Source organism: Clarias gariepinus, chromosome 27 (assembly GCF_024256425.1).
Source record: "Clarias gariepinus isolate MV-2021 ecotype Netherlands chromosome 27, CGAR_prim_01v2, whole genome shotgun sequence".
NCBI classification, from domain to species: domain Eukaryota; kingdom Metazoa; phylum Chordata; class Actinopteri; order Siluriformes; family Clariidae; genus Clarias; species Clarias gariepinus.
The window spans coordinates 14,143,459-14,287,637 of record NC_071126.1 but is presented as its reverse complement, the minus strand read 5'-3'; the positions used below and the strand labels follow the sequence as shown (position 1 = coordinate 14,287,637).

The window sequence follows — 144,179 nt, the reverse complement described above, 5'->3', positions numbered from 1 at the left end:
TTAATGAATCCAGACTTCCTGTGACTTCACACACTTCCCCCCACAAGGCTACTCGGTGACATCAGAAAAACTGAACTCTGTCCATATTTACTTGTAGACTAGATACGAGGGATGTAAATAAATATTAATGGTTTCTGCACATATTTCTCCGAAAACTCATGAGGTCTGAGTCTCACTATGTTCCTGAAAGCCTGGAACACGCTGCCTCTGGAGCGTCACCAGTCTCTTCCTATTACATCTTTCTCTAAAATGTTATTGTTTTCATTTCGTACCAAATGGCTTTTTAAACCTCAAATCTTTTTTTCTATGTGCTACTGATTGCAAATGCAATATATTACAGTACATACAAACGATTACTTCCTCCTAATGTTGCAAAAAGCATTGGAACTTTACATGTCTTTAATATTATCTTTAAAATGATCTGCCAATCAGCCAGACTGGAACTGATTAAACACAAGCTATTGATATAAACGATTATAACATTTACTTAATAACCTGAGATCTGACAGTGGAATGAGGCTTCCCTCCAAAGCTGTCAAATCAAACGATTCATTTCCCAAAAATTTTTTTAAGAAAAACATCTTGCCAGGAATGTACCTTATAAATTTTTCTTTGGTTCAGCAAAACCTCAGACTGTCTGTCTGAGAACATATTGCACAGGGAGTCCTCTGTTAAGCCGAGTTTGTGGTTTAGGAAGAACAAACTGATTTTTTCCAGAATTTAAAAGCCGGTAGTTCTAGTTATATAAGCGTTTTGGGATAACCTACTTCAGTGGTTCAGATCCATTTCATGCTCCCTGTTGGCTCGTACAGAGTTTTCCATGCTTGTTGTGGGGGGAACTCGGGACATTCTTGCATTGTGTTAATCTGAGGAGGCGTAAGATTTTTTTTTCTCTTAACATGAAACCTAAATGAAAGACAAGGTACAACTCTTTATTTGCTAATATATGCTAGGTCTGTTAGTGCAATCCTGTACATAATTTTACTGCATATAAGAAAAATGCGGTCCATATGTGAAGAATGAGGTTAGAAATGTAGCTTGATGCATTTTTGTACGATGACCGATGTGTACTATGCAATAATATGCAATCATGATGAACTTGTTACTTGTATTATGCACAAAGAAAACAGTTTGTTGCTTATAAGTAAGTCATAGGCATGTTGTAACAGCCCTCATTTCATTCCTATTTCAACAGAAACATTCAGTGCAGTGGATGTTTGTTATATATTATGACCTAACCAGGAAAAAATATATTCTAACATCTTAGCTTTCAATTTAGCTTCCCTTGTGCTAGTTCATTTTAGGTCAGGTATTTTTCTCATCAAATTCTTTCACCATATACAGTTTGATCGCTTGCTAATTGTATCCCTCTGTTACATAAGTACAAGATGCATGTACATCTGCTTACTTTTTTGAATATGGTTTTACTATACTCAATAATCTCACCTGGTTTAATTCAAAGGAATCTTACTTACTAAATTATTGTCAGTACTGCCTGATCCTGTATACAGGGTCACCCGGGGGCCTGGAGCATATCCCAGGGCACAGGGCGGGGTACACTCTGGACGAGGTGCCAATTCATCAAAGGGCAGAGATACATACAGACACTTATAGACTACAGGCAATTTGGGAATGCAAGTTAGCCTAATATGCATGTCTTTGGACTGTGGAAGGAAACCGTAGTACCCGGAGGAAACCCACCAAGCACAGGGAGACCCGAGGCAGGAATTGAACTCCTGGTGATACAAGACAACAGTGCTAAACACTAAGCCAATGTGTAGCCCTAGTCTATTTTCAATATGTGACAAATAATACAATATGTTCAAATAATAAAGTAAATAATTCAAAGGAATCTGAAACTAATTTTCCAATGTGGTTAAGATTAGAAGGTTCTATCTGCCACTTATTCTTTACCATTTTTTTCTGCACAGACAATGGATCAGATGTTTAGACATCCAGGAAAGGTTTATTTAACCACTAGCGTGTAATGACAGAAATATCTTGATGCATATCTTTCTTGAGAAATGGTGGTTCAAATTTAGTGTTACTACATACTTGAAAAGTGTATTTAGGTAGCTTTACTTTTTTCATCTTTATACATTAGCTTTTTAAACAAACAAACAAACAAAAACAGCTAGTACAACACAACAGGAAGTTATTTGTGGAAAATAATAATCATTAAAAAACAAGGGGTAAGTTGCAGTAGTCAAATTTTGATAGAATATATAGAATCTTAATACATTTAAATCTTTTGCGTCCTTGTAGTAGGAAATGTTGATACAGTTCAAATTAACTCAATAATTGAAAAACAGAATTGGATTCCATATTTACAATCACACCACATCTGCTTTTCTCATGTATTATAAGTGTGATCTTAAATGTTTGCTAAACCAACAACAAAATTTCTATATCTTTATCTTTTATAATAATAAATTATAGAAGAAAGATGCTTTTTGGCCTTTGGGCTCAGTACACCTCCACAATGAATTAAAAATGAAACGCTCAAGATGTGAGAGCGAAATCACCAGTGTCAGCATTGACTCAAGAGGTTTTACAAAGTGTGGCATTAACCATTCAGCAATTCCAGCCATATTCATATACCTACCTCCATCATGAATAATGGAACAAATAGCTGGCAAGCAGTTGCATGAGCAGGTGTATCCTGTTCTCTTATTAATCCATGATTAATCGAGCAGATAGATGGCCTGGGGTTGTTCTGAGTGTTACTTGTGCACTTGATAGCTATGAACTTAAACTCTCAACATGTGTTGTATATAAAAGTAAAGGAGGCCATCATTAGGCTCAAAACAAATTCATCAGAGAGATAGCAAAAACTCTGGTTGTGGCCAGTACAACAGTTTGGAACATTCATTAAAAAAGGAATTAACTGGCAAGCTCAGCAACAGCAAAAGGCCAGGAAGACCATGGAAGACAACTAAAGTGGATAACCACAGAATTATCTCCATGGTGAAGAAGAACCCTTTCACAACATTTGGCCAAGTCGAGAACAGTCTTGAGGAGGAAGGCATGTCATCGTCAAACTCTACATTAAAGAGACGGCTTTATGAAGTAAATACAGATGCTTCACAACAAGGCGCAAACCACAGGTAGTCTTTGCCAGAAAACTTTGCCAGATACTTTGGGCCGATGAAACCAGAACAGCGGGAAAAGAAAAGTATGGAAAAAGAAAGGACCAGCTCATTATACAAAGCATATCACATATAGTGGAGGCATTGGTATAGCACAAGGGTGTATGGCTGTAAAATGTATGGATCTAAGAGTGTTTAACCCCATGTACTGTAGTACCATTCCACCATTCCCGAACCACCTTATCTCTAGATTATTCTCATCTTCAGATATTTTTAAATGTATAATCTTAACGTTCAAAGTTCATCTGATTTGTGACTATACGCAGATGTTCAGATGCTTCGTGTCAGCAGGCCATCTGATTCAACATGGCTTGTCACTGATTGGTTTCTTTCAGCAGTAAGAGAACACAAAGCTTTGAGACACGCAAGATGTTACAGGAAACTTAGATCTTGCTGACTACATAATGACAGTGTCCCAGTGTGGTTATAGCATAAAAATTTCCACACTGGATATCCAAGGAGCTGTTCCAGCAGGTAGATCCGTCATAGAGGGAGATTTACCCAGTGATTCAGAGTCTGAGACTTTGAGACTCTGAGTCAGCTTGCTTACAATTTGTTAAATAAGTGGTGGTGATTTTCTTTTATTCCAAAAAGGGTTTGATTTCCCTAAATGACATACTTTTATTCATGTAGTGTGTAATGCTAGTATGACTGCTTTAATGTCAATAAAACATTCTTGTGATTTGTGAAAGTCCTATTGACTAATATAGTCTGACTTAATATTAGATGTTTTTCCTCATTTCTTCTCCGATTTAATCACCTGTCATTTTCCAGCCACCAGCCACTTGTCTCGCTGTCAGTTGACTAAATGGGGGCCTTGAAAATTAGCACATGCTTGCTCTGAGATGTGTAAAGCCTGTTCTGTTCCGTTGGTTTTTCTAGTAGTCAACCTTCCTCTCCATACATATAAGTTCACAATGCCTATGTCACAGGGTAACGTCACTGTGATTAACAAGAAAGAGAAATTTTCCAGTCTCTCTCCTGGGAACTAGAAAGGTTTAGACGCTACTGAATACCTTGTCTTTGTCAATGTTAAACTAAATAAATCTGCCAAGCACAAAGAAATAAATTATATACAGATCATTATTAATATTCCGAATAGTCCATACGGGAAATTAATTTAAGCGGCTGCTTAGCCTGACTCTGAGCGTGCATAATTTTCCTTGCACAAATATACAAACATCACATTTGGATTTAATTTGCTTTTTCTCAAGATTGTCATTTGAAGGAGATTTTCCTTCCCACTGGTTTGTCTGGCTTGCACATTAAGGATTTAAAATCACATTTGGATTTCTGTAAAGCTGATTCGTGACAGTGTCTATTGTTAATCCATCCAAACAAATAAAATGAAATACTAAGCAATGTGTGTGATTTCATGCCAAATTTCAGGATAGGACTAATCATTGTACTAACTGTTGCAAGCAATTTATAAACACATTAAAACTGCTTTAAAAAATAGCTGAATAGGTCTAGTAACATGTAGAGAATGGAAATTAGGTGACATTTGATGGTTTGGATGAAAAGAAGGCAATTTCATTCAAATGTCAACATTACTTCTGGGAAAAATAGAAAAGTTAGGGAAAAAAATCAGCCTTTTAAGCCACTTGAAGAACTTTTTTCTTTATTATTAATTCATATTTAATTGGGTTTATACAACCATTAATCAGGCAGCGAAGTACATTTTACAGTTTGTGAGGCATTTCAGAGTTGCTGTTCTATTCAGGTGAAAATGTCACATCCATAATAGTAGATGTGCCACCAAAGTGTTTGTTTGTTTGTTTTTAATATTCTTCTTCTATTATTATTATTATTATTATTATTATTGTTTCATTTATTTCCCATCACTTACCATCCATACCACTTTATCCAGTATACAGGAGGACCTGGAGCCTATTCCAGGAGGCACGAGGTGGGGTATCCATCGCAAGCACACACACACATACACACACTACGGGTAATTTAGAAATGTCAATAAGCCGAAACTGCATGTCTTTAGAAAGTGAGAGGACAGGCCAAAGCAAGGGGAGAACATGCAAACTCCATGCACAGAGGTGGGAATTAAACCTGGCCGACAATTGAACCCGGACACTAACCACTAAGCCACCGTGCCGCTCTTGCAGTTTTCTTCTACCCTAATATACTTATAAAGGTCATTACTCATGCCACCTTAATAAACGTCCCAATAGCCTATGTTACTGTATAAGACCCAAAACTAGACCTATGTTATTGACGTTTAACAGAGCATAAGAGACCCAAGCTGTGCCTCAATTTGAAGGCCACATCCTGCAAAGCATGTGGTCTATGCGGTCTTTGTAGGCTTATGGCCTTCCCTGACTGCATAGACCACAAAAGCTTATCCAAAATGAGACCAATCAGGTTTTTGGAGGATTTCCTACTAGCACTACCAGTTGTTTCTGCTTACATGTCGGGATACATATACTAAGCAAGTACTAAGCAAATCTACAAAATCACAATGATTGTGGTAAAAAAAAAAAAGTGATAATAAACAGAAAAACATCTTTGCATTCTTTGCTGTCATTTTACTTCAAGTCGACATGGTTGACGACTGTCTGCTGAACTTCAATGGCTCCTCTGTAAAAGCATCAAATTCCTTGCGGAAAATTCCATCTAGCAGAAAATCTCACCTGGTCTCACAACGCCACTTCTTTAAACAAGAAGAGCTTGCCTTGCCCCCGAGTGGCGCAGTGATAAAGTGCTCGCCCTATCATCTGGAGATCGCTGGTTCGATCCCCGTGTGATGCTGTAACCTCTCACAGCTGAAAGGTACTTAGTGCTCCCACATTAATGACAGCTCTACAGCCAATCAGGGGCATCTGTGAGCTCACACAGGCAGATGGATAGCGCTGTCCTCCGAGTGTGTTACGTGTTTTGCATTGTGTCGCATTGTTACTCTTGTATGCACATTTGCCTGTACATTGCATGTGCTGTCTTTTATATATAACTTAGTTTTGTTAATTTATGGTGTTAATTTGTTTTGTCCTATTTAGGAGTCTTAGTTAGCTAGTTATTTTTGTTAATTTATGTTGTTCATTTTATATTGAATGTATGTAGCATCTTGGCCCAGGAAGAACATTGTTTCATTTCACTGTGTACTAAACTGTATATGGTTGAAATGACAATAAAAACCTACTTGACATGACTTGAGGTGTCTTAGCTAGTAAGTTTTGTTAATTTCTGTTGTCTATTTGTGTTCTATAGTTCTTAAATTGTTTTTTTTATATAATTTAAGATGTTAAGTTGTTTTGTCTTAGCTAGTCAGCTAATTACAGTTAGTTTTGTTCATTTATGTTGTATATAGAATATCCTGGTGGAGGAACGTTATTTTGTTTTACTGGGTACTGAACTGTATACTGGTTTCGTTTCACTGGTTAAAATCACATGACTAATATTAAAAGCCTACTTGACCTGACTTGACTTGTTTTTTGGCCACATTTGAAAATGCCTTTGAAGTGGGGCCTTAGTCACAACACTATGGCTTAACTGGGGTTCGAATGCATACTTTGAAGGATGCAACCCCAAAATTATGACACATTGTTTGTATTTTCAATTCAGTTCAATTCAATTTTATTTGTTTTAAGTTTGTACAGTATGTAATGTGAATGTGTATGAATCAAAATGATAAGATTTTTTTCCTTTGATGAGCAAGCGACAGGAGGATGATGGCGACAGGGGCAAGGAAAAACTCCCTGAGATGGTGTTTGGAAGAAACCTTGAGAGAAACCAGACTTAACAGGAAACTCATCCACATTTGGGTGAGACAGATAGCAGGGATTGATCTGCATCATACTGCGTGAGACTGGAAGTTCAGTATTACAGAAGATGTGTATACTGTAAGTTAACATATTTTAACATATATTCATTCAATTAAATTAAATTTTATATGTATCAGGCCTTAAACAATTGTGATTGTTGCAAATCAGCTTTATACAGTCTAAAGAAAATTATGGAAATTTGTATGAAATGTGGATGTGTATACTGTAAATAAAAATGATTTATGTATGTATGTGGTCACTATTTTGCATTGGTTAAAAATAAATCCTCACAAAATGAAAAACCCCATCAGTTAATATTATAGTGTCATTAAAAGAAAAATGTTTTTAAAGGTGAAAAGTGGAACATTTTTTTTTCTTTTCGGAATTATCCTTAAGAAATTCTAATGAGGTAACTTTCCATTTAAGCAATTATCTGTGAAACATTTCATTGGGGTGAATGTGTTTATGTTTCATTTCGGTGTTTGTGTTTGTAGAAACAGATATGAAATAGACAAAACACATAAATGACATACAAAACAACACTGAGTTTTAAAGAATTACAGCAATTATGTTACTAAGTAAAGTTATGGTGAGCTGAAATGGGCAAAAATGCTTCTATGTGCTGTAGGATTTATCTTTCTTTCTTTATTAGTTTTTTTTTAAGTGGGTGCAAAGACTTTTAAAAGTTATACAAATTTCTATATTATAACTTTCACTTGCATGTTTAGAAATGTTATACAGTATACTGTATTTGAACCACACAAATGACTTCCCCATATGTCACATCTCCCTTATGGACATATTGCAGCCATGTTAAATAATAGGGCCAGGACATTTTAAATAGTTTCTAAGCTAAAAAAAAAAAAAACAATAGTAATTTATGTTAAAACTAACATGAACTGATTTTAAGGGAACTGGCTGCAGAGCACAAAAGTAATAATTTTGAGTGGTTAGAGTGTTACAGCTTGGCACATTGTCTCACATGCCAGGCAAACACTCTGAAGATCATACTGTATAAAACTATATAAAAAAAAATGACTACTAAATATGTATCCTGGAAGGATGTTTGGTGTAGACTTCAGTGATATTCCTACTACTGACAAGTACTAAGCTGTAGTCAATGAGTGGTCCTACTATCCAGTTGAAGCTGTCTGGTTCACTTCAGCCAAAACTTTGATGCTTGTCCTGTTTGGGCAGCTCCCAAACAATAAAGACAGATAATGGGCCACCTTTCAGCAAATTCAGCAGCATATTTAGGGTTTTGCCACATACGATTTTTTTTTTACCCTTATGGCCACTGTTCAGTGCTACTACTGAGAAATTCATAGTGACCCATGGAAAAGCTGCAAGATTCAAGAAATTGCACTGAAGCAGTATCCAGGCATTTTTCTTAAGGAATACAGTTAAATGCTTGACAACCTACTGAGCTGACATTTGGGGAAAAAAAATGCTTACAAAGTTTCCCACAGATAATGAACTGAACCGCATGTTGTGGTGCACCAAAGAGATCTAATGGCCAAAGAAAAGATCAAAGTACATGCTGAGTCCTTGAAAAGACCAATTCCATCTTGTCTGGAGAACTGCTACTATACCAGATGCTCAAATCCAACAAGCTATCATCATAGTATAGCAGTATTACAGCCATAAATGACAGCCAAATCTCAAAGCTTTGTAGTTACAGATCACTCTGCCTCTTTATATATATATATATATATGTATATATATATATATATATATATATATATAAAACACTTATAGTAACAGATATATAATTATATGATTATATCATATAATATTATTTTGTTTATTTTTTCCACAAATGAGCTCCAGAATGGAACAATAAAAAAAAAGAAAAGGATTGTTTGTCTTAGCATCTGGAAATAGACAGTTGTGATCCCATCAATCCATGGCAAGGAGTCCTAGAGAGCCAAATTTGCTGTTTGTGTGGGAGGGATGGCATCACTCCTTTACCTGTCAATCAGAGCAACACTAGACATACAGAGTACATGGGTGTGAGGGCATGTGTGCAAAAGGTAGCAACCGGTTACGAAACCCTCTGATATTCTATAAAAAAAACAGTTCAAAAAGACAAGAGATTTCAGGAGAAATCATGTATTAGGCTTTATATCTTAACTGTTAGCTGTATGATGAAAAGTGACAGTAGCAAATTAACCAAAACAGAAATTGACAGATCACCAAATTTGGTTGCACCAAAAGTTATAGCAAAACATACTTTTTAAGCACTGGAAAAGATTGTGGAGAAAATAATACACAAACAATGTTTTTAATAGATCCCTTGTACAAATGCCAGGGTTTTTAAAGTCAAAGATTTTGCTGAGACATGTACTTTTTATTAATATTTTTTTACATATCACCTGCAATGTTACTATTAAAAGAATACAGGGAGTGTCAGACTTTTACTGTGCCAAAACATGTCAAAAAAATTAAGATGACCTGGCAACTTACTCTTTGGAATATAAATAAAAAGGATCAAAGTCAACATTATGCTTGGAGTTATTTAATAAAAGATTACTTATTAAAGAGTATTATTAAATATTATCATTAAAGTAATCAAGTAATCATTAAAAAATATAAATAAACATGTCTCAAATATTTAAGTGCAAAATGGTAAAAAGAAAAAAAAAACACTTCGGGCAAAATTCATGGCTCAGACTTTTGGAATAACATGAAAAAACTGTCTCTGTGAATCTCAAATCTTTAATAACAGATTAAAGATTTGAGTCATAATCAATACAAATCTTAATGGTAAGCTCAAATTTTTTAAGTAGTTAGATATTAGGGAATTTGCACAGCATTTAAACTGATTTGAGTGATGCAATTAGTCTATGAGACTGCAAGTCTTAAATGTGCAGTGTAAAAGCAACACCTGTGTTTATACATGTAGGTCTTTGCATACTCCCAAGCCTAATTACAGCAGTGTACATAAACAAGGAAAACATGGGAGGAAGGGAAAATGTTAGGTCAAAGCATGGTTACATACTGTAGTACAAGTTATAGGCCTGCTGAGAAAGGCAAAGGCAAATACAATAGTCTACTTTTTGCAGACATAGACCATGAACAGTTGTGGTAAGCATTAGTAGTGTTCTTAAGCATCTTTCACAAGTCTCTTTGTGGTGAGTGAACGTGCCAGAGTCTGGTTGGTCTGGAGAAGGAGTAGGAAACTAGAAATAGGAGTTTGGAAAACAAAAATGATGGGGAGGGAAAGAAAATGCCTGAGACATACTGTACTGTAGATTTGCATTGGATCAGCAAATGAAGATAGAAATGATTCTTCTGAGAGCCCTATGCTCTCAATTATGGGAATCTGCACAAAAGCAGATTAATGCATATAAAGCAAAAGTCTCTGGGCACGGGGCTATTAATTTGCATTGAATGATCATGCTATAAAATCCTGTGGGGGAGAGTGCAGGACATGGAAAATAGTACAGCTCATGAGCAGCCAAGATCTTTACAAAATTTTTTACAAAGATTTTGAGTCCAACGCTTAATGGCAGCCATAGTCTAATGGGGTCATGCAAGTTCACTATTTCTCTCGACCAAGGCCATGCATGTGCTTTTTCATTATATTGCCATCTAAATTTAGGGATACCCTGAATCCCTCTTGGCAGGTCTGTCCCTATGTTAAAGACTACTCTTGCAATCAAGGAGAATTAAACTGCATGACCTCTCTTCACTGGTTTCCTGTAGCCATCTGCATTAGATTTAAAACCCTGATTTTAACCTACGAAGCTAAAACTGGACAAGCCCCCACCTGATGGTAGACTTCTATCCAACCCTGCTCCCTTTAGCCTGGAGCCTAGCTTAACTCAACCCACCCTGACCCAAAATACAAGGAAGAAATGCCTCAAGACATTTTTTTCTGTCCCGATGGAATAAACTTCTTCCGAGTGTCCAAACCACTGGGTTGTCTTCAAATAAGGACTGAAAACATACCACTTAAACACTATTGCTTGTACTAGCATGCACATACGGTATGCTCTTAACATAGACTAAGCACTTTTCTATATCACTGGGTTCACGGCATCAACCAAATGCTGTCATTGTAAGCATAAATGTAAATGTCAAAATTACATTTTAGACCATCTAAGCCTTAACTTATTCCACTAATACCGAAGAGAAAGAGGGTGTGGTAAACAATTCTACCAGTATTTAACTTGTTTTGCCAAGTAATAAAAAGGCTCAGCTCCATTTTGGCTGATTTTTTTCCCAACCATGACCACAGGCTACTGGAAAACCCTGAATTCGTTACTGTACCTGGGCATTAGACTAAAAAATGCATGATGTTTTATGGCCCAAGGTGCTCTCATGCTTTTGGTATCTTCTTGTTTCCTTTTCAGTTATCTTGTCATAGCCATACCAGTGAGAATGCTGCAAACAAGCATATTAAGAAATATGTATGAAACAAATACCTTCTTATTTTTTGTTGTAAAATGTTTAATTATAGAAGTATCACTTAGAATACACATTATCTGCTTCACTTCCATTTCTGCATGCCAACTTGCCTGTCTTTTTGTGCATGTAACAGACTTGCAGGTGGAGAAAATTATTAGAATGAGCAGCGTTCCATATCTTACAGATCAGTCTTATACATTTTAATATCCATATAAAATGTACAGTTTATGTATTTTCCATGCAGAATGTAGAGTTATATCCTTTATTCTTTTAAAGGCAATAATTTATACATGCATGCAAAACCATATTCATTATGACACTCAGTGTGTAAGCAAATATTTTCCAAAGATTTGTCCTAAATTGAAAGTTCCATGACCATAAAAAAACTACCACACTGGGAACTGGGGGAATTAAGGGTTACCCCAAAGGCAATATGACCCCAAGGGCAATACGACAAATCTTTGAAACGATGAGCCACATTAAAGCATATAGATACTGGATAGATTTTCATTATTGTTCACAATTTGGGGTTGTTGAAGATCCAGGAAAAAAAAAAAAAACTAAACAAACAAATAAGCACTTTCCTCTAGGAAAGTCAATTCTGTAGATCTGGTTTGGCAATATTGTGAACAATTCCATACTGCAGGAATTCCATTAGTATGCATTTCTAAGCACGGAAACTATTATTAACACAGTTGTTATCATGGACAAAAGCACAGTACTGTATTGCACAAACATGTAATTTGGTTGAACCAGAAAAACCACCAAGTAGCACTGTATTATAACAAAAAGAATCTGAGAATAACATAACATGGTGCTTTTTTAACAAAGTGAGACAAAACACAGTATAATAACTAATAAAGTAATGTTCGGAAATTCTTAAGCAAATAAAATGACAGAGAAAAAAATACAAGTTAAAGAAAGAGTTCCAATCCATTTTATTCTGGTAACAATGTTCTTTTCCAATGTAATATAGGAAACTTCACTAGTTGTCACTAACAAGACAGATGATGAGAGACTTTGAGCTTTGAACCAAAATTGCATATGACTTCATGGACCCAAAATGGTTGCCCTTTAACCTATGGACCTTTGGTTTCCGATAGCAACACTAGTAGACATCCATCAAATATGACAGTTTTATATGTAAACCATTCAGATAGTTGGAATAGTTTTTCCACAACTCTCGCCCCCAACCAAAAAAAAATAAATATTAAAAACTACATTGCATGTGGTCTAATGGCACTTTCCTATTATGGGAGGTTTGGCTAATATTTTGTGTATTAAGTTTTCTTCGATTGCTTAAGCAATAATTTTTACTGCAGGGGAATGCACTTGTCTCTGTCACTAACAACAAAGCTGTTATATGAAATTTATTAGCCTATATACCTTTCATATTAAGATCGGGGATTAAACTCAGTGTAACATCAGGATACAGGAGGAAACTTTGTAAATCAGTTTTGTGGAGGTAATGCTAGGACATATTTTGTGTATTATTGCAAAATGCATGCATAAATACAGTGTACCCTCAGAGCTGATTTAAGATAAACTGTGTATTTTCTGTTGGCATGCACAATTTGTATGAATCTTTAGATCTGTTTTTATAGATCAAGGGATTAGGAATTAGCTTGTGTTTTTCAGCAGATCAGTCACAGGTGCTTTTCTTTGATTTTAGTCAAAGTAACCCGTGGTTAAAAGAGATCTTTGGTCAGAAAGGGAAATAATCAGCCTAAAGTCAAATTATGTTGTGTAAATCCTTACAAATGGAAAAATTTAGCTGTTTAAATTTAAAGTGTTTTTCTTCTATAACAAGAATTTATATATTATTATATTAATATAACACAACAGATTATATGTGTACAATGTCAGAGCCCTTGGTTGCTATCAAGATCCATCACTAAAAATAAAGATTGATTATGTTTTCAACTGTAAACATTAATGGTAATGATACATTACAAGATACCATCCACTTATATCCATGATGCATGATGAACTTCCTGAACATGCTCATTAGAACAGGGCAGCAAACAGGGGTCATGGAGCCTTTCCCAGGAGACTTAAGGCACGAGACGGGGTACACCCTGGATGGGGTGTCAATCCATCACCGAGCACCCCTCGGTGGGGATAGGCTTCAGAAAACTTTGAGCACAAGGTAGGGTACATCCTGGAAGGGCTGCTAATAAACGGTATAGAAGATGAAGATGTTTTTACAAATTCCTTTGTAACATATGCTTTCAATATTGTAGGTGGAAAAAGTACCCATATAAAATTTAAATGTCATTTGGAACATGTTTATTTAAATTGTCCTAAAACTTTAGCCGCTAAAGCAAGCAAGATAAAATGACAGTGTCTTAAAAGTTTTTAAACAGAATCAGCAATTAAGAACAGGTTTTTGACAAGAATAATAAAAAAAAAAAAGCCAGTCACCCATTTTCAGCAGACATTTATTACTATGCAAGAAAGTGTCCTCCCCTGTCAGTCCATACACAAAGCAAGTTAGGCTATTTTTCATGCACCTGATGACCCTAGGCACATTTGCTCAAGTAATTAGAGGGTAGGGGGTGCTGCATCACCACAGTGACCAACTGCCCTATCAGAGCTGAAACAAAGCCATTACAAATGTTTGGAGTAGAGACGCAGCCATCAAATATCTGCTTGCCAGATGTTAAAGTAGACCAGGATGGCTTGCCAGCATACAGGATGTTGCAATCTTGGAGCTCAAATTCTTCATAAAGACCGGCATTTATACCCAAAAATGTATGCTAAGGTCCTTGTTACAGACCCTGCTACAATTTACTGTATGTGGCTCAATGGAGAGATGGATAATGAGCATCCTCAGCCTGGTGTTGATCCATCATCTCCATCAGCATCAAATACAACGGAAGGCCATAGTACAAGATGCAAATAATCATATCATACAGTATATCTTGGACTCAAGTTCAAGTTCAATTCGAGTCCAAATTGTTGGCAGTTGTTCACTGCTGGCAAACATACAAGCAACAATGGTACTGTATAAAGGAAGTCCGGTTTCAGATTTCTACATAGTAGTCCTTAAGTAGGTGGTTGCCTACCATAATAAACCCCTGAGAAATCCTGACAATGATAATTGTTAAAACTGTAAACACATCAACTTCTACAACTATGGCTTCGACAAATAAAATAGCTGGAGGGCCAAGTGATTCGATAACTGGAAAAAGGTTTTGAATTTGATATTCAGCACCAGAAAAAGTACCCAAGTATAGTTGCATATTTACACTGTCGAACAGAGTAGGTAGCATTTAGTTGGTTTGTGAGAAACACAAACAGAAAAAGAGGACAAGAAAATGGAAGTCACACATTGCACTATGCCTAATAATCTTCATATTTCTCAGAAAATCTCCAGAGCGTTCCTTTCATGTGGCTTCATGTGGCTTTATAGTTCAAAGGAACTATAAATTGAAATTGGCATGTGCCAAAACTATCTAAACTATTAGACTAAAGTCTAAGCACAAAAGCTGAGTTAAGAATAAACCTTACTTAATAAAGACATCATCTTACTCAGACCTCATCTTACTCTGAAAAGCTATAATCTTGATTTATGTTTATATCTGGAAAGTGTCTTTAAAAACAGGAAGGCTCCAAAACAACCTTTAAACCTAACATCCTGACCCACATAGCTTTGCTATAATCAATCAGCACAAACATTATGCATCAGCCATTCAGCATTCTTTCCACAGGACAAATGAAAGACATTGTCTAGCAAAAGGACTTTGGTGTTACCTTTAGTAAATTCTGAACTCAGACCAAGCAAAAAATGTCTGTCTGTGTTTAGGCCTGGCATTATTAAGTGCATTCGAAAAAGAGTCTTATTGACGCACCAGTCTTTGACTGTCTTCAAACATAATAAATGCAATTCTTGAAAAGAAAAAGAGAAAATTTTATAATAGGCATACCTTAATTGTTCACTCATACCATGATTAATGTTTTTTGTGATATGTAAGTCTACATTTAATTTAAAGCAATAACCAGGTGTCCTTATCCAGAGAAAATTACACTTTATATAATTTTTACATTAGAGCTGTTAAAGGTTAAGGGGTTTGTTCAGGGACCCAGCAGTGGCAACATGGTGGTGCTGGGGTTTGAACCTGGGACCTTCCCATTAGTAGTCTAATGAAATAAAATAAAAAATAAAAAAAGGTTCACTTATAAAAACATCTGTACATGGCTCTTAACATCTGTGTATTATACAAATTATTTTATTCACCATAAACTTTTTTTTTTTTTGGTAAAGTGTTTTATTTAAATGATTATATAATTTAGTACAAAGCTAAATACTAAGAATATTTAAGTTTTGAAGTTTACAAAATCTTGTACAATTTCTTCTTTCTATCTTTTTCCTCTGTTTTCTTTTTTCGTCTGGATTGGCATTTTTTCTCTTCTCATATGTCAGTTTTAAAACTTCATTTCAGTCAGTGTTGCACATTAATGCAGAAACACCCTTAACACCCTCCTTCTCTTCTCCTTCAACACTTTTCTTCTCTATTATAATTTAGTATTTTTTATTTGATTGTAACTGCAACTGCACTGGAAACATATTTTTATAATGTTATTATCATTTATTTTATTTTTTTATCTGATTATAGTGGGTCTTAGTATTGGGCAGTTCAAGCTCAATCAAAGAACATATAACATTTTTCAAAGTGTCATTATTTATTTAACAAAAATGTAGGAAAAAAAAAACACTAAATCAATAGCTTGTAGATCCACCTTCAGCAGCAATAACCTAAAGTAATAATTTTTTGTATAACATTCTCAGTCTCTCATTATTTTTATCCATTCCTCTTTACAGCATTGTTTCAATTTATTATCGTTTTTGGGCATTTGCTTAAGCACAGCTCTGTTTATCAGAAAGCAGGGCTTTTGGGCTGTGGAGATTGATCCAGGTGGAGGTGGAGGTGCAGGCTGTGAGCTCTTTAGATAGATAGTAGACTGAGAAGTGCTCAGGCAGAGCCGTAGTAGTGAACAGAGCCATATGATCCATCAACGTTGAAACAGTGATGCAACATGAGACTGAGCCATAATTATGAAAGTGGAAGCCTCAGGCTTCGTATTTTGAGCCTGGGTGGTAGGACAGGGTAAAGTTAAACCTAGAAAAGAAGAAAAACCATCGAGTTGGATGGGCATTGAGTGTCTTGGCAGTGCATAGGTACTTGAGGTTCCTTGATCTGTCCACACTAGGAAGGGGAGCTCTGTCCCCTCCAACCAAGGTCTTCACTCCTCCAGCGCTAACTTGATAGCCAGAAGCTCTTGGTTGCCTGCATCACAGTTCCTTTCAGCCAGAGATATTCGACAGAAGTAGAACTAGCAGGAGTGCAGTTTTTGTCCAATAGGGATCATTTGTAGAGGATTCCTTCACAGCCAAATTAGCGAGACGGGTCGGGGATGGTAAGAATGAGGGGCTGAGGTGAACCTTTTCTTGACGTCAACAGAAGCCTTCTCCGCTTCTTTGTTCCAACAGAACCGTGTCTTAAAGGACACCTGGGAGTTTAGGGTGGCAGTGATGGAGCTTTACCCCCAAATGAAGCAACAATAGAAGGAACTCCAGGAACCGTTGGAGATCCCGACGAGAGGCTGGCATAAGCCAGTTGTACACTGAAACTTTGCTTCCTCCATCTTCAGTCTGGAAGGGGAAATAACAAAACCCAGAAACGTGGTCGAAGTTGTGTGGAACTCACACTTCTCAGCTTTGACAAAGAGGTTGTTCTTTAAGAGCCTTTGCAAAACGTGGCTACTTCCGACCTCAAAAAAAAAATTTGAATGTCGTCCAAGTGGATGAACTCAAAGGAATTTAAGAAGTCATGAAGGACACGGGTTTTTGTCAGTCCCGAATGGGACCACCAAATACTCATAGTGCTCAGTAGGGGTGTTGAAGGCCATTTTTCACTCATCGCCCTCCCGGATGTGGATGAGATGATAAGCATTTTGTAAGTCAAGTTTGGCTCCTGGAGTAGTTCAAAGGCAGTGGCCTTGAGTGGTAACGGGTAGTGGTTCCTTACGATGATCTCATCAAGGCCTTGATAATCAATACAGGGGCGTAGAAGAACCTTACCCCAGTAGGAGAGGGCCAGGAAAATTCTGGCAGTGAGAGACTATGTGATGTACTGTATTTATTCATGGCCTCCCTTTCTTGGTGCTCCAAAGAGTAAAGTCGGCCTTTTGGAGGAGATCAATAGGGGCAGTCATATGGTCGCTTTGATGGGAGTGACATGGCTCAGGCCTTGTTGAAGGCCTACTTGAGATTGTGGTATACAGTCGGAACATTGGAGATGTCTGGGGTTTCGTCAGGCGTGCCTGAGGTAGAAGGTAGAGGAAGCGTTGAGTGAAGGCATGTCGTGGAACATGATGGGCTCCAACCCTAACCCCAATGATGGGGGCAAGCTCCTGGATGGTTGTCTTGAATGGAGACATAAGTTGATCCGCCCAGCAGGATATATGAGTTCATGGAGGTTGGTGGGATGCTTGTGAGAGATAGGCCCTCCAGGAAGACGTCCATTAGGGCTCTGTTGTTCCACCTACTTGAGGTGGCTAGGGTCCAAAATTTGATGGTATGAGATAAAAAAGAACTGTTCTTGGTTCTTCCTGGTGCTTACCATGGAGCGCGCCTTTGGTCTCCAGTGTCTATCTCATAATATCAAAACCTGCCGGGTCCATACTGTAGCTATCAGAAGGTAGGGCTCATGGGCTGTGTAGATGGATCCATGTGCAGGTGTAGGTGCAGGCCATGAGCTTTTTAGATTACCAGGAGTGTGAGAAGCACTCAGGCAGAGCCATAGTAGTGAAGGTGGGGACATTAAAGCATTAGGTCAGAGCTGTGAAATCTAAAAGTGTGACACTGTTAGGCTTCCCACACAGCAATTTTGTTGAGTTGAGGTCTGGACTTTAACTAAGTGATCCCAAAACCTTGACTCTTTTACTTTTCACTCATTCTGATGTTGATTTACTGGTGTGCCTCGGATTATTGTTTTGTTGCATTATTCAATTTACATTTAGGCATTTGGCAGACGCTCTTATCCAGAGCGACTTACATTTTTATCTCATTACACATCTGAGCAGTTGAGGGTTAAGGGCCTTGCTCAAGGGCCCAACAGTGGCAACTTGGTGGTTGTGGGGTTTAAACCTGGGATCTTCTGAACTGTAGTCCAATGCCTTAACTCCCCTGGCCCCAATTTTGATCAAGTTTTAGCTGTCCGACAGATGGCCACACAATTGACTCTGATATATGGAGGAGTTCATGGTCAACATTGTTTCAGAAGCCTTGTAGTCTGTTCAGATGCAGTTTTATGAACGTCAGTCGTGCTTCCACGTTCTTTATTAAAAACGTTTTCTTTTGGCAACCTGTCCGACCGTTTTTGTTCAGTCTTCTTCTAATTGTGTGCTGTCAAGGACCTTAACATTTAACTGAGATATATCTTTTGTTGTTTTTTTTTTTGGAGAAGTCCACTTCTAAGAAGATTGGCAACTGTCTTCTCAATGTACTGTACAATGTTGAACTCCAAATTTGAAAAAAGGTTTTATAACCCCTTCAACATCAACATGCATCAACAATTGCTTCTCTAAGACAATAACTTATGTATTTCCCCCTTGGCATTGTGTTAACATACAACTGAATGCTCCAGACAAGCAACCTGCCAAAACTTTGGCTTTTTTACTGGTCTCCACACCTGCTGATGATCAATTAATCAAGGGTTGATGATTAATGCACCTGGCTGCAACCTCCCCTTATAAATCCTGTGGAAGCGGTGAGGGGGTATTTTTTTTCTTATTCTTTTATTTGGATCATTTTTTGGTAAATACTAGCATGGTGAAAAAAGTTACAAGTTGTTGTTCATTTAAGGTTGTATTTGTTCAGTACTAAGACCACTACATTCAGATGGTTTATATTATGTTCTTACACAAAAAAAGAGGGGTCAGTAACTTTTATGCATGACTGTAAACTTAAAACAATTAGTTCACGCAAATGCTGCCTTTATCCTATTATTATAGAAGAAGTAGAAAAAACAATATTCTCATGAAGACTAAATGGTGACATTTTTTCACTGATTTCTGAAAAAAAAAAAAAAAACAAGATAGGAAGGGTATTTGTTTGGTATCTTTAAGACAAGAAGACTATCAAAAATCTGTACAAATACTTGTCTGTGCCTTATCATATATTTAAACTAATATTGTTTGAAAATACTACTTGTACCTTAACAGTACAGTCACGGATTAAAGAAAAACACTATACACAAATATTGGGAATTGGGATATACGGCAATTGAAAATGTTTGGCTTTTTTAGGTTGGTGGCCCAGAATCTCCAGCAGTACCATTGTTTATTACTAGCATTTATTTTCAATCATTCTTTAAGACTTGACCATAGCTCTGGCAAATTATTTATTCATTTAGAAGGAGTCCATTATTTTCATGTCATTAATATTAATCACTTTTGCTTCCTTAGTCAGCCCTAGTCAACACGAGGTCTGGCCTTTTACACTTCACTCACTCATTGCTGGACAATGCTACTGACGTTCACAAGGTGAGTCCTTGGATTTTGGTTACCAGACTTTGACCCAGATTTCTTGGCCCACACTATTGTGAGAGATTTTCTCTTTATAGATTTTCCTCCTGTAATTCTGCACAACTGGCTTTGATTTGAGAGTCCTCGCGGAGTAATCAAGCTGAATTGCATTTCAGTAACTTTTGGTGGCTGCTTGAACACAACAGCAGAAAAGCATCCTGCAAAGTTGTGGTTTGACATTTAGCATATTTGTCATAGACTAAGAATTTGTATATAAACATGACCACCATTAGCACAATGCTTATATACAATCCAGGTGTTACATTTCCTTCCATGCTGCGTTTCTAGATGCCTATTAGCATAGTTTTAAAGACCTAGCTATTAGACTGCATCCATGATTGAAACTAAATAAATCCACAGGTAATAGAATGTGAGCAATGCTGCATTAATGCTTATTAATCCCTGTTGTTGTAAATATTAGCTTGACGATTAGCCACGTCATCAAAAGCAAAAATAAACAGCCTACGATAACTCATTCCCGTTGATGCGGTCATGTGTTATTGAAGTGGATGTGATTCTCCCTGTGGGAAACTGATTCATTAATTTACAGTAAATAGAAATAGACATTACATATACTGTATGGAGACGTTATACAGTATGCATAAAACATAGAGATAAGTCAGCTGTATTGGGCTGTTGAACGTTTTAGGTCTGTTACAGATATAAGGTGCTATTATATGCATGCTTATTTACAGCAAAAAATGTTAGCAGCGTTCAAGTCAAACAAGGACTTTTGATTGTGCAGAATAACAGACCCTCCCTATATACAGTGAGGTCAATGAGTATTTGATCACCCTGTGATTTTGCAAGTTCTCTTAATTAGAAATCATGGAGGTCTACAATTTTTCAGCATAGGTGCATTTCCACCGTGAGAGACAGAATCTAAAAAGAATAATCCAGAAATCACGTTGTATGATTTTTTAAACCATTTATTTGTAAATTACTGTGTCAAATAAGTATTTGATTACTTGCTTATCAGCCAGATTTCTGACCTACAGTACAAAGACCTGTTATTTTGCTTTTAAATAGTCCAGCTACACTCTGCCCATTATCCTAAATTAGTAGCACCTGTTTGAGGTCGTTAGCTGTCATAAAGACACCTGTGCACCCCACAATCAGCCAAAGCAGGAGAGGAACTACCAGACCCCCGTCATCAATGACAGCCCAGTGGAGAGAGTAGACAGCTTCAAACACCTTGGCGTTCACATCAAGCAGGACCTGTCATGGTCCTGTCACATCAACACCGTGGTGAAAAAGGCCCGGCAGCATCTCTACCACCTCAGACGCTTGAGAGACTTTAGACTGCCCTACAAGGTGCTTAGGAACTTTTACTCCTGCACCATAGAGAGCATTCTAAGGGGAAACATCACAACCTGGTTTGGGAACAGCACCATGCAGGATAGACGAGCTCTACAGAGGGTGGTGCGATCAGCTGAGCGCACCATCCGCACCGAGCTCCCTGACCTGCACTCGATCTACAGCAGGCGGTGCTGGACCAAGGCCAAGGCCAAGGCCAGGAAGATTGTGAAGGACTTCAGCCATCCCAACAATGCACTGTTCTCTCTGTTGAGGTCAGGAAAGTGATTCCACTTCCTGAAGGCCAACACAGAGAGACTGAGGAGGAGCTTCTTCCCGCAGGCGATACAGTTCTCAATCACAATCATACCACCACACAGTACTGACACACACATATGGTTTTTACACACACACTGGGCATTCTGGACATTCGTTTACACTAGTGGCCACTGCACAACTACACCTGGTGGTCATCATATCACTCTGTCACAAGTCACTTTAAAAAAAATTACTTTTTAAGCATATTTTGCACCACACTAGACACTTTAAATATGTGGACTGCACAAACAGTGGACATTACCATTCTTTCATTACTATTTATTCTAACACCATTCCACACAAAAATTACATAAATATATACCTACCCGTTCAGCTGCTCTTATTGTTTTATATTTCTTCATACATTCTTCAAATATTTTCTATATTGTTTATTTTATTTTAACTTAAATTTTTTATTTCATTTTATTCTTTCCTACTTTACCTTTTATTTTATTTTTTATATTTATTTCCTATTCATAGTCTTTTATTTTAAGGTCACGAGCAGTTGTCTAAGCATTTCACTGCATATCGCACTGTGTATGACTGTGTATGTGACAAATAAAATTTGAATTTGAAAGTCTAAGTAGATACATGGGGTATCAATGATGCTAAGAATGGTAAAGAATCAGTCCATAACTACACAGGAGGAGCTGGTCAATGACGTGAAGAGTTTCCAAGGCTACTATCAGTAATACACTAAGACATCATGGTTTTAAATCTTGCATCGCACGAAAGGTTGTCCAGCTTAAGTCAGCCCATGTCCAGGCCCGTATGAAGTTTGCCAGGGACCACCCTCTTTTTGGTCTTAACTTCATTCACCGTGTTTGGAGGAAGAGGAATGATGAGTATCTTCCCAATAATACCATACCTACAGTGAAGCATGGGGCTGGAATTCACAAATAAATTGTTCAAAAATCATATAATGTGATTTCCGGATTTTTCTTTTTAGATTCTGTCTCTCTAAATGGAAATGCCCCTATGCTGAAAATTGTAGACCCCTCCATGATTTAAGTAAAAGAACTTGCAAAATCACAGGACGATCAAATACTTATTGACCCCACTGTAATCCCGACTACATAAATGCACTTATCCCAGCATTTTATTAGTGCTTGGATGGTACCAATGTAGAACATTTTTTCACTACACTGCCTGTTTCTCATCTGAAACACTGTCCTCCCAGGAACTCCTTTAACGGCTCAAACATGTGGAAATGGCTTGGAGCGAGGTCAGGACTGTATGGGCGATGTGGCAATAACTCCCAGATGAGTTCCTGTAATGTGCAGGTGGTCCAATGGTTATGAGATCATGAATTGTCCAGCAAAACAAAACTCTGTTGGTAATGAAACCAGGCCGTTTTTCCCTGGAAGTGTTCCCTTAATGAATGTTCACAGGAAGGACTGCATTGCTTCCTGAGCCACCTCGTCATCCGCGGACATACAGCATTCTTTGAAATGTTTACACATTTCACATATTTTATTTGTAACTGAGAGTCTCATCACTGTACCAGTTAACAACAAACAGCTCTACACCTTTATTCAAGAGAAAGTTCATCATGAGTCATAGTTTAACTTGAACACCCCTTGTATATCTTTTGATTATTAATATTAATGTAGTGGCATGTCGACATCAACGCATACATTTTAAATACCCGTTATATTGTGTTTGCCAAATCTCAGTCAACTGGCACTTTCAGTCACCATGTTACCACTCAACATAATGTTCAATCTTTGAATGAATACTTGCTCCACTTATGTCTCCAATGTAAAAAGCATGTTGGACTGAAAAGGCTTAGTTGTCAGAGGCCAGATATATCTTTCATCATGTAGTAAACTTTTTAAAGAGAGGCAACATTTTTCCTAAATAAAATTAAATGAAGTGTTAACAGAAAATGGAAAGAATTAAATTTGTTGCCTGGTTAGGCTAGTTGTCTGCTCTTTACCTAAGATTTTAGGGAAGCTATTAAAATACAATTATTTTGTTTTACAACTACAAAGAGATTTTCGAAATGAAAAAATCTTGCTGTTTTCCAAATGATGAGCATTGTGTGTACAAATTTTTTTTTTCCCCAGGCCCTTAAGAAAGTACAACCATACAGTGGAGGTCAAAAATTACATTTTTGTCCAATAATCAATACTTAGTATGAAGACTTTTATTCTTCAAAACCTTTTGTATCTGGCTGGGCGTAGAGTCAAAAAGCTGTCTTCAGTACTGTGGCTTGCTTCATTACATCCTGAGGGTCATGTAAAGAAGATGGTTTCTTGACTGATACTGTCTTTTTTTACCATTGTCCAGCAGTTCTCTCTTGGGTTTTGGGTCTGGAGATGACCCAGTCCATGGATCCAAAAGATGAACACTAGTGTCAACAGAACAGAACAATATGGACAGTACAGAGGCAATTCGGAATGATTTAGAGCCAATTACAAATGAGACAAAGTGTTGTTTAAAATGTCATAATGGTTTTCAGATGTGATGTGTTTTCTTGTTGAAAGTGCTTCTGTGACTTGTTATGAATGTGGTTTTTGACAGTCTTCTGCCTGATCACTGTTATTCTTTCATGAAACATTTTGATTCTGGTTGGTGTGGTCTTTCCCAGATGACCCCACTCACATCCATGGGGTATAAGGCCTTACTGAATGGTTTAATGAGGATAAAGATGATGTACAGTATGCAATGATTATACACTGTAGCCTTTGAAGTTACCAGATACCAACTAAGCTGTTTGTTTTGTTTTTTTACACACAACCATACGCTGTACAGTGGGCAGTTAAATGCAAATAATAAAGAAAAAAATGCAAATACAATAAAATACTTAAATAAATAAATGCAACTAAAAATGGGCTTTAGAGTAAAAAGTTTATTTAAAAAAAAAAAAATAGTACAATATAAATAAATTTAAATCAGAAGAGAAAAAAATAAAATCTAAAATCTTGAAATGATACTGGGAAAGTTAGGAACTAAAGACTTATATCATTTTTTACTTTAGCACACCTGCTGATGATCAATTAATCAAGGGCTGATGATAGCAGCACCTGGCTGCAACTTATCCCTTTAAATCATGTGAAAGCAGTAAGGGGGTATTAATTATCGCATACATTTATTTATTTTATTTTTGGCTTATTTTTTGTTAAATAAATAAGAGCATTGTGAAAAAAATTATATGTTGGTGTTAGTCGAAGGTTGTATTTCCCTAATACTAAGAACCACCCACAGATTCTTTCTGGGCTTCAAGTCAGTCAAGTTGGGTGGCCAATCAAGCACAGTAATACCATGAACAGCAAACCAGTTAGTGGTAGTTTTGGCAGTGTGGGCAGGTGCTAAGTCCTGCTGGAAAGGAAATTGGCATTTCCATAAAGTTTTTCCACGGACGAAGGCATGAAGTGCTTCAAAATCTCCTGGAGGATGGCTGTGTTGACTTTGGACCAACACAAGCAGATGACATGGCACCCCAAATCATTACAGACAGTGGAAACTTCCTAGACTTCAAGCATCTTTAAGCCTCTCCACTCTTCCTCCAGTCTCTGGGACCTTGAGTTTCAAACAAAATGCCAAATTAACTTTCATTTAAAAAGAGAACCACTGAGCATTAGTCCAGTTCTTTTTCTCTGTAGTCCAGATAAGATGCTTCTGACATTGTCTCTGATTTATGAATTACTTGACACATGAAATGAAACAGTCGAAGCCATTTCATTGTGCATGGTGGCTCTTGATGCACCGACTCCAGGCTTACTCCAATCCTTGTGAAGCTCACCCAAGTTCTTAAAATTGGCCTTGTTTGCCAAACTTAAGACTAAATTCATCTCTGTTGCTTGTGTTCCTTTCCTTACCTTACTTTTTTATTCCACTTAACTTTCCATTAACATGCTTCAATACAGCTCCTTCTGTATCTTCCCCTTCTTCCCCTCGATTATCATATTCTGGACTACTGTCATGGCAGCAGTCTTCCCCATGCATTAACTGAACTTGAAATGCACGGTATTTGTGTGTGTGTGTGTGTGTGTGTGTGTGTGTGTGTGTGTGTATGAGAGAGAGAGAGAGTGAGACAGGGTGAGAGTATTTCAGTGCTTAATATCATTTGATGTCTGAAAGAAACCAAAAGCATTTCCTCATGTGAGGAACACAGTGGTGTTGAAGAACGAGAAGACGAAAACAGGAACAGCTTTAGAACTATAATATCATTCAGGCTTGGAATCGACTAAACTGTCAGAGAACATAAACTTTGCAAGATGGATGTGGTTGTGGAGGTTCTTTTCTTCACCACTCCATCACAGGGCATCATTCACAGTCACCTTCTTTATTTTAAACTTATGGGCAATCTGAGTTGTTCATCAACCTTTGATTAGTTGTGAATAATTTTTCCTTAAGTTATGTGTGGTGGCGTGGGGATGTTAAAGAGATGCCAAATTCAGTAAGAGGCGGGATTGTGGAGCATTAGACCACAGGAAAGAAGATTGTTTTTCAAACTTCTTGCCACTTTTCTTCTCAACACCATATTCAAAAGAGTTTCCTTTTACATCTTTTCTCTTATCTTTTAAACACAACGTATGTCTTTTGCTCTTTAACACTACTTTTTTTCTTCAACACAACTTTTCTCTTTTCTTTTCAGTACACGCCTTTCTTTTTTTCCTTTCAGCACACTCATTTTTTCTTACACTTTGCCACTTCTTACGGAGCGAGACGTTCCATACCTGGTGCGACCCAAATGTCCACACTGCAAATGCGGAATCTGGAGGCACATGCCTAGGTGTCACGCATCTCATCTAGTTATCTCCATGGCGTTGTAGCCTAGTGACTTCATGTGAGGGTGACAGTGGGTCTGCCTGCCCGGAAGTCTGTGGTGTAGATGCCTGCAAGTTAGGCTGTCACACGTCCCTCGGCGTTACACAAGCAAAGGAGCACTTTATGTTAATACAATCATAACTGCTGCTGTCACCCATCCTGATGCACATTATCATTATACATTTTTACATTCTTACCCATCTCCATATATTTCTAGCTTTTGTACTTTCCCCTTGTATATACTATTTGGCTTTCTGTATATTTCATTTGTTCCATTCCTACATTTTGTATTTGCACATGTATTCTCTTTTTTGTACATTTTGTGTTTATTAAAAAAAATTCTTGTCTTTTTTGGGGTAAATCTTACTTCACTGCAGTTAGGGGATGTGGTGGGCTCATGGGAGTTGAGTTTTCAGTGAGCTGGAATATATGGATACGGTGGTCCCCCTGGTCTCATGTGTTCACTCAGCTCACACGTTCATATATCACGTTATATATTCAATAATGTGATAATGAATCCGAGTAATTCTTTCTCTCTCTCTCTCTCTCTCTCTCTCTCTCTCCACATGTAATGGCAGTCCTGGTATAACAGTAAGCCTGGCTTGTTCTTTCTTTCAGACATGCCTGATCCATCCTGATGTCTTATGTCTGTTTAAAATTCTCATTATTTGACAACACACTATTGCTGAGTATGGCTCCTTATGGTGACTAATGAGGACGAATCCAATTAGAAAGTACAAAGATGGTTTTGGAATGTAGCTTGGAAAATAGTTTTGCTATGATACCTTATATGGTTGCACTACTCGATATCACTCAAATGAGCACGGGTTCCATTTTCAGTCTGGTTCCTTCCAGGATTTCCACCTAAATCAAAAATTTCAATGTAGAATTTTTATTTATAAGATATACTTTTATTTATCCTACAGTGGGGAAATTTCTTATGTTACCCCTATTCATGACAATGTCCATTTTAAACAAATAAAAATATAGTCAAATATTTTGGAAGGTCTGTTCAAACTAATAAGGTACTGATTTTTAGTCTCTTTAAGAGCTTTATCATCACCACAATGGTATTTTTCTTTTATGTTTTGCAAAAGAGGGCACAATTTCCAAGTTGTTTAGTAATTTTGAGATCTGTTTAGAACAGCTTGGTATGACATCCATTATAAATCGGCTATCAATACCTTAAAAGGTAGTCTCCCAAAGACATTCCATTGTTAAAGCTGCAATGCACTAAAATTAGATATTTATAAGTCGCACTGAATGAGATGCCAACTCAGATTTAAAATTCTTCCATGCATGGAAAGCAGAAATGTTGTTGTAAAATATGGGGAGCAGCATTGTGAGTTTCCCATGACAGAATTTTCAGGATCACATCATTTTGTCCTTATTAAAGGTCAAACCAAACATAGTATGTTTATTTACTGGCTTTTTGGTTAAATCTGTTTTGGCTGTTTTTTTCCACGCTCCATCATCAAGCATCAACTTACTTGAAGGTAAGTCACAATGGGCTTCATGATTCCCATACTTGTGACATCTATCACGCTTCAGTTTGAGAAGTTGTGGTGAAGATGAAGTTTAAGCAAATGACTCATTTGTCAACTATTAGTCATTTGTAAACACAGCTTGGGCATGGGAAGCCTTTTTCATCATGTTTATTGATCATTATATTTTTTTTATGTCAATTTTAATTAGGAAACGCCTTTTTTACATTTATAAAATAAATAAATCAGTATACGTATATTATGTTTTTCTGCTCCAAAAAAACATAATCCTAAATAGCCATACACCTGTTGTTCTAACATCTAAAACCCAATAAAAACCTTGAAAAGCATTTTTCAGCTCAACTCAAAGACCACCATGTTTAAAACCATGCAGTTTGCCTTTAAAGCAAACATATGTGTCAACGATGCAGACAGCATAGATCTGCAACTGATATGGCAACATCTGGACTGCCCAAAGACATGTGCAGGCATTCTGTTTTGCAGATTTGCATTTAACACCATTTTCTCCAGGCCAAACATTCCCAGCTGTACATTGTACATGCAAGTTTCTTCCAAAACCGATCAACAACTAACTAACAAAACAAAATTAGCTTGTGGTGCAAGGTAAATGAGTTAACTTGTAGAAAGGAGACTTTACACACTTTATGCATGTATGGATTGTGTGGTGTCTTAGTGGTTAGCACTTTTCAGAACTCCAGGGTTCCACTCTCACCTTGAGTTGGGATGTGTGCCATTTGCATGTTCTCCATGTGCTTGGCGGGCTTCCTCTAGGTTCCGCATGTGTTGTAGTCTGATTGGCATTTCTAAATTGTCCGGAAAGGATGATTGGGATTTTGATTGTGTGGCTGTTTTGTGCAAGAGTTTCAAGCAGTCGGCAATCCAACTTCTCCAGCAACAATGACTGCTGGCATGAAAGTCATTGGTCATTGCAGCCAACCATCAATTAGCAGTGTTGGCTTAAATGAATGGATATGGTTCTTAGATTATCTTTGTACTGACAAAACTTTTACTAGCCACCTACAGTATGAATAGGGAATAATTTTACTAGACAACTTGCTAAAACCTTCATATTTATTTCACCTGAAGAGTTTTTAGGACACTATGGAAAATATCACTGCTTCTTATGTGGTTTTGTTTTACAATCAGATACATTTAACACATTCCTAACAAATACTAAGCAATATGGCAGATAAGGAAAAAACAGTTCACATACTACTTCCACTACTACTACTACTACTACTAATAATAATAATAATAATTATTATTATTATTATTAATATGATGATGATGATCATTTGATCATGTAATCATATAATCATTGCTCGAAATACTAGAAATTAACTTTTCTAAAAAAATAAATAAAAAAAAAAACGTTACTGTGTTAAACTAAGATACCCACATTTAGTCAACACTCAATCCTTGACACTAAATGCTACATATGTTTGGTTCTTATTAAATGTTGTTTAATAAAACAGTTAAATAAATGGAAATTTTAAACAGATTATTAACTTTAGGGTAAATATTTAAACAGCTCTGGTGGATTATGCAATCTAAAAGAATTTGTTCAAAGTAACAAAAATAGTTTTTTTTTTTTTTTTTTTTTACCCTGTAAACACAGCCAATGATAAATGATGCTGAATCTTCAACCAGCTGAAACAGCTGCTCAATTGTCATTTATGATTAAACATGTTCAGGTCGATTATGGTCTTGACAAAATCCAGGCCACTCAGATGGTTTAACTAGCATGATGTTTTAATCTGGGCCCATGTTTGCTATAGGGTTTGGTTTCAATTTTAGTTTTCACATCTGTATTTGCACACAAGGTTTGGTTCCTTAAGTAGTTATAAAAGATAATTGAAAAGTGGTGACATAATTGAAAGTCACATTATGTTCTTATTTTTATTTTTCTTTATTTTATTATTATTATTAGTAGTAGTAGTAGTAGTAGTAGTCGTAGTGGTAAGAATACATTTTTTACAATAAATTAATACATTCACATGAAAAATAATTGTTGGAATTTCTACAAGTTTACGTAAGATCTGGCTGTGGAGTTTAATTTAAATAATGTAGCATCACAATCATAATTTGATGTCCCACTAAGAATCCTCTCGTGGTCACCTGGTCTCCATCAGTCCATTAGTAAAATATAACACTGCAAGCCCACCTAATCTAAGCGATCATACTGTGATATGGCGTTAATGTGGAAAGTCTGGTTCCCACACAAAAGCTGACCTCATTTCAGTGTGTGACTGTCATTTAGAGGCAACTGTCTGCATCTCATTTGGAAAAATCATGCTCAGACACACCAGGAAGCTTGACGTCTCATTGATGTCAAGTTGTACACTGTGTCATCGCATTGCTATGACAACCCACGTTATTTTTACGACAGAGCCACTTGGCACAGTTTCCGACTGCAATTTTTCAGTAGGGAAACACAGGGGCACTTTTATACCACGCCATATTAAGACATTGTCCGTTCTCTCTTACCCCCGTTATACATTCGCTCCTTTAGGAAAACAGAGGAAATGCCTCAGTGGAAGCCACAAAGGCTGTTTTTAAAAGAAGGCCTTGTGAAATTCCAGAAAGAAATCCCCTTCCCGTATTACAAGAAACGCATCCTCACATCTGTCTGAGACCTGCCTATACACACGGAAACAGCCATGATGTCAAACCAACTTATAGTCAAGTCATAATGACACCTTGGAGAGAATTGCATAATCCATATTTCCAAATGGAGCGAATATTGCTCCAAAGCCTAATTTACAGTTGTTGTTTTTTTTTTTAAACATCAGCCCACACTTTTAAAAAGTGCAGATGTTTCTGTGTGTCTGTCTCTCTCTGTCTGTCTCTCTCTCTTTTTCTGTCTTTCCCTCAGATCCACACAAAACATACACATACAGAATTCTTTCTCCCAAGATATGTGTGAATTAAGTCATACAGTACTTTATATTTATATGATAGACACATCAAAGGATAAAAGTCTGACTTCTTCAAATTCCTTAAATCCCTTTAATGTCACAACCAAGATTACTTAAGCTCTGGAGAATGCATTACTGTATAGAAGAACATCTTTATTATAAAACATGTCATGATCACATCCTCAGTGAATGGTAAAGAAAGATGCTACTAAAACAAGCTTTTATATCATGTCTTGTTATTGTCTACTCACTTCATAGTCCTGCATGGAATAAAAGCTTCTTGACTTGAAGCAGACAAAACATAGTCAACCTCCACACCTGTTGAGCAGAAAAATGTACTTACCCTGAACAGCTGGTGAGAAGCCTAGGAAGGCTGAGGAATGAGGAGGTAAAGAGTTCTGTTTTGTTCGCTGGTTGTGTCTGGATGTCCCTAATGAGAAGCACACGGTGGGTGAAAGTCATAGAACTTAAAGGGGTCTATCATTTATCTTCATAGCCTTAAGATGGTAAACAAATGCATTTAAATGCTCCAGTATGGTTGGCAAGTGTAATAGGTATAAAAAAAAAAAAACAGAGCTGGAGGATTTAGCACATGATTTTGGTGTCACAAAAATTCCAGATGGTTTTGGATTATGATCTTGGAGCAAATAGTAAAAAGCTCAGCAGCAACTTCTAGGCTTGGGACCAGAAGACGATAAGTTCAAATCATGCCACTGTTGGAAACTTAAGTAAAAGCTTTATGCTTAACTAGTAGCTGAAATTGTATTCTATCACATCCGAAAATCTCTTAGATAAAGCATCAACCAAAAGCAAATAGTGCAATTTATGATACAAGTAATACAGTAAATAACTACTGTATGTACATACTATACGGTTTATTATAGAAGTTACAGTAGCTCTGACGGAGCAATTTGACTGAACAAGAGGCATTTCATGAGTGGTGATATATTCAATTCAATTCAATTCGAGCCAATTCAATTTTATTTATACAGTTCTTTTACCAATGGTCATTGTTTCAAAGCAGCTTTAAATAATCAAAAGAAAATTATGGAAATTTGTATGAAATGTTAGAAAATGTGTATGAGTCAAAATGATCAGTTTGTACCTGATGAGCAAGCCGAAGGCAACGGTGGCAAGGAAAAACTCTCTGAGATGGCAAATAGGAAGAAACCTTGAGCAGTCATACTGTTTGTCAGGCAGCTGGAAGTTCAATATAACAGTTGATGTCTTAAAATCAATTTGAACGTTTTCATGGTATAGTGGAACCATCACTAGTCGTCGCATGCATCTTAAGGAGACGACACAAGGTCTCCATGTGACGAAATCTCCAACTAGAAGTGGCGGGAACCGGGGTGAGTCGGACAGGTCCAGAGGGCAAAGGGTGTCTGGATCACGGCTCATATAGAGCATAACCGAATTGGAACATTTTAAATTCCTCTATAACAAGTGCTGAAAATATCAAAGCTGTGCTGATGTTCAGCAGTGATTGGTGGCATCACTTGGCTCAGAGGAAACATGTGATACACTTCACTCTTCCTGACTGGAATTAGTAGCCTTGATGTTGGGGTGATGATGAGTGGGAATTGGATATGACTGAAGATATTAAGGATATGAAAAATTCTAAATCAAATCAAATTTAATAAATAATCCAGTCAGCATAACACTTCAGTAGATTATTTTCTAAAAAAATAATAATAATTAAAAAAAAAGGGATCTTGACCTTATGAAATTAGGAAGGTAGTTGTGTTTGCATGATTTACAGCAAGGTAGGCATTTTTACAATGTAGTAATCTGGCCAGTCTGGAGAAAAAAAGGCTCTCAAGAATTCCCTCCTAATAAACATAAAATAAAATAAAGGTAATATTTAATGTTGGCATCCACATTTGCTGTTATTTGCTTATAACAGCTTTCTTGAAGTGACTTTTTATGTTAAAAAAAAAAATACATTAAATAGTATTAAAAAGCAAAATTTCCTTTAAATCCACACATTAGAGTCTTTCAGGCTAGTGCTAATAGTTTTGAATGCACTTCGTGACATTACTCCATGTGCACTTGGGATAATATATATTTAATCCTTGTTTACTGACATTTCCATGACACAGCAAGGGTGAAATACAATAGCAGGTATAATAAATTCATCTAATAAATAGTCTCTTGGTGGCAGTTAGTTCAGCCTTACCTCATTACTTGAACACAAAGATGAATGCAAGCCCTTTCCTAAGTGTGGATTTTGGAAATGCCATCATCCACTTTTGTTTCAGCGAAACGTTTGGCGCCAGACACATGAAGTCAATTATGATAGTTATTTGTTTATTTATGCAAACTCCTTCTAATGGTTAGACAGATGATTTTCAATTTACACAAAATTTATTGGAAGGCAGAAGTTTTACATCTGAAAATGAAAATTCCTGTAATACAGTTAAATGCTTGGTACCTCATTATTCCACAGTGTCAGTGTTCAGTGACCTGCACCTGTTCGGAATTGCTGAAGCTCATTGTTGCATTGTTTATTAGTTGCCAATTTTATAATGGCTCGTGTTACCTTCTGAAACAGAAAGGTAGGCCACACAGAGAAACATATTTCATATTGTAGTTTATTAAATCATAATAGCAAATAATTAATTAACCATAACAAATCGAGAGTATTAATCATGCAAAAAAAAAAATAATGAATGTTGTGTGGACGGGTGGCAAAAAGGTGTTTTAATATGATGATAAATGCACCAAACCAGCAATATAAGAGCTAAGTTGGGGAGAAAGACAGGCTCCAAAGAGAGAGACTAATTTCCACCTGTCAGCTAACTACAGGAAAACAATGCAGAATAAAGTAGAAAGGCCTACAGAGTGACAGGGCTATCACAGCTTGCTTTCACACAGCTGGAATCATTTTTAAACTCCCCATTGAGTTTTCAAAAGGATTAAAGACCCCCTGGGGGAATCTATTGATCTAATTAAGGGTTTGGAATTAAAAGAATGCAAGTGACATTCATCAAAGTTTATGTGTGGTTGTGATTTTGGTTTTTGTAATTGCTTACATAAAACGATTGGTCCATTAAGCAGGATAATTCTGCTCACCAGTAACCCAATGCTTTAGCTTTTAATGACAATGAAGTGACAACATGATTTAACAAATCTAATGATTATTTGAGTTACAGAATACAGTACACTGCCCAGTCAACAACAAAAAAAGTCACCAACTGGATTTAACCTAGCGAATAGCTAAGAGTCTTCCACTAGATAAATAATGGAGTGATGAGTGCACCAGGTAAGAAAAAAGGTGGATTAAGGAATGCCTAGTGCCTACTGTACAAGGAGCCCAAGGTTGCTGACCCAGCATCTAAACTCCTCAGATCCCAATACAATCAAGCACTAATGGGATACTCTAAACTGCACAAGGGGAACCAACACAATGTTAGGCATTATGTTTTGCATTGTAATTTTATGGCTGATTGGTGTTTGCTCCTAGTAGTTGTCTATCTACTGTATGTTCCTGCCACCTTTCCTACCTGTATTAAGCCCCAGCATTGGATCATTGTGAACTGCTACGCAGTACTTCCCACAATCTCTTCATTTTTCTCAGTGCACATGCATATATTAACACATTAGAGTGGATATAATGTAATTATATGCATACGCCACCTGTAACCTCAATCTCATATGTCTTACCCCATTGCATGCGCATGAAAATTTCTTATTCCTTACTACTTATTCTTCACCTGCATGAATATTCCTATACAATTTGTAGATTATAGATCAATAACTGCCCATACACTGTTAAAAACCACAGGATGTTAACCAGAAACAAGACTTATATAGTTATAGTTATACCCTGTTTTTTGTCAAAGAATATATATTTCATCGTTTGTTGTAATTATGGCTCTAAGCCTGAGTATCCCAATTTTTTCTGGGAAACAGCTCATTATTACATTGCACAAGGGATACTTAAGCACAATATGTGCAGTCCTGAAGCAAACATCATTTGGTTTCTGTTTTCCAAAAGACGGAGATATGTAACACAACCTCTTACACCAGCAAATGGATCAATATGGAACAGATTTCTGATCATTCAACAAAATTTACTTTGTATTCTGTGACACCATGAGGAGGTAATAATCCTTGAATGATTTACTGCAAATAGTGGACCAACCACTATTGATTAATATTTTTAATCATTTATATTAATTAATCATTCAAGGTTTTACCTTTAATTCATGCTTACAAAGACACCCCACCACACACACACAGTATAAGCATCATACAGTGCACAATATGGATATGGATGGTGACCATCACAATCCAACTATACAGTCACCTAAAGGATTTTTAGGAACACCTGTTCAATTTCTCATTAATGCAATTATCTAATCAACCAATCACATGGCAGTTGCTTCAATGCATTTAGGGGTGTGGTCCTGGTCAAGACAATCTCCTGAACTCCAAACTGAATGTCAGAATGGGTAAGATAGGTGATTAAAGCAATTTTGAGCGTGGCATGGTTGTTGGTGCCAGACGAGCCGGTCTGAGTATTTCACAATCTGCTCAGTTACTGGGATTTTCACGCACAACCATTTCTAGGGTTTACAAAGAATGGTGTGAAAAAGGAAAAACATCCAGTATGCAGCAGTCCTGTGGGCGAAAATGCCTTGTTGATGCTAGAGGTCAGAGGAGAATGGGCCGACTGATTCAAGCTGATAGAAAAGCAACTTTGACTGAAATAACCACTTGTTACAACCAAGGTATGCAGCAAAGCATTCGTGAAGCCACAACACGCACAACCTTGAGGCGGATGGGCTACAACAGCAGAAGACCCCACCGGGTACCACTTATCTCAACTACAAATAGGAAAAAGAGGCTACAATTTGCACAAGCTCACCAAAATTGGACAGTTGAAGACTGGAAAAATGTTGACTGGTCTGATGAGTCTCGATTTCTGTTGAGATATTTAAATTGTAGAGCCAGAATTTGGTGTAAACAGAATGAGAACATGGATCCATCATGCCTTGTTACCACTGTGCAGGCTGCTGGTGGTCGTGGTGTAATGGTGTGGGGGATGTTTTCTTGGCACACTTTAGGCCCCTTAGTGCCAATTGGGCATCGTTTAAATGCCACAGGCTACCTGAGCATTGTTTCTGACCATGTCCATCCCTTTATGATCACCATGTACCCATCCTCTGATGGCTACTTCCAGCAGGATAATGCACCATGTCACAAAGCTTGAATCATTTTAAATTGGTTTCTTGAACATGACAATGAGTTCACTGTACTAAAATGGGCCCCACAGTCACCAGATCTCAACCCAATAGAGCATCTTTGGGATGTGGTGGAACGGGAGCTTCGTGCCCTGGATGCGCAGCACCTTGTTGAATCAAGGCCACGTAGAAATAAGGCAGTTCTGAAGGCGAAAGGGGGTCAAACACCGTATTAGTATGGTGTTCCTAATAATCTTTTAGGTTTCTCATTAAACATCCCAGTCCAGACGTAGTCCCTCTTTTTCCCCACTTTTTAAAAAATAATCTTCACTGTTCTTGGAAAAAAAGACCTGTTAGAATATTAAGCATGGCCGTGGGGATTTATGAGGGGATTTCTATCATTCATCTACAAGTGCATTGGTGAAGTCAAACACTAATGTACAGGAAGGCGAGTAAGCCTGGGGTGCATTCCAGTTCATCCGAAAGGAGTTTAGTTTAGTGCGATTGAGGTCAGGGTTCAGTCCAGGCCAAGCCTCACACTCCAACCATGTTTTTATCAAGATTTGTTCACTGGATCATTGTCATGCTGAGACAGGTTTGGGCCTCATAGTTGAAGCAAATGGAAATTGTAATGCTACAGCATCCAAAGATGTCGTGTGCAATTATGTGCTTTTTACTTCATGACAACAGTTTGGAAAAGGAAGGACCACACAGGAGTGTGAAGGTTAAGTATCCGCATACTGTATTTCTGCACAAATAGTGTATAATATAACTCACACAATCATACAGTGCAGATTTGTTGGTTTTCGGTGAGGTAGAAAGTCCAAAAGTTGTGGCAGAATTTATGTCTGGAGAGTTAATCATATTCACAGATGGCAACTGCTTAAGCCAATTTTCTGGGCTTCTTGCTGGGATTCTGCAAATCACAAGTGTGTCTTGTTCCGGATTACTCTTGAGTAGATGCATCATAGAAACTGTTTTTTTTCCATTGTGTCTACACAACCAGATTTAAACACGAACACTTGTGGTTGTGGTTACTTTGAAGAATATGCTGACTGAGCACTCATATGCTACTCTTATAGTTCATTAAAAATTCATATATGTTTTAATATGACAGGTAATATGAGCCTGGCAGTATGTCCGTGCCAAGGAATGGCAGTATCTAGTAATCAGTCAATGTAAAATGCTCAAAACATGAAGTTCAGTAAAATGTATTGAAATTTTATAATGAATTGAATTGGATATCATGCTAAAGAAATTGGCTTTAATTCTGGGTTAGAATCATCCATATCTAAAAGCTGCCAATTGTTTCACTCGAACCGCACCCTGTGTCCATAACTCTCAAATTAATCCAGTCTACTAGGGTTACAGTATGTCTGATGTCTAAAAACCAGTTTGCCAAACATCCATACTCAACTACCACTGATATCACCACTGATATTTATTTGATAATACCCCACATCCTATTTAATTTGTTGTTAATTCATTTTTATTTCATGGTCTTCCTTACATCTCACCCTTCCTGATTCTAATATTTTAATGAGACTCGTGAAGTCCTTTGTCTTGTGACCAATGAAACAGATTCTTTGGAATCCAATGACTGATCCATATGGTTTGTATTTCCTTGCTGCTGTTGTTAATGTACTTGTTTTGCTTAATGACTGAAGGGAGGCCCATGTTTTGATTTGGGCATTGACAAAATACTGATTTGATATGCACAAGATGGTGCTTGTTGGGCTCATGGATGTGCTGAAAGACCACTTGGATACACATGATCATACAAAAGGAATTATTATTACTCCCATAGAAATGTTTCAGAAGCCTATTTGGAGCATCAAGGACGAGGACAGTCAAAAATGATCTAGTGAGTTTAAATTGATTCCAGCTCAGCTTACATCATATTGTTTTCTAGACTGAATCAAAACCAAACCACCATTTAGGTTTAATGTATCAATATAAAGGAGGTGCACTATATAATTTGGAATGAGGACAAATAGGCATTAGTCACATGCTTTAGGGTTACAAGGTAATTAAAATGGCTTCTAATTCTCCTTTTGAGTTATACGGTCATAATTATTGCCAGTAGAGTCCATTCTTGCACAAAAATACAGTACCTTATACATTACGTAACTGTAACCATACATAATTCTCTCTCTCACACACACACACTTTCTGTCGAGCTACACATAGCACTCCTGAGTTGAGCTGTTTAAACTTCTTGGGATGGTGCCACTCAACGACCATGAAGATGTTCTTGGACTGGGTGATGTTGGCTGTTTTTCTTTGATAGCTTGTGGCTATACAGTTGCAAAATAAAATAGGACTGAAATTCCAACAGACAGTTGTGTGAACAAATCTCTATTAACAAAAGTCAACGTAAGAACACCTCTTTTATTATGTAAAACTTTCAGTTATATAAAACACAGATATATCAGAGACTGCTTTATGGTCATGTTGTTTAAAATAACTCAAATGAGGATGGCTTACATGTTGAGTTCGATTCATCTAGAGATTTTTTTCTATTGTCTTTTCAGAGAGGTTTTTTTTCCTGCCACAGGAGCTCATGACTTGCTCATCAGGGAAAAAAAATCATTACAATTTGAATTTTTTTTTCATTAATTCCATATTGTTTAATTATGTAAAGCTGCTTTGTGAAATCCACCTTTAAAAGTGCAATACAAATGAGACTGAATTGAATTGAATTCAGTTGAACTGAAATAAATTCACAGCAAAAATCACAACTTGACCAAATTATATAAGCTTTAGAAAATGTATTATAAAGAGATGGTCCATAAGTATATTTTTTTTATTGATAACCATTAATACTTAATGCTGCAGCTTCTTGTAGAGAATTCACTATAAGTTGTTTATGCCTTTTTAGGTTAAGTAAATGACCCAGGTGTGTTTGGAGTAAATAAAGTTTCACTTCACTTGTAAAACCCGCAAGAATAACTGTTCTAATAAATTCTGCTTCCTGTGTAGGAAAAACATTAAAAGGATTAGTGGGACCACAATTATGTTTTAAAAGAATTTGTTTAGCAGTTAATCAACTTTTTATACCACATGTTTTTTAGTTGCAATGCTATAGAAAACTACGCATCACCTACAAAAATCACTGGATTTACACTCCAGTATATCTCTTTGTGTATCTCTTTGTCTCTTTATCGGATTTGTAGCACTGCTAATGAATAAGAGATTAATGATTAAAAAAAAAAACTAATCAACAATATGAGGTTTAAGAATTTAACAATACTTTGATATAAAAGGAAAGAAATTAACCTAATAATCAATCATTTAGGATTAATTGTAAGACTGATACTGTATTTAACAATTAAATATCTATAAAACCATTTCACAAAAATCTAAGATTTTAAGTCCTACAGTACATTGGAAATTACAGTGTGTTCATGCAAATTGAACTTTAATACTGGGAATGCAAAAAAAAAAAAAAAACATTGAGGAGTTTATACAGTATCACGTTCTCTATTGCACTGAGAAGAATGTCAATGCAATAGAGAAAGTATGCCTGCTTAAGCCCTTAACCTACTGCTTAGTAACCCATAGTCTTAACCCTGGCCCTTGAACACTACCTTCTCCTGCCAAAACACAGGATTGAACCAGGAACGTTTGGATCTTCAGTCTTATGTGTTCCCAACGGAGCTGTTTCAGCATAAAGGGATGCAATTGTTACTCAAAAGTTACTGCCAGGAGATTTATAGTGCATACTAATATCTCAGGATCATTTCAGTTACTATTAATGTCTTTATGTGGGTGAAAACCGGCTTCCTCTGAGAGTGTAATATACTGGTCAGTGGCATTTAATGGCATACTGTCAAAAGTCTTTATTCAACTGCATTTGTACTTTTAATACTTTAAAAAACTACTTTTGTGTGTGCATTTTTAAAAGAGTGGTCACACCCACATATAAAACCTAAATGAATTTATGTTGAAGATCAAAACTTTGTTTTTAAAGGAATAAGAAGCTTACTGGAAAGAAAGAAATGGAGTAATCTGAAGAACATTTTTACCACACTTATTCCTTTCCAGCAAATAAAAATGTGCACAACAATGTTCTAGCTTATGTAAATCCTCAAATTAAGGTTTTCTGTGTATATTGTTCTCTACAGAACACTTGTATATCTTCCTACATCCAGACTTCCCATGTGCTGTACAGTAATGGATAATCTTGATGAAACACAATATCCAAGATGATTTCCACAAGCCCATTAGTTCTCAATCCTCCATAGCAGTACTGTATCTAGCTCCGGTCACTCCAACCAGCCACTGGGATGATCAACAGGAGGAACCTTATTGATTCTCTCACTGAAACAGACTAACACATGGGTGAGGAAGAGAAGTGGCTCCGTGAGGAGTAACTCCTGTTGTGCAAACTGCCGTGGCTTTCAAACTCTCCTCTGCCTCGTCTGCTCTTTCCATGAGGTAATGCTTGGCGCTGAAAAGTGCCATGAGTTAATGGTTCTGCTAACAACCTAGAAAGAAGAAAATCTTATATTGCACTTTGGTGGTTGTTAGAAGCAGTAATATATACATGCGGAAAATTTTCCTCATGTGACTGGTTTGTCTCAATGATTGCATGAGACACTTTTGCAATTACGAAATTTAAACATGGTGACCTATAGGAACTGGCTGTAAATGTATATGTAATGAGGCAGTGGTTCTCAGGTCTGGTCCGGTAGGACCCCTTGCCCTGCACATTTTTAGTGTTTTCTCAGGTTCCAGCAACTATTTTATGCACATTAAACGATTCAGCTAATAAAACAATTCTGCCTTTTTTGAACTGAAGTGGGTGTGATAGAGCAGGGGAAAACACACAAATGTGCAGGGCAGGTGGTCCTCCATGCCTGGAGTTGAGAACCATTGATGTAAAGTATTACATCATTAGAAAGATATCAGTAGACTGTTCCCTAACTTTTATATTGTGTCAAAACTAGAACATTGATGCAAGCGCTTACTCATGAAGTGTTGTTACACAGGATGTTTTAAGAAAAACAACATACTTCATGATATGCTGTTCTCTCTTTGATGGTAATGCTAACCCCATAATTTGTCTTCCTTGCATAATGTTTATTATTTTCCTGTAACAGGACACCCCATCATGTGTTATTCCTTGCATACCATAGTACACTGTTATAATTTCCACAAAATCTTAAGTGTAATCTTATCGGGTGTTAAAGTGACTCGACTATTTACTCACAGTGGTTCTCTTTCATCTTTTTTATCTTGTCCAAAGTGTTGTTAAACGCTTCTTCAATCAATTACATGTCCAGTTTTATCTATTTAAAGTCTCCATCATAAAGGGATGCAATTCAAAGTCTCATTTAAATACAATTTAAATCACTGACTTTCCACTTACTTCTGAAGTTCTTCATAGCATGGTTTGTATTTTGCCACCATTTATAGAAAACCTCCCAAAGCTCCCAAAAAAAGTGTTGCATTTCTCCAATTATCTGATCTGAATCAAAGAGAGACTTTAAAGGCCAAGCCTCTGTGAAGGCAGCAAACACTGCTTCCCCTCCCCTCACACATTTTTCAGGTCTTACAGTTAAAGCCCAGGCATGCATGGAGGAAACTGATTGAACATAAAATTTGGAATGCCAATTTTCTAAAGTTTCTAAAGCGCCTGCGCTTACGTTAAAACAAAGCTCAACCTGGCACTTTGCAAAAGTCTTAGGCCACCCCTACTTTTATCATATTTAGCCAGATTAAGAAAATGGAAGGATACCCATAAGAATGTCCTTCTATTCTCCACCAGTGTTGTGGAGTACTTGGATTACTTTTTTGATGTAACGAGTAATCGAACGCGTTAGGTCCACCATTTAAGTACTTAGTTATTTAGTTATTCCAACAATTTCTGTTATCCGTGAGCCAGACAGCAGTCATTTCCAATCCTTAGTGTGTGTTTGTGAGAAAGTCGTCCTACAAGCCCCGCCCTTTATAACCCGCCCCCTCTGTTATTCCTGCTGTTATCCCCCTATCTCACCTATGCGGTTTGACTCGGTTTGAAAGATGGAAACCTAATCACAGCGCCAAAACTCGCGGTGAATCATGATGAACCGTACTTACGGCCACCGCACGAAACCGCGTAGGTGAGATAGGGGTATTAGTAGTTAACAGTTTATGGTGCAAACTTCACTAAGTGATGATGGTACAATAATTATAAAGGTCTTGACTAAAACAACATGCATGAAGAATCACAAAGGAGTTTTCATTATCTGAAATGGAAAAGTACTCAAACTAGTTACTTTAATCAGAAAGTAACGCTATAATGTAACTGATTACTTTTTAATGACAGTCATTTTGTAATGTAATTAGTTACTTTAAAAGTAACATCCCCCACACTCGTCTCCACTAAAGAGATAGATAGTAAATATAAAATATAAATAGTGTTATACTATAAATTTTAAAACCTTCCAGTTTGCAATTTTTTTTTATGTTTTTTAACTGTTTATCTAAAAAAAAAAAAAATCCACCCCATATAAATTACATTTAACTAAAGATTAAATTATCTTTTCATCTGTGTGGTGTTGTTTAGTTAAATAAATAATTTAAATCCAAAAAATTTGGAATCTCAATTTTAAAAAGCATAAATATGGCTAAAGATGGTTGTTAAGGTGAAATTGTTCCAAAGAGCCAAACTTTCTTGGAATTTTAATGTAGTCTTGATAAATAGTTTTCCAAGTTTCCTGAAGGCATTAAAATCTAACTTACTGTAGGGCATGAACCAGTGAGAAAGTGGTGCAGCTGAAGTAGTTGGAACAGACGAGAGGGGAAATGAGGTTGCTGCTGAGGTTGCTACATAAACAATCAATTTTTAATTTGGTTCTTTAAGCACTTTTCAGCCTGTCACAGTAAAACATTAATTTCCATGCCTTCGATTTATTTAACATATTAAACATGAAGAAATGCAGAGTGACTCAAGATTTTGGCACAGTATTTTCTATTCTTGGCATTTTTGACCTCTTTTTTGTTTTTTTTTTATGGCAAACGGGTTCATGCTTTATGGTTTCTCGGTAACATGACATGCTGCAGAAATAAGAGAGAAAAAAAAGAGAAAAGAACATTCAAGAGAGGAAAATAAGAGAGAGTTACAGGAACTCACGTTTAATTTAACCCTTAATGTAACTACAAATAGATAAAAGGAATGACATGCTGTTCTTAAAAAAAAAAAAGGAAAGAGATGAGAAAGAAATTTACGGCCAATAGTGACCATTGTATTTATTCCTATTTTGTACAACCATGGTAGGACCTCCGATCAACATTCACATACTACAGGCAATTTGACAACGCCAGCATGTCTCTGGACTGTGGGAGGAAAATAGGGTACCCAGTGGAAACCTACCAAGCATGGGGAGAACATGCAAACAGAACCAATGCGGAAATCAGACAAAATGTTTTTATATTTTTCAGATAATTTTTTGTTCATAATTTTTTTTTATTATTATTCTGTTAAATTTTATCTTAAATATTCAGCAATCCTCATGGAAACACGCGCAGCACTGTTTTATATTTTCAGTAGTTTTATTGAAAAATGCCTCCTCTGTTTCAGAAATAAATAAGAAAATAAGGCTATGGAATTCACAATTTGCAGTTACAAACATGAACTAGCAATACTATATCCATAGTCTTGCACACAAATTCCAACTGCGTTTGATACTGATAACATGACAATGAGAACAACTATATTCTGATTAAAATAAAATAATAATAATAATAATAATAAAAAAAAAATCCTAAATATACATGACAGACATGCAATTCCAAGTTTGGTAAAACAATGGATGTGACTTGATATTTAAAAACAAACAAACAAACAAAAAACTGATAAATATTTGATTTAGTATAATGCAGTGGAGGCCATGTGTTACTGCAGATGATGATCATGTAGATGATTTCTTTGGTGATGAAGGCAGATAAAGTAAATGACTGATGTGTGTGTGTGTGTGTGTGTGTGTGTGTGTGTGTGTGTGTGTGTGTGTGTGTGTGTGTGTGTGTGTGTGTGTATTTGACACTTGCTACTGTATGCTTTATGATCATGTTGAAAGCAAGCAAAATGTGTAACTATTTCTCACCAGCAATACTCAATACAATACATGCTGTGATGTAGCATAATGGAGCAGACAATTTACAAGCACATGAGGGGAAGGAAAATAAAAAATTAAAATAAACTTGTGCAAAGATTGAATTTTTTTTTTTTTTTACGATGTCCATTTGAATTTTCTTCGAGATAGCGATCTCTTATGGCGCTCGCCGGGTGAAAGCTCAAAGTCTTCTTCGGGTATTTGGAATTCACGGGGCTCGGGCTCGCGAGGGACCGCTTCTGCTTGGAAATATCATTTTGCCCAGTCAAGCAATAAAATAACACTCAAGTTAAAACCAACAAGAGCATCGTGTTGTAATATCACATAAATGACACAGAGATCAGACCAGAAATTTGGGTCGGAGAATAAAAGACACCTGGGAGTTTTAGAGGAGACTATATCGTCCTCTTTTTTACCCAAATTTAATGAGTACAATGAGACATAGACATGGAAGCACTGACTATTTAAAGATCAAACAGACTGGAGGATTCATGTGTGTGAAAAACAATAATACCACCTCTGCTACCATGTACACAAACCTTTTTTTTTTTTTTTTTAAACCTCCAGGGTCATGTGTTAAAAGGCACACAGTTCAAATTGGCCTGAGCTACAGTATAAGTCAAATAGGTTGTTACTTAAGGCACATGATCCTTAAAAAAAAAAAGAAAAAAAGAAAGAAAACTAAAGGCAATGGTGTTGGCATTCAGCAAACAGCAGAATACAAGGCACAAGCTTTCTATCGGTGTTAAAACTAATTTTAGTGAATCTGGGGTCATTTACAAGGCATAATTAGTTTATTTACAGATTGAAAAAAGAAAGAAAAAAAAACCAAAGAGTTAGGCTAAACAGCTTGTCTTGGCTATAAATCCTCTTGGTTAGTAGGTGTTGTTGTTGGTGGTGGTGGTGTTTGTGTTTTTTGGGTCATGCTCCTCCACCCGCCTGTTTGCCGTTTGGTTTCAAGACTGTAAACAGGCCACTGCATTGCTGCCATCACCGGTTGCTTTGGCGGTTAAAGTTGCGGCAAACTCTTGTTAGTACCAGTCCGTTATTTAATTTTTGTGGCATTGTGTTGGTTTGTGGCTTTCTATTGTTTTGTATAGTGTTCATTAATCATTTTCTTGGTGATTATCCTCATAGGACAAAGCTCAATCAGGACTCACTCATGATTTCTGAGTGAAAGCAGCACAGGTGCTTTAGAATGCTTATGAACCTGGAACAGGTCAGAGTTAGAGTTAGAGTTAGAATTATAAAACTACACCAGCAGGTTTTCACATACCTTATCCTTGCTATGTTAAAAAATACTCTATTGAAAACCTCGATGCTATTGTATCCGTGAGGTAGCTATTCATGCGCTCTAATAACAGCTTGCTATGCGTGCATTATGCTAACGGCTAGCTATGCGTGCACTATGCTAATGCATGCTCTAGATGTTATTAGTGAAGTTTTCTAATGTTACGCAGCAGGTTTCCTTGTATAAAACAAAGAATTGAACATACCTCTGTATTGCTGACCGTTATATGGGATCCCCACACACTGAGAGGAATCACAGTATCCTGAAGGGCCCGGTGGTCCCCGAGGCCCTGTCATGCCATTACGACCAGGTGGGCCACGAGGACCTTGACCACCGTTGGGGCCTGGTGGTCCTTGTCTAGACTCACCTGGTTGGCCTGATTGAGAGTGAAGCAACATATATAGATTAATTTTTTTTTTTTTGCAATTCAATGAGCCAATTTGCAGCTTTAGAGGCAAGCAAAAATACTGTAGCAAAGCTGAAGGGTGGGGTATTAATGAAAAATGAGTCGTTAAAGGGTTAATATAAAAATGCTTTACATTTTTCTGATATTCACTAAGTTTTAAATAAAGCCTAAATTTGAACTTTTTTCTTTGCATACAGTATTTAAGCCTGGAGGCTAGGGTCAGAGTGCAGTGCCCCTGAAGCATAGAGGGTTAAGGGCCTTTCTTAAGGGCCCATATTGGCAGCCTGGTGGAGCTGGTGGGGCTTTATTTCACCACCTTAACCCACTTAATCAATAATTAACAACCTAGCAGTATTTGTACGCAACAGACGCAATATTAAATAAATAAATAAATAAATAACCTTAGCATAATAAAAAAAAAACACACATATATAGTTTAAAATTAATGAACATTGTAGTTAATAGTATTAAACAGTAGTTTTCTTGACTGTAAGCGTATTTCATATTCGTTCACTTCTTTTTACGTTGTGCTACATGGCTTGTTAACGTTTAAGACGAAGCAAAGAGGAAAAATTCATGTTTAAGAGAGCAAAAGAGTTCAACTACAAACTACTGTATCAGCCAGTTCCTATTATATAAGAGTGGAACAGGAACACAAGGAACAGCAACACACTTGGGATGGGAAATAATTCTGCACAGGGTAAGGCCAATGTGAACCTTTTTGTTCTAATAATAAAAAAAAATTAAAAAGAAAAGAAAAGCGACACTCACTTTCGTTCAAATACTATAATGAAATAAATCACTCTTAAATGAGAAAGACTGCTGACAACCACACTGACAGCTTTCTAAAGGAATGAACAGGAATGTGGTTTTTTATGTGTATTATAAAATGAAAAGTTTTACCAGGTGGTCCAGGCAGGCCTCGCTGTCCTCTTTCTCCGATTCCTGGATTTCCTCTATCACCCTTTTCACCAGCTGGACCTGAATTGAAACATATGCATATACAGCATTATAAGAGCATAGAGAAATGCTCAAGAGCAATAAATGCATGTGGATGAATCTAGACTTCTGGAAAGACTTCAAGGCGAAGGCTAATAAAAATGCAGGATAGAGAAGTATCAATATCTCCCCAGCCAAGCTAAGAGCTAGGCATGTGTTTTTGCTACAACAATGCGTTTGATGTAACTGAAAGTAAATGACAGCAATCATATGTGTCTCAGTATGATGTGATGGATATTAGCATTTTTCTGAGTGCACCGAAGAGTTCCTAAAAACATTGGCGTTGGCTTCAAATGTTTTACAGTAAATGTGTTCATGGTAATATAATACAGCCAGCACATGGCAGCACGTTTATTGCTACATTGTATGAAAAATCGGAATTTATATTTATCATTACAGATGTTAACGAAATCAGTAGGCTAAAGGGTTTAAGGGACTAGATCTGACAGCTCTGACATCAGAATCTAGTTGCATTTATATCAACAATATTTGAATGCAATTAAAAGTTTTAAAATTAAAAATTCCACTTTAACTGTTTGCATGGATCTGATTTACATGCTCAAAAAATTTTATCATATGTAACTTTCATGAGGTTTCGCAAAAAGTGTTTCTAAACAAAAAAAGTGATAGAACGGTTTCAAGAATTCAATGTAATCTCTAAATCTTGGAAAGATGACCTGCTTTACTACAGCACATGTGAATCGCAAGCCGATTAGTGCCCTTTCTTCAGCCAGAGACACTGGAGACTGGATGAAAAGTTCAAGTAAAGACTGGAGGAGAGTTGTTCTCATGGATCATTACTGATCAGTAATGGAAGCAAAATCTCCTTCCCAGAAACTTGTCACCTCACATAGAGTTACTCCTGTGTGGGTAATATATTTATTCCAACAAGAAAGAAATTACCAGATCAAGTGTTTACACGGCTAATTAAACAGATTATGAAAGGTTTACACCACCAATCTAATTCCCATTTAAAATTAATTCTAATTAGGGCAGATCAGATCAGACTGAGGTTGTTTACATGATGCATTTTTATCCTGAATGGGCTGCTATTCTGATTATTCTTTTGGCTGCTCCCCTTGAGAGGTCACCACAGCGGACTATCCAACCTTCACAAAAACTTGGCACAGATTTTACCCTCCCATTTTATCTGGGCTTGAGACCAGCACTGCATCCAGGATTGGGTTTGGGCATTGGATGGGAATTGAACCCGGGCCTTCTGCATGGCAGACTAGAAACCTACCACTAAGCCAAAGATGCCCAGGCGATGTTCTGATTATAAGTGGAAAATGTAAACACACCTTCTGGTTATAAAAAAAAAAAATGATCAACATAAAGATGGTAATAAAAACTTAGCATTCTCCTTACGTCTACGGTATTTTAAGGCACTAAAACATTTTGAGTCAAAAATCCCTTAGAGAAAAACTATCATGTTGTTTCTCACTGTCTTAAAATCGAACAATCCTGAAGCAGGTTCATTTGTGATGTCTAACAATTCCGAGCTCTGCATCCGGTGGTCATATGAGCAATAAATCTCACCTCTTTCTCCCTGCTGTCCGGGCAATCCTGGTCTTCCTGGGAAACCATTTTGTCCAATGCGGCCAGGTTCTCCACGAGGCCCTGGAGTACCAGGTTGCCCTGGAGGGCCTGCAGGCCCAGGACTGTTACTGCGCATGTCACTTGGGATCTGGTTCAGGATTTCATTGTATCGGCTCATCTGACCTTGAAATCAATCAATTAAATGTTAGCACTCATTGAGACACCATTAATTGAATGTAAGTGAAAGTTTCTACACAAGATGTAATATACTGCTGTTTAGAAAAAATAAATCATAAACTCGTGATGAACACTTACTGTTCACTAACTGTTCACAGACTTGTCTGGCAATGGAACGCATCATGTTCTGCGAGGCAAGGTCACCCTAAAAGACATAACACCAGAACTCCTAATTAAAAATCCACCCAAAAAGATATTAAAGGACAAGAAGAATCAGAATCAGAACTAGGAATGAAAATTAAACGAATGCCATCACTCACTCTTTCACCCTTGTCTCCCTTCATTCCACTGGGTCCCTGTAAAAATGAAAAACATATTCGACTTTACATACACCACCACATCTAAACACCCAAATCCCACTTCCCATTAAATCTCCTCTACCACAAGGTTGACTGCTTTAAACAAACACCCATTAGTTTATCGCTAGCTGGAATGTCTTTCAGACTGTTATTTTAAATGTCACTCAGAGGGTTTTGATGAATGCCTGACGGCTGTGGCGGTCATTAAGTAAAAGTGGTAAAAATGAGACGCCGTGTCATCCTTACGCTGTTGTATTTCACATATCCATCTGACAGCCTAAAATTAAGCTCTCCTGGAATGTGACTGATTTTTATCATTGCCTGTCTTACTGACACATGTCTCAAGCAATATACTTGTCAAAAAAGATATGATATCTTATTTAGTACCCACCTGTATTATAAAAGACCATATGCTCACAGTGTTTAAGAGTATGGTGAGTCTATTTACTTACAGGAACACCGTTTTCACCAGGCTTGCCAGGTTTTCCAATAGGTCCTGGCATTCCAGGAGATCCAGGTGATCCCTGCACAAAAAGAGCATCAACATCTCAAAATCAGTACATTTTACAGAGATACAAGTGATACATTTCAGCATCTATGTAAGTCTTGAATGAAGTACGAGGCACAGTAATGAAGCAGAACTCCAAGATAGGAGCATTTCCCAAAACACCGTGAAATCCTTATTTTAATACACACCATTGGTCCTGGTGGGCCTCTGGGTCCGGCTGGTCCTTCTTTTCCTTGAGGTCCCTGTATTACACACACACACACACACACACAAAATCAGATCCAGATTTCCACAGTACAGTACAGGAAGACTTACTTTTGGACAGTAATGCACTGCAGTCAGATGGGCAGCAAAACTCACCCTCACACCAGCGATTCCCATAGGGCCAACAGGACCAGCTGGTCCAGGTGGACCCTGAGACAGACAGAAAGAAACCCATTTATACACTTGACACACTTTTACCAGTGATCTACCTCTGACTAAGCAACTCGAAACATTTGCAGAACACACTTTCCAGTATTTTAATTTTTTTTTTCTTTCCGATTCGCTTTAAATGGTTTCAGCAGTTCACTCCTTTTCTCCCCATTCCTTCCCTCCTCATCAATCCCAACTCGCCTTTGATGCCTTGGCGTAAGATTTACGGGGAACGTAGTATATGCCAGATCCGTTTTACTGGCCATTATAAACCTTGCTGCAAGTTATTAAACCAATGTTGCTATAGCGTTTGCATTGATCCGTTCACCTGCTAAGAGAAAAACCCATCATGAACAAAGCCTTGTTTTATAATGTGTCCAATATTTAACACAATATTGATTGATAATATATAATATTATATATAATAGTCTGCTATTATTATTTATTTTTGCTACATTTTTAATTAAAATGTTTTATATTTTATCAAAAATAATGACATTGCAGGTTAAAGTATCCTAAATTAATATTATTTAAGAAATATGTTTCCATAAAGTTATTATATAAAACCTATATATATATATATATATATATATACATATATATTTGATTCTATTGACAGATAATGTTGCTTGTCCTCGTGGTAGCAATCTTAATATTGTATGTACATTCCTTTTTCAATAATAATCTTATAATCAGAAATAAATTATATAAAAATGATTTATTAGTCATTAAAAAAAAAAATTATATGCTTTTTGTTTTATCTGCGGCTGCAAACCACTATCGTCCTGCGAACCTCGTGGGCAGAAACACACCCACAATGGGACAAAATTTACACTGTCATCAATACAGCAGTGAATTGAGACATTGATGTTTCAAAATGTAACATCACTTTGAGTGGCCCTGATAACCATGCTTGCCTTTAGGTGCGAACCTTTCCCCTCCATCTGCCTGCCGTACTTGGTGCTTAACTAACTCGCTAATCTGCTGTAATCCTTTTGCTAGCATACATGTCCTAAAAAAGCTTTAAACTATCAGATGCACCACAACACTTAATATTATTTTAAGCCAATTTATGTTTAATAGATTAAATCTTACAGCATGATCTACAACCGTAGTAACTGCTGCCTCCCTGCTAGCTACTAAGTTCTCGCTTTGGAGTCCATATGGAGCCACTCCAGAGTAGTAGCTTGAGCTGCACTGTGTTCTTTTTTCCTCTCTCTCTCTCTCTCTCTTTTTTCCCCCCGAAAGCATTCTTAGCCAAAAGAAGACTTACTTTCTGCCCAGGTAGTCCACCATCACCAGGATCTCCTTTCGGTCCTGGACGCCCCTATGGAAAAAAGGCAGAAGATAGAGTGGGCTTAAATACGAAAAGCATATTCATCAACGTGAGTGGAGGAGGCTATGTTCTGTCATTCTCCTGGTAATCTGATACGTAAATCAAGCTGACAGGGCAGAATTTTGGGGATAGTGCAACTTCATGATGTCTGACCGAAAAGGGGAAGTAGAAGACTGTGTGGCTGAGAGGAGGGAGGAAAGGACCTGGAATTAGATTTATGTTGATACATTAAGAATAAGGTGTTTTAAAGGGTGTCGGGTATCTAGCCTGAGGTCGACAGACTTAGAGGAATGTACAACCCGGACCATAGTCTGTGCAAATTCCACTCGGGAGAAAATAAATGGTCAGAATAATGTTTCAGTTCAGGGGGCCTTAAAGATTTACAGCGCACTACCGAGAACTGTCTAAGAGCAGAGACAAAGGACAGGGAAGGAGTTGAAGTGAGAAGGGGAAAAACAATGACTTACAGCTTCTCCTGGAATGGAGTGCCCGCTGGGGCCTGGCGGTCCTGGAAGACCCATTGGTCCTGCTGGTCCCATGTCTCCACGAGGTCCAACTGGACCCTACAGTTAAAACAAACATGAAAATAGTCGAAGCCGTTCTCTGGTTCATATTAGTTTGCTTGATTAGACAGCTACAGTAGTTGTGATAATATCTTTGACATCAGAAAAAAAGAGTCAATATGAAACCTACCAAAGGGCCATTTTCTCCTCTTTCACCTCTAGGACCTTTGCTACCAGGTGCTCCCTGGAAAAGTCAGAGATAAAAATATTACACATAACATTCCATGGATCTGCTTCATCAAAAAAAAAAAAAAAAAAAAAATCAGCAGTTTACAGAATGAATTAACTTCCTCAACAGGACAGAGTTCTTTATGAACGCATTACAAATAAACGATTAGGATCTTGGATAGAGATCGATACATAAGAAAGTTTATTTAATAATTAAAGTTGTGCCCTTATTCCAAGTATAGTCATCATGTATGTTGTCTAAACCTTGCTTCCTTCTACCAGATGCTCTGTATTAAAAAACAAACGATTAAAATGTAGTTGGTACCATAGTATATCATCATCCAAATCAATTTTTAGATCCAATCCTGCTTTTAAACATTGAGCCAGACCTCCTTCATGAGTCTAATAACTGTGAGGAGTGTGCTGAGGAAGTGATTCCAGCATGAAGATGGTCACTATCCAATTTCTTACAGACAACAATGTGTCACACACAGTGTTAGAAACCACATAAAAAATCTGATACAGAAAAGTGGCTAGAGCCAAGTATATAACAATTCAAACATGCCTTATGCACGAACCTAACTTTGAGGCTTTGAGCTTCCCGTATTTTACCATATTAGCACCAAAACTCCAACACTTTAACAAAGCAAATTTTGGATATCAAACGTGTTGGCATTTGTTATAGGGAGAACATTGTGCAAATTGGAGTTTAGGCCAAATTTTCTCTTTATAATGGCTTATGCTACGCTTATGACGGATAAAAATCTAAATGAGAAACAGCAGTATGACCTAAGGCTGATTTCGAGCTTACTTAACAAAGAGCATGTGAAAGGGAAACGCTGCACAATAGTTAATGCTAAAGAAGGAACTGCAGGTTCCTAGTAATTGGATATACAGTCTGCTCCAGGTACTGCTTCTCAAATAAAAAAATTAAAAAATAATAAGAAGAACATCTTACCACAGGGCCCTGTGGTCCAGGAGGCCCAGTGCTGTCTGATGTGCATGTGCAGGCGTTAGGAAGAGGTGGACACTTGGACTCGTCTCTCTAGAACATGAAGACAGAGTGAGCGAGATTAGCGGAGATGAATGAGGCCGGTGAGGATTAGAGCAGCAATTGCTCCATTGCCTAAAGAGTAAATCTTAGTTGCAGCACAAGTCCAAAAAAGGCGCAGAAAATAGAGGAGAAGCGCGCTCTCTGAGGTGAGCTCACAGCAAAGTGAACACCGAACCTACGGACTACTAGCGTAACCACTACTGAAAGCAGCAACAGAAACTAAGAGCTGGTCTTATGGATTTGGGATTTTTATTAATTTATTTTTCAGTTAAAAATGATAGGAAAATATGAGATATCCTTTGGTTGAATATGAGCATTGTTTAGAAGCTGGACTTTATTCACCGCTTAGTGTGATGTGATGAATTGCAAGCTTTCAGCAGGGTGGCACAGCAATGTGATTCATGCAGTGTCAGGCGTTTATGCTGACTGGAAAGATTTTGAGCATTTCTGCCTATGTAATAAGGAAAAGTATTGGATGTTCAGAGAAGGAAAGATTATGTAAAGACAGGGCAAATTGCTTCTTTTTTTTTTTGGAAGCCAAAAAACAGCCACTTTTGTCCTTCGACTGCTAATCATATCCAAAACTCCATAATTTCATGAGCCTTTTAAAGCATGATAAATTTGCATTCTTTTTGTCTGTTAAGGCTCAAATAAAAACAGGCAACGTCTGCTTCTCAGAGATGCTCATCCTTCATGATGGCCCTCAATTCTGTCTTGGGTTGCCAGCATCAAAGCATTTTTCTCCATGTATTTTCACATAAACACACTGGGACATGATAACCTCCCCGACAGATGTTATGCCAAACAAGCGTTATAACTGCAATGTACACAAGTAAATATTCTTGAGGGATTGTGGGTAAATTCTTTAACGTATTCGTGTTGATGTCCCAGTAGAAACTAAAGAAAAAAAAATTCGGGCACAATTGGACATGCACAGATGTTTGTCTGGCTAATTATATCATATGTTTTTTGTTTGAACATATGTTTAATAGCCTATATTAGTTTGTGGCATTATGTCGGCAAATTAACACACTCAAATGGCATACATTTACACAAAACAGGAAATAAAAAGAAACCACTCCGGATAAAAAACTTAAAGACTAGCTTTGAGTTTGTTTAGTTAACTCTTACCATTGAAGGAAGGTCACAACATCTGTCCCGGCTGGTCCATCCCAGGCTACAGATTATATCGAACATCTGGAGCTGGAACTGAGCACGAGAAAATGGAATCACATGTTTAACATCTTTGATCCAAGTTTCATATTTAAAGACTTAAAAAAAAAAGAGAGAATGCAGCAACAAATAAAAATCACCAAATAAAGACAGTTGACAGACTTTGCAGCTGGGAAATCCATCTGGGGTTAGCATTTGGTATTTTTGTTTAAATATACACTAATTAAATTAAGACTATCACTCCACTAGCAGCTCACGTGCTTAATTTCAGGCAATTTTAAAAATGTTCCACTCACTGTCGCTGACTCCCCCTTGGCGCCAATGGATTTGGACATTTTGCCCAGCACTTGGTAGCCATCTGCTGAAGTATTCCCAGCTTCCTTGATTTCCTTCTCAGCCACCTGCTGGCAGTCCATGTTCAGTTTGACGCTGTTGGGTGACACCATGATGTGGAGCTGAAAAAAAAATTGAGGATCATGAGAGTGTGGAAAATACAATCAATCAATGAGTCACTCGAGGACAGGAAGACTTTTTTCTTTCCATGTGTATTCTGTGTAAAGGCGGTATGGTGGCGTGGTGGTTAGCATGGTGGCCTCCTGGGTCAGGGGGTTCGATTCCTGCCTCAGGTCTGTGTTTGATGTTCTCCCTGTGCTTGGTGGGTTATCTCCCACAGCTTAAAAACATGCAGATTAGATTGATTGGCATTCCTAAGTCGCAGTGTCTATATGTTTGTGTGCACCCTGTCTCGTGACCTTACTCTCCTGGGATAGGCTCCAGGCCCTTTACGTAGGAGAAGCAGAAGATGAATGAATTATGTGTAAACAAGGTGTGTCACCTCTTCATTGCCTTTAAGAGATCTCATCGGAACCTTAATAGTCACACACCGACTTGGGATATAATATACAGAATGCAGATGTGATGGTCACGAGCAGAGCTGGAAGAGAAAATTGCCTAAATTGGGAAATATTTCCAGATGCCCCAGATGCAAACAAACATCAGATGGAAATTAGTAGATTAGGCTCAGCATTTTCTGAGGTTTTTTTTTTTTTTGTTGTTGTTGCTGTTTTACACCATGATTATTATTTATAAAAGTGCTGTTGCCTCACAGCTTCAGAGACCCTGTTTTGATCCTGATCTCACGTTACTGTCAGTCTGGGTTTCTTTTGGGTTCCCAGATATCTTCCCACCTCTCAGATGCTTGTAAGTGAACTGGCTACAATAAATTGCCAACCGTTTTTTTCCAACCAGGGTGATTTATTCCTAGTATCTGCCCAGGATCCCAAAATAGGACCAGAACAACAAGGTTACTGAAGATGAGTTGAACTCCTGAGTTTTGCTTCCCAGTGGCAGGTCTTCAAAATCATCTGACAGCTGACAGACACTTCATGTCATATAGTAGTGTGTTCTAACACTAGGGGTAATAATATACACATGCCATAATCATCCCCAGTATACCACAGTCTACAATAATGGAATAAAGTCGATGATATTATTGATGATGTCTGTCTTTTCTATCTCTTGCTTTCCAAACTTCGCACACGTCCATTCGACAACAAGACTCAACAGCAGCTGTTTCCTTCTGCCTCCTCCCTTTGGGAAATGGGAGATTCTTAAGATCTTGCCATGATGAGTGGCTTCTGTTCAACATCACTGGAAGTGGAAGTCCTGTGGTGACATGAAAACTGTCTGGATGTCACGGTACGGTCATGGCCCTGGATTTCAGACAGCCTACAGGCAGGAACATGAAGAAGTGATGTGCTTCTATCTACTAGAGCAGGGGGTAACGGCGATGAAGAGAAGCAGCACTAGTAGAGGGGAAATGGGGTTATTGGGGGCGGGGGGAAAGGGGGGGGCTGGCTGGGGGGTGAAGTAATGTCCGAATGGGAGAAAGGCTGGGAGCCAGTGTGTCTGGGAGAAGCATTACTCAGCAGACTCTCCTTGTAGGGCTCTGGTTGATTTCTACCTCCAGATCTGACTGGGCATGATGCATGATTTAATTGCAGTGTTTTGTCATGCAAGATGCACCTTAAAAGTTCTCAAGCAGTATGTCAGGGTGGATTTAAAAAAAAAAAAAAAAAAAACTTTCCAACGGCATCTTCTGGGATAATCATGTGGTTCGTTTTAGTCACATGCTCCAGGGCTGTCAAGATAAATTTACCAGTTTGAATACAACTTGTCATAATATGCATGTATTATTGCTCTAGCATGTTATTATTTCTATAGTATCAGCTCATTCGCATGCACTTATATGGCGGAGATGCCACATAAACACATTTTCTTTTTTAAATCCTCATTTTCTGAGACATATATTTAGCCTTTTTTTGGAAAAAAAAATTCCAGTGTCGGTTCACTTTTTTTTTTTCCTCATCAGGGTGAAGAGCTTTGCGGTTTTCCTGTTTCTTGGTAACATGATGAGCTGCACTTTTTCTTTTGTTAACTTTAAACAAGAGCAAATGAAAGAGTCTGGTTGGGGAATGATTGTTTGTACTTTACTTGTTATGTGTGATATGATTAATTACTTGTTTGGAAAATGTTCCAAAGCAATAAAGCTATCTATAACCTGAGATTTAGATTTACACAGTTTCTAGCTGTTTTTTGTTTGTTTGTTTGTTTGTTTTTAAGTTATAGAAACACACGGTATAGCCTTTTGGATCATTTGTTTTGTCCAAAAAAATATAGGCTTGTAAATCATTTAGAATTTAATGCATTAGCACTTTTAAACAGCACTAGCTTTTCCTTCATATGCTTTGATTATACAGTATAGGAAAGATATTTCAATCTACCACCATATAGTGACTAATAAAAATCATATTATGACATCTGGGGTCTGGATGTTCTCCCTGTCAGAATCTCCCGTGTCAAAGAAACAGAAGCCCGGCAGCCAATAAGTCAGTTATATAACAGCATCCTAATAAGAAAAATGGCACAAATGATAATGAAAACCACAAGAGACCAACTGTCATCTGTTTCTAATGTGACTATGATTGAAACATTAATAGCTTTACACATAAAAAAGATGCATTGGGGGTCATTAAAAGGTTTTAATTTTGTCACATCTATACTAACAAGGGACTGGTATTTGGACTTTTTTTTTAGATTGGCTAAGCATACTGCATGTGTAAGGCTATTGTCATGATCAATAGCCACACAGTAATCTTAATGAGTGACACTAGTCCAGAAGCTTGAAATAAAGTCCAAAGCTTCTGTAGATTGCTCCAAAAGGTAGCCTTTAGATTAAAAACTATTTGAAAAGTCTTAGTGTCTGTAAAGGTTATTAATCATCCAGGTGAGGTTATCTGAGTCATATCAACTGGACTTGCTGTAGTTCCGTAGAAACGTTTTACTACTCATCTAAATAGCTTCTTTAGTCTAAGTAAAGTTAGAAAGACAAATGTCAATGGATCCTCCCCTATTTTACAGTAAGTCCTCCAAGGTCAAAGGATCCTCTTCTATAAACACCCAGTACAAATGTGACCCAGTACAGGTCTGACATTGCTCCAAGCAATTTCCACATGTTTCGGCCATTTAAGGAGTTTCTGAAGGTCTGATTATAACTTTGGTATATTAAAAAACGTTTTCTCACGTTTCATTACTCATCCAAGTAGCTTCTTCAGTTTAAGGTAAGTTGGAAAGTTCCTCATATTTGTCATTGTCCTGCAAAAACTGAATGCCTTCGGTGATCAAACCAGGACTTTTTTTGTTTTGTTTTTTGTTTTGTTTTATAAATAAAAGAGACATCAAAGAAGTTCCTGGGAGGCCATCAATTTAGAAGAGAAGCTCCGGTGTCCATTGTGCTGTCTAATGGACACTTTACTGCCTCTGGGGACAGTAAAGTGGCGTTTAACTAATTGTTAAAGAGTAGTTCTGGGAGCCTTTGGATTGCATGTGCACTTCAACACAACTTTCTCTGATGGTATCCAAGCACTAATGAAACAAAAAAGGTCTTTTTTTTTTTACTTCCGTAACCGTGTTCTATTCTTATGTACAGTCAAAAGTCTCTTTTTACCTTAAACGCCTCAGTAGAGTATATTTGTTTTAAGTCTAAGAGAATATATTACCCACATTTACTGTAATATGCTATAGCTTTGAATTAAATGGATTTAACGCCACTTCAATCACAGATATCCAGTTACAGCTGATCCATTTTTCTTTTTTCTTTTTCTTATTTGAGACCTACAGTATTTGTGACATTAACATTTAACTGTTCTCTGTTCTCAAATAAACCCAGGAACCGGTTTTAAACACTGACCTCTGCCAACCCTTGTAGCTTGAAAAACTCTACACCTTACAGTTCGTTTATCCAGCAAACCCGAGGGAGATTAATAAAACAATCTAAATAAAAAGCAATCAGCAATGGAAGAGAATGCACAAGCCTCAGCTAGAAAGTCTAAATCATCTGTGTTTATCCAGGAACGCTGAATGATTTACTCCTGGCACTCCAGAAAAAAGCCCTCATATGTGACACTGTGAAAATCAATTCATGATGGTTTTTGGGCATTTCCTTTTTTTAAGGATAATCTCATGGTTTAGTTATTCTTCTCTGAAGATACAAGAGATCTGAAGCATCATGCATCATTTTCATATGTGTTTATGGAAGAAGTGAAAACCTGCTTCATTTCTAATCAATGCCTGTTGGATTTTTGGCAGTTGAGAAATGCGATGAGTTTCCTAGGGAGTAGTGAAGACCCTCTCCATTCACATCCACGAAAGGCGGCAAACCACAAAAAATTAGCCACTGCGGAAGGAGAATAACTACAGGAATTCCCTCATCCTGGAACGAGACCTAATAGAGCATGGGGGAAAGCCAGGACAGCGAGCGAGCAGCAAGAGCGAGAGAGAGAGAGAGAGACTCAGAAGTGAGAGGTGGTGGATGAATAGTGCTATATAATGTTTGTCTGAGACTCAAAATGATCGGCTCTGTAATGCGTGTTAAAAAAAAAAAAATTCAAGAGACCAAGACATTAACAATGATGTAAAAAGAGACAGAAACAGCCTCCCCCACTTTTTGGCCTGCCATTTCACTCATGTTCTGATGTAATTGTTTAATGGCTAATCCGGTGACCCAATATTTTCCAGCTTGCTCTTCCAGCGAACAACTCCATCACGGTTCAAAAGCACCAAACAGACTTATACTGTAGATTCTAGTAAAAAAAAAAAAAAAAAAAACGTGAGAGCTTAGTCATCCGGGTGATCTATACATAAAGGAGCGACTGTAAATGAAGGGTTGCCACATCTCCATCTTCTCGCTTAGTCTGTCCTGAACCTGTGCTAACAGGATTAAGTCCTTTTTAAGACTTTTATGTGCATTAGCAAGGAGCAGCTCGGCTAAAAAAAATTTTTTAAAGAAGTAAAAATTTCCACGTCACCATTAGTCCAAATGTAGTCAAGCAGCCAAGATGGTGCCTGTAAGTCTTTAGTTTTGTATTATAGCTACAGATTAAATATGCAGTAGCTAACAAGGAATAATTGTGTCTCCATCAAATCTTTGTCTGATTCATGTGGTTTGCCTGATTCTGTCACAAGATCTGTACTTCCTAATAACTTTTTATTGCTTAAGACTACTCTTGCTAATCTCACCTGGATACAGTACTGTAGGTCTTAGTACCTGGATCTACAGTATTCACGTGAGATTAGCGAGATTTCTCTTACCTGATTGATTTTTACATGAGACCTCCCACTGTAATCACAAAGACAATGCTCAGAATGAATGTACTTTAAACAAACTCAGTACTGTTTAGGGATCTCACTATCCAATCCCTAGAAGAAGTGTTCATTGTTGAAACTCGTTCCTGTTAGGAATCTAAATCTATATATGGATTTCAGTAAAGCTGCTTTGTTAGAAACAACATACACCTAACATTGAATCTAATTGATTAATGTAACTTGGAAATGTGACAAATACTTTACAATAGTCCTACTTTAAACTCCATATACTTTTTACACAAAAAAAAAAAAAAACTGCAATGTGGAGCCTAACAGTGTCAACACTATCAAGATTTGGACACCTGAGACTGAGACTACTTACCAGTACTTTTTCCATCATACTTAGCTAACCAAATCCAAATGTGAAGTAAGTGAAAATTTTAACAAACTTTCTTGTATCCGTCTAAAGCTTTAAAGACATGCTACAAAGGGTCAAATTTCATATTCCAATTCCCAGCTACAGTAAAACCATGGAATGCACAACATCAAAGGTTTTCCATAAAATATCCCATGCAATTTGACTGTTTTATGAATTAATCCATCAGTGTAACTGTCACTTGTCAAAAGAACAGCCACATAACAGCTTCCATTCCCAAATCCTAAGCCTTCATGCATCAGGACTATAATTCATATTTGCCTGATCTGCTATGAAGTGTCTTTATTCACATGCTTCATGCACATTTATTTTTGGTCCATGGATGAAAACCAGTAATAGAAAGCTGATGAGAGTGAGCCGACATTTTCCACAAAATCTTCCAGGCCAACCAACCAAACGTTTAGGTTACTTTTCAATCGGGAAATTATAATTCTACATGTTAAATATGTGCCATATTTATTCATAGGCACAAATTACAGTATATATTCTGTTCTGCATGCAAACTTGCCCAAAAGCAAATCTGCATAACGTTATATATGAATACAGGCGGCACGGTGGCGTAGTGGTTAGCATTGTCGCCTTGCACCTTCAGGGTCCAGGTTTGATTCCCTTCTAGGTCTGTATGCATATTATGCCCGTGCTTGGTGATTTTTCTCCCACAGTCCAAAACATGCAGATTAGACTAAGTGGCATTCCCAAATTGCCTGTAGTGTGTGAATGAGGGTGTGAGTGCATGTCTCTGATTGATTCGCACCCTATCCAGGGTGAGCCCTAAGTCTCCAGGCCCCCAGTGACCCTGTGTACAGGATAAAGTGAGTGAGACCTGAGAAACAAGCTTTCCATATCAACTTTCCAAAAGATTAGGATTCTTTTAAGCTACCCATTAGACATTAACAGTCTAAAAGTACCATCTGCCAACAACAGACATTTATTATAAACCACCTACAGGCATATCACCTGTAATCGTAACCTCTGGAATGCCTGCTATCCTAGACATCTGCATATCCTCAGGTCACTGAACACATGTAGGTACAACTTAAATCATTTTTGATTGATGTGCCACATCGCGTATCAATCCACATACTGTACATCGTTCCACATAGACCAAAAGCTGCAGCGTTTACCTTGTGGAAGCTTCCATGGAAGATTTTCTTCAGTTGTGGAGTGTCAAATGTGGCCTTCTGAATCTCTCCTCGCGTGTCCTTGTTATAAAATGATATGGTCTGTTTGGAGGCTGAAAGCATAGAGGAAATTGTTAGATAGGCCTCCAAACCCCTCTTAGAATCAGTATCAGTATCAGTAAAAAAAAAAAAAAAACATCTTTCACAGGAAACATTTATGACCGTACTGAAATGTTGTGTGAAGCCTGGGCCAAATATGACAATTAGCAAATAATATGAAGAGTGAAGCTTGACGGGAAGGAGTCAGCAAGGTCAAGGCTTCACACTGACAGAGGAGCAAGAAAACAGGCTTGGAACCTGGAGACTATTACATACCATTCATGGTGATCTGAGAACGGCAAATTGAAATAACAAAGAAAAAAAGTCAGCTGGTGTGCATCTTCTGCCGCTAATGGGCTCCAATGTCCAAAGTTCTCACTTCTTTTGGACAAATGTTGCCTTCATTAGTGAATGAGTTAAATACTATATAAATGTCTCTGCGTGCTTTAAAAGTGGCTCATATCTGTGTTATCAATAGCAGATAGATACACTGCCTAGCCAAAGGAAAAGTCACACACTCTCATTTTTAGCTCAACTGTTGTCAACTTTGATTATGGCATGCAGTGTGTTGGCTATTTCATGCGTGAAAATGCTCATGCAGTCCTCATCTTCCTAGAGCCATTCTTTCACAATTAGATGACTTCATTTTATTGCCACATAATGTTCAGATCATAACACTGCCCCCAGAGGCTTGTACAGTGGGCAATATGCATGATGGATACATCGATTCATACACTTCCCTTCTTAGCATGATCTTCGCTTTGGAATAGGGTCGATCTGGACTCATCAGATCTCATGTCTTTTTCCATTGCTCTCTTAAACACTGATGTCTTTTTTTTTTTGGATTAATCTGCCTGACAAGTGGTTTTCTTATGGACACACGGCTGTTTCGTCCCAATCTTGTGAGGGTGGAAGCGCTCTTATATTTGCTATGGAACATATCTGTAATTTCTACTGTATGCAATGTGTTTCTATGATTCAACTTTACCAAACATTTAAGTGGTCTCTGTTCAAGGTGTGGATGGATGGATGGATGGATGGATGGATGGATAGATAGATAGATAGATAGATAGATAGATAGATAGATAGATAGATAGATAGATAGATAGATAGATAGATAGATACTTACGGTCAATAGTGACGCCGACCTCAGGCTTGTGGTTCTTATCAGACACTTGCCATATATCGAAAGGCTGATTGGGCGAGTCCGGAAGAAGTCGGAACATCAAAATAATGGTGTAGGATGGGGGAAGGCCAACGGGATGGACGTCTCTGTTGAACCCAAAATTAGAGTTGGATTTATGCTAAATGCTTTAAAAAAAGATAAACAGATCTACAAGTCTGTTTTCACTGTTTTTCAGTTTTACAGCATCCAGTTCTAAAAGCCTAACAAAAGTGTGTGTGGTGATGTTGGTGGTGGTGGTGGTGGGGTGGAGATTAGAATGTTTTGGGAAGATTTTCTGGGACTCAACTTGATGCTGAGACTTGACGAAAATGAAGCCCTGTAACAACTCTCACCACCTGTCAAGACTGACTTTAACAAGGTGCCATAAATCCCTCAAGCCTCTTTAGCTCCCAGTGCGGTCTAACAGCCATGCTGAGAGCTGCTGGGCAAGACATGTCATGTTAAGACTAAGACAACACAACTGAAAGCGCTCCATCATCCTCTAATGGCATACTTTTAGCAACAAGCTGTAGTTACATCCTCGATCGCCTTGATGTGAGCGGTATTCATCATATGTAATGAAGATCATTAGTGCTATTTGGTTAGATTATGCATACAGCAAGGGTAAAAGGTCTGAGTCTGTGCTCAAGAACTGTTTGTCTTTCATTTTGATAGATATATTTATGTTTCCATTATCCACTTTAAAATATTTACATTTCAATGCTTTGATCAAAGCTCTATGCAAATTGCACCATTAATCCAGAAAAGCCATAACAGTGATAAACCTGTGTAAGGTTGTTTTTTATTATTAATATTTTTGAATAATAACAACAGAGCTGCAATTTTTTTAAAAGAGGCAATTTTTAGAAAGCTCTAATTTTCAGACCCTACCATTAGTAAAAAAATAATAAATAAATAGCATGTCGTAATACTTAAAAGGCAGCGTACTTATATTCAGTATGAACTTACACTGAAGGCTGATGGAGGTAGGCATCTTTATGGAGCCTGTATGCCGTGTAGCTGTTGAAGGAACCCGGCTCCATTGATACACCCTTAACCGAAGCGTACGTCTTTTCAGTCAGATTGAACGCCTCAAGCATTCGGAACCCTGTCGAAATTTGTACATAAATCAGTTATTAATAAAAACTGAAAAGGAGATCTGCAGAAAATATTCGCATGAGAAAACCCTTATCATTGAGACAAATCTCTGAAGCAGTATAACCATCCTAAGAACTCTTAACTCTTACTTTTAACCCTGGAATTTAAGTCACTGGAAGATAAACCCACAATACACCCTATAGCAATATATCCTAAAAAAAATTAATTTAAATTAAATCTACCAGAACTGTATTATGTTTATATTTTATTTGTAGTAATTTATAGATTTATAGACTGAATTTATATATTCAGTTTATATTTGTAGAATATTTTAGGTTTGGGGGTTTTTGCCTACTTTGATAATTTTGGTTTAAACATTATGATTTAATTCAAAACTCATTATTATTATTATTATTATTATTATTATTATTATTATTTAGCTATTATCAGCTGTACTGTACCTGGAGATGTAAATCCATTCAAAAAGATCAGAGGGCAAGCTGTGAAAGAAATCAGGAAACATGGTCAATAATGCAGAGGAGTCCAATAAGTGATGTCCAAAATGTGATGAAAATATGTTCAAATATAGTTAACATTTTTTTAACCATTGTCAATCAACAATTATTTATTAGGAACCATTGCAAACATACACCTAGTGCATTAATGCTGCAGTATGGTAAACCATGTCTAAGTGCTGATAATGGCTCTGATTGATAATGAAAAATGTAATCATTTAAAAAAAAGCAAACAAGCTTTTTGAAGTTACACTTACAGGATGATGCAGTCTCACAGATGAAGGTGACCAGGTTGTCCTGGATGGTGGCAAAGGCATCAAAGTCGTCCACAACGAAAACGTGCCGTTCACTTGGCTTGCTGGCAATATTCTGGAGCTCAACGAAGTCCACGTCAGCCACGCCAACCACAAACACACTGTAACCTGAATATGAGAACGGGAGTTTTGCAGTTCAGTTACTGTGCTAAAATTGGACCTATTGGGAAGTGTTGAATTTTGTTCATGCAACAAAATAATAAAGATTTAATTGATAAGGAAATAAATTTTAAATGCACAAATTTATGTAAATCTGTTTTGTGGCAGGGACTCCTGTTAAAAGCACCATACAAATAAAATGAAATAACATCTAGTTCATTTTTAACAGGACGGACTGGTAATGAAATAAGAACAATTTGTTTCTATAGTGGGCGGCATGGTGATGTAGTGGTTAGCACTGTCGCCTTGCACCTCCAGGGTCCGGGTTTGATACCCAGCCAGGCTTGATTTGCATGTGCATGGAGTTTGCATGTTCTCCCCGTGCTTGGTGGGTTTCCTCCGGGTACTCCGGTTTCCTCCCACAGTCCAAAGATGCAGGTTAGGCTAATTGGCGTAGTGTGTGTGTGTGTGCTCTGCAATGGATTGGCACCATGCCCAGGGTGTACCCTGCCTCGTGCCCTAAGTCTCTGGGATAGGCTCCAGGCCCCCCATGACCCTGAATACAGGATAAAGCGGTATAGAAGATAAGTGAGTGAAAGTGTCTATGAAGTTTATATCCACAATTAAAATTAAAATTAACTTGAACTAGATAGATAGATACAAAAAGTACAAATAATGTCCAAAGCTAAATAATATTTACATACATTGAACACAAAAAAAAATGCATTTAGCATTTTTTTTTTTGGCTGATAGTTTTTTGTTTTTGTTTATAAATAGTAACCCATTCATGTGCAGTACCATTCCATGACCTAGGGTGCAACTGGGTCAATTGAGTTGTTAGTAAAATGTCAGGGCCGTACCAGCATGTTGCAGCTTGGCAGCATTCTTCTGCACTTCATCTTGGGACCGTCCATCAGTAACAGCCACCACCACCTTCGGGACATTCCTTCTCATTCCACTGTCAGAGGTGATCACTCTGTCGTACGTATATTTCAGCGCAACGCCTGCATAGCATATACACAGATGGTCCTTATGATTGCTTTACAACTGTTTTTTAAACTATATATATATATATATATATATAAGGACATTTTTTATTTATTTATTTTTTATATCATATCCCATATCTCAGTGAGAGAATGATGCAATAACCTAATGTCAGCTGTCATACTATTTTCGGTATAATCCAAATCCAGCTGAGGATTACTGGGAAATACACAGCACCTGTCTTTGTGTTTCCTCCCTTGTAGCGGATGAGCTGCAGGGCCGCGAGAGCAGTGCCTTTATCGTTGTAAGTGTTCAGGTTGAACTCAGTCCTGGCATCGTCGCTGTATTGAACAAAAGCAACCTGTCGCCAGGAACACAGAAGGATGATCGATAAATCCAAACCAGACTTAAAAAACAACATTCTGTTTTCAGAATCTCAACAATACAAGTAAAAGAGATTTGGCTCATTGATTGTGAATCCCACCTTTTGTGCCTTTAATCACTGTTTGGCAACCACCGCTATCTGGCACTAGCATGGTCTCATTTTTAGCTTTTTGGTTGACATGCCGCCATTTATCTTGAACATTTATTTAAATATGTGTGTTATAAACACTATTATCCTGATCTATGGTACCAAAAAATAAAAATAAAAACACGCTTAAACTTTTAAACCCTATAATAAGCTATGTGTATGATGTTGTTCACCTGGACAGTATTCTAATTAATTAGAATTAGTACTTCTAATTGATGCACAATTAATTGCAAAAAAATTTTAAAAACTATGTGGACCCATAACATTAACATATTCGCAAAAGTCTGTAATTTATTATAGAAAATATCTGCGAATCCGGAATTTATGTAGGGTTTGGCAATGTGTTATCTATTTGTTTATTTTCTAAAATAATATTTATGAAATGATAATTATTTAAAGTGACATGCTATATAAATATTGGCAAACATCCTCAATGAGATCATTCATTCCATGGCAATGTGATGTATTCATCAAATCGGCAGCCCTTATATTAATATTATGACAGCTATTGCAACGTTGTCCTGGTTATTAAATGTAACTTCTCCTCTAAGTAGCAGTAGCGCTTTCGTTTTAGTTTTGCTAATTTTAAATTGTTTTTGCCTTTTCAAACATACTGTATAGAAAAGTCCTCAAGGCCACTTTCTATAAGTCAACTTTCCTGCACCACAAAACTATATTATCATGTCATGGTCTAAGTAATGCAAATCACCGTGTAAACTCCGGAAAATATTCAACATAGGCCTCAAGTCTAATGCAACACATCAAGGACTTCTAGAAGAAAGCATTTGGTTTCAAGTTCTCTGCAGCAAGCTCTTTGTTTCGTTTTAGGCTTAACGGGTTCCTGGAAAAATGTGTCCATACCTGCATTCCTGATGGGCTGATGACATCAAAGGCTCCCATGATACTGAAGACAAACTGCCGTACTTTGTGGAAGCTATCTTCGCCGATGCTCCATGAGCCATCAATGAGGAACACAACATCTGCCTTGGCACCTTTGCACACTGAAGCAGAAAAACAAGTCATTCAGATTCAGTGCCACGGGTCATCACTCAGGATCTCTTATAAAAACCTGCACAAAGCTTGCGCTTGCTAATTGGAGACAGATAAGCAGGGGGGAAAAAAAAAGCTCAAAGCTCTACACACAAAGACATCAACACTACATGCTGCATTTACTACTTTAATCAAATCTTTTATGTGAAAACAAACAAAAGCAGTGCAACATTTGATGACCGGATAGGCTAAGAGATTTATTAGTTTTTTTATGCAGAATGAAAACTGGCTATATTTTACGAGATAATGTCTGCCTGATGCACTGCAGCGTAGTTTCAATTTGCCCAGATGATACACAAACACCATGGCAAGTATTCTTAGATTTTGTAAAACACTTTCTGGTCTCCTTTAACAGCTGAACTGAGCAACATGCATGAAATGGAAACAGAAACGACTTCCAGCATGTGGCCACCATGGCTAAACATGGGCAGAACTTAGATTTAGGAAATAAAATGAATTTGAAAAAACTCCAGTGTTGATTCTGTCCAAGGTATTAAATTGATACTGATTACACCTGTCCAAAAGCTTTTAACCAAGTCATTTTGAATACTCACAGCTAGACTATCTTTACACATTCCAAGTCGTTAAGTATACTCTTTTTAATGTCACTCAACGAATAATTAAATAAAAAGTAAACTTTTTTTTCTTTTTTTTCTTAGGTCAGGCAGACATATTGGGCAGCTGTCTGTATTTTCACACAATGAATTCCCTGTCCCGTCAAAGCAGTTTATTTACATCTCCCTATTTGAGCTATATTTCTACAGCAGAATATTTAAATTTCCAATAACTCCCGCACCAGACACTGTTTACGCACTTTGCGCACGCTACAGAGATATTCAATCCTGACAAATGCTCACCCCTCTTGCACAGCTCGTTCTGACCCTGTTCCAGTCAGACAAATGCCAAATCGACGGCTGTCTGCTCAGTCTCAGTGCAAAGGACGTGCATGTTTAAAGAACAGTTCAGCCAAAAGATGCATTTATGCAATTTCATAACAGCTTGATCAGACACATTATTTAGCTCCTTTAGGCAGATACTGCCAAGAAGTAAAGATAGCATCAATTTACAGTAGCATCATGCAACGTCATAATTTTATTGTCCATTTATGACTCTCCGAAATCCACATGAAAGCCGCCATCTTGGTTTAAATTGCAGCAATTAAAAAAAGAGAAACATTATAAAACCTGAATATGGATATACAGTGAAAAGTATGATTTCTGTATTGTATATTCTGTATAGGGAGAGTGCTGACCTGCCCAGCCAGGAGGAATGGTTGGTGGAGGAGGAGGAGTAGGAGGAAGAGTCGGCACTGGCGTTGGCTTTACCACTGTCAGAAACCACAGCAAAATGGATTAGCTATTATTTTCTGGATGAAAACAAAATCAGTGCACACAAGTTACCGCTTATATAGAAGTGAGGGATTAGAATGATACACACATGTGCGCTCTTTGGTGCTGACTCCAGGTCCCTCCAGATTGGGAGTTTGTACAAACACTGTGGCGCTGTACTGAGAGTCAGGGCTCAAACCATCAAAGCAATACTGACTCTGTCCAGCTGTGATGGTGATCTCCTGCTGACCTTTAGCAGATGCTGCAACATCAGACCAGCCCAAATAGCATAAGTTAAAGCAGAACAATGCCTGAATTACAACTCCTTAATTAATAGGGACACGTCTTACACTATACAGTAGATCCAAATAATGAATAACACAAGGTAGAATAACAAATAAAAAAATTACACAGCAACGCATTATTACTTGGTTCAAAATATGATGTTGGTCTTTAATAATATTGGAACAATAATAATCTAATTTATTAATGTATAAACAGCCAGGGGTGCCATAAAGGGGGGGGGGGGGGGGTTAAGTAAGAATGATTTCATGGGCTACTGAGTGAATGGGGTCCTGTGAAAATGTCATGGCAGTTGAAAAGTGTTAGCATGGTCAAGGTTGCGAGGTTAGTATATTAGGCTTTCAAGGGGGCTAGAATTTCTAGCAGTGCTCCTGTAAACTGTCAACACTTATCTACATATCTATATCTATTTTTTTTTTATGGTAAACCTGTAAAGTTGTTGCGTCTGTAAATTGAAGATGTACAGAAAGTTTCTTTTAATAAAAATAATTTGGCGGGGGAAGGGGGTCGCAAGAGTAATAGGACACTACAAGATGGTTTTGGGAATTTTGTTTGTTTGTGCAGGCATCACATAAAAACTACTAAACAAATTCTAATGGGGTTTTCACAGGTGTATTTGGCCGACCTTGAGGTAACATTTAGGCTTGGTTTCACTGCAATCGGCCTACGGAAAGAAAAGATATGCTACTTTGAAATTGAAAGAGAAAACTTAACATAAAAAAATTAAACAGATAACGCTGTTCTTTTTTAATACATGCTTATGAGTGTGCATTGAAGTCTACAATTAAATTCCACGCGAATGAAGTCATGGGCACATCTAGTCTCTTATAAGGTTGTTATCCATAAATACAATTATAATCCCATTATAATAAATCCACCATAGTGCCCTGGAAACACACTACAGCACATGACAACCTAAAACGTTGAATAAAGACAGAATTACAATACAATTTGAAATTATAAAAAAATACAAATGCTGGCTAATAAAGGCGCACCATGTGTGAAAATAAAATCCAGCTGAACAATTTACCTATTTTGCATTCACACATATGCATATAATAAACATATGCCTATTGGATATTAAAGAAATATTAACCCTCCCCTGTATTAATTTATATCGAATTATCTATTTTATATGAGCAATGATTTTAAAGGGTTCAGTCGATATGCTTTGCTTTATCGATGATGTTTGTACACTCATTAGACATGGTGCTCACAACAATACTTATCCTGGTAGAGTTATAATTATTAGCAATTACAAAAAACACCACCAGGCCTATTGGGGAAGAAATTAAGCAGATGGAATTCTTGATAACTGCAAAAATCCCAGCCCTTACTATATTTCTTTATAAATAAGGGAAATGGGAGAACAGTAAGGTTTCGATGTTAAGTATTAGATGTTCAATCCTGTGAGACATGGCCTTGTAGGCCACTTTTAGACTACACCATTCTGTCCTCTATAAGCCTATGGAATAATTTTTAATAGCCTCACAATATGTTTTCGAGGATCCATATGAGGATTCCTACGAGTCGTTTTCCCCACGTTTTCACATAATTCATTTACGGTTAATACATATTGGCTAGACGTCGTAGTCGTTTTCCATATGTAATGGAACAAATCTAGTCTCTGGTTCTCTGGTTTTTAGATCAACGCTGTGTCCTGTCCTGGTCCAATCTAAACCCAGTCCTTCCTCTTTATATTATGTCATTAACCACAGTGGGATTCTTTAGTGAAATTGTATGTTATACTTAGAAACTGTGGATTGAACCCTCGACCATATGTGTTCCTTATAACTCTAGGATCATTGTGGTGATCTCTGTGGTGAACCTCTCAGCCGTGTTGGCACGGTCTTCTCTGTCTTGGAGACGTGTAGGCAATTCGATTGTTTAATTCTCAGAGACATGCTAAATGGGCCGACAGTGTGCATTTCCTCTAACATCCTGCTCCTTTTCTTTAACTAAGCACCCTTAATCTATGTGTGATTAAGAACCAGCTGGATTTAAGGAACGAAACTCAACCTTCTAGCCTATCTGAATCAGTTAAAACTTGGTGGTCGAGTTTATTCTACATATGTCCTTCGACAGAGAATAAACGAAGAAAAACACAGAGGATAAACATTCAGTCCAGGCGTCTGACGTGTTGTCATTCCAGTAGAGTGATGACACAATACAAGGCAACAGAGACGGGTCACTACAGCAACGATCGACAAACAACTTTAACTATTTATACAAACAAGGGGGTAAATTAAACCAAATGATCTGGACATGATCGAAATGCACGTCAAAGTGGTTTGTGTGACTCACGATCCAAAGGATTCAGCTTGATCCTGTAAGAAGTTGCGCCTCGATGAGGTGTCCACCTCACACAGAACTGGTCATAACCAACGTTGTACGTTTCCAGGTTGGTCACATTGAGGTAGACTGTACAGAAAGAGAAAGGAAAATTATCATGTTGTCATGCTGCTTTGGATGAGTTTATCTGGTAATTGGTGATTTTTGAGGCTGGTGACTCTAAATGAACTTCTCCGCTGCAGCAGAGGTAGTTTTTGGTCTTGCTGTCCTGGGAAAGTCTTCATGACAGTGAGACCGTTTCATCATGTTGCTTGATGGGTTTAGCAAATGCACTTGGCAATGCTGTTCTTGCAACTAGTCTATTAATCATTTCAAAGTTAAAAAAAAACAGCATTGTTCTAGAATGTGTATATAATACATATAATACATAAAATATTTTGACAGGTGCTGTATACAGTATATATATATAGTTATGTGACTGTCATGGTCATGGTGGTTGTTTTTTGGACATCATATTGTGTTCCTTATTTCAAGGCATGTTCTACAATTGCCATTCTCGCACATAGTTTTATTGTGCTTGTATTGGGCTTAACACTTAACACCATAGTTAACTGATAGCATTCGGACACCTACGTGTTGTTCCTTGTCCTGTGAGTGCTCCGCTCATACCAACATCATACTGGGCAAACACTTTGACATCATAAGTTGTACCAGGTAGCAGGTTGTGAAGAGTATACGAGGTAACGTCGCCAACAAACACCTCCAATGTCTCGTCCCTATCTAAGGAGTCAAAAACAAAAATCGATATGCCTGAACATGACATTCATGTGTTTTTTAATATTTGCACCCTAATATGTTTACATTACAAGAAATAATTCTGCTTAAATACTGTGTGTTGTAACTTTATAGTTTATACAAGTGAATCTCTTTCCATTTTTATATGTTTATGCAACGTCCAATGTGTTTAATTCCAATAAAAGCAATCAATTTACTGTTTTTTTGTTTTCATCATGAATTGTTTGCATATGTACTTAACTATTATGAGGAGAGATATACAGTAGCAGAAGAAATACCATGCATATTAATATTTGTCATCTTTTGCAAATGTTTATTCCCGGACTATATAAGACAGGAATAGAAATGGACAGAAATGTACCTGTGGGTTGATAGACGAGTTTATACCCGAGCACCGGGGCTGGAGCAGGGTCCCAGGCCACGCGGAAACGGGTGTACCACTCATCGGACACACGAAGATTTTGGGGCTCCAGAAGGCCAACTGTTGGGCCAAGACACACAGCAGAGAAATACCTTAGTGTTGAATCGGTTCCGGCAATTACCAAGCGAAAGCACACTTAAGCATGACTCATTTCCATCGAGTAAAGAAATCCTTATTGGCTTGGCATGGCCCGGAGCAGCTACTGATCGGGCCCACATGATTTTTTTCTATGCTATGTTTACACTACCTTTATGTGGAATGTGCATGTTTAGACTGGGTTTATTTTATTTTCACTATGGTAGCTATGCCCTGCCAGGTGTAATATCATCTCAAATGCTTCTATATTTAACAGAAAAACTAACTCAGTTTGACATAACAATTTAAAAGCATCTTGTCTATAAGCGGTTTGAGACAGATTATAGCATAATTCCCAATTGTGGACTTATCCCAATGGTTTTTGTATGCAAACAAATCTATTTTCTTTTTAAAAACATTGCAAAATATAACAAATGGACAAGCTCCAGACATTGACAGTGTCTCACTCCAAGCCATTTCCATATGTATGGGCCATTAAAGGAGTTCCTGGCGAATCCGATCATGGCTCTCTAGTGTACTGGGAAACTTTCTACATTGAAAGTATCCAAGCACTAATAAAATGCTGGGAAAAGTGCAATATTAAGGGATAGCAGGGGATTATATTGAGAAATAAAGGTAGATTATACTCTGCACATTCAAAAGCCTCAGTTTGACTTGAACACCTCTTGTATTAGACGAGTTTCCTTTGAACGTCACTCACGTGTTTTTCCGTTTCCAACCAGAGACCCTCCCTGTAAGTCAGAGTAGATGGCCTGTACCGTGATGTTGTAAGGGGTATCGGGGAGCAGATTTTGAAGGATGGCAATGTTTCGGTTTCCAGGAACAGCAGTCTGTGGACAAACATATGGATATCAGATGTGCTTAAGGGTTATTTGAAAGAGAATCCCTATACAATAAGTATAATTCCATTCGGATTTTAAGCAAACTGAGCAGGTGTAGATTTTCATAAGTAACTGTATATTGAATTTCTTGAAGTAAATGACATCATCTGTTAAGCGCGAGCCAAAAATACAGGGTTACAAAGAAATCAAAGCACTGCTGAACTGCTAAACACCCACTTTAAACGAATCTCTAAGGCGTGCAGTCACCAACACAGGTTCCACTCAGAAGCTCAAGGATTTAGCCAGTAAAGGGAAAAAAAAGTATTAGCGCATGATGCCTGTCTCTGGAGAACTCCTGCCCTAACCATAATAATAATTTCATTCAACAGTCACTGAAAAGAATCTATTAATTTCCTTTTCTTTGCAGCATTTTTTTTTTTTTTTTTTAACAGGAGCTGAAATGACTTAACAACAGCTGCCCAGGTCAGAGAATAACATTCTCTGCTTTCCCTCTCACTCCCTTGCCTTAACACATGATGTCAGTTTGGCCCTTGTTTTGCCTTGCTAATTGTCTCTATTAGGATTATTAATTTGGCAATCTGCTAATGGCTAAACGGGAGTGATGTGTGTAGAATTTGTAAAACTCTAAAACACTGTACTGGATATGATATCTATTAAAAATGGCATCATTTTTATAAGTTTATAACTAATCATTATGCATATACTATAAGCATACAGGTTTATACCGTATGATATACTGTATAGCATGGTGCAAAGATCTTAAGCCCTCCCTCATTTTCTAATATTAAATGTAATCAAATAATGTAGATTCAGTTGTTAATGAGACAACTTCAGCAGCAACTTCATTTCCCCTCTCGCCAGTTACATTTAGGTATTTTGCAGATGCTTTTAACCCGAGCGACTTGTGTTTTAAAGTGCTTTAAAGTTTCCATCATTGGTTAGATCTTTTCAAGTAAGTAAATAACTAAGTAGCATCAGTCACACAACACAATTAACCCAAATTTCTTAAGAAGATTGATACTGGTGATGTTGGTCCACTACAACCAGCATCACCAGTATAGGAACTTCCATCCTGATCATCTGTCATTATTTGCACCTGTTCCTCACTTTTTATTTGTAATGCTTTTAATGCTTAAATAATTTATATCTTGAAGAACTATTGCTCAAGACAACCATAAAAACATGGGAAAGTCTGGCTCTTTGGAAGCAAAGTATTAAAACATTTTGGGTGGCTCAAGACAAAATGAATGGACTAAATGTTGTAAATAATTTCTCTCAAGGTAATTTGTTCAATTCCTGGATCATTCGTTTATTCATCATTCATTCGGATAGCTCAAGGTGTTGATTCATATCCAGGTTTATATTCATGCTCTCGTTCTAATACAATATTGTTTGTATAGTGAATTCAAACACTGTGACAAATTGATACTTTATCATTTAAGGAGTTTCCTGTGTCAGTGCTTTGTACATTTCAGAATCAAAACTGTGACTTTAAGTTTTAAGATTAAATCGATATAAATACTCACAGTCTCAGTAATGGGCGCTCCCGTCATTGGTGTGTATGTGATTTTGTATTGCAGTACAGGTCCTTCAGCGTGATCCCAGCCGATACCGAGTGTGCTTGTGGTGGCGTCAAACACGCGGAGGTTTCTGGGACCGGCACGTGGCACTGAAATGGACATTGCTCTCTGTTAGCATACTTCACACACTGAGACACACAAATACGTGTCATACATAACAAATGACTTATTCTGTCATGTTTCTGCATCCCGCCAGCGTTAGAAACTCCGTTTATTTTCTGTCTTGATAATATAATCATAAAGTCCAACTCACGTGTTTTTCCGTTTCCATTGACTGCTGGTCCATTTCCATCAGCATACAGCGCCGAGACACTGACGGAGTACGGCGTGTCGGGGATGAGCTGATCCAGGAATGCGTTGTTGATGTTTCCATGAACCAAGACCTTCACAGAAAAGATCGTCATGTAGAGGACATGCAGATGAGCACACTTAAGTGCATCTTACTTAAAACAGTTCTGCGAGCATCACTAATCTGGCACACACAAATATACATAATGACCTCACTATAAAAGCCCTGTTTAGATTAACAGAGCAAAAGGACATCTTCAGACAGACGTGTAATGTAAACAAAACCTGCCAGGAGTAAAATGATAAATAACATTTTCCTTCACATAACAGTTTGGATGGATGTTGGTGATGGGAGCAGACCTGGGGTTCACCTCCCATTCAAGTCTAAACACATCTGCTGCTGGTGCTACACAGCTGTAGGGAATCCCATCCTGTACCTGTCAACAACCAGCAGGATTATCGCTCCATCTAATTAGCACCTTTTTTCTGGAGGGGGAGAATCATTGTGTCACAGGGAATGCAGTTGTGCATTAAAGCAATGACAGCCCTTATTTAACTACACAAAGAGGACATGACATGTGGGTCTGAGGATCACTCGTGTATGAGGATCTCGCATGTCATGTCAGGATGAATGGCTGTGAACTGCTATTTTGTTTTTGATAAAACAATAAGAAAGCAGAATACAATTTTTCTCAACAGCACTGTTAAAGTCCTAAATTGAATTTTTTTTTTTATTCACTAGCAATAGTGATGGCTATAATTGAAATAACAGTAATATAAATACACTTGTTCTACAATGCTTGGGAAAAAAAGGATATTCCTTTTTTTCTTTTTTTTATTCTTTGCTTATGACGGACAATGTGTTAAATAATTCGTATATGAAAATGATTCCTTATTCCTTCTCACATTTTTGGTTGTGGAATATGGCTGTGGCACCAGGAAGAAAAATGCATTAATGGGATAACCTGGTCATTCAGTACATTCTTGTAGTCAGCTAACATGGTATTGCCTCACACCCTGACGCACCTAATGCCAATCTGGACTAGCCTCATTAACAAGTGTGTGTATGGAGATGCTCTTACTTTCATTATTAAACATAGTTACAGTTTTTACTGTTGATTATTTACACAAAGTGTTCAAGTGATCTCAGTTTATGATTTTTTTTTCATGAAGTTGATGTTTCCGAACTGTCGTTCCAAGGTTTAATAATGGGGTGTACCCAATTGAACCCAATTGAAGTAATTTTAACATTATAGTGTAACTGTGTTACAAAAAAAATGAGGTGAGATGCATTTAAAAATTTTGCAGAAGGCATACTAGTAGCTGCAATAGTGTAAGCCGTAACAGAAACTTGTTTTGCAGTAATTGTCAAACTTATGAATTAATATAAAGTATAAAAAGTATGAAGTAAACTTCTAATTTTGGCAAATTGCTATGGTCTGAGAGAAATAAAACATTTTGGGACATGCTGTTTTTGGAAAATAATCATCTTAATGTGTTAACAGTACATTTAGGAATTTGGCAGACGCCCTTATCCAAAGTGATTTACAGAGATTTTTCTTTTTTGCTATTATACTGTACATCCGAGCAGCGCCTTGCTCAAGAGCCCATTAGGGACAACTCATAGGTCATGGCACTTGAACCTGGGACCTTTTGAACCATAGCCCAATGCCTTAATCACTGACCTACATCTGACCCTAATGTCTAATGTCCTGTATCATGACATCAGCCATTAGTTAAGAGGTTTATTAAAAAACCTAAACCAGAGGGAAAAGATCTAAACTCTAAAATTCAAAAAGCCACTTTTTCTAATTGAACTGTTTAAAAAAAGAAAGAGTGTGTGTTAAATGTTTGTACTAACTAGGGACATTGTTGCTTAGTGAAACTGACGTATCATGCCAGCCTTTGCCCTCGTTCTCTCTGCTCTATACAGTAAGTGTATCAAGACAGAGATAAAACCCAGACTGGAAGTGAAGCTGAGGACTCAATATCATTTCTGAGCCATTGTGAATGCTCAATAAACTAAACAAAAAATGTGGATTAGGTCATGTCCTAAGATTTATCTTTTGCTAAATTTCTCACAACTTCCTTCTCTGATCAAAACTAGATAGTAAGATTAAAGTGGAAGTGTATCTGAGTAACATGAGTACAAATGCGTTCAACCGTAGAAATTGGCTCGGACAGAGTAATGATCTCTGGAGTGTGAGTCATTTCTTCATTCTTCACTTAATATGTGACAAAACAGCTTTTCCTGATTGAAGCAACACAGGCTTCACAGAGGTGCATACTTTTTTTGTTGTTGTTGTTTTTTGTGATTCACTGTTCTCTACTTAAAATCATATGCAGAATCATTTCATGTAAAACTCAAAAAAAAAAAAAAAAAAAGATTTGGCTGGGTTTCCCCAGACTGGGTCACATACGGGAATACCAAATAACAAAATTGAAGGCAATCTTGGCAGAAGATTCAGACATTTGGGACTTACTGCAGGTACGAACTGTTTAAGTACGGAAACTGCACATGGACATTCCGAAAATGTCATGAGACGATGGGAGCTAATCAGCTTCCATGTGGTCTGTGTTTGAACAAAATCCAGACTTGCATCAGATAATATTTGAAACACAAAACCATCAGGCTTATTATTTCTCACTCAAAGCCTGAGTTTTGCTCATATGTACAGATTTTTATCAATGTCTTGCACAGATGTGCCTGGTGCATGCTTCTCTGATGCATTCAAATCTTCTTTTGGTGCTATATTTATTGCTTAATCCAAAAGTAGATCAATGCATCCATGCTGGAAAAAAATATTTCACCCATGAAAATGCATGAGGTCATGAGCATGAGTCAACTGTACAGTACATATGGGGAAGCTAATAAAACTATAAGCAAAGTACTGTCTATGGTGAGGAAATGGCACTGTATTTTAGTACCTAGATGGAACACGCAAGGAAGAGAAACAGGATGAGAATGGAACTCACAAACTCAGAAGGTCGGACTCCATTGAGCGGTGCATAGTCAACGCGGTACTGCTGTACCTGGCCCGTGGCTGGCTCCCACCGAACATTGAGGCTGTTGGGGGTGGGATGATATACCTGAAGGTTCCTGGGTGGAGTCCGAGGAACTGTAGGAGGAACAACATACCGTATAAATCAAATACAGAGGTCATAGACGCCACAAAGTCAATAAGTATTAACTAGGGATTTAAAGATAAAAGCTTTCGATTCGGAAAAAACAGCATGCAATTTAAACAGGAACTAGAAATACATTACAGCAATAAAGCTAGGAAATAAATGCTAAGCTAGGCATTGGTTTTATGGCATGCATGCTGGGAATGCACCAAGCTGGGGGGTACAGTTGGGCTAACCGCTGTACTTCTCCTGAAAACTGAAGCAGATGTGGCTTTTGTTTTCTTGCTCAGTGCTGAACTCCAAGCGTGATCTTGTTATAAACAAATGTTGCTTTACTGTCATTCTCAATTTGAGATGTATCCACATGAGTACACTTGGACATCGCGGACAAGAACAGTCCTATATGGATTTGTTCAAAAACACACATGCAGTACTCCGCAATGTAAACTGAGCATGAAAGCTTCTGCTGTTCAGATATTAATAGTACAATATGGAAGACCTTGGCAAACATTGCTCTAATATATGAGACATTAGGGGATTGTGTACTGCTGTAAATCACTGAGTTGTAATTGTCACCGAGGGAGCTGGGAAGACATAAGCACATAATGCTCCTAGTGCTGCATCAAAAGGTGTTGGAGTGAAGTGAAGAGCTGTTATAAAGTCACGCTCCAGTGAGAACTGAGCACTTCAATCTGCGTTCTCCCGACAGGAGCTTTGCTGAGTAAGCATGACTGGGAGAGTGAAAATAAGGCCAACGTGCCGAGCATGATTAGACCAACCAGACTCATAAAAGATAATGTAAGCCAGCTTAATCTTACCACAAACATTTTTTTTTTTTTTCCGTTTGAGAAAAAAGTACAGATGTGGCTGGTGCATGGAAGGCCTTGCTAATGCCAATACTTTAGTATATAGTGTGCTTCTTCCAGGGAACTTACGTGTCTTTCCCTTATCTAACTGGCGAAGGCCTTCTCCCTCAGGATACACCGGAGCCACAGTCACAGTGTACTGCGTATCTGATAGAAGATTCCTCAATACTGTGTTGGTTGTTCCTCCAGATACTTGTTCCTGTTGACACATTACATTACTTCTCAGTCCAGCTGACATGACTTAACTTCCAGATAACCTCACCAGGGTGACTGAGATTCTTCACAGAAACTAGTATTACTTACTTTCTTGTAAACAGAGCTAATCTCGAACCTTTTGATACACAAGAGAAAAGTTGTGCTTGGAGGTAACGAGGTGTTAACCAGGAACACTGTTAAGTTTGATGTGAACTACTCTATTTACTTACCGGTAAATATAGGAAGCGCTTTAGGATTAGTTAGACAAAAGGCTTCCAGCACTTATATTCTTTTAGACAATAACCTGAGATAAAGTCAACCTTCAGCTGACAATCTGGACTGGAAGCTTGATGCAGAAGTAGTCTTTACTAGAGTCATCTTCAAGTTCTACAGTATAGTTTTACGGCCTTGTAAGGAATGAGGACGTGCAATGAGGAAGTTATTTTATAGTCCTAAAGGCATGGGAAAGTTCATACCATATCATAAACCCCTTCCAAACACGCAATCTCAAATACCTTTATGTAATTTGTACTTTGAATGTGTGCATCTTTTTATTTCTTTAGCATCTCTTGGAAAGGTATTTAAAAAAACAAAGAAATAATTATTCTCAAGGAAGTAAAAAACCTTGTTCACGTTATTCCAGTTGCTACTGTATAAAATACTGAACTGCATAATTTAATTATACGGTCTGTATGTAATTCACACTATTTCAAAAAATGCTATTTCAAAATCATCATAATGCCGAGCAGTTATTTCTCTTTAAGGTTTTCATGTGCCGATTGTGGGTTTGTCTATAAGAATTCATCCAATTTACTGTTTTCTTGCTACTTATACCTAACTTTTTTTAAAAATGCATTTATTCTTAGATTCCCAGCCAGGTTCGTATGTCCCCTGCGATGGATTGGCACCCTGTCTAACATCATGCCCTAAGTTTTCAGGGATAGGCTCCAGGCCACACGCGACCCTGTATACAGGATAAAGCGGTCTAGACAGTGAGACGATTTAATACTTTTGTATTCTGTGGAAGATAAAGTTAACTCAGGACCTTAAGCACAAATTCAGCCAAAAGAAGAAAACAAAGTGCTGTCCACAGGTCTCACCATATCCTCAGCACCTCCCGTAGCAGGCACATAGAAGAGCCTGTATTGGCGCACGTTTCCTTCGGCTGGCTCCCAGCGCACTCTCAGGGAGTTGGTGGTTGGGTCGGTCACCTGCAAGTTCTTCACCCCACCCAAAGGTTCTTGATAAAGAATGGAATTGCATCATTATATGTTTGGTCCAGAATCAAGAACTACAAATGAAAAAGCCACATATGCTTTAAAATATTTGGACTGATACCCACTTGTCTTTCCTTTCTCTGACTGTCTCTTCCCCTCCATATCAGAATACACCGGCACCACCGTGATTGTGTACTCCGTATTCGGCTGTAGGTTCCTGAGAGCTGTGTTAGTCGAAGCTCCAGACACCTGAGACTGATTAAAAAGTTGCAGAAGTATTATTATGATCCGCTACCCTATTATTGTTTGCATTGTCAGTAATTCCTGATCTTAGTCCTACTGTAGGTTGAGAATCAAACCCTGGGTTAGGGATATTAGTCATTTAAACTGCATGTATGACTACCTACCATGCTTTCAGGTCCTCCAGTAGTTGGCTTGTAAAGGACATTGTACTGACGGACATCACCGTCAGCCGGGTCCCAGCGCACCCTTAAAGAGTTCACAGTGGGATCTGTCACCACGATGTTCTTCACGGCACCCAGAGGCTCTGTACAAACACAGGTCAACCTTAGCTAATGTGATGCAAACCTGGCTCATTTAAAACTGAAACGTACTAATAATCCCGATTACAGGCGTAATCCCAGTACAATATAAGTGGACCTACTCGTCTTTCCATTCTCAGACTGACGTTTGCCCTCTACATCTTGATCATATACAGGCAACAACGTGACCTTGTAGACCGTGTTGGGATCTAGATTACGCAGGACAGTGCTTGTGGTGCTACCAGAAACTTGTTCCTGTTTACATGGTGGAAAACCGAAAGAGAACATCAGTCCATTGTAACACATCCATTGTAAGGGATGTTTTAACCGATATAGCACATTCATCTGACTTTCTTACCATTTTCTCCTCAGCTCCTGGTTGTGTTACATAGAAAACCTTGTAGTGCCGAGGATTTCCATCTGCATGGTCCCAGCGGACATTCAACGTGCTTGCAGTTGGGTCGGTTACCTGCAGGTTCCGAACTCCACCCAGGGGTCCTGGTGAAAAAAAGTAATGTTATGTGATTAGAAAATACAGAAATAACAAAAGCATTCCATTATTTATGTATTCATCCTTAGTAAGGAATTTATCCTGGACAGGGTCGAAATTAAATGCAATTATGGAAACACGAGCCCCAAGGAGGGAATAAACCCCGGAGAGGACCGAATGCGTTCACACATTCCAGTATGTTTTTTTGTTTGTATTTTTCCCAGGAGGTGGAATAGAACTTGAGCAGCCAACAGCACCAGCAATTTTTTTGTTAAACAGCGACAGTGTGTCTTGGTCATCTTGGAAATGTTATGTTTATGTTGGTTTCCAGACCCTATTGCCGAGTATCCATTGCACTTCACCTGCCATAGTCACACAGTGGTAAAGGACCATTTCCAAGCTGTCAATCACACCTAGAATATTAGCTATAATATCAGATCTCCTAAATTTTGTAAGACCTACCCGTACAAGAGTGCAGCCACATTGTCCCACAAACGTTTGTTTATAATTGGTTGGTGGAAAAGTTGAAAACTTTGGAGAGAAATGGGTATGAAGCTAAAAACACAATTGGGAAAGTAATAGTCCTGTGGACAGCCACAGACAGCTAAATGTGAACAGCATCAACAAAACCAAGCCTGTGTGTTCAAAGGTAAGCAAGCAAAAAATATATAGTCACTTTCTATACGCAAGTTTTGTACACTTTATACATCTGTTTTTACATGTACTATGCACCCTGTCCATTACATGTAGGCGCTGATTGCTGTAAAAATCCCCCCTTAAGAAAGGCTTCAGGTTGCTAGGGAGCATAAGGAAGTGACTTCGATGAGTCCAGATTGACCCTATGAGGTCAGGTGACTACATGAATCGGTGAAGTGATCGTGATAATAATAAAAAAACAACAACATTATAATCTGAGGTTGCTTTAGTTGTGCAGGTCTAAGCTCAGCAATGTTATGTGGCTATAAAATGAAGTCAGCTGATGACCTGAATGTACTGAATCACCCTATTACATCAAATGAGGCTTTCTTCTCCTTATGGCTCCTATGACTCAAATTGTAAAATAATGTGGTTCTGGGAAAATGAAGAATCGTTTTTACTGGCCACCACATTGCGTGCTGTAATCAAAATTAAATTTGATTGAATAAAATCTTAGTGTTCAACGTTTTTGGCCAGACAGTGTTTAAGTTCATATAGGAAAGTTTTCTATTTTTCTTTGGTTAAAAAAATATATATATAAATGCAAAGAAATGTATGCAAGAGCCACACAGCAGCCCTTAATCTTCCTGTCCATTAACAGATAGCTTGTGGGACCTACAGTAGTAAATGTTACTAAGGGGGTGGGTAGCAATGCTTTCTGGCACTGTTCATCATGTTCGTGTATCTGTCTTGTTATTTGTTTAGAGAAAGCCTGCATGTTACAGCTCCCTAAATGCAGTCTGAGAGGTCCACCCAGCCAAAAATTCTCATGGATTTGATTTGGCATAGAAAATTACCTTGTAATTATTTTGGTTCCAGTTTTAAAGCCTCATAAATGAACTCCTAATGAACTGGAAATGTTTCATATTGCGCTGCTTGGTTCCAGCAGTGGAAATGACTTAATATATCTAATTTGCGAATCTAAGACTTACTTGTCTTTCCATTTTCTGACAGGGGTTTCCCTTCCATCTCATGGTAAACAGGTACCAGAGTAACAGTGTACATTGTGTCTGGTTGCAGGTTCCTCAGAACAGTGGAGGTTGTGCTCCCAGTAACCTGTTCCTGTTCACATTTAAGATGAAAAAAGCAATAAGGAATCAGTTTTTCCATTCTTAAATTGATGTCTCATGGATTTTTAAGGGTCATTAAAATAATAATAATAATAATAATAATAATAATATTCTTTGAAACATTTTTCTCCACAAAAAGAATTTTATTTAGAAATTGACAATGTTTTAGCTGTAGATAAAGATATCATGTCTTACCACTTCTTGTTCACCTCCAGTTTCCGGAACATAGATGACTATATACTCTCTGACGTTACCCTCAGCAGGCTCCCAGCGAACGTTAAGAGTATTTATGGTTGGATCAATAACCTGCAGGTTCCTCACAGTACCCAGTTTTTCTGAGAACAACAATTGAATTGAAGATCGTATCGATTTCCTTCATCCTCGTCAAATTGATTGTTGTAAAATATTCTCATTAGGTTTAGATGTCACCATTATTACTTACTTGTCCTGCCCTTGTCAGAGAGCTGTGGTCCATCTCCTTCAGCATAAACAGGCACCACGGTGACCGTGTATTGAGTGTCGGGTTTAAGGCTTTTCATGACTAAAGAAGTTGTGCTCTCAGATACTTGTTCCTGTGGAGTGGAACATGAGACATCCTACTCAGCTGAACCGCCAAAGGTGGAAATCAGGGGGAAAAAAACCCTACCATTCAGCATGTTCTGGTAATAAAGTTCTGGTATCTCAACTGAGCTCTCCATTCTTAGAAATTCTAACTCAAACCTCATGGTATATGCCTGCCAATTTCAAATAGGTAATGCAAATTCCTGAAAAATCCATTACCGAATGCCAAGTAAATTTAATAATAAATAAAATTAAGATAGGATCATTTTCATCCTTCATTTGCTCCAAGCGATCCTGAACATTGGCATGCAAAATAAGAAAGTCAAGGATCCCACAGCTTACGAAATGGTTTTAATAACAAATTGTTTTGTTTTTTTTCTTTTTTTAAGATTGTATGCTTTTCACACTCGGTTTGCTCCAAATGATCCTGAACACTGGCATGTCTAAGGGGATTTCAAATCTCAAGTTCACGACTTAAAATTTCAGTGACATTTTCATCTGTCTTTGTGAAAATGCCAGGCACTTACATTACACATCTCAAAAACTATTTGCCTGTCATCATGTGTGATGTCAACACTGTGCTGGAAGTTATAACAAAAAAGTGCTAGCACTGAGAAAAGAAGAGAGCGGTTTATACCACAAGCTCAGGGCCTCCATCTGTGGGCATGTAGATGACTTTGTATCCTTGAACATTCCCATCAGCAGCATCCCAGGTTGCTGTCAGCGTGGTGAAGGTGGCATCAGAGATACGGAGACCCCTAACACCACCGAGAGGCACTGGCAAGTGGCATATCAAGGCAATTTTTTAAAAATGATCTTTTATAAGAAAGGAATACCATAAGAACTGAGATTATCCAATGACTTTATACTCACAGGTCTTTCCGTTCTCAGACTGGCGACGCCCCTCTGTAGCTGGATATACTGGCGAAACTGACACAGTGTAAGCAGTGTCTGGCTGAAGATTCCTCAGTACAATATTTGTTGTGGCGGCAGGAACTTGTTCCTGTTCAAAATATGACCAATATATGAATTTATACAGAACTGATTTTTACAGTATACAGATGTTCTTTTATTTTTAATGCTTGAATGATTTAACAAACAAAAACACTGCTCTGAAACAGATCAGGTACAGGGACTGGATTGAAACTCAAAACCTTGGCAAAAATGGGAGCCATTCAGCGAATGCAAGACAAGACTTTTGCACAGTGCTGTATATCCCAATTTGTCCTTATTTTACTTCAGAAATGTATCCTTAAACAAGGTAGTACCAACAGTCAAAGAATTTCACAATATCTTTCGGAGCTACAGCAATCAAATTTGCAAAAATGCATCAGACCTTGCAAATTGATTATTGGATGGTTAAGCTAAATAGCTCAGGCTTGTCTGACTGTTTAGGCCAGACATCTGGTATATATTGATGTGTTTTTTGTAGACGAACCCAAAAGGAACTCTTCAAATAAAGTAGAAATATGCACTCAAACAAACAAAACAAAGAGCAGAACGGGTTTCAGCAAGCCCCACCATATCCTCGGTGCCTCCAGCAGCAGGGACGTAGAAGATCTTGTACTGGCGTACTGCCCCATCAGCAGGTTCCCACTTGACATTGAGAGAGGTCATGGTGGGGTCTGTGACCCTCAAATTCTTTACTCCTCCCAGAGCCCCTGCAAGACAGAGCCATAGTGATTTTGTTTTGAAATGTTGGTGTCGGATATCTCAAACGTTCTAATAGACTAAGCACTACTGTCTAACTGTGCTGTGTAGCACTAAGACCAAAATACTGTACAACTGGGTTTAAGCATTGCAATTACGAACTAGCTTATGTTTAAATGTGTTGAAACTCACTTGTCTTTCCATTTTCTGACATCCTACTGCCCTCTCCCTCGGCATACACTGGGTACACAGTGACCGCGTACTGGGTGTCTGGCTGCAGGCCTCTCAGAATTGTAGTGGTAGTAGAACCTGATACCTGCTCCTGTTCATTTAATGCACAATTAATGTTCGTTAAACTAAACTTCAAAGCAAAACTGTTTCTTGATTTATCTTAGGAATAAAAAACAGACACCGCATTCCCACTAATGGCAACAGCAAGCTAACAGTACTACTGTACCAGGCCTACCATGGTTTCAGCTCCACCGGCTGCAGGAACATATATGACTTTATACTCCTTTACTTTTCCTTCAGCTGGCTCCCAGCGAACATTTAGAGTGGTCATGGTTGGGTTCAGGACCTGAAGATTTCGCACCCCACTCAGTTTTTCTAAAAGAGAGCAAATAATTCTATATTAAAAGTTCTGATTGTGAAATGTTAAAAATTACAACTACTCGCCTTTAAATAAAAGGACAGCATCCCTAAATATTCCCTGAAATGGTTTATGAAGGGAAAAAAAAAACACGTACTTGTCTTTCCTTGGCCAGAAATGTCTTTGGGCTCTCCGGTGCGGTAGACTGCTGCCACAGTGATGGAATATGCCGTGTCAGGAGTCAGCTTCTGAAGAATAACACTGTTCTTCTTTCCTGAAACCTGGGTCTATTTGGAATAGATGTGGGCAGTCAGTTACTGTTTGCTTTGGACTGATTATTGGAACTCTCTTTTATTTATGTTTAGCATCCAAGTCATCAAAGAAACCACTGGCTGACATGCTGATGAGGTGCTAAACATCGTCAGGGCATTGCATTGTGATACCCCACAAAATAAACCTCTTCTTGATGTTTGTGAACTAAAAGTAGGTTCAGAAGCAACACTTCTGTGTTTAAGCTTAGGGTATAAGGCGTTGTCCAAAAGGATTGGAAGCCAATATTAACATTTATAGTATAAATGATAATCAAATGGGTTGGACTCAAAAGTACAGAGCAGGCCTTTTTTTTTTTTTTTTTTTTTTTTGAGTATTTTGTGCCTATGTGTTTTGAAAATTTGGACCTCATCCACTCAAATAAACTTAAACTGAAATGACAGTTTTTAGAAACATTTTAATTGGTATTTGACCATGTGCTCTATAACCACATCAGGTCTTTGGCCCACTGACAAAAGCATATTCTCATGAGTTATACAGTATCTGCAGTACTTTGCCAAACTTTTCATTCATTTTCTTGTTCATTTTTTAGGCATTTCAATGGATGTCCTAATTGTATCTGAATTAGCAAACTGACTTGGCTGGTCCAAAACATCCCACTGGTTTTTCCCTCATAAACCCTCATTGTCTTGTTGCATAGGAATACATTGTCTGCTGAGTCTGAGTCTGGAGGCAGTGAATTTCTCCCTCATTTAGTTATATTCATGTAGTAAACACGATTAAATCAGTTCTGGAGTTTGAGTCACACGACTAGGATTAAAATGAACACTGGTACTACAGTACATTATACCCTTAATGTAGTTTGTGTGCTATCATTTTCCCCTTTTTCTTCTGTTGATGTCCTTCCTGTGAGAAGCATTTTAGTATTATATTTGATTGTGCTGTGATGTGCCAAAGTTATAAGCCCTACATTAATCTTTTGGCCTAAAGTATTAGTGTATAACGTTCGCAAATATTTAAAGTTAAGTTCTTAATGATGAGCAAAGTCTGGTGTTGTATCCAACATATACAGTACGAAGATGAAGTCTGTGTGAAGAAATAAGTGTTGAGATCGTGACATAACCTAAATATTATACTATTGATATGAACAAAGCCAAATGGCTCACAATTTTGTTCCTCTCTTTGTAAAGTTTACATCATTGCTTTTTTAAAAAATAATAAATCAGAGATACAGTACTAACTCAGTACAGTACATAACAGGCAATTTTGCAAAAGTTTTTGCATAGAAATGGACAGAAGTAAGTGTGACAAAGTTACCAGTAGAATTCTGCCATAATCTCCAGCATGCTCAGTAAAACCTCCCGGCTGTTTTGCTTTAAAAACTGCACGAATCTGTTTTTAACACGACTGATTAGTTTCAAGCAAATAATTTTCACATTAAATGCTGAATGTGCTCATTTTTAACTCTTTTGTGCTCTTTATAGAAATTTCTTTTATGCAAAAATGTTTTCAAAGATATCTTTGCTTATGTTTTTTTTTTATGCCCAAGACTTTTGCACACTGTAAGTAAAACAGCTGGATGTTTTACTGAGTGTGCTGGAGAATAGTGACTAATGTTGTACATAATAATTCATACATATTAAACATGTAAAACTAAATTTGTACTAAAGATAATTGATGGTGCCTATTACTTTTGCATAGGACTGTAGTTCTCCAGCTGTGATGGGAAATGTTTATGTTTCTTAAAAACGATTTGTCTTTGATATTAATGTTCTTATTTAACCCTGTGGTGAGTTTTCCAGGCTAGCCCTTAAAGACTACCTGGACCTGCTGGTCATTATGCAATGTTACATCAGGAGTCAGGATCAAGCTAGCTCAGAGCAAAAATGTGGACCAGCCAATAGCTTAAACATAACATATCGTGAAAAGTGCATCCCTTCCCATATTTTAAGTCTTGAAAAGATCACTGGGGAAAAAATATTTCCAGGCTCAACTTTGGAGAAATAGATGGAAAAGCTATTGTGCAAACTGAACAGACTGAATAAATTGGATTAGCATGTCAGTTCCCACTTCTTAAACAAAATATAAAACGTAGAGACTGAGAGTATGTACTCTATGTACATGTAATTGTGTATGTGTTAATCCCAGTATTTTACAAACTGTTCAAAATGCCAAAAAATAAATGTCCTCTATATTATATGCCCACATTATGTGTTTTAAATTTGGGTTAAAACATGACAGAGCGTATGGCAGGAAGACTGTTATTCTGAATATCCAATGTCTGTTAACAATTTTATTTCAATTCATGATCTAACTACATTCTTGGGAAGAAATGTATGTTATTTTGCCAGCTTGGAGATTTTTGCAATGTGGTAAACAAAAACACACTTAAGCGCCAGCCAAAAGCATTGTTGATGGGATTTTGTACAGTTAACAATGCTTTGAGTAATAAGCTTAATCACACCAGTGGTGCTCTTTAGAATAAACTGCTGATGGCCCAAGACATTTAACAGAGATGGTGTTGTGTTCCAGAGGTTGTTGAGGGTTATGAAAAAGGGTTTCCAGCTTTTTTTTTTTTCCAGGGGGTGGTGTTCCTACTGTAATTGATAACATAAGGCTCTACGAGTCTGTAAAACATATTTTGGGTTGGTAATGTGGAAAATTCTGCTGGACATATCAAGTTAGTTAAATGCAGCCCATTACATTGTGATTATAAAGATCCGCTCTGCAATGAGGGCTGACCGGGTGCAGAAAGACTTACAGACAAGGTTTTTCCACCAGCGACTGGCTGATAGTCGATCTTGTAGTTCTGGACAGGGCCAGGAGCATGGTCCCACTTTACAGTCAGAGAGGTGGTAGTAGCATTGAAAACTTGCAAGTTCTGTGGAGGCCCATTGGGAGCTGGTAGAAGATAAGGCACAAGTTAACTTTGTACTATTCTTACAACCGTCGGTCCAGGAAGCCAAATGGAGAAGCACATGGTGGCACATGATGGTGATGAAGCTATGTTTCACAATGTGGACACAGTGGAGCCGGGCAGGTTATGTATGCACATGCACATAGATTGACACTGAGACTGAAGGCTAATGACATTGGCAATTAATGACACTGATGACAAGATGATGGGTGACATAATGACACTGATGACAAGATGGTGGGTGACATAATGACTATGACAAGACTGGTGGATGGGTGGTGTTTCTGGTGGAATGATTGCTGCAATTAACACTCTTATTAGCATTTGCAGCACTGGGTTCAGTAATGCACATGCAATTTTTATTATTTTTCATAATGTGCTTTCATGAACAGCACCAGTGTTACCATTACACTTATTGTAATGTCAATAATTCCTCATATTTGAAACAACATACCAGGCGTAACGATCTTTGACGCTAGAAAAAGATGTTAAGAGAACAATACATTATTTCATAGTTTTCATAGTTTCATAGTTTGATCATTGCTGTAGACATTTTGAAGTTGTGATGTGTGTGATGATGTATTTGCACTTATGTATCTATTTGGTATGTGTGTGTCTTACATGTGCGTTGGGTGCCAATCAGGTCTTCACTCTCAGACTCGTCAGGGTAGATGGCTGTCACGGTGACGTCATACAGAGTGTCTGGGTCCAGGTCTTCGAGGACCAGAGATGTCTCTTCGCTGCCCAGGATAGTCTTGAAAGAAACACATACAGTGAATCTCAGATTTAGAAACGCTTTAGAAAGAGTGTCAAGCAATTATTATTACTCCTGCTATCCTGAGGCCTCCAATGCCTGCTCCTTCCTTTTAATGATTGATTGGTGACTATGACTAATTTATCACCTGTAACACAGTACACTGGTTTTAAAAAGCTTCTAAACTTTCATTCCTACCTACCAAGGTTTCCTTGCCCTTAGCCAGATCTCTGGGAAAATCGCCTATCATGCTTACCATTGGTTCGGTCATTCGGAATGAAGACACTTTAAGAAACTTTTAGACAAAAATCTATTACAGAAAAATGTCATGGTAACTTCAAACTAACCAAAATAAAGCCAGCTGCCATGACTCATCTTCCAGTCTATTACAGAAATCCCTATAAGAATATTTTTTCTGATACATTTCTACGCTATTCCACAATCTCAACCTTGATTTTGTAAAAGAAGAAGAAAAAAAAAGCTTGAAAGTTATTTGGATCAACTTACATTTTGGAAGTCTGACCCCCCTTTCTTAACCCAGCCGACGCGGTAGAGGGAAACATCTGGGGCTCCGTGTTCCCATGTGGCCCTGAATGACGTCTGCGTCACCTCAGAGAATTTTAGGTTCTTTGGGGCTGGCACCACGTCTGCATATGGGGACAGAGAAAAAAGTGACCAAATTGCTAGACTATTAGTCATCATTTATGTTTTCTAATGTTGGCCTGACTTATTATGTTTGCGTGAGCTGGTGCATTTGTGTCTACAGTAAAAGGCTTTGTGTGACAGTGAAAATAACAGCCTAGAGAATCAGCTAGGATTCATAAATAAACATTACCTCATGCCGTGACTAAATGACAAAAGAACTACATACCTATAATGCATTAATATGGAGTGGTGAAATGCATGAGAAACATTCTAATGACAAAGATGGCAGAACCACTGAAATGTCTTCCAACCATTCTTTCATCAACCAAGAGCTAAACTCACTCACTCACTCATCTTCTATTCCGCTTTATCCTGTATTCAGGGTCGCGGGGACCTGGAGCCTATCCCAGGAGACTTAGGGCATAAAGCGGGGTACACCCTGGACAGGGTGCCAATCCATCGCAAGGCACACACACATACACTCACTCACACAGGGCGATTTGGGAACACCACTTAGCCTAATCTGCATGTGCTTGGCCTGTGGGAGAAAACCGGAGTACCCGGAGGAAACCCACCAAGCACGGGGAGAACATGCAAACTCCATGCACACAGAGATGGGAATCGAACCCAGATCCTGGAGGTGCAAGGCGACAGTGCAAACCACTACGATGCCACCCTAAGAGCTTAACTGTCCAGTATATTTGAAAGAATAAATTTAAATAAGGTCTCACCTGTGATATCTTTTCCGATCATTTTCCCTCCTGTTCCCACGTCATATACAGGTACAACAATAACATCATACTCAGTTTGAGAACGTAGGTTTTTAAGATCCAGTGTAGTTACATCACCACCAACCTCAGCCTATCAATGAAACATCAACGTAGAAAAAAGATTTAAAAAGGTTTCTTTTCAAAACTCTGAAGAGTTTGAGTTTTCCTTTAAATCTTAGAGAAGATAGAACATCTGGTACCTGAAGCGGTTCGCCACTGTCAGGCGTGTAGGTGATGATGTATTTCCTGACCGACCCTGGAGCTGCATCCCAATTAAGACGCATGGAACTGTGGGTCACCTCAGATATCCTCAGGTCGCCAGAAGCAGGAAGGGGTACTGAGACAGAGACGCAACATGAAACCAATGAAGAGCAGGAGCAAACTTACAAGTGGATTAACTTTGAAGAGAACAGTAGACTGGTTTGCATATGAACGTAAGCCGACATACAAGTGACTCCCTGGTCAATGATGGGAGCGCTGCGAGCATTTCCATGTAGAGCGAACAGGGTTACGGCATATTCCGTATTTGGAAGGAGCTCCAGCAGCTGGACATCGTCCACATTTTCCCGAACTTCCATCTGCAAGTGGGAGGGATGCAGAGAAACAGGATGTTAGAGAGAAGGCAGCACAGCAGACCGAACTTGTCACATTTGTTGAATGCCTCATTCTGGTTGTTCCCTAATCTCGCTTTCTACATTGGGGGGCTATTTTTGGAAGCTTTGGTAAAAAACACAAAGTTAAAAAAAATAAAAAATACACACAGCACACATCTGTTTAAATTGGTTCATATCACTGCAATGACTTCAGGGGTCACCTACTCAATATGATCTAATCTTTGCTATTAACTTCTTGGATCCCAGAAGTCCAGAAGCTCAGTATAAGCAATTCTTTCTTGTATTTTGCCATCTGGAAGTGAGAAACTGCTAGCGGAGACCTTGCCAACATGCTTCATAAAGTGGATATGGAAAGGCTGAGTAAGGAATTGCATGTGCTCTTACCTCTTGCTCCACAGTGGGCACAGTGGCGTTTATGGCATTGTACCTAAGGAGGTAGCCAGTAGCTCCTGGTACTTTCTCCCATCTCACTCTCATGCTGGTCATGGCTTCGTCATAGACAGTCATGCTCTCCACCATGGCTAGGGGTACTGTAGAAGCAAGGTAAAGTCTAGGTGTTACAGCCAAAGCAGACAGTCTGTTTGGTATATTGTCTTGAAATGTTTAACTAGGTCATTGCTTGAGGGTGTGCAGTACTGTAGGTGTCATTTCTACTGTTAGAAAAAGCAGGAAGGAGGTAAACATTTACGCAACTTACATGTGGTTTCTGTGCCTTTAAGGGGTTCACTGCTCTCCTCGCCGATTATGGAGAAGACACTCACTGCGTACTCTGTGTTAGGGGTCAAGCCGGTCAGCACCAAAGTGTTCTCCTCGCCGTCCACATACATCTGTGACAAATCAAAAAAATAATAAGCCTGCCAAATACTTTTAATTCTGAAAATACCAAACATTTCTATCCACCAGTTCACTCAGACAGCGGAAGGCCGATAATTAATATCTTTACAAGACCGTTATCTTTAAACTGTTGTTGTTACAATAAAATCAAACCTCACTATCCTTATTTGAGGATCTCATGAGATAAATAAATATATTCCTCCAACTAGTTAAGGGGAAAAACTGATGTCTACATATAGGAATAATAGGGATGTAACATGTAATCAGAACTCCCATGAGAGAGATTTATATGTGGTATAAATTTGATCTTACTGTATAATAGCACTTGTTTCCACTATAAGAGATCCAATAAAAAGTCAAACCAATGTGAAGTCAGTTCTGGAGTATTCTGTTGCATGTAACCTATGCCTGGCTGCAAAACCTCAATTTTATGATGCCTCTAATAAGCCGACGGAAAACATTGGGCACTTGGATGGAAAAAACAATATTGTGAAGAAATCATTTTACACAAAAACACATAGAAATAAAAGAAATATCTTTAAAATATAACTATACAGTGCTGTAATAAAGTAGTTGCCCTCTTCTGGTTTTTCCTAGTCAAAGTCTGGCCTTAAATCCTGTGGTATGACCTTTAACAGGCCTTTCATACTCGAAAACCCTCCAATGTGACTTCATTAAAACAATGCTGCAATGAAAAATGGGCCAAAATTCCTCCACAGCGACGTGAAAGACTCACTGGCAGCTATCCCAAACGCTTGATTGCAGTTGTTGCCACCAAAGGTTGACACAAGCAATTATTTGGTTTGGGGGCACGGTGGCTTAGTGATTAGTACTATCGCCTTGCACCTCCAGGGTCCGGGTTTGATTTACATGTTTTCTTGGTGGGTTTCCTCCGGATACTCCAGTTTCCTCCCACAATCCAAAGACATGCAGGTAAGACGTAATTGCCCATAGTGTGTGAATGTTTGTATGTATGTGCCCTATGATGGATTGGCACCCCATCCAGGGTGTATGGCGCCTCATGCCCTACTGTAAGTCCCCTTGGAGAGGCGTCAGACCCTCAGTGACCCTGTATACAGGATTCAGCGGTATAGACGTTAAGGAAGTGAGTATACAGTATATAGCATTTTTGGTGTCTAAAATTTGCTTCATTACTGTCACAGTGGAGCTCCAATAGTAATGTTTGTCAGTAAGGTAGGTTTTCAAGTTAATTTAGGTGTTCCCTAATGTGACACAAGTCAGATATTCAGATATTTTTTAGGGCTGTCTGAATGCAAAAATGTCTGATGTTTTTAAGATCTGTGTAACTTTTGTAAGGATCGTGTAGATATCCAATACATGGTCATGTGACTTTAATGAGGAATTCATGAGACTTTTTGCTTCTGCTTATGCGTAGGCGCTTGCTGACGTCAGTAAGAATTGGTGGCATGGGAAATTTCATAGCAGCGCTAGCAATAGCAGCTAAAGAAGCTAAGGCATCCACCGCTAAAGGGCATCTGGCTTTCTTCGATCTTCTGGATCTCAACAAATACAGATGATTAAGCGCTTGCCATACTGCAGAGCTAAATCCCAGCATATTTCTGTGTTGTGTGTTGTAATTTCTATACTGTTAAATTAGCTACAAAATGGCATAGCTCCAGTGTAAAACCAATGACAACAAACAACAAACATTTTGACTAATTGATTTATTCTAAAATTCTAATTACGGTTGAATAGTTCCTTCTAAGTTCTACACCTGAGTCAGCACCATTCAGAGCGTCTCACCGATTCAGTCTGGCCTCCAGCCACTGGGACATATTCAATCCGGAATCTCTCCACGGGTTCATCAGGGGGAATCCAAGTGACACGGAAGGAGTACTGAGTCACCTCAGATGTCTCTAGATCCGTGGGAATTCCTGGACCTCCTCCTCCTTAATGAGCAATGGAACAAATGCAAAGTGGATTGGAAAACAGCTTTCACACTAGGACTTGCACAAGCTACAGTACAGATCTACAGTATCTGAGGCATATAAGTTTCTCTTGGAAGAAAAAAAAGTTGAAGTTGAAGTAGACTATATATCTCAAGATTTGGTGGCTGACCTGCTCGAGGATATAGCGTAGCTATTCAGTGTGTGGTAAATCAGTGTTATGCTTCTGGGAGCAACTGAGCTTAATATCTGGACTCCATTGTAGCGTTACGGCGTTGTTATGATTTTTGTGAACTCTATTTTTAAAACAAAGTCTTGAGAGGTAACAGCTAGGACGGTTTGAGGTTCACCTTGGCTAACATGAGAAGCGTTGATTAACGGCCGTACTCTTCAAGTTTATTCAATCTGGCTTCTCACAGTAGAAGTTGTTTTCCAATTCCTTCTTGATGATTATAATGTAGTAAGATATTGAAACCCCAAAGCAATCTGACTGCCAGGACCACATTGACTATGTCCCCACTGACCCATCACAAGCTGTCTGCCATATCCTATTTTGTACTTTTTTTTGAACACCATCATTGGCATGTGCTTTAGTTTGTTAATTGATCTCACAACACATTTTTCCCCCAAAGTTTCAAGAAACTGTTATCTTTAATTGTACTAGTTTTTGTTACAGGCTACAATTCTTGGATTATCCTTAGCAAACATACTTCAAGTGTACACTTCCAATCCTTACCTAAACTCATTGACAGTCACGTTCAACCAACAGCATCAAAATCACTGGTCTCTAACATCCAAAATCCAGCTCAGTTTAATACTATATGGTTTGTTGTTGTTGTTTAACAGAATTTACCTGGTCCTTTCACGCTATTACAGAGATTTTCCGTGAGGTCATCAACAATGTCCAGCAGGAAGGAGAAGTCATTAACGTTGTACATGTGGATCTCATCGGGTTCAGAAGCAATGGACCTCAACTCGTTCTCATCAGCATTCTTCACACCTATAAGTCCAGAACCAAAAAGTTCCATTTTTGCTTCTCAGTTCATTACAGAATATGTGAATGTCCTGTAAGTGTTAAAATCTAAACCATGTGTGAAATCATAAATTCTGACTAAATACATTTTAATGGCCATGAAACTGACGCATAACTCACAATTAATTAAGAACGTCCTTACACATGTGTTTTCTTTATTGATATAAGTCTCTGTAGATATATGCATTAATACCCATGTCTAAATGATGGATATCATGCCCTAGCACTGCTATCACCTTAAATCACCTTATATTACTGATATCATGCCCTAGCACCTTCAACATATACAACATGCTAGACAATCTTCTAATAATTGACTTATTAAATTTGATGGGTTTCATGAGCTCTTTTAAACTAATAAGATAAGAAATGCAAAAAAGCAGGACTTCATTTTAGAATTGAACACTTGTTCACCCACCAATGGCATAAAGCTCGATGTTCTCAGTCTTCAAATTCTGGGAGCTAAGAATGATGTCATCCTGTGACTTGCCATCAGTAATGAGGACGCCGATCTTACGAGAGTCAGGTCTAAGCCCCACTTCCCGTTTAAAATTGTTTTGCAAGATGTAGTTCAAAGCCATACCTGTTCATTTGAGAGTAAGAAGAAAAAAACATCAACAAAGTGAAAGTTAGGCCACTTAGAAAACCTCTTAAAGAAAATGTTATTGACCTGTCACTCAGTAAGACTAAACATATCCGTGTGATTCATACAGTAAACACTGGCTAAGCATTGTGACTCAAAACACGATACCCGTCATGGTGTTTCCGCCTTTATACGGCAGGTTGGACACGGCATTTAAGAGACTTGTACGGGTACGGTGAGCATTAAGGTTCCATTCTGTCCTGGGGTCTCCACTGTACTGAGCCAGACCTGGAAGAGACGCAGGTTAAATGTCAGATCTGATCATGATTCAGGAGAACGCCATTTTATTTTATATCATCCTCACACTTTTAAGTGAAGAACGCTGCAAAATTCAGCCTCATAACTCATTTTGGGGCCCCAAATCAGAGCTCACATCTGGCATCCAGAAGTGTTATGTCATTGCCATAAATCTGTGCTTGTAAAAATTTTTTAAAAAATGCACCAAAGCAGCAGAGCCTCACCAATCTGCACCTTGTCTGGTCCAATGTCAAAGACGCCCACCATGCGAGAGATGAAGGTCCGGATGGTCTTAAAGTTCAAACGTCCAATGCTCCAGGAGCCGTCCACTAGCAGAACTATGTCTGCTTTGGCAGTGGTTTTACACTGAGCATCTGCGGAACAAGGACATGGAGGACACCCGTCACATAGCGGCAGGAAGTCAAAAAGCTGTCAAAGAATCCCTGCGTTGGCATTCTAAGGCAGATTTTAAGAAATGATAACAAAAATAATGAAAAAATGAAGAGGAAATGAAATAAACAACGAACTGGAACGAATACACTGACGACATATTTGTTCAAAAACACACATTTGGTTCAAAGAAATTTATTTTTATTTATCAAACAGTGTACAAGTTGCACAAATGTATTCCCCCCCCCCCCCCCCTCTCCTTCATATCTGCACTGTTTGTGCAGACTCCAATTCCCTCTGGTATCCAGCCCTGGAGCCCAAACATGATGGCCTCTGTCTCCTCAAGTCTGTAGATGAGCGATATATGAGCAAAGCTCTCCCTGAGTTATGGCACATTCCTCTTCCACCATACATTTTTTTTTCACACAGCTCCAGACACCTGCAAAGAGACTATTGCATGGCACACACTGCCTCGGTCTCTGCAATTGAAAACATGTTATAGTACATTGATGTATTCATGACTGATTCAAAGCAAAGTGGGAAGCCTGTTTACAATTTGGAGACAGCTTTGGACTTATGTATGCAGGGCCAATGTCGTGTTCAAAATGTTGAATCTGTTATTTATATCCTGAAAAAAAATGATTATATCATGGTTAGGATTCCCTGATTTGACGTGCCTAAATCCAACAGTTTATCTACTAAAAAGGGTGGGGGGGGGGTAGGTTGTTAGATAATTATGAAATAATAATTGTAGATATCGTGATTCAGCTCTTCATCTACAGTAAATGCAGCTTGAAAAGTGGCTAATCTCAACTCTCACTGGATAAGCATAATATTTTCCTAGTTTCATGCTGCTCGGTGGTGACATCACACAACTTATGCTCTCTTCTTTCCTGTCTCTTGGCTGTAAAACAGCTCCTAACTGGAAGCAGTTTGCTTCTTTTCCGTAAGGACTTCTGAGAAAGAGCAAAATATGAAAGAGAGGGAGGTGGCAGAGAAGGACGCTGCATTCCTTTGGCTTGTTTGTTTGCTGTGGTACAAGTAAGGACATCTTGTTTTACGCGATGAAACCACGCGTAGCTAATCAAGCTCTGGCAAGTAAAAGCAGCAAGGGATCATAAACCTTTTTTAGTGTATTAACCAGAAATCATTGCTCAGGAATATGAACGATGTGCTACAGAATGCGTAATTCTGACTAGTCCTGGCTAAAAGGCAAAAGATTTATATATAATTGTAAATTATATGTTGTATGCATCTTAAGCATGGGCACTTGATGCGTATAAATATTATGTAGAGTAAAGCTTTACCCGGAGGGTCCATGGGTGGGGGTTCAGGGGGATCAACAAGTGTTGTTTTCTCCTCTCCAGCCAAAGGCGTACTCTGCCCCCCATCAAACATTCCAAACACAGCCACTGAGTACTTTGTTCCTGCTCTGCAAACAAATTCCAGACAACAAATTTTTGCAGAAACAGTGAAGTGAAGCCTGGAAATTCTACACATTTCTATGGATTTCTCACCCTACCTGAGCTCCTCTAAGACAACTGTGTTGTCATAAGGTCCAACATGCATCTCTCCAAGGTTCACTTCATTATCACTTGGGTGGAACGTGACTTTGTAGCCGCGCACATCTCCCGGCGCTGGGTCCCAAGTCACACGGAAACTCGTCTTGGTTGGTTCGGAGGTCTGCAGGTTTCTTGGTGCTTTATAAGGTGATACTGTATGAAAAAACAAACCGACACATAGCAATCTTAGCACATGTCGATTATTGATAGAATTATAATGATAGTAATAAATACAGGCATTTTAACTTGAATTAACTGTAAAAAACTTCCACATTTAGCATTATTAATATTAATAACAACATTGACTAATAGTAATTTCTGTTTTGCGAAATAGTGTAAAAAATGATTGATGTTTATATACCAATTAGTCACAACACTATCGTCACTACCAGGTGAACTAAGATTCACGGATTATCAATTATATAACAGTAAACTGGCAAAAGGCCTGGGTTCGATTCCCAGCCAGTGCTCAAAAACCCGAGCACTGGATGCATTGGTCTCGAACCCGGATAAAATGGGTTGCGTCAGGAAGGGAATCTGGTGTAAAAACCTGTGCCAAGCTTGTATGTGCGGACCGGCTGGTCCACTGTGGCAACCCATTGCTGGGAGCAGCTGAAAGACTTACAACAACCAGTAATCTAATTACAGGATCATGGGCACTCAAGGATCATTAGTGCCTATGAGAACCAAAGGCCAGCTTGTCCGATCCCACAGAAAAGCTGATAAAACGTCAATGAAAAACGTCAATGCTGGCTTTGATATAAAAACCCAGTGCACCACGGCCTGCTTGTGTTCAAGGTTGTTGTTCTGGCCTCTAATTTCTTTAGGTCTCAATTCGATTAAGCATCCATGGGATGTATCAGACAAACAAATCTGATTGCGGGGATGGCCCCACCCCACAATTTATAGCACTTAAAGGATTCAGTACAAACGTCCCGGTACCAGACACCACAGCACAGCACGTTATACAGTGATGTCTCAAAAGTGCTACTTATATACATACAGTATATCTCTCGATTGCAAGAAAACTTTGATTTAGCCTACAACATATATTATTCTCAAACATCTGGATTTGGATCTTACAGCTTTCCACTGTGAACATATGGCTATTTTACCAAAATTACATTAAAAAGTGTCCTTTTTTTTGCCAATATTACGATGTTTATGGAGCCATTTTATTACATATGGTGGTACAAAAATGTCCATTTATTTGTGTAAAACTGTCCAGAATGCTCTTCTATCACATTCAGAAGGAAATCTTTAAATAGAAATTGTTGGAGTAATCAAAAATTTTAAACTGTGTTAAATGAGTTATAAAGTAAGCAAAAAGATGGGAATGTTAAGTGTGTGAGGTCATATTCCCAATAGTTGCGATTAAGTTCTTAAATTAAACTATTAAATCTCAAAACCAACATCCACAAAATAGTAATGGGACATAGTAAATTGATTCTAGATGTACTGTATCTCTATTTCTCTCTCTCTTAAGCATACAAACAGACACACACGACCCCCCCCCCCCCCACCCACCCGCCCTTGTTCACTGTGGGGTTGAATTATGAGCCAACGTACGTGTGGTTCCTACTCCTTGCCTTGCTTTGCCTTCTCCACGCCTGTACACGGGGTGAACGGTGATGTCGTATGAGGTCATGGATTGCAGTTTCTTCAGCACGGTGGATGTGAAGTTGTGTGGCACTTTCACACTCAGCTGTCTGCCACCAGACTGGGGTGTATATGTCACTCTGTAGCTCAGCACCCGGCCTGGAGCTGGCTGCCATTTCACTCTCATTGTCTTTTCCGTCTCATCGGATACGGTCAGTGACTTAGCCGCAGCAGAAGCTGGAGAGGATGAAACGAGAGGATTACAATAGCTGAACGGTTTTAGTACATGTCTAAATACAGTGTGTGAGACAGATTATGGTGTGTTAGAAACCATCTACTGTAAGCTATGCAGTTTGCACAGATCTAAAGTAGAACTTATGAGCTAATCTTATCGTACTAACCTACAGCACATCTGGAATAAGGGAAAGACTCCTTGTATTACTGCAATAGTAAGATAGGCTATTGATATAGTTCTGAGTCTAATTTGGCATACCATCCTCTGAATGTTCACGGGAATGACTGCAGTGGGCTCCGAGCCACCTCCTCTGTGATCATCATTCACAGATGTACAGCTTTTCTTTAAATCGTTTGCACCATTCAGATGTTTAACTGTAGCTATGAGGCTCGTCACCATATCGTGCTTGAAGTCTTCTGTAAATTGCAATCAGTTTTCCGTCTTCATTCACAATAAATTTTTTATCACGGGACGCGGTTTGTATTAAACTGTGTTTTCAAATGGTAGATTGTATTGCAGAAATCGACTTCCACTGGTTCTGCTTTTAGTCTGCTATATTTTCACTTTTGTATTATGTGCATCTCAATTCACTTTCTGCTCTTATGAAATAGTCCAGAGGCAGCCGATGGATTAAATTTTATAATAACAATCAACTGAACATGGTTCTTATTAGGAAATCATCTAGGGACAGGAGACGAACTAAACCCATAAAGTACACAGCAACATTCATTAAACCACACATTACTCCTCTTAAATTATGACAACAATAAAATCATACGCAGGACGGCAGTTTCTTTAGACGATTCTCTCATTTTGTCTAAAGTGGCTTTTGACTGTTATTTGTTGTTCGGAACAGCCAAGGACTATCTATTAGTACTTTTTTGCTTATTCTCATTCACATCTCTCTTTTGCTGCCAAGAAATGACTGGCTTTAAGACTTTTACTAGGAATGCTTTTATGAATGGAAAGAATTATGGCAATCCAATCTGCTGATTGACCTGAGCGAACCTTTGTATCCTTAACCAGAGAATGAGTTCCATTTCAAAAGCACATATGGTGCAGGGACTTGTTGTTAAAAGGAAATATGGGTTGAGGATTCAAAGCTGGATACAAATGGACAATGAAATCCTTCCTCATGACTCTTTGCATTATTAGATGCCTCGCATTGGCAAGTCATCATTGCTTCACTGACTTTTCTTGCACGTCCTTTTTGTAGACGGAGAAGGCGTATGCTCTTTAACAAAGCGTGTCGAAAGCCTGTTAGAGCCCATCTCTGACATACGGCCCAAATTAGAGCCACCAGTGCACAGATGCATGGTTTTAAAATGCTTTCACTCCACTGCCATGATGTTATCTCCAGCTCCCCGCAGCCCCGCCTCCCCAGCGTTCTTCTCTCACAACCATGGTCTCACTTTTTCCACTGAGGAACAGCCAAGGAGACTCCAAACTCCATTTATATATTTATATGACTGGATTCCACAATTTCTGCATGGTCTCAGCAAAAAAGAATCCGTCTGACTAACTCTAAAACCCCAATCTTAATATAATTTATCAGACCATGGGGTCAGGCTTTACCGAGCTGTAAATGAATGCGGTTTTAGCAGCACTGACTATCACAAAAGAAGGCTCAAGTCCTAGAGTGGTGAGCGTGTTAAATCTCTATTAAGGAAGTTCAGGTTAGTGGATTATTCTATTGGCACACTTTGGATGTTAGGTTCACTAAGGGTCACAGAAGGGAGCCAATACTAACATCCTAAATGGTTTGTAAATGTAATCCCAGTGAACAACTGTGCAGAGCTGACCATGAACATATTACGCCTGACATTATTTCTGACACCCAGTGACTTTTTAAAATCTCACAAAAAAAAAACTCAATCACAATCCAAGAATTAAAAGTCTCAATATGAATTACAGAGGCTCTTGCGTCAGGATTTCTATAAATCTTTTTTCCTTCCCACTCAAGCATGCACTATCTGAGGAATTCAGGACCAGTTGCTCATCCACTTTGGTGAACTTTTCTATCCTACGATCTTGATCTTTCTGATCTTTCTGCATGGTCCAAGTTTCCTCGCTTCACACATACACGACTCCTGCATGACTGTGACAAACCCGTTGCAAATATTTTCCTCTGTCATGTGTGTTTTTCATTTTACTGCCTTCAAGGCTGTCATAGTGAGGGTTGGGGTTGGACTGACAACCCAGGACTCCATTGACACGAGGGCTCTTGTAATTCTGGCATGTATCGGGATCTGTACTGCGCCCAGCTGCCCTACATGAAGTTGCTGGAGAGCATGTAAGTGGGTAGTTTAGAAGGTAGACCCTCTTTAAATTTTTTGTGTCAATATTTTACATGTCAGTTGTACCAACTGGACTAAATACAGTGTCATGCATCTGTTTTTTCACTTTAACATTGCAATACTAAAATACACAGAACCTGTGGTTATTCACTCATCATCTATACTCTGTAATTCCTGCATTCTATCCCAGGAGGCTTAGGGCACGAGGCAGGGTACGCCCTGGACAGGGAGCCAATCGATTACAGTGCACACACACATACACACACTATGGGCAATTTGGGAACGCCAATTAGCCCTAATCTGCATGGTTTGGACTGTGGGAGGAAACCGGAGTACCCGGAGGAAACCCACCAAGCACACGGAGAACATGCAAACTCCTGGCCAGGAATCAAGCCTGGACCCTGGAGGTGTAAGGCGACCGTGCTAATCACTACACCATCGTGCCGCCGGTGTATTGTAGTATGGTTATGTACTAACTGTGTATGGTTAGCACAAGTCGTTCTGTGGTCAAAATTACTCAGTTAATATAAACACCACCTAATAGCTTACCATAGTTAATTCATTCATAAGGCCCATTGCACCATAATTGAGATAGATATAGACAGTGAAGGATATCCCAAATCTTTCCCCCTTTCATGTTTCCTTTGTGGTGAAAGTGCTGCCTAAAAATACAGTAATCTTTAACGATGTAGCTACAAAGCAACCACATCCCTAGTTATTTAAACAGGCAAAATAAACAGTACATACCATCAGTGGTCTCTTCTCCCACCAGAGGCTCTCCCTCTCCAAGGCCGTAGGCAGCAAAAACAGACACTTGATACCGCGTTTCAGGACTCAGGCCCTCCAACAGAGTGCTTGTCACATCTCCCGGTACATTTATCTCCCCTGATTCATCACTAAACAGTGACATCCAGGTGACACGGTAATTCCTGACACGGCCTGGAGCAGCTGACCATGACACCATGAAGCTTGAATCTGTTATGTCACTGGTTATCAGGTCTCTGGGTGAGCCAAGCTCTGTGGAGAAAAAACAGACAGCTTAGTAAATTAAAGGCAATTGAGGAAATTGCAGCGACACCCAACTCCCAATACCCACCCATGACATAAACCCCATTGTCAGTTAAAACGCATGGCTTACATGCTTACTTCAGTACTGTAGCCATATAACAGTAGTCCGTCCATTGTTTTTCCCAAAAGACATCAACTCCACATACTGTATGAAATTTATGCCATTATGGACATTACCTAAAATTGAGTTTCTTAGCGTGTGTGGTTTTAATGTACTGTATCAGTTTTAAAGCTAAAAAGCCTTGTTTGGACTATATATTTGCAGTTTTGCCTTCAGTTAAGCCTATAATGAATTCCAGTGTACACAAAGATGTCATCTGAGAACCCACCTAAGTCTGCACTGATCCAGTATCATTTAGTCAGCATGTTACAGCAGGAAATCAAGGCTGAATGGAGATCTAATGTTGCAATAAAATGGATTTTCTTTTGTACATTAGTTTGTGGGTGCTTAGAAAATCCTATTTCCACCATGAGGAACGTACTGTAAGTGTAACACTCTGACCTTGATGCCAAGCCAGGATTTATAAAGAGAAGATAAATTTATGAATTAATCATGCGATTAATTAATTTATTCATTGAATTATGGTGTGTGACGTTTATTTACTGTGGTAATATGGGTTGGATCTGCTTACATCAGTGTTCTTCACAGTGATCATTCTTATCCTATCATAAAAACATTTCTATACACCCAGTTTCGCAATGCACAAGAACTCACTTATTGGTTTAATCAGGATAATAATAATGTGTATCCTATGAAATGGCCTTTACAATCACCAGAATCAACTAAATTGAACATTTGTGGGAGATTTGGTAACGACATGTCGGACAAAATACCGGTTGGGGAGAAATCTTCGGGAAAATGGAGTCCATTGGTTTATTAGATTTCTAGGTATTTGTTAAATCAGTGGGCCAAGGCATTGAAGCTTTTCTTTTCATTTGTAGTGGAACAAATCTTAAATAGACACTTAATGTAATGTGGGCTAAGCACAAGCTGAGCATAGCTGATTTTTATACACACAATGCGTTACATTGGGTAAACTACAAGATCTAGGGTTTACTTATATAAACATTTTAGGTTCTATTTGTCTAAAACCATAATCTGGCGTTACTATTTTCTTTCCTATGTCCATCTGTAATAAATACTAGTATGATGAATCCCAAATGTCCTAGTAGTCCTTTCTTTCCCCCAAACTGGTAATGAGATAAATAGCTTAATGACCTCTCAGATGGTAATGTAATTCACATGGTGAGGTTTTTTTTTCTTTTCTTTCTTTCTTTTCTTAATTTCTAAAACTAAATGAATAGGCTTCTAAAGACAATAGATCACCTATCCAATTTTACTAAAAAAAAAAAAAAAAATTGAACCTTTTGTTTCAAGACTAATAAAAGAATTCGATTTATGTAAACCCTTGCTTAAATTCATAGGTCTGTGAATAATGGCTGTCTGACTTCAGACTAAATCTTTCCAACAGCTGTGCCAAAAATAATCTATCACATGCAGTATTCTCCTTAAGCCCTTGCTATTTAACTCTGGTTTACTTTGAATTTCCTTACTTTTACAGCACGCTTTTAGGATCTTGTCTGCTGCCTGCCATCATACCACCTCCATTTTTAAGACCTTCAGGTGCCTAGCCTTCAGGTATGGAAGGATTTGGGGAGCCTCAGGCACGACACGTGCAAAATACAATGAACAAATCAAAATCAATAAATCAACAGCCTGTTTTTTTTTTTCTACAATATATGGTGATTTCTGCATGTGTTTTTTTTTTCTTGACTTTGTTTTTCTTAGCTTTTTGTTGTTCCATGGGTACAAACGTTAGAATTATGCTAAAAAATCTGATTAAAAAAAATTCATTTAAAACGATTACATACCATGTGAAAGCATAATAACTGTGACAATAAAAATTGCCTCATCTTCGTCTACACTGTTTAAGTATGTATACAGGATACACTCTGGACATGGTGCCAATCTATCGCAGGGCACACACATTCACGCAATACGGGCAATTTGGGAACCCCAATTAGCCTAATCTGCACGTCTCTGGACTGTGGAAGGAAACCGGAGTACCCAGAGAAAACCCACCAAGCATGACGAGAACATGCAAACTCCATGCACACAGATGCAGGAATCCAACCCAGACCCTGGAGGTGCGAGGTGACAGTGCTAACCACTAGGCCACTGTGCCGCCGAGAATAAAAATATTACCCTCAAAAACTAAAAATATAAATTGTAACTACACTTTGACCATGAATCCGATTTCAATAGGTTTTAGGTTCCGCCTCACTAAGAAACCTCACTTCTTCACAGGATAACAGTTTGGATTAAAAATGTGTGTTTCACTTGGAACATGTTTATAATATCACCCTGTTTGAAGTTAGTTTTCCACAGAGGCAGGCATCAATAAAAACTACATTCAGTGCTGACAAAAAATCCTTAAAGCCGGACACCGTGTTTATAATAAATGTCACAGAAAAGCTATGTTGTTGTAAAGTAATCTCCCAGCTGACCTTTAGAGTGGGTAATTGCTGAAAAGGCCCTCGTATTGAATTTAATAACATCCCTGGGGTCAGGGGCCTTAGAGCAAGGCCAGAGTTAAACACATTATCTCAGAGAGGGAAGGGTGATCCTCAGTTGACAGATCCCAGGTGCTGGACCTTGTCAGTAAAATTCAAATAGAAAAACTTGCTTCTGGCTCCCTCTACACAACTGATTAAAATTGATTTCATTTCCACATCTTTTCTTTTTCCTTGTCCTTGCGCTCAAACCTGTCTAAATTCTTATTTGAATCCATCAACTCTTCTTCATGTTTTTAAATGTTAAACACGTTGTTTCATCCACTATTGATAAAAATTTGGATTTTTATGGCGGAAGTTTGTGGCTGTAGAAATATTTGGTCGCAACAAGATTCCGCCTGAGGTGATCCCTCTATAACTGACCTGTCAGAACATCTCCCCATCAGACTGACATTTCTTTTTTGTTTTTCTCTGAACATTTTACAACATCATTGCAGCTTGGTGGCTTAGTGGTTAGCACTGTCGTCTTGCACCTCCAGGGTCCGGGTTCAAACCCATCTCGTGGTCTGTGTGCATGGGGTTTGCGTGTTTTCCCAAAGTCATGCAGATTAAGTGTCTTATTGTTAGAAACTGTTAGCTTCTCTAAAATTATGAATGTTTCTTAGCTTTAAAAGGACTAACCATGGTATAAGAATTTAACATTCAGGATAGTTGAATGCATTATTTGGATGTAACAAGAAAAGCAGATCATCTGGATTTTTTTTTTTCACGCATTACAGAATGGTGTCCAGTGGTTCAGGTAGTGCATTTCTGTGAGTAATCAAGTCTGGCTGATGGAATAATTTAAAGGAAATTGGCCAGATTATACAGAAACACCATGGTAAAACATATAAATACTCATAACAACTGTGGTAAGCAAAGCAGAAAGTGCAACAGATCAAACATCTATGTTAATGAGCCATAACGGTAAGACCACATGGGCTGTCACACAGAATTCTGCGGCTACAATGGGAACAGGTTCACCAAAACTGTACAGCTGTAGATGTAAAAAGATCTGGTAAACAGATCAATATATACAGTAAAGAGCCTCTTTTTTCTTATTTGTTAAACTCCGCTGACTTCATGAACATCTTAGTCTGCTGTGCAATTCGACTGTGATTGTCTCCCAGTTTATCAAGACAAGAGTTTCTGCCCACAACAAAGGAAAGAAAAGATCCCACAGGATAAACCCCAAAACTGGTGGCCTCTCAACAGACCCCTACAGTCTCCATGTGGCCTGCTGCTGTCGACAATAAGCTCCGGATCGTAACAAACACCAAAATTCCTCCTAAAATTATCCAAAGAACTCTGGAGTCCTGCAATATGTCAGAGCCTCTGTTTCTTTCCTCAAGTCAGGAAGTTAGGCATTAAAATGTCTTTAAAAGATTGCAGTTCCTGGATAGAGGAAAATACTGAATGTCAAAGCACCGCTGAAAAAGCCATTATTTTCTAATTAACAGTGGAGCCTGGGAATGTCAGAATCTTTATTTCTTTAACCACTTTTGGAAGTTAACTCCAGAGAAATTTAATCAAAGAGCTTTTCATCTTGCACATTAACTTGGTCCCAGAAGTTTCCTGCTCGCTGGATTGAGCAAGGTTCTGTGAAATTACAGCTCTTGGATAAGGAAGGCAATAAAGGTGTTACTAAACCTCACACTGATGTCTAAATACATAGGGATTCCTGGAATATTTCAGCTTCTCCATTTATTGTTTTTCATCTTGAATTAGGCATGAAAGACAAGTTGATCACAAGTTCTGGAGAACTTTGGAAAGGACCAAAGATCAATTTACAGCAGAACACTCATTGTTCTCTAAGTACCTACTGTATTGTGTATTCTCATTCTTCAGTGTCTGGATGTTAGGCAATAAGATATCTTTTTAAGCATCTTAATGCCCATCTACTACACTGATGATTATTGGATTGGACAACCAAGCACTGAAACCACAGCTCTTGGATGGAACAAGTCACAGGATGTTTAACGTCTAGCCTAATCTTCATTTCCTTCAAGATATCCAGAAAGTTCATGAGTATGTTAAATCCTTGGCTTTCTGTCTACATTACTGCAAGTTAGGTGGGACAAAATGTGTCTACAGTACATCAGTAAGATCTTGTCTCTTGGTAAATAGTATTGATAAAAAAATCCTAAATATAACTGGAGTGTTAAAACAGGTTGAAGACAGCATTTCTTTCTCCCCATTTAGAAGGTAGGGATGCAAACAGCTTTAAAACACCAAGCACAGCTCACTCCTATGTCCCTTCTACTGCATTTCTATTCCAGGGAATTCATGTTTATTGGCTTGTGCAAGCTATCTATGAGATCAGAGCTCTTGGATGCAGGAGAGCACAGGATGTCACACTTAAACAGACATTTTAATTCACATAGCTAGGAAATGCTCAAGAATCTTGGAGCCTTCATCTTTCTTCACTCCTAGAAGTTAAAACAAAGTGTTACATAGCCTTAGTTTCCAGCAGCTGCATGGTAAGTGGATTATGTAAGCAGCTGTGAGGTCAGAGCTTAGACAGTTCAGCATTAAAACTTTTTCTGATTGACAATGGATGAACGGAAGAAGTAACATCACAATATATCATAATCAAAGGGCTTTGGTTGCTGAACTGGTCAAATCTTTTCCATATGGCTCAAGGAATAGCAGAAAGTAGCTCTGGCTGTCCAATTACATCAGAAACAGAGCCGTCAGCCAAAGCTTCAGGACAAATCTGCTGCATTCCAAGCAAGTCCACACAAGGTCCAACACAGCAGGAGAAAGTGACTCATAACCATAACCCCCGTAGTTACCACTACTATCACCACACACAATGTTCTCCACGCAAGACCAAATTCCAGCTCCACCCAAGCCCGAGTGCATTCTTGAGTATAGCACAAGAAAGGTTAATTAGTGCAAGTACTTGTTAATGGATGCCGCTCTGCTTTCACTCTTTTCTCCCGTTGCTCTAACTAACCCTGAATGGAAAGGGGCAGGGGGTTGCTGGGCGTATTGACCATCACTAGGCTAAAAAACATAAAAGGGGTTAAGGGCCTTGCTCATGGGCCCAGTAGTGGCAACTTAGTGATGCTGGGGTTTGAACCTGGGACCTTCCAAAGGTTCAAGCAATTTCTTTCAGGTGGAAAGGAATGGGTAGTCAGATATATCGCTCATAGGACAAAGAAAGACAACCATCAGTAACATATGACTGTATTGCATGAAACTGTTTGTTGGTGCAACACTGTGAAATGTATTTACTGGATTTATGCAATAATTGTCCGTTTATGCTATATTGTGGTCAGAGTCACTGGGATTTTAACTACTTATTTATTCATGTTTAGAAAGTATAACCAAAAAGTTAATTAAAAATACAACTGCCTGGCCAAAAAAAAAGTAACCACCTAGGTTACCTAGTTATAACTCTTCCATTTAATAATTACTACAGTACATTGATCATTATGGTTTAAGTTATTTTACCTTGATGCAGTAAGTACCTTCTTATTTTTTAAATAACCATGTCAAAAGAAATATACTGTGGCCGTGGCAAAGCTGAAACTACTAAAATTGGGTCAAAATTGGGTCAAGAACCCCAAAACGCATTATTAATTCCTGTGGTGGACCATCAACTTTAAGGAAGAAATGGGGTTGGAAAAACATTGTGACTGAACATGATGGGAGATCACCTAAACGCATTTCCACCCACAAAGTGTAAAGAGAACTCAAAGGATTAAAACAAAACAGCTGTGTAGCCTTAAGAAAACCATTTATCAGTAAGGCTAATCTAAAAGAAATGCTAGGGGGAATAAAGAGTGGACTGTGGAGCAATGGAAAAAGGTCAGGTGGTCTGATAAATCCAGGTTTACCCTGCTCCAGAGGGATGGCCCTTACAGGGTGAGAACAGACACAGATAAAGGGATGCACCCATCATGCCTAGTGCCAACTGTACAAGCCTGTGGGGGCAGCGTTATGATCTGGGGTTGCTTCTGTTGGTCAGGTCCAGGTTCCGTAATGATATGTGCACAAAAAATGAGGTCAGCTGATTACCAGGATATACTGAATAAACAGGTTTTTTTTCATTAATGGATCTTCTCTTTCCTGATGGCATGTTGGACAATGCCAGGATTTATAAGAGTAGGGTTTAGGGAGCATGAGACACCATTTTCACCCATGGATTGTCCACCACAGAGTCTACAGTACAATTTAACCCCATTGATAATCCTTGGGATGTGCTGGAGAAGACTTTATACTCTGTTTTAGAAGGATCAAATTATTGGCCAGCATCAAGAAAAGAAAACAACTGTGGAGATTGCTGAAACTAACAAAATTGGGTCAAGAACTCTAAAACGCATAATTAAAACATTGGAAAAAAAACATTGTGAGTGAACATAATGGGAGATCACCTAAACCCCATTGAAAATCCTTATGTGCTGGAGAAGATGTTACAGAGCAGTCCAACTTTCCCATCATCAATACAATTTTTTTGTTTTCTTTCTTTTTTGGCCAGCAGTGTATTTGGATGACTACAGATTAAATTAATTACTTCTGAATTGTTGGGGTGGTCAAATTGTCTGTGGGATTACTGTATGTGGGATTGGTCAAGTGTGTCAATAGTCTCGAAATTGAAAAACATATAAAAACAGATCCATGTATATTTTTTCTACATTTAAGCATAATACTGTTACTATACTATATAAAATACATAGCAACTGATAAAGAATCTTAAAATTAATTAATAGATAGGGTAAATAAATAAATAAATAAATAGGGTACAGTGTCTTTCTCAGCTTCCCTGGTTTTGGAATATGAGAAAAGGAAATGGAATGTCAACTTAAAAACTGAACTGGATATCTCTAATTCCTTGATACCATGGCATTGACCCCCAAGCAAATGGTTGCTCCTGGTGAATACATTGAGCAATCCAGGACCACCAGCTCTTCTTGAGACCACCCCAGACTCCATCTTCAAGGACATTATTTACAGTAGCCTCTATGACACCTCCGACTAGCTGTGCTCAATCTAATCACATCTCAGGTTTTGTCAGGGACCTGAGCCCCTGGAATCCTGGCGAATACTCAACAATCAATTTTAAAGACTGGAAAAAGCGAACTAATCAAGAAGCAAGTTCCAGTTTATTTAAATTAAACTTACTGGCATGGACATACTGGACCAGTTCACCTCATGACAACTACATGAGCAAAATGGTGTGAAATGTGATGCAGTCAAACTCAAATGTATAGACAGGCATATGGACTCTACAATATGTTGATGAAATATTTGTGCATTATTAATTTATTAATGATGTGCTTTAGAAGTCTTAAGGTTTAATCCCTCACTCACACAAAAACTCATGGATATTAAGATTATCCACTCACCATCCAAAGTGGTGCCGGTGCCCTCCAGGGGCTGGCCAAGGCCAGAGGAGTAGCGAGCTCGGACAGAAATCTGATACTCTGTGCCAGACTGTAGGTTTTTGAGCACCGTGGATGTTCTCTTCACAGACAATTCTTTAGTCTCTCCGGCCTCGGTTGGCTGATAGGACACCACATACTCCTGCACACGACCCGGGGCTGGCTCCCACTCCACTTGCATTGATGATACTCCCTCACCAAAAACACGAAGATTTCGTGGAGAGCCCAGCTCTACAAATGCACAATCAGAGCCTGTGATTAGGGTTGAAGGGAATCTATATGGCTAGCATTAACAGAGATTGCATTTCTAATCAGATATTAGGTTCTCAACCCTGAAACCGTTGTCATCTGTAAACCCCTCATTTGTCAAGCTAAAGAAAAAAAACGAGGTCATGTAGGACTTCAATAGGAAAAATATTTTTTTTTTTTGTAATATTACATAAAATGCATTCCTTTTTATGCCTTTTTTTTCATTTCTTCTTTTTTTTCTTATTAAATGACACAGCATGGAGAAAATCTGCACATTATGGAATGTAAGTTGAAGAAAATCTCATTGCATAAGATTTACCTTCTGCCATAACAGACCCTGAATATATCACAGCTGCATTACTCAGAGCAGCCAGATAGGAGCAGCTGGGACATGCAAAGGCACTAACTGCATTGAGCAATGATAACAAGTGTCTGGAATTCCACTGCTTTGGCAAATGGAAATCAGTTTGTTTATTTCCATGAGCCTCCCCCAAAAGATTGTTGCGTTAGCAAGCAGGCTCATCTCCTGGGTAACGTTCCATCACCTATAACCTCCCACAGAGCAATCAGAAAAGTGTGTGTGTGTGTGTGTGTGTGTGTGTCTTGGTATGCATATGTCCACAGGCAAAGTGAGCCCTGTTGCCTAAGATTAGCATTCTCCATCCTGAAAGCTTAATAACACATGTGGGGTTTTCACATGGCAGGATTTCAAATCCATGGGTGGTGGGAAAAATAGGCATCATAGACATATTATATGCCAATTCATTATGGAATCTCACCTTCTTTAGTTGTGCCATCGATTTGCCTTTGCTCCCCGGTGCCCGATGAGTACTCGGCTGCCACGCTTACTCTGTACGTAGTGAGTGGGAGGAGCTGTTGGAGGACAATGTTGGTCTCAGGGCCCCGTGTAAAGGCTTCCCTTGTGGCGCTGTCACCTCTGATTGGTAAATAGGTCAACCTGTATCTCACCACAGCTCCTGGAGCTGGGACCCATGACACACGGAAACTGTTGGTGGTCTCCTCAGAAATACGGAGGTTACGGACAGTTCCTGATTCTGCGGAAAGGGGAAGTATTAGATTTGGATAAGCATATGCCGAACATAATTGATTCCAGAAGATATGCACAACACATGAATATAAAAAGTTTCAAAGTGGAATGGCACTTCAAATTCTCAAGTAAAAGAAAGGAACTTACCCTCCAAGGTAGTCTCAAAATCAGTTATAGGTAAACTGTCTCCCTTGTCATATTGGGCAATGACGTTGACCTTATACTTGGTGAGGGGTGTAAGGTGGACAAGCATAGCAGTGGTGGTGTCCCCTGGTACTGAGATGGAGACATAATCTGCATCAGGATCTTCAGCCTTTTTGTACTGGACCAGGTAGGATTCGACATCTGTGGCATCACAAGACCACGTGGCCCGGAAACTTCTGGAGCTTATTTCAGAAAAGCTCAGGGAATCAGGCGATATCAAACCTGTAACATGACCGCAATTCATAAAACGAAAGCACACAGTTGTGTCCATCATCCTTACCTAATAATTTACTTAACTTATTCCATTATTATCTGTTATATAACAGAACATGAGAAAGGTTTTCAATATGCTGGCATGTGCAGATATATTTAAGGCTTAGGCTGCAGACACTGTGGCAAAGATTTTTCACATTAAACTGCAAACATTTGTCTTTACAAATGTGAGCCACATATTCATCAAGTCAAAACCAATAAAAAGGCAAATGAGGCTCATTTTGTAATCCTTATTTTAATTGTGAACATGTGAGTGAATTATTTCTGCTGTTATTCATTTGGGTTTAACATTACACTCAGTCAAATCAGTCAAGTGTTGGTAACATACATATATGTTCATTTTTATCAGCAAAAAATTAATTATTATTATTATTATTATTATTATTATTATTATATGCTAATGATTTGCGCAACATCTGGAAAAAAATATTATTTGAAAAAATAAAGGTAATAAGTAAATGTTTATCAATTCTAAGAAAACTTAATCATTTGTTGGTTTAAAGTTAATCTAATGCAGATCTAAGCACAGCAGGGTGGGCAACAAGCCAGGGGCGGGGCTTTTCTTATATGAGGTCATAATAGGATTAAAATCTAGTTGCCGTATAAATTGTTGTCTCTATGCCGGTTTTTCTATATTACCTCCCAACAGAGTTTTTAGACTTTTAGTATTGTTAGTCTCTGTGACTGTAAAGCACTTCTCTAAGTCGCTTTGGATAATAAATGTAATAAATGTAATTGTAAAAAGCCAGATAGATAGATATTTAGCCAAAGATTTTTGATGGCGTCCTCAGTGATATGATATCAATGATGTCACAGGGTACCTCTACAAATCTCCCAATAGGGTTTCTTTACAAACCTTGCTAATTACTTACTTTAAATAAGCATTATGAAGTAAAAAGCTTAATAACAACTACTCACTTCTCTGTTTGATCTTCAGAAGTTCCTGTTCAATGCGCAGGCAAATGGACTGGGTCAGTTCTTTAGAGATCCTCTGGAAGGCGTCGAAATCCTCCACAGTGTACACATGGGTTTCAGCAGGAGTATTCGCAATGGCTTCCAGCTCTGACCGCACAGCATCTTTCACTCCAACGGCAAAGATCTCCACATCACTGTTCCTCAGCCTGGTGGCTGGATCTTTAAAGCCATCTGAAGACTTGCCATCTGTGATGAGGATTGTCACACGAGGAACATTGGCACGAGCTCCTCTGTTGGAAATAAAGATCTTTTCCCTCACATAGGTCATGGCTTTGCCAGTGTTGGTGGAACCTCCTCTGTATGGAAAGGTTCTTACTGCCTTAATCACGGCATCAAGATTGTGGTGTGTGTTCAGGTAAAACTCGGTGTGTGGATCCCTGCTGTACTGCACAAGACTGATTTGGACCTTCTGTGGACCGATATCAAAGGAGTTGACCAGGTACTCCAGAAAAGCTCTGACCTTTGCAAAGTTGGCCAAACCTATACTGTACGAGCCATCGACCAGAAGGACAACGTCAGCCTGAACATCCACTCCAAGGGAACATTCTAGAAGAAAAATGTTAAGTCAGTTTAATGAAATAAAAGCATTTGGTTGGAACACCTTGACCAATACCCAGTATATTTGGAGCCTAAGCCTCAGAAGCCCTTTTGATGGGAACAAAGGCATGTTTTTTGTTGTTTGTTTGTTTGTCTGTTTGTTTGTTTTAAGAGGGCATTAAAATGGGTCATTTGGACTCAAACAGAACATGCCAGTAGTTAGCTAATGGCAAATTGATTACAAGTGCATATTCATATTTACCCAGTGATATTTTGAGAGGTTCAGTCTTCTGCATGGCAATGATTGGCTCACTGGGTGTTAGTCCTCTCAGGGCGAATAAGCTGATTTCATACTCAGTGTCTGGAGAAAGGTCCTTCACGTTCACACTGGTCTGAGTGGGACCAACGTACAACTCCTGGCGCTTGCTTCCTGCCATCATAGGCACCAGCTGTATCTTATAGCCAGTTACTTCACCGAGAGAGGCACCCCACGTCAATCTCATCGATTTGGATGCCACCTCCTGCACCTCCAGGTTTGAGGCAGGTTCGACCACTACAACAAGAATCAAGGATCCATTCAGAAGAATATAAATAATGTGCATGCACAAAGCTATGTAGCATAAATGGTTGGATAAGAAGCAAAAAATATTTGCCCATGACAGGTTTTAGAATACAATAGTAGAATAATGTTAATGTCTTGGTAGACCACTTTGCCAGTGTACTTGATCAAGGTTATATTGTACATTTAAATATATGGTAACATGTTGCGACCTTATTCATTTGTTTACTTGCTCTTTTGTTTGCATTTTTGTTTACCTTCCTCGCCACTGGCCAGTGAGCTCATCTGGTCTTCAACTCCAGCACAAACATGTGCAATGAGGTCCGTCTGCATTCTCTTGATCAGATCAAAGCTAGAGACAGTATGCACATGCGTGCTCCATGGGGTGGATGCCATTAGTTTCAACTCTTCTTCATCAGCCTCATTGATGCCTGATTTGCAGAGAAACAAAAAATATGCATTAACAACTCAATGAAATGAAACATTGCTAAAGACTAACTAAGTTCAGCCTAAATGTCAAGGCTTGCAAATCCCAAATGTCTCATAAACTTAATAGCTGCATGTGAATGCAATCAAAAGTGTCCAATGCCCGTTCTTTAAAAATGCCTCACAATAATTATTCACTATAAACGTGTAAAAAGTAGCAGGCACGTATCGTGTCCCCATTTTTTAAAGCAATCCAGCTGCATTAACAGTGAGCCTTTTGAAATAAGGACTTGGAGGTCAGGTCAGTGGAAAACATTTAAAAGCAGCTTATTTTTCCTCCACGAGTAGGAAACTATGATTTTGCCAAAGGCAGTGTCTGCAAAACCCATCTGATTACTCTCTGACTACTTGAGGGCTTTTTTTCCACCATTCCACCAAGTAAGAGTATGGAAAGGGCGAAATTCTTCTGCCCCAGCACTGAAACCCTATACCATGAAAAGAAAGCATTACATGTTTGACAGACAGCTTCAGACTCCCACATACCCAGGGTGAAGATCTCGACGCCTCCGTTTCTCAGTTTTTTAGCATAGTCCTCAACAGAGTCCTGTGATTGTCCAGCTGTGATGACCATGGCAACTCTGGGGAAACCTTTTCTGGCGCCACTGTTTTCAGTGAAAATATTGTTCAGCACGTAGTCCAAGGCATAACCTGCACAAAACCAGCAGAAATAAATAAATAAATAAATAAAACTCCCTTTGAAATGCAGCTCACTATTCATGCCCATGTTGTAATTTATAGGCTGTCAGAAATAAGAATGAAAATTGTGGCTGCAGGCACGTTGCTGCTTCATGAGTGGATTTTGGCATGGAGTGTGTGGCTGGGTATTCTCTGACATCTGCATAAACAGTGCTGATTTATAAATCTCTCTCTTTCTCTCTCTTTCGTTCTCTTTTTCTCTACACTTTAAAGTTTTCTGCATTTCAACTATTTCCCAAAAACTGAAGTAAAACGTATGAGACATTTAAACATTCAATTTTTTTTTTTTTTGTAAAATCAGAGCTAAACCAGTAAATATAAAAATTGGTCTTTACACTTTTTAATAAAAATACTTAGACTTTATATATAAGGCACAACCTACCTACATTTTCTATGGCTTTATCATATACATGAATGACTATTTAGTCTAAACTCTTTGTTTCATGTGAAACAATTGTATCTCTGTCAAACAAATGGAATAGAAATGCTTCTCTACAGCAGGAGTGTTTCATCATATCTACAAGTTAGGACTAAAGGTTAACATTCAACCAAGAAGAGACTTAACATATCCTGGAATCAAGGGTGGCTCTGACTTGGTTGGAACGATGATATGATATTGCATTTGGAATGATTGGGTATCCCTGGGCTAAAGGTGTTGTGCAATGAAATTATCTGTATCTGTATCTCTGATCAGTTCCGTGCTTCAAATATTCTGGATCTGGATTTCTGTTTTTAAACGTTTTTATATATGAAGTCAATGTCCACAGGAACACTGGAGAATGTCAGCATGTTGTGTCACATGCTGTGGCACTAACTTTTCTTGGTTACGTAATTGGTTCCAAATACAGATGTGTGTGGGACTGGTCTTTTTATTTTGTTTTGTACCTGCCAACAAAATTGTCAAATGATGTTTATCAAATTTTGTTGATTCTGTTTTCAGTCACACAGTCCTACATGCTCATTAAAGTAAAAACACTCCACATGTAGTTTCCCATTGCTCTTTCTTACTCACTCATTCACTCATCTTTCATCCCCCTTTATCCTGTAGCACAAGACAGGGTACACCCTAGACAGGGTGCCATTGACAGCACCTTCAAGTTGAAGAGCCCAGCAGCAATTCAGACTGTCTTCAAGTTCACATGTATAAGTTTGAGTATTATGTTGTATTTTGAGTGTGTCCTAAACACCTGTCATTGCGTCTCCTCCTTTGTAGGGCAGATTGTTGATGGCACGGAGCAGCTCAGGGCGTCTCAGGTACTGGTTTAGAGTGAACTCGGTCCTTGAATCTGTGCTGTACTGAACCACGGCCACTCTGCTCTTGTCCTCTCCGATGTCAAAAGCTCCGGCCATGGCTGATATAAAGCTGCGGACATACTTGAAATTCTCCTGCCCCATGTTCCAGGAACCGTCCACCAAGAAGACGAGATCTGCAACCGCACTGGGTGAGCATTCTGGTAAAAAAAGGCAAAGAACACATTTAAAGAATTGAATAGAAGATACGGAACCAAGTCAGACTGACTTTATAAGATACATAGCATGGGTGGCACAGCAGACGTTTCTGCCATGGGCAAGTAGAGGCTACTAGAGGCTAAATAGTGGCTGGAGCCATGGGTGAAAGCAGGTGGTATGATCTGGTCCTGCGTACTAAATGATTAAGTGGCAGTCCTCAGGAGGGGAGTACAACCCATGTACAAAACCAGTCACTAAATCACCATTTTAAATCCAGACTGAACGCTCACTTCTTTTTAATGGCTTTTACACCTGGCTGAGACATTTGATCCCTTTTATTCTTTTTAATTATTTATTTTATTTTTTTTAGTTCAGTTTAATTGATTACTTATTTAAATTTAATTATTTATGCGTAAATATATTTTTTATTATTGTTTTTCTATTTGCTTTTATGTTAATACGTTACATGAAATATGATAACGTTATGCTATTTCTTAAACAACACTAACAGCTTCTAAGTCATTGTGAATGGCCTCTGAGCGTCTTGTTCATGTTGTTCTGTTCATGGCCACGTTCCCGGTCTAAATCCCGGTCTAACTCCTGATCAAGGGCACTACATGATGTGTGGATCAAGGGATTCTACACTAACTTTCGCCCCTTACTGGAACCCAATATTGATATAACATTGACAATATTTCACTTTAGTATATGGAAATGGCACATAAAGGCCTATAATGCATCCCAGATTTTTATGTGCCTACCACAGAAAATCCATTGCTTCCTTTTTTTACCCTCAAATCGTACAGCATTAGAATAAAAAATGTGAACATGTCACCACCATGCAATGCCACGATTAAGAATAATTATCTTTAAACTCTGCTGAGTTCACAGCCAGATAATCCACCTAATAGGCTCAGTCATATGTAGAAAATTCCACAGCAGTTAATCAATGTGTATCTGAGCTACTTAAAGTTGTCTAATCAGCTGCCGAGGGAGCTGCTCCACCCGTGCTTTAGGCAGGAAAGAGTAATTTGCCTTCTGCTGAATAAGGAGGAGGCCCCGAGACTCTTAAAACGAGCCTCTGTAATGCTTTCCACTTCTCTCAGCATTTTTAAGTCCTTCTTTTAATCAGCTTGGGCACAAAGGGCCATGTACAGCTGCAAAGGAATAGGCACCCAATGACTCACACAATGACCGCCGCACTTTTTTAACAACCTGGACTTATAAAGTAAAACACAATAGGGCATTTATTAAACAAAGGAAAAAACATATATTTTTATAATAAGCACTGGGGGGGGGGGGAGCCTGGGCGTTGACACATAACAAATGAGCCAGACACAGAGAGTGAGGCTTACTTACTTATTGAATCCGAAACCTGTGGTCTTCTGGGCCCTCCTTCAGACCCACTCGATTGAACTAGACAGAAAGGAAAATGGATATTATTCGTCTTTCAGCTGCTCCTGTCATGGGGTCACCACAGCAGAGCACCTGATCCGCACATAACTTGGCACAGGTTTTATGCCAGATGCCCTTCCAGATGCAAACCCTCTCATTTTATCCAGGCTTGGAACCAAGCACTGCATGCAAACTAGTGATGGCAGGTCTCGAACCCGGATCCACAGACCCCCAAATCAACAACCTAGAGCCTTATCCACCACTCCCATATCCCCTATCCATCTAAAGCAACATAAAGAACACCAAAATGCATGGCTGAGTAGCAGATTACGTACTTGTTATCTGACCAGAGAGGGGTATACTCTCTTGTGATCCAGCATATGATGATATCGTTACTTCATAATCAACGTCAGTGGTTAAGTCTCTGATGATGGTCTTTCTTGCAGATGCAGGAAGCGAAAACTCTTTCACAGGCTCATCTGTATTACAGAAGAAACAGCGTAGACATATAAAAGTTGTTGTTAATTGCAAACTTGGGTGGCATGGCAATTTATTGGTATACTGCTTGGTTTCATTTATGTTTCTTTTATGTTTACTGCATATTATACTGTATATTCAATGGATTGTTTCGGTAGTCAGTGAGAGATGCAGGGTATTTTCAGTTCTTGTTTCAGGGGTTATGTTTAAGTGCCCAACATTGGCTGTCTAGCAGACTTGGGCTTTAAACTCACAACCTTACAGCCACTACCATGAATTGAATACCCACCTGTACCTGATGATACTTGTATTCTGAAGCCCTCTATTCTTGACTGGGGCAATTTCCATGTCATTTCTACTGTGTGCTCATTTAAAATTTTAAATTTCAAATCTGATGGAGGCATCACTGCGAAAATAAAGGAGGGAGAACAAGTCAATGCCAAAAGCGTTTCTTTTTTTAGTTGTATACTTTTACAAAACACATGTAAATCAAAGCAAGTGCACAGACGGGATCCCAACGATCAACACTTCATGTATGAAGTTAGCACGTTCATTGTTGGGGACAGAGGCGTGACATCAACACAAAAATAAAAAATAATAATAATAAGATAACGCCATTTTGGATTAAAATGACATCTGTTTGAGCAGTCTCGCCAAAGGGCTGCAGACCACTCAAGCAAAAAAAACACACAGCAAAAAAACAAGTGATCCACAGAGACCAGTAGAGTGCCAGATTTTTTCACATGCGGTCACAGCAGGCAGTCCAACACAGCTGGTCTCACTGTGGTGAACTGCTGCAGAACGGTCTCCAAAGAAATGTATTTTGATTGTTGATTGTACAATGGAACGATGTCATATCACAGTGCTTATGTTTAAAATGCATCTCGTTCTACACTGCATACAGACTTGACTCTAATGACAATCCATTGCAAACCTCTTAAAAGAATACACAACGTCAGCGGTGAGCCTTGTGTACATTCTTTTCGACGTTAGAGCAACTTAAATGAGGATGCACATTAGGTGGTTTGCACAAAACTGAAATAGGACAAGTGAAACAAACAGAAACGAACAACAAAAAGAAACACTGGGTTGGTCACATTGAGCAGACTTACAGTATGTCACATCTGCCCAATGCACATGTACATGAAAAGTTGTATGCTACAACTTGAAACATCCATGTACAAGACGAACTACAGGGATTAGAATATGTTTCGAAATATTTTAAAGTGATATCCTTGCTTGTGTGATGTGGGTGTTTTGTTTCGTTTTGTTTTTTAATGAGGTATATTTGGCAGTTGAGAAAAAGTGAATGATATGTGTGTGTTTAAAGGATATCCCAATAAAATATTTTTGTGAAGCAATAACTCTGATCAGGCGATGACCAGAGCCAAAGCTTGACCAGGGCAGGGACATTAAAAATAAGATCCACCAACCTGGTTGAATCAAATCCACCAAATCAACTTTGATGATGGCTTCCATTTCTGTTCCCATTTGGGCCCGACCAAACTCTAACATTATGCTGGACCTTATCACAGTTGAACTTCCCTAAGGAATGCTATATGTACTGCATAAATTTACAGATGGGTAACGAATTAAAGGACAAAATTTAAATACATGAATGGAGAAACAGAGCAAGTGCGTTGCTGCTTTACGTGCTGTGGGTCCAATTGATGGAGGCATGTCAATGAATAAAGTTCTGACTGATCATCTTTCCCCAACGATGAAACATTTTCGTCCTGATGGGAGTGGTCTCTCCTAGGATGACTCCGCTCATATGAGATCTCACAGAATGGTGTGTCGAGGATAAAAATGATGTAACTCGTATACTATGGGCCTCATAGGACTCAGATCTCAAACAACGTGACCACCTATGGGAGGTTTATTTATCGGTGTTTTTCCACCAGTGGTTCCCTTAACCATGATCACCACGAAAACAAATCAAGGGAAGAATGATGTTCACCACTTCAATATAACACCAGAGAGTTACAGCATGTGTGCCAAGACTTAATTTTGTTTTTTGCTTTAATATGTTGCCCATCTGTATGTAGTATATGTAATATCGGAATATAAAATAAAAAATTTTAGGACATAATTAACTTTTTATGTGTTTGCAGAATAACACTGAATTGCTTTTCATCACTACAATTTTGCACCAAGTTTCCATTTAATACATAAACCTAACATGGGCTGGTCCTATAGTGAGATGCTCATATTTCTCTAAGCGCAGATCATTTCTCTTGTCACCATCAATCACGCAGATGTGTTTTTGCCCCCCTATTAGGAGAGATTGTGATCATGACCTGTAACAAGATCCTCTAAACTGGTCATCTTCTAAATATTCCTCTAACTATCGCCATCATCTATAAAAGGAGAAAAACAAAACCTTAACCATAATTCTGACATCAGACATTACTGCTTATTAAGACAAACCTTCTGTGCTCCATTTGAAAAAATTCAAACGTGGAGAATATGAGCAGAACAAAAAAAAAAAAAAAAAAAAAGATTTATTTTAGAAAGGATTTGGTAATTTTGTCTTTTTGCTCCATAAAAGCTGGAAATTTGGCCGGTTGAAGATTGTCAAGTTGAAAGCAGTAAAAGATGTTCCATTAGGCTTTTGAACGCCAGTAACGCCAGTTTGTACTTTTAAATTTGCGCATGTTGAAGTCCAATCTCTGATTTTCTGCCTTTTGAACGACTCTGAACATGTTGTTCCACGTGGATTACCTGCACTGAGTCAGACAGGCTTTTAGAGACAATGTGGTTTAATCTGCTGGAAATCCTTGGCTGCTATTTGTCCACCTTGTTATTAGAGTATAACCTGGGGATGAACTACATACACACATTTCTCATTCATAGGTTACATTTTTCCTTATCTTGTGCCATATTCTTGGATCAGCTTCCTGTTCGAATGTGTATTTTACCATGTTGGAATGTTGATATATGACTGACACATAACCTGAGATAGCTGTTGATCTCTTGATGTTTTTTACTTGGTGATGTTTAATTGCAATTTAATGTTTAAAAAATGAGTTTTTGTTGTCTTTTTGTAATATTTTTTTTAATGTCATATACATCAACAGAACTGGTGTAAACTATCTGTATTGAGCAATTCTAAGAGAATATGGGTATGTGAACTTCTTATTGTTAACTGTCTTTTTACAGTTCACTGGTGTTCCCAGCAGCATCCATTATGGAAACAAAAAAGAATGGTATAACAAAAAAAAACCTTATGTTGTTTAAAATAAGAGCCTGCTTTTGCTTGCTTAACTAGAAAGGACATGTAATTGAAATCAGTCCCAGGCGTGTACACCATTTCCTGGGGAAGGATTAAGTCCAGTGTTAGCCCACACAGGGCTACAAATCAATACATCACGCTGACTTAATCTGCCCCACAGAGCAACTATGAGTTGGGTCGCTCCATTACTACCAAAGATATATATATATATATATATATATATAGATAGATAGATATAAGAATAATATATATATGGACACACAACACACAATATATATATATACATAAGTGATGTGTGTCCATATATATATATTATATTTGAATAATTTACTCAATTTGCTTAATTTTACTGAACATCCTGCAAAAAACCTTCTGTCACACCAGATTCTTTTTTCACGCATGCAAAAACCCACCAGATTTCTTTTTTATTTTCCTGTAAAAAAAATGTTTTCTTATTTGATGTTTAAAAATGAAAACAAAAAATGGGGTGGGGGGGATTGACTTAATAATGAACTCACAAAATAAACATGTATAACAAAGTTATAACAAAGTGTAACAAAGTATTATGCAAAATAAAAAACACAGTGCCTAAGACTTTTGCACATTACAGTAGGAAAAGCAAACATGAAATTAAATATTTTTATTGAAGAGAAATAGATATTACTTAAAGGGCTGCAAAGGAAGAGAGAGAGAGAGAGAGAGAGAGAGAGAGAGAGAGAGAGACATTTGACTGGAGAAAATACAGATTAAGAGTGAGGATTAAGACAGCAAGAGGGGTAAGAGATTATAGACATAAAGAGAGAGGAGTGTTAGTGAAGAAGGGAAAAGAGCATGATGAGTAAGATGGAGGGAGAGGGTCAGACTGAGTTAGAGAGAGAGAGAGAGCACAAAGTGATATTTCAGAGAAGTGAGTGTTGAAGAGAGAACATAATGTGAGAGAAAGTGAGAGTAAAAAGGGAATAGTTCAGTGACTCAGCTGGCTTTACCTTCACCCTGAGCCCTCACACACGACACTATTGCCACTGCCATGAGGGCAGACGCTGCCAAACACAGCCTTCTCTTCATTTTCACTCCGTGTCTATCTCAGCAGAGCATGAATAGACCTAAGAAATGAGCACAGTGTTACACAATGCATCCCACAATCCAAACTCGCACGCATTTCTTTTCTCTTTTTTTTCATATATGATCCCATTGAGTTTCTCCACTTACATTCACGTCGCACAATTTCATTATGATTCTCTCTCAAATTTAACAACCACGCCAAGGATATATAAAGAGAGAAAGTGACATTTGTGTGGATGTGTGATGGAAAAATCTTTTTTTTTTTTTTTTTTTAAATAATATTAGATCTAATAATCTTTGCTTGTGAGTCGCATTTTCATTCTGGAATCAGGACTTAATTCTAGAGTCTATAAGTCAATAAGTCAATAAAATAGTTAAACCATTTAAAAGTAACTAATAATAAATGAGAGTGAAATCACTAAAATTGAGCAAAAAGGATGAGAAATGATGATTACAAACTCCTGAACTTTATGTGCCTCAAGGCTGCACACCTACAGTACTGTTCTTTCAAAGCACTGGTTTTAGTTCAACTTAGGGTTTAAATTAAGGATCTAAAAAAAATTCATTAAAATTTCCTTTTTTTTTCTTCCAAAGATCAGTTTAACACATCAAAACTCTTGCAAAATGTGTAGCCATGAGACATAAACTATCGGCTGTAAAGTATTTTAACGTCTCTTGAAACAGTATCTTTGCATTACAACATGAAATGGGAATTCCTTTTGATTACATCAAGGTGCGACTTTACAGAGTCTCCACAATATTCCAGGCGAGAACGGCTGTCTCAAAATCATCTCGTTTTGATCGCAGCTACAGAGCGCCTCCTACCGAACACTGCTCCATCCCATTCATGCCCTAAAGCGTTCCTTCCTCACCTTTCATTAATCTTTAGTCGACAAAGTGCACACAGAACCCTCGTTAGAATTGAAAAGAAAATTCACCGTGAACATTATTCATCATGAATAAATGTTGCACGTCGTGAATAAGATCTTTTATTAAACCAGCATGTGTAGGAAAAAGAACTTAATAAAAATCTTGATAAAAGATTGAAAAAAAAAATGAATGGCACTGATGCCGGGTTATTTGACTCACGAGGATGTTTATAAACTCAGTATTAAATACATAATTAAAAAGACTCATTGTGGTTTTTAATATGTGCAACTGATAAATATCTTGTGAATTAAAAATATTGCACTTTTTATATTTTCGTTTTACAATTGTTCGACTTTTATTGCAAATCAGGAAGCAGCTGTGGTTGACTCTACTAAAAGACTTAAGTTCATTCACAGAAAGTTTTAAATTAGATCTATTTATTTTTAAATATTCTACTATTACTACTACTTATAATAATAATAATAATAATAATAATAATAATAATAATAATAATGAGCATTAGCATCATAATTTGAACTCACCATTCGATTCCACACAGCGTCCAAAAGAAATGACTGATATATCACAGAAAGAGTGTGGAGAGATCTGGTGTCCCGTCTGTCCTGGTTTACTTTGGACCTGATTGCTCACAGACAGCCGAAGTGATGGAGTTTGAGGAGGAGAGGGAGGAGGAGAAGGAGAAGAAGGAGGAGGAGAAGGAAGGTCTGCTCTCCAAATGGGACAGGGTCTGTCCTCTGTCTGCTACTTAACAGGGGGCGGTGATAGCGAGTGCGTTAAAAAAAAAAAAAAAGAAAAAAAAACTTTTACGACACCATCCTCATCATGAGAGCTGCCGGGAGGAATTTACACTGCTGGAAACTTCTGCGCACTCCTTTGATGAGGATGGAGCTCATCCATCAGAGGAGCTCAGGAATGAAGGCTGGGGTTTTACACACACGCACACACACGCACACACATGCACACATACACACACACACACACACACACACACACACACACACACAGACACATTTGTCTTCTTTTCCTAGTGAGGACTTTACACTGATGTGATCTTTAATGCAGTCAATCATCACTATACATACACCTAAAGCTAACCTTAACCTCAACCCTTAACCCTAAACTTAACCTCATGTAACAAGGGGTTTGGATTTAGAGGGTTTTTTTGTCTTGTTTTTTGAGGACAAGCCAAAAGTCTTCACAAGACTCAAAACTTACAGATGATCTCATGTATCTGTATATATTTGGTATTTTGTCCCCAATATCAAGATATAAAACACCTTTCTTACACACTCTCTCTCTCTCTCTCTCTCTCTTACTCTCTCTCTCTCTCTCTCTCTCTCTCTCACTCACTCTCTCTCTCTCTTTCTTTCACACACACATAGGCACAGGCACAAGTAAATGCAAGTAACATGCAAAGGCTTGCATAGATATTAAACAAATCATTGTGACTGGGAAAACAAAAATCCCTCAATTGCTGTCTGTAAGAAATACAGAAGCTCTGAACTGCAGTTCCAGGATAAAGAAGAAGAAAAAGGAGAAGGATTTCTAAAAAAAAAAAAAAATTAAAAAGATTAAAAAGGGGCATACGTTTCTACTTGAGAATTAGTCGTAATGACACATTGTATGGTGTTGAGTGAAATTAACTATATACCATGAATACTATGTCAAACTAATTAGTTATTAAGTTGTTATAAAACTATAGTTCAGAAGTTATTATGTTGAAATAATTAGAACCACATCAACTGCAGGTTCAGGTTGTTGTGCGAATTAACTAATAAACAAAAAAAGAAAAGTAAGTAATTAAACATAATCATAGCTTAATAAATGACTTATTAGAACTATTATACTATTAAAGTGTATGACCTCATTTGATCAGATATGCTACCTATTTAACATCCCAGCCTTCATACTTATGCTTCTGCTTATTATTATTAATTCCAGTCAGCGTTGGTGAAGTTAGTGATTTTCTTAAAGACTTCATTTGTTTGGTGTTAAGAATTAAGAATGTAGACATACAATAATTTCCAAAGCTCAGACTGGGTAATGTCATTATCTCCCTGCCTTCACTTAGGGAAGGAGGAGAGCTCCAGTTATAGTGAGTGATAGAAGGTATGTGGCGCCCTCTGGTGGTTCAATGTGAAACTGTACAAAAGTAAATAATGTACTTCTAATATTTACATTATTTAAGTTCCCTTTTAAGGGCCTTGCTCAAGGGCCCAACAGTGGCAGCATGGATCAGTAGTCCAACACCTTATGCACTTATGAATCTTCCTCATTGTCTGTGTTTACTATCTGGCTCTTTCTAAAGACCTTTCTTTTCTGCTCCTTACAAGTCTCTCGGGTCATTATGTATGCTTTCCAAACCTTTCCAAACTGATTAATGAACAGGTTCAGTGCAGAATTCTGTAAGGAGCGCACATGTGCATTTCATGTGAGTATCCCTGTATTAACAGAGTTCTCGGTTTTGTTCAGCAGACAGCAAGGAAAGCCTGTTGTTGCACAGATTCAGCATCAGGATTTTTTTTTTTTTTTTTTTTAATCGTCATATACAGTACGTCATAAAGTTCCATTCTCTAAAAAATGAATTTCTCTTCCAGCTGAAGGCAGGCCCAATTTCCAGGCCAGAAAAAAATGTAAACAGAGACCGAAAATCATATTACACATAGTCATTATGTGTTTATAATAAAATTTTCTACATGGAGCACTCACGGAGCTTTGTATTCAAGGAACTGGATTAAATCCAGACAACATTGTTGAATCATGATCCTATCCTGTTAGATAAGCCAACATGTACAAAGAAATCACCATACTGTACACTGTGTTACTTACTGTGGAAGTCATGTTTACCGTGTTGTACCCAGTTCCTCAAAGATGTTGTTGTGATTTTGGTCTGGTTAACGGTTCAAGGTTTCTAAATGGGTTCTGCTCAGAATCTTGTTTTGAAAAAGGAAACCTTTGTTATAGAGTTTCAGAAGGACAAACCCCTTTGGACTTAGAAATGTTATTATAGCTAGAATAATGACAAGATTCACACAGGGTGGCGTAGTGGTCGCCTTGCATCTTCATGGTCCGGGTTCAGATTACCACCTCAGGGTCTGTGTGCATGGAGTTTGCATGTTCTCCTCGTGCTTGGTTGGTTTCCTCCAGGTACTCCAGTTTCCTCCCACAGTCCAGAGACATGCAGATTAGGCTAACAGGCTCCAGGCCCCCCGACACACTGTATACAGGATAAAGTGGTATAGACAATGAGTGAGTAAGTGATGAGGTCACTGTACCTGTACTGTACAGTCTGGACCAAAAATGTGAGCCATAAAAAGTCCTTCAGGAAGCCTGGAGAAATATTACTCTAGACTACAATAAAACAGTAAACTCTTGTAAACAGTCATTCTGAGGTTGCCGTATTCATTCATTGCTGCTTATGGACCTTGACTATTGTTATCACTATAAACACTTATAGAATTCATATCATGTATTTGTTAGATATGTTTCTGACCTGAAACCTGGGTTTATTGTAAGTAGGGCCCAAAGGCATTGATGGCTCAGTGATAGGTTTCTCGCCTCGATTCCCAGCCAGTGCCCAAACCCCAGCCACTGGATGCAGTGCCGGTCCCGAGCCCAGATAAAAAGGGAGTGTGCCAAGCTTGTGTGCGGTCAAATAGTCCGCTCTGGCAACCCCTTGTGGTTTCATTCAGCCAGTTTTATTTATGTTTTATACTTTAGATCACAGAAAGATCTGGATAGATGGAAAGGTGGTTTCCCACAAATATTACATTATAATACAGATGAAATGGCTTTGACATGCAACAGGGATTATAGTTATCTCCCTCTCTCTTTCTGTGATCTGTAACGCATGATATTCATACATATGCTTTTATTATTAGGAATGAGAGGAAATGGATTACACAGTCACTCTTGGTAAGTAGTTTACCTGTTATATTCCATGTAGTGTATCATTTATTGATTGATAGTTATTTATTGTACTTCACTTACAGCTGGAACCCTGGGAAAAGTGGTTCCACCTTGAATCCCCAAACCCTGCTACTGGATGTACTGTTTCATGCCGTTTCACACTTTCCGCTCCCCCACCTCAGTGATAAAGTACAGAACCATGTAACTTCTGTAAGAAACTGCAAAACCATTTTGATTCCTGAAATTTGCAGGCGACACTACGCTTACTTCACTCATCCAAGATGTGGCGGGTCTGCATATCAGCAGAAGGTGGAACGGCTGGTGCTCTGGTGCAGTCACAACAACCTGGAAACAGCTTTCAACACTATTCCCTCTCACAATATCCAATACCCCTGAGTCAACTGTGAAGTCTGTCAGGTTTTTCTGAACTACCATTTCCCATGACCTGAAATCTTACGAGAACGCAATATCAACTCCATCCTCGAAAAGGCCCAGCAGAGAATGCACTTTTTCATTGTACACTACGGTCATTGAGTCTGTCCTGTGCACATCCATCACTGTCTGGATTGGAGCGGACACAAAACAGGACAGGAACAGACTGCAGAAAACAGTAAAAACTGCAGAACAAAATCATTGGCGCTCCCATACGGGAGAGGAAACGGGAAGGAAAAATCTCTACAGACCCCTTACACTCAGGACACAACCTTATTCACCTCCTCCCTCCAACAAACTCCCTACATCCTACTGCACATTAATACTTGCTATTTTGCACTACATATTATACAGTAGTATATGTACACCTTATGTACATCTGTACATACTCAGGATCCCCCACCTGCCTTTATTTAATCTGCAAAGTTACTGAATGCCCTGGAATTACTAATGGAAAGCCAACTCAGTCTTGGGCAAACAAACACTGCTAGACTACACCTCGCCACCAGAGGAAGCAGTATCTTAATCATGATCATTCAATTAGCTACTATACATGTCTACTCAAGAAAAAAAAAAAAAAAAAGTTTGCAAGCATTGGTCATGAACAAATTCATGCATCCATCACGCCTCAAATTAAATAAGACTTTTAATTTTTTTAACTGGTCATGCAATGTTTGGTAAAGTGATCTAGTTCACTTGCTTATCTCATCACCATTTAGTTTGTAGGGATACACTTTAAATAAAACATATCGGCTTAGAAATATGAGAAGTTCACACTCTGGTTTAAAAGTATTTCAGGTTGTCAGCATTAATTATTGTAGACCAAAAACTAAACAGTATAATAAAAGTCACAAAACAGGCAATAACTTGAGTTTTTTCCTAAATCAGAAAAGCATTCTTGTTTTTACACATGACCTGAAGAGTAAGAGTCACCATGTGTATCTGATCTACTTATCCATCATTACAATGCTATCCTTGCGTACAGTAAAGCCAACAGATCATTTAATTAAAGAAAACTAGACATGTCTTTCTTAAAAAGCGTTCACACCAGACTATTTCACCATACTTTACTACTTCAGGCAGCTGAGTGGTGTTGACCAGCACACTTTGTAAGTATTAAACAAATGCATTCTTTTTGTTTTGTGTAAAGGGTTCTGCTTATTATCCTGGTGGAAACATTATGCAACCTTCGCTTTAGCGAAGAACAAGTTTCTGATGTAAACCAATGTTTCTTAGCCATCATCTCAGACAATGAAAGAACAATAAACTTTCAGAATTTCTTTGCTGAAACTGGTAGATAAAGCCACAACCTTCTCTAGGAACTGGGGATGTAATAAAGGATTTGTATATAGTAATAGACAAATGGAGCGGTGTTCATGAAGACCAATGACTAAGACATAGAAGATATTTAACAGACTAGAAAGCATTTCAGAAGAGAGGCAGGCAGGGGTCATGGGAAGCAGATTTTATTGTCCAGAGCTACATATTTGTAGATTGGTCCCACTATGAACATGAATAAATATACAGCCTTTAAATTCATTTCAACATGTACAGGGCCATTTCGGCAAAAAAAATCCAGGCGTTGTTATTCCTTCTTGTGTGGGAGCGCTGCCTTGATCAGCTCATAAAATACAAAGCCAGTTCCTGGAAAACAAAAAGCACAGTGTCAGACTACAAGTAGTAAAGCAGAACTATAAGTACAATAAGTATACAAAAAAAATAAGCAAATCCATACATATAGGTAAAGCTGTACAGTTGTCACATCGTTACATTGAAGATATTGAGTAATAGAACACATCAAGATGGTTTTTGGAATTTTTGTTTTTTTCTCTACATTTGTGCACGGATCATGTGAAAACTACTGAACTCATTTTATCTAAGTCACAGGCACTTAATAAATCTAATAAATTAAGAATTTTATTTTTGCTTCGGTAATGTTAGGAATTGCTTTCCTATGAAAGGAACACATTTGCATTCCAGCTGCCACTACTCTCCTCTGTAACTTCATTATATTATACTTCCCAAAAATAAATAAAAAAATTACTATTCTGAGGTTGAGGCTGGATTTACTATTTCACTAATTAATATGTTGACTATTTCAGACTAGATAAAACAGTCCCACACAGTTTAAGATTACTCTGAAGAAATGTACATCCTTCACTTTAATGGAACGTTATCCCCATGTATGAAGGCTTTGAAGGAAGAAAATACTTATGTTATCAGCCTGGATAAGTTTGAGATGCTGCTCTGGACGGTGCGTTCTGCGTCAAAGGAAAGTCAGTCACTAACCTATTATAAGGTGGTATCTGTTAATACACATAAGAGTCAGCGCTGGCTGAACTCACCTCTAGCTTTAATGAATTCGACTGAGCCGATGCAACAGTTTAAACCAAGTGAACCCACTTTAAGAATTTTAAAAATAGCTCAATGTCTGGAAGATGAAGTAAAATCTCATTACATACCCAAGATGGTGAGGCCCATTGTGGTCCGGTACAGGATGGCGTCACCGGCTCCACCCTTCAAATGAACTGGTACACCATTGTTCTCCTAAAAAATAGCAGATTAATATGAGTGATGCAACAAAGTCATAATGCTAACTTATTATTTTATTATTATACCGCAATGCCAAGTGTCCCAGTAATCGTTTTAGTCCATTTCTATTGATGAAAAACACCTGGATTTGAACACCCTCAAATGTGAGCAGAAGATTTCACAGAGATGGGCGTTCTTGATTTTCTGATTCGTGATTTTGACAAATACATGCGCATCCACAGAATGTTTAACTACTTCTAACAATCACAAAACAATAATTCGAGGCACTTTATTACCAAACAAAGTCTTCAGTGGAGCCTGTTAGCGGTTTAAATAAATAATAAAAAAAATAATAATAAAAAAAAAGCAGGATGATTGAAAAAAAGAAAACAATTTTAAAGCAGCTACTCCAAGAATAAAACCCAACAGTAGTTAAAACACTGATTACTCTATAGACTACTAGCATAAATTAAATAACTAATAGTGTGTGAAAGCCTGTGTGCCACTACTTATTCTACAGTAAAGCACTGCTGTTAGACTCATTCAGCACACCATACACAGGTTAGTGTATTAGAGCCTTATTCAGCTAAGATATACTTATCTGTTGGAACGGATTCGAGAGCAACAACCTGAGTGTGAAGTGAAAACACACACAGACTTCTAAACAACTTTCTGACTGATCAGATTAGCATGCTTTAAATGATCAGCACTAGAATACTAAATGTCATGATGCGTTTGTGGCTTCTGGAGATGACATGCGCTCATGAACAGATCAAAGACAGAAGAACAAAAAAAGGTGGGGCAGAGTTATCAAATTAACACCCACTGTCAAAATATTATTGAAATTAACAACACAAATTTGACCATTTTAGATTGGTTTTGATTTGTCAATTAAGCTGTTGAGTTTACATACATGTACATTTATACCTCATATAACATACACTGGCTGGCACTAAATAAATAGTGCGCCATTTTGTTTGATGCTTTTAGCCTTGATTACAGCACACAATGCATTTTCCAGTTCATGTGTGAAAATGATTCCTCATACTCCCAAAACCTCTGTCTCACAATTTGAGTGCTGATGTATGTCTAAAAGAAAAAGTATATTAATAAAATCCATAGATGTGATAGCCTGAATGTATTTATTGACCGGATTTCAGCTTACTTCATTCTATTGCCACATAATGTTGCTGAGCCTAGACCTGACCAACTGAAGCAACCCCAGATCATAACACTGCCTCTAGAGGCTTGTACAGTGCCCTCATTAGACCACATGACCTTTTTCTATTGCTCGAAAGTCTAGTCCAAGCTTTTTTCCCCCTAATTTGTCTCACTAACAAGTCTTTGTTGTTTATGGCCACACGGCTGTTTAGTCTCAATCCTGTAACTTCTTGTCTGTGTGTGAAAAAGCTTTCACTTTCACTATTAACCCTAGCTGTGATTCCTTCTGATTTGCTTCTGTCACCAAGTGTTTAAGTAATCTCTGATCACAACAATTTTTTTTTCTCCCTGACTACATTTCTCCTGTACACTTGACAGTTTCTCAGGTTTTTTTTTTTATATAATGCACAGGACAGTCCTTAATCCAATTCCAGGTCATTTTATTGTTTTCTTTGCTTGATAGAGAGTAAGAATGAGGAAACAATAGTAAAAGTAACTGATTTGTTTTACAGAAGTATGAAGAGATTTGCGAATAAATAATCGTGTTGGCACAGTGCTACACAATAAGAGGCACCGAACAGACTGTTTTTCAAAAGCAACTCAAGTTTTCTCTCTTTTTTTTTTATGCCATGCACGCTACAGTACTACTGCTATACTCATGGCGAGAGTCAGTTTTTTTTTTTTATTTAATATTAAAACCTAGACAAAGTGTTTAAGATTAATTTTTAAAACTAAATTTGAAATTACTTGTTTTAACAGAAAACAAGTTCCAGTTTTGTTTAATGTTTTTTTACTATATCATACCCTGTGATGTTTTATTGCTCACATAGATGTAAGAATAAGGTTTTATTTTATTGCCTGCACTCATTTAGGACTGAGGTTTAAAATCACTTTGTGTAAAAGGGTGAAGATGAATGGAAGAAAAAGTAATTTCTAATTCAATTTAGTAAATCACAACAATAGTTGAGGATCAAGTGTTGATTATAACCTAACAACTACTGAACACACATTCTTTTCTTTAAGTCAGAGGTGTCAAACTGGATCAAGAAAGGGTCATGTGGGTGCAGGCTTTCATTTCAACCTATCAGAAGCCATGCCTGTTTAATTAGTTGTTCTTGGCCTTCAACAGACTATGAGGCGTGACATCTGCTTGGTTGGAATGAAAGCCTGCACCCACATGACCCTTAGTGGATCCACTTTGTCACCCTGGCTTTAAATAAAGACAGACTGTAATCACCGTAAAAAGTTGAAAATGTTGCCTCTAAGAAAGATATTTGTGTTACTATTATTAACGGATTTGAAAGGTGAGACACTTGCAGTTCATGTTAACTCTAATTTTGATCAACATGCACAGGTTTTTAGTCCTGAGTCAAGAAAAAGTGGGGACTATCAGATTTAAGCCCAATCCCAATTCTACCCCTTACCCCTACACTTAGCCCTACCCCTCCGTTTGGCACGTTCACGTGAAGGGGTAGGGGTGTCTCATTTCTCTTTTGGTTGAAGGGGTAGGGGTACGGGGAAGGGCTAGATAGCCCTCCAAACAAAGATTTTTCAGGACCTCACTTCAAACGAAGGGCTGAGCAAAATTTTCAACATGGCTGCTCACTCGAACAAGCAGACCCATAAATGTAACTAATTTTTGCCATTAATAAGGATTTTTATGACAATTTTTTACTATATGTATATTACCTTTAGTTTTGTGTTTATGGTGATGTTCTGTAAAGAAACGTTTGCAAAAAAATCGCTAAAGTTTGCTAGCGGATAGCACCGATTGCACTCTATTACAAAAATATATATTTTTTTTATGTCATATACACTTTACTGCATGCTACAAACAAATAAGAAAGTTCAGTAGCACGGCAGTTTGCCAAGCATTTGATAACGCATTGTTTTGCTTACGGCCATATGTGTACATGTAAATGAACGGATACGTATGATAACGTATAACAGTGTTGTAATGGTGTTCCATTTCTTAGGGGAAATATTTTAACCCTTCCCCTTTACACTTCGTTTTAAGAGACAAGGGGAAGGGGCGAGGGGTAGGGGAAGAAAATAGAATTTGGATTGGGTTTTAGTGTTTCATCAGTTTTCAAAGGGAAAGGATGGTGAGGGATTGGTTTTATGATCTCCAGACACAACAAAAAAAAAATTATTGTATTTTATTTATACACATATATATACACACATACACACACGTTTATATTATATATAAAACATAATGACAAAGACCAGACACAGAAGAGTAAAATGTGTGCATCATGTGTGGACATTATTCTCCTTTAGAATAGAATAATCTGATCAACTCACCTGGAACAGCTTTTGCTTCTGTGGTACTTTATTCTCCACCTGCCTGCGAACGCTGCTAGTGAGCGTCCGCCGGGACACCTGCTGAAGTCTCTGGAAACACATACAGAATAAATATTAAAGCACTGAGCCCCATTTCCTCACAGAATTAGCTGAAGTAAACTGTTCCTGACTTTACATGATTCTGGATTTCGTCTCATATTTAAAGTCAACAGATTTTGAATTATGGCAGCACATTGATGGTAAAGGGAACACTGCCTGAGCTCACATTTTATCTATTTGTGTCCACCTTCTATAATTTCAATATAATTATGATACCTAAAAATAAAAATCACAATAAGACTAGAAAACTGAATCGAGGTAGAAAGCATGGGACGTTTTAACAAAGTCTGATCTGGAAAAACAACTTTAAGAAAACAAGGCCTAGATACATTGGCGGCAATGTAACCAACCTACTGGATTTCAAACACCATTAAACAATCAGGAAGAAGAACAGGTAATTTCAAACAAGGTGGCGCTATTAAATCTTACTGGATTCTAATATCTGATGTAAAATAAGAAGGGAGGTCCAAGTGATTGCCGTTACTACTCGTTACACAATACTGATTTTTCCATTTTGTAGTGCATGATAGAATTTGGGTAAGATGAGGGTTTTTTTTGTAGTATGTTTCTATTTCTCTGCATGAACTCGATACATGATGATTTCACTGCGTCAGTCAAAATTTTGTCAGCTTCTAGGTTCTCAAAGCATAACCAAGTGACTCTTAAGGCTTTTTTTTATTAGCTCCATTATTACATAAATATTTTTTTTGTCAGACTGAAATCAACTGCCAGTTTTTAAAACAAATTGAATCTTTTATTAGAGGACCATGATCATGCTGAAATGGATCAGTGGATAAAATTAAACTGTTTCTAAGGAGATGACTGAAGGCAGTGTGGCCATACATGAATTGCCACACAAAAGAATTAGATATGTAACCCCTTCTTATCCCTCCGCCTCATTTCCAGAGGTAACTTGGGTCAAGGTCCTGTTTAAACTGTTTTTCCCCCTGCTCAGTTTTTAGCTAGATAGTTTGAGGAACCACAAACCACTTTGACCTTAGTCTCTCTGTGTGTCTCTCTCTTCTCCTTCAGCTTTTTATCATAGTTTTATATATAATTTTTTAGCATTGTTTTATTATTTCTGCCTTCCTATCAGGGTTTATCCCCCTCCCCTCTTATAAAAGTTAAAATGCACTAATAACACTATAAACCTTGCCATCTACCCAAGCATGGATGCTAACAGTTTACACAATTAAAACCATGAGCTTAATATATTCAACATATATCGTAGCTAGTTCTACATAGATTTTTATTGAAATTAGATTAAAAAAAAATTTATCCCTTGTTGTTCCTTTGTAATAGAGTATTAAGAAAGCTAATATTGACGGTTAATACCTCTGAATACTTCCTGTTTCATTCTAACCCAATCACACTCACTACAGCAAGTTCATTCTGTCCTTCAGGCCTCGTGAGCTATGCAAGTCATTACCCAGGGAAATAAATCAGCTTTAGCGGAGCTTAAAACTTATCTTACTCCAAGGAGCAAATAATTAAAATGAGATTAATGCTTTTACAGCTGATAAATATTTTTTATTGTAATGAACCTACCGCAATATGCCTGAACATTATCTCCGGCTCCCGCTTCGTCTCTCCAGCCAAGGACACTGACACGGAAATACGAACTGAAGTCCTAAACGTCTTCCTGCTGCCTATATATGAGCACTACCTGGGTCATAACAGAAGCTTCTTCTGCAGTCTACAGAGTGCAATACAAGTCTCAACCCAAGATATTCGGATGGAACCGGTGTATTCGGTGTGCCCTAAATGTGCATGATCGCCACCTGCCGTTCTGGCGTGATAATGCAGTTTTCTTTTTAAGGGTTATGTGTTAAATCTGTTATCAACTGGAATCGCCAGTAACCTCTCGATACGATACTATCACGATACATCTGTGCCGATTTGATTACAATTGCGACTCTATAAGTATCACGATTTTATTAAATATCCCGATTCGATATTACATTTTTCCCGATATTGTTACAATTTTAAACCTTTAAAAAAAACTTACTTTTTGCTATTTAATTTTATCACCTAAAACCAGGCACAGCATTTAAACAATAAAAAATACAGTAATTACAAATACAAGAGTTTTGCATTTACCTGAATAACACGTATCTCTGTAATTTATCGTAAGTATTATTTCTAAAACACTAAATTGACTCCTAACTCACAGGAGGAAAATGTGACGAGTGCGCCACCTGTAGGGTTATAAAGAAACTGTGCATTTTATCACCTCAAATTCCTCCAAGTCTCAAAACTCAACCTCGCGACTACTAATGTACACGTATTTTTGAAGGATTAGCGCTTGTCATGTTTTGAGACAGGTGTAATTGTGTGTAACGTGTGGGTTTGAGACTAATTCTCTTACAGAATAAGGTAAAAGGCAGATCGGAAGCTTTTAACCCACATGAGTTTTGATAACGTAAATGTGTTTCTGTTGCTCCACTCGGAATCTTTTATACGGGAATTGTTTATATCTGAGGCTGACCGGCCGATCACTGGTCACGTTGATCAAACTGAAAACCAGCCAATTCTGGTCACCGACCGATCAACCAGTTCATCTCTATTATAAATGTAAAATGTGTTTTTGGAGTCAGTGTGGTGATGCGTGAATCATCACACAAAATAGGGGGGATTTATAAAAATAGAGGGATTTTGTGTTCTTCCTGTGTTTGGTGGGTTTCCTCCCACTATTCAAAGACATGCAGATTATGGTAATTGGCGTTCCCAAATTGCCTGTAGGGTGTATGTGTGTGTGCATCCTGCAATAGACTGATCTCATCCAGGGTGCACCTTGTGCCCAAAGTCTCCTATGGAAGGCTACAGAAGATGAAGATGAGAGATTTACGAGTGCTTTATTATTTCCTGTCTGTCCAGTTTTCTCACTCCCTTATCTTTACACTCTACTCCAATAGCTAAAACTAAAACTTCCAATTTTATGCTGTTGTTGCCATTGTACAGGTGATCTCATAGATCATGAACTAGGGGGATCAGGTTTTTAAGTTGCCATTGTGCTATGTACCTCACACCTGTGTCAGCACAAATATTTTAAATGGGTTTAGGGCTAGACTTTTGAAAATATATATATTTTTTGAGACATATGCATGAAAAACTGAAATAAAAAACACAAAAATGCGTTTCTGTCCAAGTTTATTTTCCGGAACCGAAGACACACACAACCATAAAAGTGACCAAAATGAACAACAAAAAGCTGTGCCAAGTGCAAAAAGATGGACATGTCAAGAACATAAAAACCTGTAATGCTCATATAAATCTTAACCAAAACTAAACCAAAGCACCACTTAAAAAAATAAACACTGAGACACACAAAAGAGTGCATTTAAATAATACACACAACTAGATACTAAGATATCTAGGAGCGCTCTAGACCATATAAGGTATTAGTTTTGGTCCATCATTACTTGATGAAAAGGAACGTTACACTGTATAAACTTCAGTGCTTGCTATTAATTCAACTTGAGTTAATCAGCCAAGTCAATGCATTCACTGAAGCTATAAGGCTCATGTTAAAGATGCTGACCTAGTGGATGACGTCTTCTATATCAATCTGTTTATGCAGAAACACTTAAGCAAGCTTTGACAGTTACAGCTTATATACATTCACTCTGTTTAGTCAAGTCAATGTTTTTCTTGCGTAGTAATCACAATCATCACAGCCTGTTCAAATATATACACTTAAGATTATAGAAGCCTGCTAAAATGTAAAAATACTTCCTAAAAATAAAATCGTGACTTAATACAGAACATTATTAACCTCTTTGAAAATAAATACAGTAATATAATTCAAACTTAATTCTCTGCAGTGCTACACTCCAAGCACGATACTCATATATATATATACTGCATATATATACACACACACAAACACACAGGAAACGCATACAGAGACAAGCTCAGATGACAAGCGGTTGGTCTTCATCATGCATATGGCATGCAGCAGATCACACAAAGTTAGTTGGGAATGTCAGAGCTGTTGTTGCGGTTTCCATATTTGTGGTGGATGAAGAGCAGGACGACTCCAAGGAAGAAGCAGACGGAGCCCACGGTGATGTAGGCGATGCCCAGGAACGGGTTCTTCCCTCCCATCCACGAGATGGTGCTGAGGATCATGCGCTTTCGGCCGTCGAAGCTACGCACGGGATAATCTGATAGTGATGCGTTAGGGAGCATAACACACGCAAGCATTTAGACTCCAGTACTTCCCTTCACTAGTTATAAGCACAATTTTAAGTAAATAATTGTAGGTATAAAAAGAGCAAACACTGCCTCAGTAATCAGGGAAAAAAAAAAAAAACTCAGCTATGAGATCTACAATTCAACTTGAAGTTAGCTGCATAACAAGTGCATTGATTTTTAACCGATCATCTACTGATACTCTACATAATGGCATTAGAACTGAAAGGATACTGTAAGTAACTTCCAGAGTGTAGTTTCCTCTTGGGAGGGTATGGGTCTTGCTGTCCTTCTTCTGAATGATGCGATAGAGTTTCCTAAATGTCGGCAGGGCAGCCGTTCGCATCCATACGATGAAGTCTTCATTAATAAAGCCATTGTTTTCCGGTTCTGAGTCAAGTTCAAAGACAGGCTTACGCCAGTTGACAGGTTTCGCAGTTCCTGAAAGAACAAGAGATTTTATTTAGAAAAGGAGACAATGTAAAAAGCAAATGTGGAATGTCAAATTAGACGTCTTTAACTTCCCGCTGAAATAAAGATTCTTAACTAAAAAGAAACAAAAAAACCTTCACAGATTTCCTACTCTGGACTGTCTCTTTAACTCAGAGATTAAATTTTCTCTTACATAGACAAACTTACTGTATATACAAGTATCTATTTTAGATCAGTAAACATACAGGAAAAAAATCACTTGTTAAACCGATAACACTGACATTACTAGTCTTTAAGCTACTCCTCCTATTACTCTGTATACTCAGCACATAGTTTAAATATAACATTAGAATCAAAAATGTTCAGGCTACAGACTCAATGCAAAGTGGAGTTTTACTTTCCGTTTGTAGCTAAGTTTCTTTAAAAACATCCCAAGTGTTTTATTACTCTTTCACAGCTTTATTAATCCAACTACTCATTATTTAAACTATAATTTTTAATAAAATGTTACAAAAGAAATGCTAAAATTACAGTGCATGCTCTGTAAAATGCTGTCTGAGCCACGGCTGGAGATCAGGAAGTGTCCTGAATGGTAAAATTAGTTTAAATATCTCTAAAGCAGGTCCAGAATGTGTTGCATCTTATTCTAAAATGAAATATCTCTCACCTTGAAAAACAGTGGAGAGGTTACTACTACCACTAATAGGGTTCCTGAACTTCACGTGCTTATCCGTCCACCAGGCGATGCCCTTCTTTACCAACGGAATTGTGATCCTGGTTCCATTGGGATCGAGATAAATCAAGTCAAGTGTGTCTGTGTGAAAACCAGGAAAAAAAGCAATCAACTTCACTGATCAACACATAATGTTTCATTTACTCTTTAAAATTACTAAATTCCTTCCTGTCGTACCGTTAAACATGCTGTTAGCAATGGCACCACAAGGGGCAATAGGGGTGGTTCCAATCAAGCGGTACGGCTCACATTCTTTACTCGGTTCCTGTGGTGGAAAAACGAGTCGTGAGGAAACAATCTAATCTAATGCATGGAGACATGCTCACATGAGATCATACAGCTACAAAATGGAAATATATTCATACCTTTAGAGATGAGGTGTCCCCATTTAGCTGGCTGTCATCTCTGGATTTCACATAGCGACGATGGTTTTGGTAAAAGTTCGAAAGTCCATAGTACATAAATACGTTGCTCTGAGGATAAGGGAGAGAAAGTGTGAGGGCACTTTGTTTTGGAAATTGTAAAGTCAACATATACTATAGATGTTAATTATTAACCCTTAATCAATGAATTGCTGTTAAGAAGCCATGCTCCTTACATGCCTGCTAATAATTAATTTGAAGAACACTGAACTGAGTCATACCTAATTTAATTTCACACTAAGCTCCGTCACAAAACTGATTGCTGTTGTTCTAAATTACTTTCATCAAGCCAACATTTTAACAGCATGAAGTGTCATACGTTCAGAAACATATTTACACGCACATGCAAGTGTGCGCGCTGATAACTATTGGCTGAGTTTACTTAGTTTGGCAAATGGGCCCCTTAATGTATTGACTTTGTGTAATATATGGGTTGTAATGTGTGGATTGCAACAACAAAGATAAGCTTTAAATAACTCTCTGAGGAGAACATATAAAACCCTGCACTAAACAACATTAACTTGAACATTAACAGTAACATCACAGTATATCACATGTTCAGCCGTGTGGCATTAAAGTGAAACAGGAACTTTTCTGTTGTCATTGTCCTACAAGCCTTAGTTCCTTTAAACAGTTGAACATCCTTTGCCTAAAGAACCTTTAAATACACATATACATGCTAAATGTCCATAACAAACCGCCGTATGTAGTATGAGAACTTAAGCCAAAGTATGTTTACCTCAAAGGGCTGCTCAAGAGAGAAGGGCAGCGAACATTTACAAGGTGATGTGCTGTTCCAGCTGCTCTGCGAACAGTTGTAGCATGGACTTGAGGGGTCTACCCCTGTGTAATCAATCTGTTAACAAAAAAAAGATGATGATGGAGTGGAGTGGCAGCCTGATGTAGGACTATGGTTATAAATATTTTAAAGAGCAAATCCTTAATTTCTGTTAGTTTTTCCTTATTTGACAGGCTCCTCCGACCTAGCTACATTTAACTTTTATAAAAACAAATTACTTATAGCAACTGTATACAGCTGTTATTTCACCAGCACTCTTTGGGTTATTGCTTTTTGAAGTTCTTCTTCTTTGTTGTTTAACGGTGGTTAGAATACAGTAGGTTTGTTACATCACCACCAACTGTAGATCTCATTCTCTCTCGTCTTACAGACCAGCCTTCCTTAAAATGTCTAATGCATCGTTCCCTGATCTTGTCTGGAACTCTTCGTCTGCTTTAGCTGGTACTTCCAGACACTTTCTTAACTGCCACCTTCAGATCCCTCTCTCTTTCAGCTTTTCTGTCCCTTAAACCCAACTTTACAGTCTAGTCTCCCACAAAAACGACTTAAATGTTCCCTTTTCCCAATCAGTGACTACCCACTCTATAAGACTCTTAACATTGCCTTCTGCAGTACCTAGTTCTTTTAATTGTGCATGGAACTTTGTGCGGAAAAAAGAGCTGAGTCACCGGTAATAAGACTTGTTTCTTAGAGAATTCCATCATCCCACCATCGGTGCCACCTGGGAGCCTTCGCTCCTACCACCGTTTCAATCATTATCACCTTTAAAATGCTTTGGATATATTTACTGATAAAAATACCACAAAGACAGCCTGTGATAAGTAGAATTAGTCCACATTTTGTGTACACACTCACCTCAAACTCCTTGATGTTGTTGGACGTCACGTACAGCCCGATACCGATGGGAATAAAGATCAGGCCGATAACGAAGAACGCCGGTAACACCGTGCCAGCCGTGAGGATAGGCTGCCACGCCGGTAAACGCTGCTGCTTGAAAGCCGTGTTATCCGGTTTTTTACTCCGGACGGCGTTCCCAGTCGCCCCCGAAGCCCCGGGATGATGGCCATCTTCCTCCTTTGCGTTGTAGCCGGACGCCATCATGTTCGCAACTGAAGCCAACACTAGCTTAGCTTAGCTAGGTGGTTAAATCAGCTGAAATACGAAGAGACACTTGCTAGTAATAAAGATTTAAATTTTGTTACTGTTATATATTTATATGTATATATAAATACCTGTTAGCTACCGGTGTATAACCCCTCAAAAGCCAAATCCGCTGTGTGGTGTTTATTTCCCTGTTTAATCGGGGTGGCGTCTTTCCGGAAGTTTTGACACTAACCCGACGTGATGACGTCTGGCAGCCGGGGACGTCGCCGTGCGTAATGACGTCGTTCCGGCAGACAAACTTCTTCCTTGTTTACTTCATCACTACCTAAAATATCACGTTTTTATCTTTGAAATACAAACCCTTTGAAACTCTTTAAATCTAATAGAAAACCACAATCCTTTTCTTTTATTGTATTGACATTCAGATTTAATTAATGAAACACTGTGATTTTTTTTTTAATTTTCTGTTATTTATTTATTTTCTTTTTGCTGTTATTTGTCTGTTTATTTTTGGTATTGTAGGAACTGTGTTTATTGATGTTATTTATTTACATATTCTTTGTTAGGTTAGCTTATACTGTATATCCTCTTTTTAACTTTAGATAGTTTATTGTACAATTCATTTTTTTAAGTTGCACTTTTATTCTTTCAATATTGTGAGTGTATTTTTTTATCATTAACAAAATAAACAACAATGATAATAATATAAATAATAATAAAAATAATCATTTTCTTTTTCTTCTTTTAAGCCAGCTTCTTTTAAATAAATTATCAGACTTT

The 144,179-nt window shown here is 38.1% G+C and overlaps 3 protein-coding genes across 6 annotated transcripts; all 3 read right to left on the bottom strand.

The window, feature by feature from the left end:
* Window positions 1–43,449: 43,449 nt before the first annotated feature.
* Window positions 43,450–125,980, bottom strand: col12a1b (collagen, type XII, alpha 1b). Of its 4 annotated transcripts, none has more exons than XM_053489280.1 (78): window positions 125,797–125,980; window positions 124,309–124,425; window positions 120,377–120,493; window positions 119,946–120,089; window positions 119,575–119,631; window positions 117,954–118,217; window positions 116,554–116,718; window positions 115,842–116,015; window positions 115,288–115,578; window positions 114,432–115,034; window positions 113,184–113,462; window positions 112,768–113,043; window positions 111,704–111,970; window positions 103,476–103,745; window positions 100,167–100,433; window positions 98,558–98,750; window positions 98,343–98,467; window positions 96,870–97,019; window positions 96,517–96,636; window positions 96,184–96,348; window positions 95,586–95,732; window positions 94,590–94,735; window positions 92,689–92,818; window positions 92,376–92,521; window positions 91,826–91,955; window positions 91,578–91,714; window positions 91,339–91,468; window positions 90,470–90,609; window positions 89,830–89,962; window positions 89,663–89,683; window positions 89,053–89,192; window positions 86,179–86,308; window positions 85,899–86,038; window positions 85,625–85,754; window positions 85,304–85,443; window positions 84,656–84,785; window positions 84,420–84,559; window positions 83,664–83,793; window positions 83,417–83,556; window positions 83,084–83,213; window positions 81,324–81,463; window positions 81,088–81,220; window positions 80,831–80,970; window positions 80,549–80,678; window positions 80,307–80,446; window positions 79,081–79,210; window positions 77,996–78,138; window positions 74,985–75,114; window positions 74,678–74,820; window positions 73,010–73,139; window positions 72,154–72,273; window positions 71,631–71,777; window positions 71,010–71,126; window positions 68,512–68,664; window positions 68,327–68,401; window positions 66,886–67,025; window positions 65,730–65,853; window positions 65,366–65,509; window positions 64,350–64,514; window positions 64,039–64,077; window positions 63,449–63,587; window positions 62,444–62,586; window positions 61,219–61,328; window positions 54,312–54,470; window positions 53,974–54,051; window positions 52,747–52,833; window positions 51,751–51,804; window positions 51,525–51,620; window positions 50,995–51,048; window positions 49,668–49,721; window positions 49,496–49,549; window positions 49,252–49,323; window positions 48,761–48,796; window positions 48,579–48,645; window positions 48,264–48,446; window positions 46,629–46,706; window positions 45,525–45,695; window positions 43,450–45,238 (listed from the first exon to the last, which is right to left on the bottom strand). In XM_053489280.1, the coding sequence occupies exons 2-78, from the start codon at window positions 124,385–124,387 to the stop codon at window positions 45,231–45,233; spliced, it is 10,842 nt and encodes a 3,613-aa protein (XP_053345255.1). In that variant the 5' UTR covers window positions 124,388–124,425; window positions 125,797–125,980; the 3' UTR covers window positions 43,450–45,230. The 4 variants fall into 4 exon arrangements, with proteins under 4 accessions (XP_053345255.1, XP_053345253.1, XP_053345254.1 ...); XM_053489278.1 differs by having other exon boundaries at window positions 43,450–44,267; XM_053489279.1 differs by lacking the exon at window positions 89,663–89,683 and having other exon boundaries at window positions 43,450–44,267.
* A 5,086-nt stretch (window positions 125,981–131,066) lies between these two features.
* On the bottom strand, window positions 131,067–137,421 carry LOC128515018 (cytochrome c oxidase subunit 7A2, mitochondrial). Its single transcript, XM_053489000.1, has 4 exons — window positions 137,264–137,421; window positions 135,617–135,706; window positions 132,079–132,163; window positions 131,067–131,260 (listed from the first exon to the last, which is right to left on the bottom strand). The coding sequence occupies exons 1-4, from the start codon at window positions 137,279–137,281 to the stop codon at window positions 131,202–131,204; spliced, it is 252 nt and encodes an 83-aa protein (XP_053344975.1). The 5' UTR covers window positions 137,282–137,421; the 3' UTR covers window positions 131,067–131,201.
* A 1,433-nt stretch (window positions 137,422–138,854) lies between these two features.
* On the bottom strand, window positions 138,855–143,642 carry LOC128515019 (cell cycle control protein 50A-like). Its single transcript, XM_053489001.1, has 8 exons — window positions 143,528–143,642; window positions 143,151–143,447; window positions 142,236–142,352; window positions 141,440–141,547; window positions 141,252–141,339; window positions 141,009–141,155; window positions 140,144–140,350; window positions 138,855–139,881 (listed from the first exon to the last, which is right to left on the bottom strand). Exons 2-8 carry the CDS (start codon window positions 143,394–143,396, stop codon window positions 139,688–139,690), a joined length of 1,107 nt encoding a protein of 368 aa, XP_053344976.1. The 5' UTR covers window positions 143,397–143,447; window positions 143,528–143,642; the 3' UTR covers window positions 138,855–139,687.
* Window positions 143,643–144,179: the final 537 nt, after the last annotated feature.

What these genes read in the sequence shown, in the direction of transcription:
- col12a1b (XM_053489278.1), bottom strand. Translation starts at nt 124,387, where the DNA reads ATGAAGAGAAGGCTGTGTTTGGCAGCGTCTGCCCTCATGGCAGTGGCA. An exon ending in ACAAGTATCATCAGGTACAG is followed by an intron (nt 120,090 to 120,376) that starts GTGGGTATTCAA and finishes TCTGTAATACAG; the next exon opens with ATGAGCCTGTGAAAGAGTTT. An exon ending in CTGTGAACAGTTAGTGAACA is followed by an intron (nt 48,447 to 48,578) that starts GTAAGTGTTCAT and finishes ATTGATTTCAAG; the next exon opens with GTCAGATGAGCCGATACAAT.
- LOC128515018 (XM_053489000.1), bottom strand. An exon ending in AGAAGCAAAAGCTGTTCCAG is followed by an intron (nt 132,164 to 135,616) that starts GTGAGTTGATCA and finishes GCTATTTTTTAG; the next exon opens with GAGAACAATGGTGTACCAGT. An exon ending in AATGGGCCTCACCATCTTGG is followed by an intron (nt 131,261 to 132,078) that starts GTATGTAATGAG and finishes TTTGTTTTCCAG; the next exon opens with GAACTGGCTTTGTATTTTAT.
- LOC128515019 (XM_053489001.1), bottom strand. Translation starts at nt 143,396, where the DNA reads ATGATGGCGTCCGGCTACAACGCAAAGGAGGAAGATGGCCATCATCCC. An exon ending in TGCTAACAGCATGTTTAACG is followed by an intron (nt 141,156 to 141,251) that starts GTACGACAGGAA and finishes GTTTTCACACAG; the next exon opens with ACACACTTGACTTGATTTAT. An exon ending in CACTCTGGAAGTTACTTACA is followed by an intron (nt 139,882 to 140,143) that starts GTATCCTTTCAG and finishes CATCACTATCAG; the next exon opens with ATTATCCCGTGCGTAGCTTC.